Raw genomic sequence first — 118,552 nt, forward strand, 5'->3', positions numbered from 1 at the left:
GTTGTCTGTTGGTACACAGTCTAAGAGATTAGTTAAGCTAAGCTCTTGCATCCCACTACAGATACTACATGGTAAAAGATCGTTTATCTAGAAGGCAACTGCTACAGAAGCAGTTTAGAGTCACCTTGCTCTTTTAGAATACATCTAACCTCTGAAAATGGTTACACAGATACATCAAGTCCCAGACTTAAAAAAAAATGACCTGCTACAGTACTTTAATTACCCACTACCTAACTGGTCTCAGTTTAACAGAGATAACAACCAAAAAAGGAAGAACTGACTAAGGATCCAGGGCAATGGAATGTTAAACTTGGAGCTCCAGCCAGCCAGCCCAGGCTTCAGTATTTAGAAATGAGGATTTTCTGTTTCTACTGGCCTTTGAATGCTCAAGGAACTTGCTTTAGAACAATAAAAATGAAGAGGAAAGGCTTTATTTCCCCACCATATTTTCTAAAATTATTGACTGGTTCAGATAACAGAACCATGCAAGTGCTGCATCCTCCGCCCATTGTGACGGAGGAGCCATGTTTACATAGGTCCTATACTGTCAAAAAGATGCCCAGGTTTTGCACTACAGCACAGATAAAAACCGACTTGCATTATTCACATTTTCCCAGTCCCCACATGTAAAATCATTCTACCCCTACTCTAATTACATTTATAGAACACTGTGTATCAGGTGCCTACAGGCACTGATGTATTAAATTGATTTAATCCCTGTGGCAAACTATGAGGTAGATACTGTTATGATTCTCACCTTACATTTGAGGAAACTGAGGCACACAGAGTTTAGGTAACTTCTTCAAGGTTACACAGCTAGTAATGGCAGAACTGGGGTTCAAACCCAGGTAATCCAGTTTCGGAGGCTGTGCTCTGACACTTTGTTTTCCGAATGCTTGTGGGAAAAACATTGAGATAATCTGCTCTAATATTTTCAAGGTCTATTATTTTGAAAACTATCTTGTTATTAATAATGAATTACATAAAATGTACCTCACAATCAATGGACACACTAGATCTTCACAGAATTCCACCAACACATGAGTTAAGACAATGCCTTGAGTAACCTGATACCTAACAGTTTTTACCTAACTGGTGAAAATGATTCCAGAATTTACTGCTTTCCTACCCAAAATTATGTAAAGTGAAAACTTTGCTTTTCCATTATTTGATTAATTTTCAGTAAAATTTTTTGGCCAATTTTTTCCCTGTATTTGTATAGAATACAGGAAGGTCTCTATGTTATAGAAATCAAATATTCTACTTTTACAATGTTTATCAATGAATCAAAAACTTTCAAATTCTTATGTTCCTTGAAAAAGAAAAACTGAAAGTCAAATAGCTGCACGCAGCTTACAGGAATGTGGTAGAGCCAAAGACAGAGCTTTAGTCTTTGATGTAAAAGCTACTAACAACCCTAGTGAGGAAGATACACTGGTTTGAAAAACTAATTAAAATTAATTAGAAGTTTCAAGTACCTTGGATGTAAAATCATGCATTATATAAAAGGTACTTTCAAGGTGAATTTCAAAAACTTGAACTTAGCCTCTTTAATGTCTGTCTCTCTCATAGAAGATTGCAGAGAAATGGCTCATAAGTTGCAATTTATGTAGCTTTATGAATGACATTCAAAAATTTAAAAGGCGTATCAGAATGTAATGGACAAAAAAGATAAATCAATTAATTTTATAAGAAAAGAAATCCAGTTTCACTTATACTATTGTTATGGTCTGAATGTTTGTGTGTCCCCGCTCCCCACCCCCCAGATTCATACATTGAAACCTATTCCCCTAATGTGATGGTATTTGGAGGTGGGACCTGTGAAAGGTGGGTAGGTCATGAGGCTGAAGCTCTCATAAATGGGATTAGTGCCCTGTAAAAGGAATCCCAGGGAGTCCACTTGCCCCTTTTGCAATGTGAAAACAGCTGCTTATGAGGAAGTGGGCACCTTGCGCTTGAACTTCCCAACTTCCAGAATTGTGAGAAATAAACTTCTGCTGTTTGTAAAGCATCTATGGTAACTTATGGTAATTTGTTATAGCAGCCCAAACAGACGAAGACAATCATGTTATATTCTGAAAGCGACTCATAACAAGTAGGTAGGTTTATTCTTTAAAATCCAATTAAATTCACCTTTAAAATGCAAGTGTGATTCCATTTCAAAATATTCTAACAACTTTCTTTCTATAAACTATTTAAAGACAAAGGCAAGCATTGCCATCTACAGGAAACCTTTAGAACAACAAGTCATATTTCTATGACCCTCATTCTTTAAATGAATCCATCTGTAATTTGGTTTTAATATTGTATTTGGCATCATGTAACAAGGAATCTTTCAAGGAAAAGGGTAAGAAAATTGTAAAAGGTATGCTGTGTAAAAAATCCCATTACCAATCATTCTGGATTATTAATACAGTACTTCCGAAAAGAATTAAAAATAACCTAACTTCACCCCCAAGTTCACCAGACATATGATCTATGGACCTGTGATTATGAACTCTAGCAGGTTACAATTCAAAGCTATGCAGCCTCAGAAATCTTTAATTGTAATTGGCATATAGAGGAGAATCAAATAATTGGTGACTACACCCGTTAACGATTTTCTTTTTTTCAGCTGTTGAATTCCCCTTTTCACCTAAGTAGTGTTACTAAACAGGGGCCTGGCGCTAAGCGCGTCTGCCTAGGGCCACCTGGTAGTGTGTGGGTTCTTGACTTCTTGTAGGAAAGATTTTACACCACAGGTCCAGGTGACTAGAAGAGTACTTTATTAAAGCTGGTGACAGTGAAACAAGGAAGGGCCTAGGATAGAAGCAGCAACTGGAGAGCCTAGACTGGGCTGCATGAGCTCACTGGGAGTCAGAGAAAAGGGGGCTTTGGGGACAGGTCCAGGGGGATTAGCCTGGGACAAGCTGTTGCTGCCCATTTCTCCCCAATTGCAAGTCTCCTGCAGACTTAGAATTTAGGAGAGGCGTGCTTGTGGGAGAAGACTTAAGAGGGGAAAGGTAACGGCGCTGGCTGCTCCCCAGAGGGAGAGCATGCATGCACTGGGTCCTGTGTCTTGAGGTTTTTCTCTCTTTCTGGCAGGCGGGAATCTTACGGGAGGTCTTAGGGGAGGGTTTCAGCAGAATATTCAGCAGTTTTCCAAGTGTGTCCTTTTAGGGTCGTGGTCTTTATTGATAGGTCAGGCGAGGGCAGGGTGTCATTGCAGTTGGTCCTGGTGTCACCCACCTGGTTTTGCTGCTCTTCTGGTTCTGGAGCAAAATACAGCTGAGGCCTAGATGTTATCTCTAGTCAGGTGACCTTCTTTATCTGGCTGTACATTGCTCAGTCAGATTGTTCAGCTGTTTTCCTATTCCACTTGCCAAGGAATTTTCCTAGCTTATGATCCTGTCTCAGTACTATCACCTTTACCTTCTTGGCCAGATTCTCTGAATTTTCAGATATTTAGTCAGTTTCTAAAACTCAGTCCTGTTTATTTTAAAATCTATTTCACAGAAGATTCCACTTTGGATTCAAAGGTCTTTTCCTCCCTACGCAGTACAAGCCCACTCTAATCACGGAGATTATTTTCATATTTCTCCTCCCCTTGCTCTCTTCTCTTTTGGAAACAGATGCTAGGTTTCCTTATTGCAGTAGCTCTCAATTTAGGCTACACATTAAAGCCATCTGGAGCCCTTTACCAAAAATACCATACCTCTGATATAATTGGACTGGGATGGGGCCTGAACATGCTTTTGTTTCCTTTAAATTTTCCAGGTGACCCCATGTGTAGACTAGTTTAAGAAAACTGCCTTATTGTGGGGGCTCCCTAATTAGCTCTGTGTTCTGATAAGTGCCCCAGGGATTTCACTGTGTGGAAGGCCAGAGGCTCATCCTTGAGCAGCTCCAGCCTGCACTGGCTGTCCTTAGAGATTGGAGAGTTGGCTATATTCCGGCTGACCCCCAGCTAAGAGGTATCACACCTTACTCATCCGTTGCACCTGTCTTTGAAACTCAAGTTGCTGCAGTTCTCTAGCCCCCAATTCATGTGTAACTCTCAGGCTGGAAGGATCCATCTTCCATACCTCTGTGCCTGACAGTGCCCACATTACCTCTCCAACTCCATTCCTATGCTCTGGATAAAACAACAAATGTGCTGATCTGCTGGGTAAACACAAACTCAACCAGATGGGAAGAATGCTGGTCTGTCCTTCTTGGAAGCATCACGAATTTTGAATTCTTCTCAGGCCTCCTTTCTGTAGTTTCTAAGTGCAGATACCCCTTGTTCAGCCCAAAGGACTAAATCCCATTTCTCTACACTGCACTCCTTCGAAAGACCTCTCCCAGGCCTCCCTGGCCACGTGGGGGAGTGATTAGTGATAGGGCACGTTATATGAACTGGCACCTTCCAGCAAGCCCTGCAGTGCTCACTGGTCCTAACCATCAGTAGTTCTCTAATTTTAGAATGTGGGGATCTGGTAACTTTTAATTTCCACTTTGGCCTTATTGCAGAATAGGAAAAAAATCCCACTTGACTTTTTGTTACAAATTACTTAACTCTACAGTTAATAACTTAGGTCAGTTCCCCAGAAAGTGATGAATGTATGCAAGTAACTCAGTAAGGAGATGTTAAGTCAAGTTAAGGGACTGGGAATAGGACAGGAAGGAAAGCACACACAAGGGTGCGATTCTGGCAAAGTTGAATGGAGCTTGACCTCATTCTGACTCCTCCAGGAAGTTTTGGAGTGTAAGGTGCACCTGTCCATGGTAAGGGAACTGGGCTTCTATACAGGAATGTCAAGGAGCACTTTAGACTGAAGACCCACAGGTAGACTATTACAAGTATAGTTAAAAGGGAAGGGGGGCAAAAAAGGATCTGAGGAATCTGGGAGCCTGCTACAGCTGGCCAATATCAAACTTAGTTTTACAAGTTCCATAATGTTATGTTACAAGCTATAAAGTGGTCAATTGTCCTAAGACTTCACTAATAATAGCTGGTGCTCTCTGTAACAAATTAGCACATATTTAGGTTATACTAACTGCTTAGTAAGTTAATTAATGAAATACTAAGGACAGTATGAACAAAGTATTTGAAAAAGAACAGCTAACAAACTAAAGACGGAAGCCTGAAGAACGGTTGTCTTGACTTTCTTAATTTCTCTAAAGAGGGCTGTTTGGCTCTTTCTGGAAAGCAGTTATCTGTTCTGGATGTTCATTTTCTTCAAAGCTATTTCTGAAACATTCACAAAGTCACAGGATCTCAAAAAGTAAGTTTGTTTTAACACACAGAATGTACCACCTAGCACCAATGCCTATAAATACCATTATTCTATCACCTACTATTACTCTTTGGAACTGGTGAGATTTAAGTTCTTGACAGATCAGTCTGTGAGCAGATGATTATCATGGTAACATAAAGATTACAAAGAATCAAAATCATTTGCTAAATGTATATAGAACTACATTTGTAGGTTAACGTTTCCCTGTTTCATGTGAACAAGTTAACACCAGTGATTTTTAGCCACCTTTTCCTGGAAGATATATTGGGTTGGCCAAAACATCTATTATTTTTTTCTGTATAATAGCTCTAGTAGTGCTTAGTTGTCTTTAACTTCATTCGAAACAATTTTGTTAGATTGTATTATGACAGCTGTCATATCAGTATGCATTTTCAAAAAGTTATCAAAACTATTGCATTTTTGTGCAGCCATTTTAATGCTGAAGATGGAAGAAAATAAGCAACACTTCGGGCATATTATGCTTTATTACTTCAAGAAAGGTAAAAACACAACTGAAGCACACACACACACACACACACACACAAGATTTGTGCTGTGCATGGAGAAGATGCTGTGACTTATCAATAGTGTCAAAAGTGGTTTGCAAAGTTTCTTGGTACTACTGACATTTTGGCCAAATGATTCTTTGCTGTGGGGCTGTCCTATGCATTGGAAGATGTTTAGCAGCACCCCTGGCTGCTACCCACTAGAAGCCAATAGCAGGAGATAGCCAACATACTCGGAATATCTAAATCAACAAAGTTATTGGTGAAAATGAAGAACGTCTTTTATTTTATGGAAAAAAATGTTAACGGACTTTTTTGGCCAACCTAATACATGAGAAAGGAGCATGAGCCACATAAGTGCACGAGCCTGAAAATGGGCTTTTAATTCTCACTGATTCTCAAATGAAAAAGTTTTGTACAGATAGCCACACCCCCCCAATCTCCTGCTTTCTTTACTCTTACTATCTCACTACAGTGTAATTTACTATCTAACTAATGTAGACATGTATGGTGGAAGAAAAGATTAAAACTTCAGCCACTGTAAGTGTACAAAATATTTTTATTTTAATGAACAAGAACATTTAAGTATTAAAGCTATCATAAAAATAAAGACACATGTGATAAAAACCTTTTAAATTTACTTATTTTGAAGACCAACTAAAATTTATAGGTTTGAATTTAAATTTTATTATATAGCAATAGATATTTCTCTTTAAAAGCTGGATCCATTTATCTCTAATTTCCTGAAAATAAATGAAGTCAACCATGCTGCTTCACTGTTTATTTTTGGCAGACTTTAGGCTAACCTCAATACCTGTTTTTATTTGAGGAGTGACTAATACACAATGTTTCTCTTAAGCAGAACTTGAGGCTGAGCTAAAAGTAAACTAAGTTGGGTTTCAGGCCCATTGGCAGGCAAGTAGTCATATTCGTTCTGCAGGCAGCCCATGATGTTGTTGTCTAAATGTCAGATCTTTAAGGACATGCTGGAAAAATCTGTGAATACCATCTTCCCATGCTAGATTCACATGCTCCATTCACATCTTTAGCTTACCCAGGTCATTAGAGGCTTGGGTAAGATGATTAAAGATTTCACGATGGAAATTTCTATAAGAAAAAAAAAAAAGGAAACTTTACAGATTTAATCTTATTACAAATGAAGTATTTACTGGGTACTTAATACTAGGTAATATGCCTAGTAATGGCTAAATGCAAATCAAATGAACAACCATGCATAATGTTTAGAGATGATTCTTTGCTGATATCCAAAGCACAAGCAACCAAAGGAAAACAGATACATTTGACATCAAAATTAAAAAACTTTGTGCTTAGGGACATACTATCAAAACAATGAAAAGAGTTTACAGAATTGGAGAAAGTATCTGGAAGTTATGTATCAGGTAAGGGACTAGTATCCAGGACATATAAGTATATACAAATGGTTAGAAAGTCTGTGAAAAAGAAACTCAACATCATTAATCATTAGGGAAATGAAAATAAAACCATAATGAAATACCATTTCGTACCTACTAAAGATGGCTATAATCAAAAAGATGGACAATGGCAAGTACTGGTGAGGATATGGAGGACTGGAACAGTCACACATTGCTAGTAGAAATGTAAAATATTATACTAGCTTTGGAATACAGCTTGGTAATTCCTCAAAAAGTTAAACAGTGCTCCCATATGACCTAGCAATTCTATTCTAGGAATACACTCAGGAGACTTGAAAACATGTCACACAAAAATGTTTTCATGAATATTCATAGCAACATTACTCATTATAGCCAAAAAGTGAAAAATACTAAAAGGCCTATTAACTCATAAGTGGATGGATAAGGTGTGGAATATCCATACAAAGAAATATTATTCAACTATAAAAAAGGAGTTCAGTGCTGAAGTGTGCTACAACACAGCCGAACCTTAAAAACAAAGAAGCCAGACCCAGGAAACCACATAGCGTGATTTCATTCACAAGCCTCCTCCCCCCAATACCCCGTGTATTCCTAGGAAGCCTTTCACAGGCTAAAATGGCGTAAAGTGGAGAGTAACCCTGTTTTCACATTATGCCACTCTGCTTTTACAGAAGACCTACATTAGTATCCATTTTCACTAACCAAAAGAAATCCCAAGAGAATTTCCACTTTTACAGAAGCCATTACCATACTAACGTAGGTCTTTCATAAAAGCAAAATGACATAATGAGAACTTTCGGAAAGCAAGGGACACCTGTATACGAAATGTTCAGAATAAGCAATCCAAGAGGCAGAGTAAATGGGTAACCACAGATTAGGGGCTGAGAGGTAGGAGGGAGGCAGGAACAGGAAGGGACTGCTTACAGGTATGGGGTTTCTTTCAGGGGTAATGAAAATGTTTAAAATTAGGTAAAGTGGTGGTAATGGTTGTTGCAACTCCATGAATATACTAAAAACCACTGAACTGTACACTTTAAAAGGGTGACTTTTATGGTACACAAATTACATCAATTTTTTAAAAAGAAACAATTATTTGCCAAGATAAAACTTCTATATTTAGAAAACAAAGTCTTTATGCCTCAAAAAAATTCTACTTTTAAAATTACAAAACTTTAGCTAAAACTCGCTTGCTTAAGACAAAACCATTTTTTAATCTTTGTATCTCCAGCAACATGCCACATAAAAGCTGGTTAATCTTAATTACTAATCCCACCACTCCTCTTACCTTATAGTCCTAACATCTGAGCTTGATCCCCAAAATTACAAGTTATTTGTTTTTGGCTAAAATTCACAATAATTAAAATATTCATCACAAATTCAATCAAAGTGAACAGAAAAGAGAGTTATAAAACTTAACATCTTTAATTCATAAAATTATGTCCCTGTCTTAAACCAACCAGTCACATATACAAAAGAGGCTGGGATAAAAAACGGATACAATTCTTCCTTTCTACAGACTCAAACTCTAGGTAGGCATCATAGAAGCAACTTGCAGCAAAAGAGGATGACATAAATTCTATTTAGCTGAGTGCATTTCTCATAATTGGACAGATTTGCCTTGTTATATTTAACTTTTTAAATTTTTTTATTGAAGTGTAGATGACATAAATATTATATTAGTTTCAGATGTACAACATAGCGATGTGATATGCTAACTTCCCTTACCAGGAACTGAACCTGAGCTGCAGCAGTGCAAGTAGCCAATCCTAGCCACTGGAACACTAGGGAAGGGTTGTTATATTTAACTTCAACTATTAAAAATTTTTGAGTGGTTGGAAAAAGTTCACAAAGGCCAGAGCTTGCACTTAAAAAACTAAGAAATATTAGTTTGGCCAAAATATCCATATAGGTTTTTTCCATAAAATAAAAGACATTTTTCATTTCACTAATAACTTTATTGATTTGGATATTTTGAGTATGTCGGCTGTCTACCATGTGGTATAATGCTGACTGTTCTCAATTAATGTCTCGATTTGATTGCTATCAACTTCAACTGGTCTACCCAACAGTGGAGCACTGTCCAGTGAGAAATCTCCAGTACGAAAACTTCGCAAATCACTTTTAACATGTTCAATCAGCCACAGCACCTTCTTCATATACTGCGCAAAACCTTTTTGCGTTTCAGTTGTGTTTTTACCTCTTTTGAAATAATAAAGCATAATATGCTAAAAATATTGCTTAGTTTCTTCCATCTTCAATATTAAGATGGCTACACAAAAATTCACCAATTTTTATGTTTTTTTTTAAATGCATGCTGATATGACAGTTGTCACCATACAATCTAACAAAATTGTTTCGAATGAAGTTAAAGACAACTAAGCACTACTGGAGTCATCTTATGGAAAAAAACTGATGAACTTTTTGGCCAACCCAGTAACAGAAACTTAAGAATAGCTAAGTTACTTGTTTGAGGTAATGCCCAATTATAAAGCCATATAATTTACAGCTAGAAAGGATCTTTACAGAAGAAACCTGCCTTATTTTAGAGAAAGAACCCAAGGCCAGATAAAGTGATCTTAATATTGAGAGTTAATGTCTGAGTCCAGTGAATCATCATAGCTATTTCCCCACATCAAAACCAACCTTTACATCTATATCACACATAAGCTCACAGACAGCAGCATCCAGCTAAAGAAACCTCCTTTGGAGGACAAAGAGCCAGGAATGTATTTACCAATTTTTTCTTTCTGATGTATAAAATATGAATATCTTCACTTCGATATTCTTCATCATGTTTTTCCAAAGGAATTTTTTCGAAGTCAAAGTCTAGTTGAAGGAGCTATAAATTTAAAAGAGATATACTTCAAATTCAATAATATGATCTGTACTGTGGTGACAAGCCAGAATAGTGGTCACCTTTGGAGTACTGACTGGTAAGGGGGAACATGGGGAGCCTTTGTGGTCATGACAATGTTCCATATCCCTATGTTAAGTAGTGGTTATTTGGGTGTACACACATGAAAAATTGAGCTGAGCATTTGATATATGTGCATTTTATATGTTTTAACTCAATTGAAACTGTTTAACAATATAAAACTTTCAATGATATATTTTCAAAAGCTCATTAACATTCCTAACATTCAAGAAAAACATTAAAACAAAAACATTTAAGCATAGATCTGAGGCAGTCATATATTTGCTTTCTCGTTTAACTGAGGCAGTCCTTTCAGTGGATAAAACTGTAAGGTTTGTAATGTGATGGATTTTTGTCCATAAAAAGGGTTTGGGTGATCACTGGAGGAAGATAGGTGAAAGATACATGGGACTCTATGCACTACTTTGGCAAATTCCTGTGAGTTTCTATTTTAAAAAACAAAATAGTATCAAACCCTGAAAACAGGTAATATAACTTGGTTGAAATTTTCACAAAAACCCAGAGAAAAACACTGAAGTAAACATATCACATTCCATGCTTCTCCAAAATATATACATCATTAGTACATTCCCCAAAGCCAGCATGTTTAATAAAGAAACACTGCAAACTTTCTCAGAAAAGACAAAGGCATCACCACTATTATTTTACACTATTCTGTATATACTAGGTCAACTAATTAGAAAAGAAAAGATGAAAAATGGGAGAGGACTTAGTAGAATGGTGGTCTATGAAGAATCCTCCTTGGATTCTTAAAAGCAGAATATTTTCCCTGATTTAAAATTATCATAATATACTTGAACATACAGTTACACACAGCCTCCCTGAAGGATAATCACTGCAAAGATAGATCTAATAGAGTACCCACCTCAAAATATTTTTTCTCGATTTCTGGGTTTTTTCCCATTGTTCGCTGTTCATAACAACATATAATACAAGTTTCGGGTCCACTGAGATCTTTTAGAGTTTTCAACAGTGGCTCCAAAGACTGTTCAAAAAAAAAAAAAGTATATATATATATATATATATATATATATATATGTATACACACACACACACATGTATATATATATAATTTTTGTTTGTGACTTTAAAAATTACATATTTTTATTGTAAAGGGCTAGGGAAGGTAGAGGGGATAATTATACCTCCCCTACATTTACCCATCTTTGAATCAATCCAACAAAGAACATGGAGTTAAGACTCTGTAACTAATAATTAGTAAACTCCTCCTAATCATTGTATTGACTTCAGCTTCCAAAGATTCATGTAATTGCATTTTTGAGTTCCCATGGGAAAATAAGTGTAATTGGCTTCATTATTAAAAATTAAATTTTAGTTAATCTGATTTAACTTGGGATTTAAATAATAAACAATTTACCTACAAAAGCAACTCTGATCTAACCTGAACATAAGTTGACCCAATATTCATTATTTTTTAAAAATGAGTGATGTCTGCAATGCTATACACAAACTGGTAATAAAAAAAAATCATTCTGAGTCTAATAAATTTAGTCACAGAACAATGACTTCCTTACAATGCAACTTAATTCTCAATGTCATGCTTTACATGTTCACTAGCAACAGCTACGTTAAAACAAACAAAAAATCAGCTTTTTAAAAAACAGATCCTAATGGCAAAAATCCTTTTAAACCTTTACAGAAGCCTCGAGTAAAATGCACATTAACACTTCTCTCAACATGATTCACAGACTTATATGTTCATCACGAGTGTGTATATACGTAGTCCCTCGTGACCATATCCTGCATTCAGGTATCTACAAATGTGTGCTCTAGAATCAAGAAAATACAGTACGTCTTCTAAAGAGACTTCTCTCATTGAATATTTACCTCTTCGTAGTATATGCAGTCGGCCATCAGTAGGTAGTCCGGCGGAAAAGTAAAATCTTCTATTTCTTCCCCCCTTAAAAATGTCAACCAAACATTTTAACTGTTGCTTTAATAATTTAAAATATTCTTGTTTTAAAAACAAGCCCCGGAAGATCCCCTTCGTATTAACCATGCTTTTAGCAAAATACAATTTAAAGCAAACTACAAATCGTTATTAAAACAAGCCGAAAGGCCATACAAACCATTTCAGTACCTTGGCTTGAATAGAACCAGTGACAAGATGCTTGTTCATGTTAATATTCAGCTTCAGCAAGTCTTGCAATTCCTCAAGATCGGTGACTACAACATCTGCCCTATAAAATAACGTCGACTGAGGTGTAGGCAGACGGTGGGAGGCCAGTAACCAAGGTTCCCAAACAAAGCGGCGCCCCTCCCGCCAGATCTTACCCGAGGGTAGCAGCCATAAGCCCCACGGCCCCGGTGCCGGAGCCCAGCTCCAGCACCGACCGCCGGCTCAGCGCGTGGGCCCCATCGCCGGAAAACCCGGGGGTTTCCAGGTATTTAGAAAGGACAATGGCAGCATCCCAAACTACGGAACCCACACCGCCGGAGCCATACTGCTGCAGCCGCAACACTGTGCCATCTCTCTTCTCCAAAATTCGCACAAAGTTCCGCAATGGGTCCTCCACGGAGGACTCCAAAGTAACCTCCATTGCTGCCCGGCAACAGGAGGCGGCGCACGAAGTGACGTCACATCCACGCGCACCACCCTGAAGAACCGCCTTGCGAGGAGCCCGGCGCCTCCTAGTGGTGCAGTTGGCGCCTCGCCTCGAAAGCACAGGCACAAAGCCCGGAACGGAGCGTTATCGGGCGTGGCCGCGTGCTGGGCCACTGCGCGCTGGATTGCCTCACTCTCTTAAATTTCAAGTCTGGTTTAAATCACTTTTCCAGACAACGAAAGTACAATAATATGCTCTTTAAAAACCAAAGCCAAGCCAATCTCAATGTTTTTACCTGGCTGGAGACTGACTCACACAGTAGTTATTGGCCTTAAATCCAGGCAGTTTCTAAGATTTTACCAAGGATAGCTATAGTCCTGTTTATCAAAAGTTGCCAGCATGCTCCTAATTTTTCATCTGAGTTCATAAAAATGGTTACTAGAAGCTTTCTGACTGCGTTTGCAGTGAAGACAGTTACCCCTCTAAAATTTACGTCAGTACTTTGGGATTATGTAATTGAAGTTGTACAAAAATACTGAAAATAATGTATGTACAAATATTTCTACACAACTCAACAACCTCCCCCCTTGTCCTTATACTGAAACATATTTTAAAAGTCTTTTAAAAATTAAGACTGGGGTGATTTATTAATCTTGTTAAGATCTCTGATACAAAGCACAGTAAAAGGTCACAGACCAGTAAATAACGTGGCTTTTGGCTGCCTTACAACTGCTGCTACAGCACTATCAGCAGAACACACTTTTTCATCACTTTGAACAAAGGAGTCCAGAGGGCAAGTAAAAGTTTTACTCATTTCTCTGATTAAAAAGTTTAATAAAGCTTTAAGTATTTGCTGGTTTAAATATTACCAATCTAAAAAAAATATTTAAAAAAATTTTACTTAACAGAAAATTTATAGAGAAAGTTACTATGTTTTGAAGGCAAGGCAGTTGGTTCCTATGCCACAGGAAACTTTTCCCTTTCAATTTATGAATTAGTAAAGTATCGGATGTATTATAGGCCTCAAGTCACTTAAATTTATATAGGTTATTAGCATTATCTTTAAATATACAATATAAACAAAACTGTACATACATGACATATTGTTTGTTTTCCAAAACAATAGGCAATTCATTTGCTAAAGATACCACAGTTTGCAAAAACAAAAGGCACATCTGAATAAGATACATGCCCTTTTCTCCTCTATGATTGGGTTAGGCAGTCTTTTTGTTGACATTTTGACAAAATAATAAACACAGTGCATTCTATTCTTTTCATTCTATTTTTCATTTTTATCTTCAGCAGCAAATTCTGACATTTAAGACATGGATTAAAGAATTTAAGAACAGTGGGTGTTATTCACAATTCTCCTAAATGTAAAAACTGGAAGATGGTCAGAGGTTTAAAAATCAGTAACACCACACACCCCTATAGTTGTGTAAATTGATTGCCTTAAAAAGGCAGTTACTACTCAAATTTGAAAAATTCCACAAATGCACTATCCCTTTCAGTGCAATCAATGTCACTTTAAACCATATTTTTAGCAGAGTCTACAGTGCAAATATAAAGTCTTTATACTGGCCTTTTGGCAGCACTGAGGATCCAAGACAAGGCAATGCTACTGATCACCTGAGAGCATAATGGCAAAGGACTTTTGTATTTTTATTTTTCCAATTTTTAAAAGCTTATTTGATCAGTAGCATTTTTAAGAGCATTATTTGTAAAAAGTACTAAAATACTATGCCTTTTTTAAAAAATAAATTAAAAAAAAAAACCTTTACAAATATTCCAGTGTCAATGACTACATATGGCTAAGGTCATTGAGGAGTTTCTGTGTTTTCTAGCAAAGGCAGTCCATACAATGTGGGGTGTGAAAGCTCCCGTTTGTAAGTCTTTGGTGGCAGTTTTGGTAGGTGAGGGCTTGAATTCTGCCGTGGTGGAACGGGGGGAGCTTGAGGATGAGCAAGATTATTGTGACTAGAACTGAGCATATAGCATCGACGTGGTACCCTTGGAGAGGGTGTGCTCGGTGGAGTGTTTGGCGAATTTGGACACGTGCTAACGTCTCTGAACCAGTCTGGATCTCTGTGAAGATGTCCCAGTGGAGGTGGCTGAAGATTAAACGGACAGTTTATAAAGTGTTCTGCAGGCCGAAGGGGAACCGGTGGAGGGCTATCAGGAAGAGGATCTCTCGGCGGTGGTGGAGGTGGACTATGCAGCGGCCCATCAAATGCACCAGTAGGAGCAGGAACTCTGGGTTTTACCTTTGGAGGAGGAGGTTGTCTCGGTGGAATAGCAGGGGGGTCATCATCAGATTTCATATTTCCCTTTAAGAAAAAGCAATTAAATTATATTTCTGTTCTCCTAAAAAATATGTAAGAAAATGTTTTTAAACGAATGAAAAATTCCTATGTATCAAGTTAAATCCAGAGGTTCAGAATAGGTTAATTTGATTTCATAATCAGATTTATGAATAAATTACTCCCAGTTTAATATTTTTATATATGAGATGTTTTAATTGAAATCTCAGAATATAATGCCTCAGGTTATCTTGCTTTGTATATCCATTTCACAAATTTAGAATTTATAGTTTTGTAGACAAAGAAAAACATGATGTTGAGATGAGTCAATATCCAGCTACTGGTTTCTGGCCATCTACTTCTACTTTCCCCAGTGAAGCTTAGAGTCATGGTTTGGAACTGGCAGTATCAGCAACAGTGGGGAACTTGTTAGAAATGCAAATTACTGGGCCCTACTCCAAACCTACTAAATCAGAAACTCTGGCTATCTATCTGGTTTTAACAAGCCTTTCAGCTGATTTCGATGCACCTTAAAGTTTGAAGAATGCTTTGAATATTAAAGTTATTTTTATCTCCACAGGAAGAAAAATGTACTTCTATCTGTGAATCTACCCAGCCAGTTTTTAAGAAAAATTATTATGAGGATTAAACAATTACGTAAAATATTTTTCAAATAAAACAACCCAAATGTTTAAAAACCATAAAGGATAGCCAAATTCTAACTGAGACTCTTTATAAGAACAAACACAATTTTAAAGATTTACAACTTTGAGATGAGTAAGGCAAAACCTAAGTCCCATTTGACTACCTTGGAATTTGAAGCATCATGATCAAACTTTTTTCGAGGAGGAAGTGGAGGAGGAATCAGTGGCTCTTGGCTTAGTTTATGTAAACTACCACACGAACTGAAGAAAGATTCTGCGAGTTAAAAAGATCAGTTTAACCACAGTTCACATTACAACCATTACACAAATTTAACTTCAATTTCTGATCACCTCTGCTATGGATCTGTCAGACTGTATCATAGCTAACTATTGGTTTATCTTACTTCTCCATTAAACTGTAAGCTTTCTGAGGGCAGTGTGTATTTTTGTATCCCTAGCACTTAGCACAATGATACTGCCTGGCATGTAGTAGGTACTATAGCTAAATAGAAGCATACTATTTAATTTAGATTAATGATGACATTTTGCTCCGTGAAAGCCTTTTTAAAATCTAAAACAGACAAAACAAACATATTTGCATAAACTGCAGTAACTTCTAGAGAATGATCATTCATAAACAGAGACCATGCATTTTTGAAGCAGCTAGTATTGAATACATTTCTATAGCAGTAATGAAAACTCCATATAGAAGACCCTAAGTTAGGGTTCTGGTGCATAACTCTTTCTCTTTGCAAATCTCTCATTGATAATGGACATGTTATATAATCACATTAATAGAAATTTACTAAATATCAGGGGAAAATTAACGCTAAACATGCCAACCAGACAGAGAATAAGAACTATTTTCGTTTATTTGTCTTTTTCATATGATTAAAAATACCTGTAGTTATGGGCCAATTCCCTATCTGATATCTCTCTCTCCGTATACAATTACTATGAAGGCAGTGACCATGTCTTGTTTGTTATTATACTGAGATTGGGTTTATAGGAGCTAGTTGAGAAAGAAGCTGATGAGTTTAATTTTAAACACACTGCGCATGAACTTCTATGGGACATCCAAGTAAAGATGTTACACTTATTACTCCATGTCAAAAATTGCTGCCCTGATCATGTGACTGCAGTCACCTCAGGAGGTCTCGTTGGTTCAGGGTGCCAACAGTAGAAACAAAAAGGATGCTGTTAGGGCCTGTAGTGAAAGCTGACCTATCCCCTAACTCCAGAGATTGGGTTAGATCAAATCCATCAGAGTAATCCCATTCCTTCAGCTATAGTGTTTAGCTGTAGGCAGATGACCTAATTCAGACTAGTGAAATCTGAAAGATTTTCTAGGGGCTACTGAAAAGGAATTTTCCTTGCTCTTTAGGAAAACACTCTGTCAGACTGTCTCTGTACCTCTTTCCTTCTTACTCGACTGAACAAAGAAAAATAACCTTTACTGCCCCTGCTACCACTCTTATGACTGAGGGAAAACAGCCTTAGATATAGCTAGCTGATAATCTGGACAAATAATGAGTCAAAAAGAAAACTGGTCTTGGGTCTTCTCTACCTTAGAGAAACATAAACACTCAAGGAAGCAGAAAGTATCTGAACGATGGTGGGCCAACTGTGAAAGTTCCTGAACCTGGGTCGGACTCTATAGTTACAACACCTAAACTGTGTTATACTTCTCCATGGTGGGCACTCAATAAACCTTGCTGAAGTGTGAACGGAATTTTATTTTCTATGAAGAGTATTTTCCTATAAGATTACAGGTTTTGTGGACATTTTAAATAACTCAATGTTCTGAACTAGTGAAAGGTAGAATGATTTACTAATTAATTTCTATAATGTTAGTTAGCTATGTAAGTTACTTCCAATTTTTTGTCATCCATCCAGCCAGTCATCTATTCATCTGTCAATTCATTCAACAAATATTTACTGGGCACCTTCTATAGTGCCAGGCAATGTTCTAAGCAATAGAAATGACAGTGAAAAACAACAGGCAAAAATTCATGTCCTTATGAAGGTTATATTATGGGTTAGGAATATAGAATAGACATGGTAATTAAGTACAAGGGTAATGACTATAAGTTAGAAGAAGTATTAGGTAGGGAAGGGGGATAAGAATAAGTAAAAGGGGAGCAATTTTAAATAGGGTGATAAGGGAAGACCCAACTCAGGTAATACTGAGCCAAAGCCTGAAGGAGGCAAGGGAGCATACCATGAGGCCATATGGGTGAAGAGCATTGTAAGCAGAGAATGGCAAGAGCAAAAGTCCTGATGTGGGAATGTGTCTATTGTGTTCAGGAGGCAGAGTAGCTGGAGCAGAGCAAGTGATGGGTGAGAATAGTAGGTAATGAACGCTGACATATCAAAGGAAGCCAAATTGCATAGGGCCTTATGGGCCCTTTGACTTTTACTCTGAGATGGAAAGCCACTGAAGGGCTTTAAGCACAGGTTAGACAAGTGTGAACTAATTGACATTCTAAGAGGACTTGGCTGCTGTATTGAAAACAGACGGAAGAGTAAAGAGTGGGAAAGGAAGAGATAATAGTGGCTTGGATTAGAGTGGCAGCAGTAGAGATGGTGAGAAATGGTTAGATTCTGAATATGTTTTGAGGGTAAAGAAGATTTGTGGATGGGTTACATTTGGGGTATGCAAAAAGATGTAAAAGAGAACTCGAATATTTTTGGCCCAAAGTGATTAGACAAATGCAATTAGAACTGAGATGAGGAGGCATCTGGAAGAATAAGTTTGGAAGGGATGAAAACAAGCTCAATTTGGGAAATGTTAAGTTTGAAATTTCTATTAGGTATCCAAATAGAGATGTCAGATAGATCACTGAATATCTGAGTCTGAAAGGTCAAGACAGTGGTTCTGGGTAGAGAAAAAAGCTTGGAGAATTATCATCATATAGATGATATAAAACTGAATGAGACAATCAAGTGATGAAAAGAAAAGAGGTCTAGGGACTAAGCCTTATCGCCTTCCAATGTTATAGGTTAGGAAAATGAAGAGAAACCAGTGAGAGAAACCAAGGAGCTAAAAGTAAAGTAGAAAAACCGAGAATGGATGAATAATGAGACCTTCATGTATGTTACTTCTTTCCCCAAAAGATGATATTTTGTATAAACAAAGGCTGAGACTTTCTTGTTTGCCTCTGAATCCCTAGTATTTAGCAGAGTGACTAGTACAAAGTACTCAATTTTTTGTTGGATAAGACCAAAGGCTGTGAACATTTTTATGGTTTGATATGTTGTTTTCAGATTTCTGTCCAAAAGGGTCACACTAATATACCAATTTATAAGGGTTAAGTAATGAATGAAAGAATCTTTTAACAGTCTTACTCATACTTTGATGTGAATGGTTGATTCATGTCCATTGTTAATGCACTCTTGCCGTTTTTCTCATTATATATGAGCACTTCTCATACTTGCTATAAATATTTTATTTCTTTCAAGATTTATTTTAGAATATTCAGAATTTTAGGCTGTTATTCTTACTTTTTCTATTAAATTTCAAAACAATTTTCTCTATGATATGAAAAATATATTTTACTACCACCCAAAATAATATCTAATACTTCTGGTTCTAAAATGGCATAGTGTTATGGATTGAATTGCATCCTCCCCCAAAATAGGTTGAACCCTAACCCCCAGTACCTATATATGGTCTTAAAGACCATATATAATCAAGTTAGTATGAAAGCGGGCCCTAATCCAGTATGACTGGTATTTTTTATTAGAATGGGAGAAGAGACACAAAGGGAGAAGATAGTCATGTGACAACAGAGGCAGAGACTGAAGCAATGCTCTACAAACCAAGGGATGTCAAGGATTGCCAGCAAATGCCAGAAGGTAGAAGAGGCCAGGAAAAATTCTCCCTTACATCTTGATTTTTGGACTTCCAGCCTCTATAGAATTGTGCTCTTTAAAGCCCCTCGGTTTATAGCACTTTATTACAGCAGCAAGAGAAATAATATACACAATAAAAACATTTCTACCACAAAACAAGGAAGTTAATAATATACACAAACTTCAATGAAGCCAGGAAACATCTGAATCCTGAAGCATCCATGCACAAAGGTAGACTACAATGTATACGAAGGGGACAAATGGAGTAAGATGAAACCCACCTGTCTATAGTCAGTGATACTGACAACCAGCAGCAAATTTGCCCCCACAGAACCAAAGGAAGGGTCAGAAGTTAAAAGCACTTGGTACAACAGAAGACATGGGCATGAAAACAGAAGACCTGATTAAATCTATATGGAGGCAATTAGAACCTCAATCCCCCATTCTCCACTTTGTGAGGTGAAGCAACTACCTCATTTCCATCACTGCAGGAGACTAATTTTCTTCTCTGAAGAATCTAAACTCCAGAAATGGGGACAGTAGTCTGTGATAGGGAGCTGCTGTTAATTTCAAGTGTTTTAGCATCATTTGCTTTTTAAAAAATTAAAGTTTGAAATTAAACATTTAAAAGAATAAACTTACTTTTCTCATAAGACAGAAAATCTCGTGCTACTATCTAAATCATATACATTACTATTATAGAAGCAGAAGTCCTCCAGATTGGGAGAATTATCCCAACAGCTGCTATGTCCCTCCTGAGTTATACTGTTTTAAACAAATGACTGTAGAAAGAAAGGTGACAACATTTGCCATAAATTATGAAATAAGAATGGCAGAGCACTGGCCAGGTGGCTCAGTTGGTTGGAGCATTGTTCGTACACCAAAAGGTTGCAGATTCGATTCCTGGTCAGAGTACAAACCTAGGTTGTGGGTTCAATCCCCAGTCAGGACACGTATGGCAGGCAACTGATCGAATGTTTCTCTCCCCATTTTCCTCTCTCTCTAAAATCAAAAACATATCCTCAGGTGAGGACTTAAAAAAAAAAAAAAGGAATGGCAGAATACTGTTTCACTTAAAATAATGCTTTAATAAGATTATGTGAAAAAATAAGTAATTGAGGGCCAGCCTGGGAACCTAATAAACATTTAGTACATTATGTTTGCAGGAAAATGAGTTGGAGGGGATAGGGAAGAGAAGAGGTAACTGCTATACAATCACTCCTCATTCTGTGCCAAGTAATGTGGTAGATGCTCTACAGAGTTATCTCATTTGATCCCTAACAAGCTTACAGATGTTAAATATTTGTTCACATAGCCCCTAGAACATAAATAAGTTGTAAAATGATGAAAACAAACTGTATTAAAGTTAAAATAGTACACAGTTGTAAGCAAATAATTCAATTTATTATAAGAATTTCACTCACATATTAAATTTTTAAGTACTCATATACAAATTTAATCAACTTAATTATTATCTTTATATAGTTATTTCATTAGAATGAACTCAAATTATTACTTACTTGAATGTGGCAAGAGAACTGGAGCAAAGATGCTATTGCTGCCTATTGGAATGAGAAAAATTAACTTAAAAGGAAGATATGTATGGTTTTTATTTTTTAAATATGCCTGCATAAAGTAACACAGAGTACAAAACTTCATCATCATCTTTTGCCGTAACAGTTTTTAAAGAAATGAACCCAGTATTCTTAGTAGCTGGAATCTTTTTCCATTATTAGCATTAGTTTCCTCTCTATCATAGTTTCTTTTTAAACTTCCTTCACAGAACTTATCTGCTTAGTTTCTTACTGTCTATTGCTCTTGTTAAGAGTAGTAGTGGTGCCCAAAAAGTACTAAACAAATCTCTGTTGAATGAGTAAGAAAACAATATGCATAAATAATGCATGAATGATGATTTATTCCCTTGTGTTAATCACGATTTTCACATTTCACTGTCACTTTCCACACTAACAGTTGAAAAGGGTTCTATATAGGGTTCCCTAATTAAAATGATGAGAATTATCTAAAACACAAGATTCCTTTTTTTCACCAAATGATTTACATCGAATACATACCACAAGAACTGTTGAGATCCACATCTAAAAACACACTGAGGTCTGAAGAAGCAGATACTGGTGGAGTAGATGGTGTATTTGGAGAGGTTGGTGCTGACATTGTTGATTCAGGCTCAGTTTCAGTAATCCGACTAAAGCTTATTTTACATGGTTCTCTTTCTAGTGGTGTTGGATGACCTCGTAAAGTGCCTGAGGTAGAGCCATGTCGGCCTGTACTAGGCCTTATTCCAGGAGATTTTAAAGAGAAAGTTGATTTCCTGGGCTAGGCAAAGGAAACATAATTACCATTATTAGTTTGCATGTAGTTTATTTTTATGACTTAGTGCTACTTTTTAATTCTTAGCATATAGTTACAAGAGTACAATAAAATCTCGACCTGTAAAAACGGCCTGTAATATTCTAGTAGTGTACTTTGGATGTATGATCCACAGGCATGGACAACAGTATGATGATAATCAGAGGGAAAGGGAGGTGAGGGGAGGTGGAAAGTGGGCAAGAGAAGGACAAATGGGGACAGAAAGAGCCCATGATGTAGTAGGCAGTTGATGTTTTATTGAATTGTACACTTGAAACCCATATGGCTTTATTAACCAATGCCATCCCAATAAAGTCAATTTAAAAAGAATACTTTGGGATTCGATTGGCTTAATTTTAAGATGGACTTGAATAAAAATAAACCTCCTTTCATACTGCAGAAATAAAATTCTTAAAAATCTGTGTGAATAACTTTTTGCTGTCAAAACGCGTAAACCTGAACTTCTTCAAGTCACTGATATCAATTTTACAAATATTTACAGTGGATTAATATATGCAACATATTATAATATAGCGCTTCAGAAAAAAAAGAGACCTTACTTTTTTTCTTCCTAACAGTAAATGACCAAACTCTACAACAGCATTTTATTTTATTTTATTTTTTATTCTTTATTTTTAGAGAGAGGGGAAAGGGAGAGAAACATCAATGTGTGAGAAAAACATCGATTGGATAACAGCACATTAAAGTCTTTAGAGAAAATGCTGTCATTGCCCCCACCTCAACATCTGCTCTCTTTTTGAAATTCTCATAGTGGTAACCTAATGAAAAACCATGAAACTCAGACTCAAATAACTTAAGTTAAATTCTCAACTATATCAATATCTTAGCTATGTAGCCTTGAAAAAAATTATTTAACTCCTTTGAGCCTCAGTTTTTATGCTTGTAAAATTAGAGTACGATGTATATCCTTCAAGTGTTGTGGAAATGAGACATGAAACTATAAGCGCACTGCTTGGCCCAAAATTGGTGTGTTTTTATTTCCTTTCACATGTGGCTTCACTTTTAGTTAATAAGAATTGGTCTTCCACTACTTCTGTTGTCACTGCAAACCCCAGGAATAACTAGGAACTGTACCAACAAATTTTAACAATACAGGTGGGTTCCAGTGACACCCAAGGACCATTGTGCTCGAATGGCAGGAGTCATGGTCAAGCCAGAAGAACCATGATACACATCTGCCTACTCCTTCTCAGGTCTTTTCATTTCCTCTTCTGTCCAGGTACCTGTCATTTAGGTTCTCACTTTCTCACAGCTTTCCTGCTTACATTAGGAAGGATAAAAACTGAACAGAGAAGTAAATGGTACCAAGATAAAAGATAAACCAGATTTTATCAAAGGCTAACATTTTCCCCCACAGTATACGTAATTTTAGAAATAGTATAGTGCTGCAAAACAAAACACATAAACACAGCTATTTGAGTAAATTATGATTTTAATAGGAACAGACTGTTAAACATTGAAGATGATATTGTTTAAAACACTTTTTCTAAAATTGTAATGAACTTACAAATCGAGGTGGTTGTTTGCAGTTTCGGGGTTCAATTTCTAGTGACTTGTTGAACAAATAATCTGTAAACTCTTTTTCAGAAGCACTTCCCATGGGGTTAAGGTTTTCAAAGAACCGCTGGAATTAAATTTCCATAAGTATATGTTTTAATCTTATTAAAACATTTATTTCATCAGTATAATACAAAAAAATTGTCAATCAATTAAGAGATCATAATGTCTGAAAAGTCCACAAGGATTGCTGATTCCAGTCTTTCTACTTTTGAATAAAATTTTGTAATTTCTATGGATGTTATATATTCTAGTTTTAAAGTTCTGTTAAGATGAACAGATTTTTATTTACTACCATATAATGGCTCAGCATTCCTCAGTTAATATAATCCCTACTTATTATTACAACAAAATGATCATTATCAGTAAGCTATCAAAAGTGTTTGCAACAGAATTATAGTTATAATCCGGAATGAAACTGTGAAAATCAGAAAAAAAGTAGACAGAAACTGGACTAAGGTCTATTCAAAAGCAATTTCAAGAACGGTTATAAACAAAGTTATCTATCTAGTAAAATAACCTTTTTTCTTTATGAAATATTTTCTAAGCTTAAAGTTTTTAGGTAGAAAATTTAGATGATTTAAAGTGCAAAAGGACAAATAAATAGTAATCTCATTAGTTAGAGATCTCACTGTTAACATTTCACTGTTGACGATCCTTAATTGTGCGTGTGAATATATGCATGGATATACATATATATATTACATATTTTCTGCAAAATTGGGATCACACCATAGTTATTTTTAATCTTTTTAAAATTTATATTCAATGTATTCAATTATTTTTTCATGTGGTTTACTTATTTTATAAAATATAAATATTAATTATATAGTATTTCATCAGATGGATGTTCCAAATTTATTTCACCAATCTCCATACAGATAGCTATCCATATAGGTGCTTTCTAATCCTTTACTATAATAATAATAATTATTCTTATTAACTCCTGTGTGTGTATATATATATTTTTTCAGGTTTAATGAGGGAAGGTAGGGAAAGGGGTTAGAGGTAAGAGGGAAGCTCCTGGTCCACCTCAAGGGCCCGTAGAAGGGAAGGGGGAGGGGAGAAAGGAGGAGGGGTGGAACTCCCGGTAGCCCAGAAGGGCCTGTGGGAATTGCCTCCTGTTTCTGTGTGTATACATTTTTATGATCATTTTCTTAGAAACATTCCTTAGAAGCAAATTACTGGATTTAGCTTTAATTTTGAAGTGGTTTAGTTAGAATAATACATAAAAATAAGTATTGGATTTTATCTTTAGCAGTAAGCAGAATGAGCTATAAAATTTCCAGTGTAATATTCTTCCACCTCTCAGGAACTCTGTCAATTCCATAAATAAATAAATAAATAATAAATAAATAAATAAATAAATTTTAAAAATTGAAATAAGTTAGGTTAACTATGTTAAGTCATATGAACCAACAGAAATTTAAAGAGTTTTATAAAGTTATAACAGCAGTATTCTTATTTTTCTCATCATTTGCTCTACTTTTTATTACAATTTAGCTTGGTTAACTATGGTTTGAAAAGTGAATAGCTATTTTATTTGCATTTGAAATTTACTTTGACTCAATCATAAAGAAAGCATTCTCTGCACCCTACCCTTCCTCATCCCTAGGTCACAAAAACCTATTAGATGTTACTGAGATATGCCCTGGCTGGTGTGGCTTAGTGGATTGAGTGCCGGCCTGCGAACCAAAGGGTCACTGCTTCGACTCCCAGTCAGGGCACAGGCCTGGGTTGTGCGAGAGGCAACCACACATTGATGTTTCTCTCCCTCTCTCCCTCTTCCCCTCTCTCTAAAAATAAATAAACAAAAATATATTTTTTTAAAAGAAGTTACTGAGATATGAATGCTAGAAGTACAATTTTAAGTATAACCAAGTACAACGTAACATTATTTCTGTGGGGGAAATACATTGTGAACTCGAATCCTGATATCAAGAACATATTTCCTTAGCCCAGTGAAGCTCAACATCAAAGATGGTTGGCCCAATAGTGAGGGAATGGGATGAAATAGTAGCTTATCACCATTTTCTTTACAGCAGGTACTTGTTTACATTTTCATAATGATATATTTTAAACTTTAGGTCATTCTTTCTTAGGACTTTAGGGTACTCTGTTTTGAACGAGGAATAAAGAACAGTTACCACTTTATAACTTAGGACGGTAGGCGTGATGGTGGCCATTTTCACTCAATATGCTCAATCTGCAGACTACATCTGAAAGTTCAGCACAATTTTTAATGTGACAAGTGAACTTATTCTGATCAATAGTTATTTTATGTTCTGAATTTCAAATAAGTATAATACAAAACATTCATTTAACATAAACTATCATAATTTATTCTAATTTAGAAGGTATTTCACATATTATAGTACCACCGAATCAATATGGTATTCCCTCACTTATTACGGGTATTACGTTCTAGACCCCCCCGCGATAGGTGAAAATCCATGAAGTAGGAACCTTACATTTATTTTAGTATTTACATATATTTTAAGGCTTTATAAACCCTTCCCACACACTTATAAACCGTTCCCAGTCTCTTATTAACCTTTCCCACACTTTTATAAACACTACTTATGGTCTTAAACATATTCTATACTCTTAAACCTACGTAACTTTAACAACATACGTATACAGTACCGCAAAATCCCGCGATATAGTGAAAAATCCGCGATAAATAATTAAATATAATATTTTAAAAAATCCCGCGATATAGTGAGGCTGCCATAAGTGAACCGCAATATAAAGGGAATACTGTATTATGCATTATTGCTCAAAATAGAACATCAATTGATAGAATGTTTAAAAAGTTTTTTTTCCTATGCATATACACATACGATTCTATGAGCAACTTCCCATTTAAACCCATTATTCTTATTAAGGGATTATTACTTAATGTTTTATTGAAACATAAAATATCTAAAACTAGTATCAGTGATAGTACCAGTGGATTTTCTTTTTAGCGCATTAACATCAGAAAGCTTCTTATAGTCCACTTTGTCATACGTTTTTTTGCAAGTGTTACCTGAACCAGTTACACAAAGAAGCAATACTTTCAAGAGAAAATACCTGATAAAATTAATAATTTCAGATTGTTAGTGCAGAATATCTAATGTTTACTACTTTTATCTATTGATTGTTTACTGATTATGTTATTTTCATAGAAAAACAGGAAGCATAATGCATGGTTATGATATTTTTTAGAGATGGCTGAGGATTTAACATGTTCTCTTTTAAAGATAAGCAAAAAGATGGGAGCTTCCAGCGAAGATGGAGGTGTAGATAGGCACACTTCGCCGCCTCACACAACCATAAGAAGAATAAAAACTACCTCAAAACAAAAAACAAACAGAACTGCCAGAAAAGGTGAACTGTGTGGAAGTCTGACAACCAAATATTTAAAGAAATACTCATCCAGATGGGTAGGAGAGGCAGAGCCAGGGAGCTGGGGCAGAGAGGAAATGATGTGGTAGAGGTGAGATGGTGGCAAGGCAATAGCTGCGACTGTGGCTGTGACTGGTGGAACTAGCAGTCCTGCATTCATGTGTGGCAGGTAAAAGCCGGGAGGGACCACTGGGGAGTGAACCCAGCCCCAGGTGAGACCACACAGTTCACGGGCCCAGCACCACGAAAATAAAGCCTGATAGCTTCTGGCTTTGAAAACCAATGTTTGGGAAGGTGGAAGAAACAGTCCATCTCTCAGGGGAGTCCATTTAGATGGTCCCCACTGTCCAAGAACATACACAAACCCACACACTCTGGGAACCATCACCAGGGCAACAGCTAGAGGGGTGCCAGTTGCATACAGGAAGTAGGTAAAGTGACTGGAAAAGGGGCAAGTGCTGCGCAAGTGGCAGTTCCCTCTCTGACCCCTCCCCCACATACAGTGCTACAAAGTGAGGAAATGGGTCACCCTGCCCTGGCGAATACCTAAGACTCTGCCCCTTACAACAAAACAGGTGTGGCAGCTCTACCCAATACACAGAAGCAAACACAGGGAGGCTGTTAAATTGAGGAGACAAAGAAGTATGGCCCAAATGAAAGAACAGATCAAAACTCCAGAAAGAGAAATGAGCAAAATGAGATAGCCAACCTATCAGATGTAGCGTTCAAAACACGAGTGATAAGGACGCTCAGAGAAATGACTGAGTACAGCCACAAAATAAAGGAAGAAGTGAAGGTTTTACAAAGTGAAATAAATAAAAATATACAAGGAACCAACAATGATGGGAAGGAACTCAGGATTCAAATAAACAATTTGGAACATAGGAAGAAATAAACATTCAACCAGAACAAAATGAAGAAACAAGAATTCAAAAAAACAAGGAGAGTTTAAGAAGACTCTGGGACATCTCCAAAAGTGCTAACATTCGAATCATACAGGTGCGAGAAGGAGACAAGGAAGAGTAAGAAATTGAAAACTTATCTGAAAAAATGATGGAGGAAAACTTTCCTACTTTGGAGAAGGAAACAGACACACAAGAGTCCCAAACAAGTTGAACCCAAAGAGGACCACACCAAGACATATCATCATTAAAATGCCAAAGACTAAAGATAAAGAGAGAATCTTAAAAGCAGCAAGAGAAAAGCAGAGTTATTTACAAAGGAGTTCCCATAAGACTGTCAGCTGATTTCTCCAAAGAAACTTTGCAGGCAAGAAGGGACTGACAAGAAGTATTCAAAGTGATGAAGAGCAAGGACCTACAACCACGATTACTCTATCCAGCGAAGCTGTCATTCAGAGTATAAGGGCAGATAAAGTACTTCCCAGACAAGGTAAAGCCAAAGAAGTTCATCATCACCAAGCCCTTACATGAAATGTTAAGGGCACTTATTTAAGAAAAAGATCAAAACTATGAATAGTAAAATGACAACAAATTCACACCTATCAATAACTGAATATAAAAATGAAAAACAAAAACAAACTAAGCAAACAACCAGAATAGGAATAGAATCATAGGTATGGCGATCCTTTAGAGGGTTATCAGTGGGAGGGGGAAGGGGGAGAATAAGTAAAAAGGCACATGGATTAAGATGCATAATTGATAGGTACAAAATAGACAGGGGGATGTTCAGAATAGTAAAGGAAATTAAGAAGCCGAAGAACAATCCATGGACATGATCTACAAGCAGGGGGAATTGGTGGAGGGAAGGGAGGTACTGGGAGGAGGGGGTCAAAGGGGAAAAAAACTGCGACAACTGTAATAGTATAATCAATAAAATATACCTAAAAAATAAAGATAAGCAAAGAAAATATTTACCCTTATTTCTGGTTCTATCCGTAAACAATAAGGTTGATTCTGATACTGCTGAATTTCTCCAGTAATTTCAGCCACTTTCCTCCTCTTACTGAAATTGATTAAATCTTTCCCTCTCTTTTTTAAAAAATCATTATTCCCTTCTTCAGTCTTCAGAATATTTGTTAAATATATTCCTAGTTAAAAAAAAGTATTGGAAGAAAAATTATAAAATTGGTTACTTAACCATTTGGGAATACAATCTATTTAGAAAAGTTAAGACATCCTATAATCCAGCAATTCACTCCTAAAATGTTGATGTCTCTGATAGGCTTAATAATTAATTCTACATTAAGAATTTACCATGGAAATAATTTAAAAGAAAAAGAATATTGGGGTTTTGAAAAGAGCTTAATTTGTAATTTCTTGGACTAAATGCCTAAAAAGAAAGGGAGGATTCATTCACAAAATCTAAGTTTTATGTATTAAATATATTCTAACCATTTTAATATTTGGTTATACATGTCTAATGCCAATAATCTTAAATGATTACTGGTCAATAAATTATTTTAAGCCAATTTGGATTAATAAGACTACAGATTTATTAACTAATTCTGTGTCCCAAAGCCAATAATTTATATATATAGAAAATTATTCCTCATTTTGGAACAGTACGAAAGTTTTTAGTTTCTTTTTCATGCATAATTAGTGATTCATTTAAATCAGAAGTTCTCATTGGGGGCAATTTTGTCTCCCAGGGGATATTTGGGAATGTCTGGAGATATTTTTGGTTATCACAACAGGGTATGTGTGTGTGCATGCATGCATGCTATGGTTTGAATGTTCAAAATTCATATGTTGAAATCCTAATGCCCAATGTGATGGTATTAGGGAGGAAATGCTTAAGTCAGGATGATGGAGCCCTCACGAATGAGATATGTGCTTTTATAGAAGAGACTCCAAAGAGCTGCTTACAACAATTCTGAAGTAATTATCATAAGACTCATTTTATAGATAAGGAGTTTAAGTTTTATTTATTAATACAGATAGCTCATAAACATAGATGTTCTCAGATATAAAATAAGAACCATAGGCCTCTAAAGGATGGTCTCTTGTGTATAACAAACTCTCCCCCAATATAAACCCATATTTAGTAACTTACCAAAAAAAGGCACACAAGGTGGATTGATTGACTTAAGTTTTACTAGGTATTTTTTAAAGTGATCCTGACTTAATTCCACAGCTTCATCCAAAATTCTCCTTTTTCTTTCCTGCAATGCCTTTCAAATATATAAATTGAGTATAATTTATTTTTACAATTTAATCATATTTTATGAATGCAGAGCTTTGAATTTTACAGAATTTTGCAAATATTTGAAAAAACAATTTCTAAATGAAGAGATAAGTAGTACTCCTTTCTGCACTCTCCTGAAATATCTCTTCTGATATCTATAAATATAAAACTTAAATACCTGTGTTTTTCTTCCTAATGCAAATTAGAGGATTAAGCAATAAAAAATTCTTTCTCAGAACCTCATTATTTATAAATCTGATTAACCCAGAGTTTCAAGTTATAACTTCAGGATAGAAATATAATCCTTTAGCATTCAAATATTTTTCCATTGGAAGTCCTTTTGAGGAAGGCAAGGTTTTGGTAAGGAGGAGAAGGCTGTGGCAGGGAGAGAACTAAACAAAAATTTATTAAGTCAAGTAAGCAGAATCATTTCTTTCATATTTTATTATTCTATTTTCTTATTAAAATTAATTAATTTCATTATTTTTAACCTGATAGTACACACAAACACAGTGCAAACATTATTCTTGATGGAGAACCATTCAATGTATTTCTTTTAACTTATTACAAATCTAAACTAAGAGATGTGAGATCTCCATCAAGAAAACCATTAACTGGCCCTGGCCAGGTAGTTGAGTTGGTTAGAGTATTATACCAATATCCCAAAGGCTGTGGATTCGATCTCCGGTCAGGGCACATACAAGAAGCAACCAATGAATACATAAATAGGTGGAACAACAAATCGATGTTTCTCCCCCCGCCTAAACTCAATAAATAAAATTTAAAAAAGAAAGCCATAAACCTTATTAAAGGAATAAATAAATGGAAATATATATGCCATATTCATGTCATGACTGGGAAGACTCATTATAAAAATGTCAGCTCTTCACTAATTGATTTTGGAGCCAATGCAAGTCCTATCAAAACCCCACCTTTTAAAAAAATGAAACAAACTTATTCTAAAATTTATATAGAAGAGCAAAGGGTCAAGAGTAGTAACTCTTGAAAAAGAACAAGACTGGTGGGGACTTGCCCTACTATATCAGGAAATAGTATAAAGTCATGGTAATTTAGACATGTGGCACTGTGCAGGAATAGCATCAAAGAAACACAGTAGAGACATAAGAAACAAGTCCACATATTTATGGACACTCAGTTTATGATACAACTGGCACTATGTATCAATTGGGAAAGGATAAACTTGAAATATGTATGTGGGAGCAGTTGGCTAGACATAGGGAACAAAAATGAAATTAGACTCCCACCATACCCAATACTCAAAACTTATTTCCAGCTGGATTAAGAACTTAATGTGCAAGATAAAACATTAAGATGGCAGGAGAATCTGTTAAACAAGAAACAAAAAGGCACAAATCACAAAGGAAAAGATAAGTAAATTTGACTACATTATAAACTTTTTGTTCATTAAACAATATCATAAAAAAGGTGAAAAGGGAAGCTTCAATCTGGAAAAAGTTATTTACAACACACATAACCAACAAAGGATTAAAATCCAATATTATCAGAGAATACATACAAGTTCATAAGACAACAAAAAAGTAAAAATTTTCCACTAGTAGACATACAAAGAACAAATAAACATTTAAAAATAGATTCAACCTCATTAGGAATCAGGCAATTATAAAACAAAACCATGAGACTGGAAAAATTAGAAGAATTGAAAATATCAAGTATTGGTGAAAATGTGAAACAACTTGAACTCATACATTTCAGGTAGCAGTTTAAACTGGTACAATTACTTGGGAAAACAATTTGGCAATATCTAGTAAAGCTGAAGCTATTCATATCCTATCGTCAGTAATTATACTTCTATATATATAAATTTGAGAAATTTGTGCATGTACGAGGTCTGTCCGGAAGAAGTCCAGCCATTGTTAATATAATGAAAATGGTTTGCACGACATCGCTGTAACCTGGTAGCAAAGGAGAGTGGACTGGAATGTGCATGCGTGAACAATGATGACTTCACTGTACTAGTCGGTGGGGGCAGTAGAAGCAGCTGAGTGAGCATGTTGTCTGTGTGGTCATCACATTCAAAATGACTGAACAAGTAGAGCAATGCATCTGTATTAAATTTTGTGTTAAGCTTGAACATTCCTCCATGGAAACTAACTGGATGATTCAGAAGGCTTTTGGGGATGATGCAATGAGTGCAGCATAAAAAAAGTGGGGCACAAAAGCTTCAAAGATGGTCGAGAATCTGTTGAAGGCACCCATGTTCTGGGAGGCCTGCAACATGCAGAGCACCTGAGAATGTTGAACATGTACGGGCTGCAATCAACAAAGATCAGTGACTGACAATGTGAGAACTAGAGGCTGATGTAGGGGTTCCAAAAACTACTGTGTCCGAGATTTTGATGCAGGATCTTGACACAAAATGTGTTGTGGCAAAATTCCTTCTGCGGCTTCTACTACCAGAGCAGAAGGAACATCGTGCTGTAGTCGTTATTGACTTGATTCAAAGCACTGCCAATGAACCAGACTTCCTCAAGGTTATAACTGGAAATGAATCGTGGGTCTATGGCTATGATCTGGAAACAATGGCCCAGCTGTCCCAATGGAAGTTGCCTGATTCTCCATGCCTGAAGAAGGCAATGGCAAAGTCGCAGCAAGATCAAAACCATGTTCAATGTGTTTTCTAGTTGGGAAGGTGTTGCCCACCACAAGTATGCCCCTCCAGGCCCAACAATTAATAAGGAGTACTACCTCAATGTCCTCAGTCAGTTGAGATACAATACAAAGAAAATGGCCACAGCTATGGGCAACTGGTGATTGGCAGGTTCATCAGGACAATGTGCCCACTCATGCATCATATTGTGCAGTTTTTTGGGAAAATATCAAATCATCCCGGAGACTCAGCTCCCCCTACAGTCCAGATTTGGCGCCCTGTGACTTCTGACTTTTCCCTAAACTAAAATCACCTTTGAAAGGGAAGAGATTTCAGACCATCGATGAAATTCAGGAAAATATGATGGGGCAGCTGATGGCAATTCCAACAATGGATTTTGCAGTGTTTTGAACAGTGGAAGAGATGGTGGGAAAACTGTGTGAGGTCCCAAGGTGCCTACTTGGAAGGGGACTGAGGCGTCATTGTCCTATATACAAGGTTTCTTGTATCTTCTTCAAGAAATGTCTTTTTCATATTGGTTGGCTGGATACTTTCTGGACGTGTGTATACCGGATTATATGTAGAAAATGTTCATGGCAATATTACTGATAATAACCTCACATTGAAAATAACCCAAATGACTATTAACTAATGAATAAATAAGTAAATTTTGGTAAATTCATTCCAATACTATGACACAGCTATGAAAAAAGAATAAATCATAGCTAAAAGAAACAACATGGAAGAATTTTAGGAATATAATACTGAGTGAAAAAGTCTTTAAAGGATTACATTCATACAAAAGTAAGAAATATGCAAAGTGAAACAATAATATATTGTTTGGAGATATAAATGTAAAACTTAGAAAAAAGCAAGAGAATGATAAGCATAAAATTTAGAATGGTGGTTGGCTCTGAAGAGGCAAGAAAGAACCTAGATGTCAGGTATACAGGTGTTCTTTGTATTTTTATTTTTTATATCTTACACATATTTTCAGAAATATTGTTCTGTACACAATATTTTAAGAAACTAAAGCTTAACCTTTCAAAATGAATATACTATAGAGTATTTCAAAATCAAAATTGAAATTAATTTATTAATATTTGGAGTGCCAAATATTTGACTGTTAGTATCTTTTTAAAAATATATTTTATTGATTATGCTATTACAGTTGTCCCAATTTTTCCCCCTTTACCCCCCTCTTCCCAGTAAAAGTTCATACAAATCAATAAAATGAAAACATCCAAGTAGAAAAATATGTACATGAAAGCCATTTATGCTCTATATCCCCTAATCACAACCCACTGAAAGAACCAATGTTAAGAAAAGTGTATGTAACCTCACTCGTCTCACTGTTCATACAACTTCACCTAGATGTTTAGTGTTTGCTCTGTTTTCTTTTTCTATCCTCACCCAAGGATATTTTTTTTTATTGCTTTTAGAGCGAGAAACATTGATGTGAGAGAGAAAAGCATTGATTTGTTGCCTTCCATAAGCACTCCGACTGGGGATGAAATCCGCATCCTAGATATGTACCATGACCTGGAATCAAATCCACAACCATTGGTTACAGGACAACGCTCCAACCAACTGAGCCACACCAGCCAGGGCTGTTTGCTGTTTGTTACATCAAAATGAGATCATATTGTACTCATTATTCTGATTTTTTTAAATGACTTTCCCCTACAATATCACAAATATTCGTCCAAGACAATACACATAGATGCTTATTCACTTTTCTTCTATAGCTAAACAATATTGTACGTTATACCAGTAGAATAATGAATTCAATTATTCTCTTATTGAACATACAGATTATCTCTAGTTTTCTGTTACTACAATTAATGCTGCAGAAATTCCATTTTTGTACATTAACTTTATAGTTTGGCGCTTTTATTTCTGGAGCTAAGAGTATGAGTATTTTAATTTTAACATATATTGCCAGATTACTTTCCACAAAGATTCACAATGTAAAAATTTACATTGTCAAAGGCAATTATTTGCACAGTTGTGCCTCTAACATGTTATCCTTCACTTAGGCATAAAAAAAAAAAAAAAAAAGACTTTCTAGGTACAAAAGCAAAGGAAAAATTCATAAATGAAGAGTAATAAAAATGATAAAGCACTCATATATAAAAACATTATATAAAAAATAAAAACATTACTTGAAATGTTTTTAAGTTAAAAAAGCAGATAAAATAAAGACAATAGAAACTGAAGGCTATGTGGGCAATACTTGACCAAGTGTTAATATCTTTAATATATATAATGTTGATAAAAATTATTAAAGGGAAACATCCAAATAAAAAATGAGGCTATAGATAAATTATAAAGAAGAAATTAAAATGGCCAATAAATACATTTAAAGATATTCAAACTTACTACTTATTTTTAAAAATACAAATTTTTAAAAATGAGGTTTTTTTTTTTCTGGATGATGAAATCTGTAAATAAATTTTTAATAAGGTAATACCCTGGGGAATTTATCATATCTTGCTAGAAAGCATTTTGATGATAGTATCAAAAGTCTGAAAAGGTACAAATACTCTGACCCAGGTATTCTACCTCTAGAAACTTATTCTAAGGAAAATATTCAAATTCTTACAAAGATTTCTGTATATGGATGTTCCACATTAAATTATATATCACAGCAAAAAAATCAGAAATAACTTAATTGTCACACAATAGAGTATATAATAAATTATGGTTTATCCATGGGATAGAAAACCATTCAGCAAATTAAACAAGAAAATGTTTATGATAAAAATCTATGTACATGATCTCAATTTTATTATTAAGAACGTACTGAAATATCCTTCTAAACTTTCTGTATCTTCTAAATTTTCTATAATAAACACTAAACATATATGACTTTACAATTTAAAAATCAAATAAATTTAGGTTTTAGAAAAGGTTCTCTCCATGTTACTTCTTCTTTGACTATCTACCAAAGGTGATTAAAGTAATTTGTATACTTATATTTAAAATCTGTTGTCATTATTTGAAACTATCAATCAATGTGCTATTGAAAAAAAATCCATTTGGAACTTCATTACCTTTTGGGTAAACATATTAATTAAACAAAGTCACAAGTCCCATATTCTTTTATGAATCCTAGACTTACTAGTGTATATTAATGTATTTTCTAATATCTTGATATCACTACATTTAAGGGAATAAGATGGATATATAAGATGGATTTACAAAGGATTTACTCCAAAAGATCAGTGGTAGATCTTTTTATATTGATTTTATTGCCCCCCAATAAAGAAATACTTAAGCCTAAAACTTACCTCAAAGGTATGATCTAGTCTGTATACTGACACTGAATTTACTGCACTAACTATCTCCAATACACCATTGAAATTATTCAAATCTTGAAAAATTTGCAGAATTTCTGTAATTCTACCTAGTACTGCCACCCGTTCTTCAAAATTTTCTGCTTCCACAATGCACCTAAAAAATAAATAAACAATTCATGCCTTAGAAAGCAATTTCCTTCTCCTCACTTCATGTAGAAAAGAAATATATTTCAGCAAGAATTTTAGCTCTTATATGACTTAATATTATGATTAATAAGAATGAGACAGAGTAAGTAAAAACTTACTTTTCAAACCAGAGTGTAAGATTTGTAGTATGACGAATCATTTTTAATAAATTTGGAGAATTTATTTCTTTATCTTCTTTGGTCCATACACTTCCTACAAGTTCAGAAGGTTGAACTTTCCTGTGGAATCAAAAATCAAGGCAATTTAATCCACAGATTATTAACAAAATTATTTAAAGATCTCCTAACACTTAATAAGAAAAACATAATAAACCAAAAAGATAAGTGGAAAAAAATAAGAGGTAATTCACAAAGGAACAGACCCAAACATTAAAAACAAACAAACAAACAAACAAAAACCCCACAAGCTTTTATCTCTTACTCAGGGAAAGAAAACATTAAACCACAATGAAATCCCATTTTATTCCTGTTAAATTAACAAAAGTCTGAAATTTCCAGCACTGATATGCAAGTAAAGATAGATACAATCACTCTGTAAAGCAATTTATCAATATTTCATAATATTGAAGATATACATACTAAACCACCCAGCAATTCTATACCTAGGTATATACTCTAGATACAACCAGTTATAAAAACACATTTATAGGAATGTACAATGAAGCACTGTTTACAAGAGTGAAAAGTCCCAAACAACCTAGAGGCTCATCATCAAGACATTGGATAAATTATGGAGTATTCAGCCCTGGCTGGTGTGGTTCAGTGGATTGAACACCAGCCTGCGAACCAAGGGGTGGCTGGTTTGATTCCAATCCAGGCACATGCCTGCGTTGCGGGCCCAGGTCCCCAGTTGGGGGTGAGCAAGAGGCAGCCAGCCACACAATGATGTTTCTTTCACTCTCTTTCTCCCTTCCTTCCCCTCTCTTATTAAAATAAAAAATTATGGAGTATTCATACAATTGAACACCACACAACAATTAAAATAAGCAAACCAGAGCTAGTTTGAACAAGTGCCAGAAAAATTTTAACTAAAAAATAAGTTTTAAAATATGCAAAACAATATTATATATTGTGTGTGTATATATATATGTGTGTGTGTATATATAAATTATAAAGACATACACAAGAATAGTAAGCACCATATACAAGATAGTGTTACTACTTTGGAGAAAGAAGAGGAATGGGATTGGGAACAATTACACAAAGGATTTCAACTTTATTCATAATATTTTTGTTGTTCATGAGTCCTCATATATTATTTTCTACACTTTTTGGAATACCTGAAGTACTTAATAAAAAATTCAAACAAAAGAGAAGATTAAATCATTGTACAGTGAGTCAGGATTACATAATTTAAACAATTAACTAGGCCATTGTTACCAGTGTCCTGCAGATTAGGTTGTTTTTTTTTTTAATCTTTTTTATACCCACTAATTTACTACTTTATTATTTCATTTTTAGTTCTTTATATTTAAAAAGTAAAAATAACAAAACAATACAACCTGGACAACACTGAACCATATAAACAGACTTGGTACATAGTCACTTTAACATAAAGACTGACTCAGTTCTAAAAAGCAGAGAGTTTTCCACTCCTTAAAATTTTTTAATGTTTTTAATCAGTAAAGTTGAGTACAAATGGGTACTTGCTAATAATTTTCTAAATAAATTTTCTTAAAGTGGTTCTATTATTTCACCAGAAATTTAGTGTCAATGTTTTATATATGTTACTTGTCTTCCACAATACAAGTATCATTTAACAAAGGAATTTCTATGTTCTAAAAGCAAGTCCACATAGAATTAAGGGCTTTTTTCTTTCTGATGTCCATTCATGTAACAGTTGCTATATGAAGAAAAACTTGATTCAGTACTATTTGCTTTGGTATCTCAAGTAACAAGTCTTTTCATTCCTACCTATCGCAAATTCCACAATGAACACAAAAACCACCTGATCGCCAAATTAATTAAACTATAACTTGACACTGAACCAGATGCTGATAACCTCCGACATGTGTGATAAATTCTGAACAGTATAGCCAGAGCAGAGGCCCAATTCTAAAGGTAAAGTTTTATGTCTAGTACTAATGGAGAAGGTGCCTTCCTACATTCTCCATTAGCACTGAGCTTTATATATTCTTACTTTTCTCTGTGTAATCTCTGTAAAAAAAAACTGTCTGATAACCAGGATAAGTTCTTAAAGATACTGTATTTTAAAAGGGGTCTGTGAATGCAGAAAAGTTTTTGATGGGATGAGAGTGGTAGGGTTTTTTTTTAAGTGGGGGTGGAAGGTGGAGATTGGGGGTAATGTTACCTATGTGGCCTATACTCTTCACAGGAACCTGGATTTTAAATGAAAGGTGAAAGCTTAAATTAGGAGGGAGAAGAGGACCGAAAGGGTCTATACACTAGGAAAGGATAGTAGAGTCAAAGATGACAGAGGAAGAAGTTGAAAAAGTAAGCAGAAAGGAAAGAAGACTGGGTTTAGGAATCAATGAGATGCCTGAATTAGTAACTTTGGAATAGGAATTATTTGGGGTGATAAAAATATTCAGAATAGGACCATGGGAGTATAGAATGATATCGGAATTGATGAAACTAAGGACTTAGGTTGTGAAGAATGATCTGCGTGGATATTGGGCAATGGCAAGAATGCTTTATATATAAAGACAGATGATGGGATACAGATGAAAATAAACAGCCAAGCACATTTTTAGTCATCCTTACAGATGAAAGAAAATGGTTTGAAAGTTTTAAGTATGCTTCATCATCACACTATTTCAGAAATAACTTTTCTTTAAAGTTAATATTGACTTCAAAAAGCTAAAGTATTTGAGACTCCTTAAAAGAAGCTAAGAAATCTTTATTCCTCTAACAATTCTGTTATTCATTTGTGTAATCAATCTAACTTAGTCAAGGTCCCAAGTAAAATTTTGATTACGTAGCATTTGAAAAAAAAAGTAAAAAGAAGAAAGCTTGTCTTACTCAACATTCTATCTACTTAGCTGCCAAGAGCCTGGCATCCATATGACTGACTTAGCTGAAACAACTCAATAAAGCAATCTGAGAAAAGTCTAAGGAGTAGGAGGAGCTCACCAACTGCCTTGAAAGTAGTAACTATTCTATTGCATTAATTTTCTCACTGCCACTGCTCTTGTGAAGGATTGCTAATACCAAATCTAGGCCTAAATAGCAATAAGTTTTAAGACTTTTGTCTGCAGTTAAAAACTGTGCTATAAACTTTCCACCACACCCACAAGAATAGAGGAGATATTTTTAAGCACTCATGAACAATTCGCTAAATGTTCTAAAAACGGAGGTATGTTCAAGGTTCTTGAAAAGAGAACAGCATATTATTGTTAATTGTCTACCTGTAGAGATCAGATTCCAGAAGAGTCAGCTGACGTGCAATTTCTATCGGATGAAGTGTCATGAGGTCAAATGTTTCAAATTGTCCTGGTCTGCTAATATGCCATTCAATTGGTGGGGGTGGACTTTCAAAGGTAATATTATGGCTTATTCCATTTGCCTGAGCTTGTTTCTTCCTCTTGATGATCTTAGCAATTGACTCTATCCATTTCTTCATGGCTTTCCCTAAAAAAAGATACAAACAAAAATGTCTTTTATTTGATAGATAATTGTAACTCTTCATATAATCTTTAACCTTTAACCAGCTTCAACAATGATCAACTCAGTGGCATCTTTTTGTTTCATCTAACTCCACTCATGCCCTCCCTTCTATTCCTGTCATTTCAAAACAAATCTAAAACATCATATAATTTCATTTATATTTAAATATGTATCTAAAAGTTATAGATGTAAACAATAACAATACCATTATCACATATAAAAAGTGATAGTAACTTCTTAATATCATCAAATATTAGTGTTCAAATTTTTCAGATTGTCTCATAAATGTTTTCTTATAGTTGGTTTGTTTCTGATAGGATTTGAACAAGTTCTACACATTGCACTGAGTCAATATGTCTCAAGTTTCCTTTAATCTCTCATTTTGCTTTTAATTTATCTTTTACTCTGTGGTATTACCCCAAGTCTGAATCTTGCCAATTCTGTACCCGCCATGTTTCTCTGTCCCTGTATTTCTGTAAATCAGATGCATAGACTTGATCTGATTCAGGATCAATTTTTTTATATGAATACTTGCAAGAATATTTCTAACAGGAAGTATTTATATAATGTCCAGTTTCTTCTCTTTGTGATATTACTAGGAGTTGAGAAATGGTAATATTCTAGTTCTATAACTCCTTCTTCACTTATTGGTTGTAATACTTCCATACAAACAAACTTCCACAAATCAATTATTTGGTTATCCAGAATTATGTGCATAGGAAAGGCCTTTACACATTAACTATAGACTTTAACATGATTTCCTTGCTTTATTCTAATATGTGTGTGTATTTTAGAAGCTTCTTAGATCACATATAAGCTAATGTCTCCATCAACAATATTTAAACTAATTTAGTACTATAAGCAGTTTTAAAGTACACATAAAAAAATGTATATTAAACATTTCAAAATTGAAACAAAGAAATCATATTCTCTATTTTAAGTAAAATTCCCCTTAAACAACAAGTAGATGAAGTAAGCTAGGGTTATAGTATTCTTTTTTTAAAAAAATAATTTATTTGTTTGTTTATTTATTTTATTTTTAGAGACAGGGGAAAGGAGAAAGAGAGGGAGAGAAACATCACTGTGTGGTTGCCTCTCACTTGCACCCCCAACTGGGGACCTGACATGCAACCTAGTCATGTGTTCTGACTGGGAATCGAACCAGCGACACTTGGTTCGCAGGCCGACGCTCAATCCACTGAGCCACAGCAGCCAGGGCTAGTTATAGTATTCTTAATTAATTCCTTCTACTATTGGATGAAAACAGAAATGTTCTTGATTCAATAACATACATTTGATGACACATTTGTTTAAATGTTCATTTCATGGGCTGTGTTCTGTAACTTCAGATAGGAAGTTCCTATCTTTCAGAAAGACACTAAAGACTTTTCTGGGAGAAGTAAACATTATTTTAAAAGCTGTTTACTATTAAACACCAAAGAATAAGGTTAAGGAGAAAAAAGAAACATAAAATTATATAAATATTTAATTAGTTGAAGGAATGGCAACACTGGCATGAGATAAGATTGAAAGCCTTAAATTTCTTAAAGAGGACTTCTGACTAAGTTTCCTAAAAAACTTCATTTGGCTCTAAACATGTATGAGCTCCTTAGAGTCTATAAAAATCATTCCAAATATTATTTCAGCTTTTAAAAATGAAAACCGGTTTAGCTTCTTAAATTAAAAGATCACATAAACTTGAAAACAAACCCATGTGCAACATAAGATTCAATCAAACCTTTAAACAATATACCTCTTACACTTGAAATGAAGGATTCTAGTCTTTCAAGCAACTCCAAATCTCTTTCAAAGTCATAATAATGGTGTTCAACCCAGTGCCGAAATACATTTAAGATCCTGATAAAATGGAGGAAAAAACACATTTTAGTAAAACCTAAGCATTCAATTACACTTCTTTTATCTCTTTAATGCCATGGTGATAGGTTACACAAGGTCTGTCCAGAAAGTATCCAGCCACACACTATGAAGAAGACATTTATTGAAGAAGACACACGATACAAGAAACACTGTACATAGGACAACGATGCCTCAGTCCCCTTCCAAGTAGGTACCTTGGGACCTCATTCTCCCATCTCTTCCACTGTTCAAAATATTCTGCAAAATCCTTTTTTGGAATTGCCATCAGCTGCCCCATCATATTTTCCTGAATCTCATCAATGATCTGAAATCTCTTCCCTTTCAGAGGTGATTTTAGTTTTGGGAAAAGCTAGAAGTCATAGGGCACCAAATTTCGGCTGTAGGAGGACTGAGTCACCCGGGTGATTTAATATTTCACAAAAAAACTGCAGGCCTTCCAGAACGTGGATCACTTTCAACAGATTCTTGACCATCTTTGAGGCATGTGTGCCACACTTTTATTTGCACTGCACTCATTGCATGGTCCCCAAAAGCCTTCTGAATCATACAAATAATTTCTGCAGAGGAATGTTCAAGCTTAACTCAAAATTTGATGCAGATTTTTTGCTCTACTTGCTCAGTCATTTGGAATGCGACGGCCACAAAGACAACATGCTCACTCAACAGCGTCTAGCATCCCCGATTGAGTTGTCATTATTCACGCACGCGCATTCCAGTTCACTCTCCTTGGCTGCCAGGTTACAGCAATGCCGTGCAAAACATTCTCGTTATATTAGCAGTGGCTGCACCTTTCCCAGACAGACCTTATATACAACGCCATTTGTAACACTCAAGAGTCTGTAATTTGTTTTTAATTAATATCCTAAGTGCTTCAACAATATGAAGATAGTAGATCTCCAGATGTTTATTATTTAAAAACTATACTTTTAAAAAATTCATAAGCATAAAAATTATACTTAATTACCCAATTATGTTCTGGAAAAGTACCTTTTCTTTATTCATGTCTCTGTATTATACTAAAGCTATTTTTAAGTGCTTATATTAAAAAGGATTTAAGATCTAAATTTTTATATATTTTTCACATAAGATGGAAAATCAACTAAGATTTATGGTATTTAGTTCTAAATTCAAGTGCTATCATCAAATTTCTATGTAATTTACAGTATATCCGCATTCTCTTATTTTATTTCAAAAGACAAAAATATTTTTGCCAGTACTATTTTGTTCTGCAGTACCACAAATATATTACTTATAACCTTCCAAGTAGAGATTTAATCAATCTATACAAATATAACATTCCAGTATCCACCAGAGATGTATAGATACTGTAAATTAAATTAACAATTTTCCTTCATTATTTCAGTAGGTGGCTGCTTCTATTTTTTACTGACTTTATTGGGGTGACACTGGTTAATAAAAGTATATGGGTTTTAGGTATACAATTCTAGAACACATAATCTGTATACTGTACTGTGCGTTTACCACTCCAAATCAAGTCTCCTTCCATCACCATTTATCTGCCCCATACCTTCTTGGCCTCCCCTCATCCTCTTTTTCCTCTGGTCATCACTATACTGTTGTCTGTGTCTATGAGGTTGTTGTTTTTTTAACCCTCAATCCCTTTATCTTTTTCACCCAACCCCACAACTCCCCTCCTCTCTGACAGCTGTCAGTCTGTTCCCTATCTACAAATCTGTTTCTATTTTGTTTGTTAGTTTATTTTCTTGATTAGATTCCACAAAAGAGTGAAATCCTATGGTACTTGTCTTCTCTGACTGGCTTATTTCAGTTAGCATAATGCCCTCCAGGTCCATCCATGCTGTCACAAAGAGTAAGATTTCCTTTTTATTTAGGGTCGAGTAATATTCCATTGTGCAAATGTGTCACAGTTGTTTTATCCACTCTTCTCCTGATGGGCACTTGGGTTGCTTCCAAATCCTGGCTATTGTAAATAATGCTGCAGTGAACTTAGGGGTGCATATATTCTTTCAAATTAATGTTTCCTGTTTCTTCAGATATAGTCCCAGAAGTGGAACAATGGGTCATAAGGCAGTTTCACTTTAAACTTTTTGAAGTAACTCCATTCTGCTTTCCACAGTGGCTGCAGCAATCTGCATTCCCACCAACAGTGCAAAAGGGTTCCCTTTTCTTCACATCCTCACCAATACTCGTTTTTCTCAAGGTTAGCTTTCTTTCTCCCTAATAGACAATAGTTTTTCTTGAATAATATAAAAATTCTTTAAATTCCCAATCTTTGTTATGCTATCTGAACTAAAACCACCTTAGTCATTGTGTGTCCGGTTAGCTCTTTGGCTTAGAGAATATTTCAAGATACCACAAAACTGTTAACTTCTAGTTTACACACTAGGTCAATTCAAGTAACTGCTTCCATTTCCTCTCCTTCCTACTTTCTACAGCATCCAATATAATTTAGAAATTATCATGTAAGGGAAAAAACTTTTCATAAAATCTCATAATTAAATTTCATCAAAATTAAAAACTTCAGCTAATCAAATGGTATTACTAAGAAAAGTAACTGGCAAGCCACATATTGGGAGAAGACACTTGTAAAACATTTATTTGACAAAAGACTGAAATCTAATTCTACTCAATACACTACAATTCAATAATAAACAACTCAAAAAATATAAGATTTGAATAGATTCTTCACCAAATAAGTATAAATAGCCAATGAGGGACAATAAAAAGTTCTCAACATCATTAGTCAACAGAAAAATAACAAATTAAAACCACAGAGCTATACTACATCCCACCAGTGCAGCTGAGGTAGGCTGACATCAATAAATGCTGATAAGGATATCAACTGCCACTCTCATACACTGCTGATGAGAACGTAATATAGTACAATCACTTTGAGAAAAGATTTGGCAGTTTCTTTTAAAATTAAACATATACCTATCCTGAGAACCTGCCATTCCACTCAAGTTATTTACCCAAGATACTATATGAAAAAATATATTCACAAAAAGCTTGTAAAATAAAGTTCATAGAAGGTTTATTCACAATAATCAAAAATTAAAAAGAACCCAGGTGTCCTTCAGTGGGAAAATTAATAAACGAATTGTGGTATATTCATATAATAGAATACCACCTCAGCAATAAAATATAACAAACAACTGCTATAAGCAACAACATACTCAAAAACATGTTTAGAGGAAGAAGTCTGACACAAAAGAGTACATAAGAATCCATTTATATGAAATTCTAAAATAGATAAAATTAATCTATGTAGGAAGACAAATACTGCTTTGGGTAATGAGAACAAAAATTGATTAGAATGGGCATGGGGGAATTTTCTGGGGTGATGATAACATTTTATATCTTGAAAGGAGTTGGATTATAGAGATGTATGCATTTGTTAAAATTCAACCAAAGTACACAGTTTAGAACAAAAGAATAATAAATTCCATTAATAATATACAAGTTAAAGTACTTACGGAGAAGCGTACTTTGAAATACAGCCCCCAGATTAGATTAATGGACCAAGAGAAGAATGATAAATGGATAGATGTATAAAATCAGTATAGCAAAATGATAAGCCCAAGATTATTAGTTACAATGAGACATGAAGAAAAAAAGGTGGAGTTGACAGTATGCAAACTCAAATGCAATTTTATAAATTTTACTTACTAGGTATCCTGATCTATAAGCATATCACATGCCAGATATCTGATGCAAATAACATTTTAATAATTAAAATTCTTCAGGGTATTTGAGAGTAGCTTCATATAGAAAGAACTCTGGAAGTTTAACTTAACTGATATGAGGTTAATAGCAGTACCTACACCTGAATTAAGATGTAAGAACTTTTGTTCTAACTATATACTCAAAATTAAATGGCATATAAACAATATAATATTCAAGCCAAACCTAAGTTGTACTGGTTGGACGTATTCCTTGCGAAACCTTTTGAGGTCTGCACTAATTGGCTGTTCACCTTTCTCTGCTGCCAGTTTATCTGCCTCAGTAGGTTCTGGCTCTGGAATTTCAAATCTAAGAAGAAAAACAAAATGAGAGAAATTTTTCATTGTTTATACATAAATGAAAAGAATTTCAAATACCATGGGAAAAAATATTTTAATTCAGCCAACTTCCTTCCTACCATTTATGTGAAAAGTACAATTACTGATAAACTTCCCTTAAAGCATTACATACTACAAAACTTTGCCCTTCGGCTATACAGTAGTAAGGTTTTATAGACTTACTTTTATCAAAAATAAGTTTAATAACTAGCACAAATCAACACGAAAAAGATAAATAGAAAAGATCCAAGGGAAAAAAATCTTTAAGAGTTTATCTCTGTAGGAGACTTCTGGCCTAGATGGAGGCATAGACTGACACGCTCTGTCTCCCTCCACAACTAAGAAGGACTACAACTACCGCAAAACCAGAAATAACCAGAAGTTTCAGAAAATAAATGGAAGTCCAACGTATGAAGTTATAAAGAAGTGGTGCTTGTCCAGACAGGTAGGAGGGGCGAAGCTAGGGTGGAGAGGTCAAGCTATGCTGGCGACGGCAGCAGTAAGCACAGACACCCATATTTAAGGGGAGGCGGGAAGGAGCTGGGAGCACCCCCGGCTGCAGACAAGACCCGTCAGCCTGCGATTCCAATGTCGCGGAAGGTAGACCCCCATTGCTTCGGACTGTTAGGATCAGAAGGGGTGGGGACAGAGGAGGAGCCTCCTGGTCTCTCAGCGGACAGTGAATGGCAGGAATCAACCTTGGACCCTCACCCCTACACAAAGCGCCACACAGCATGGTGAGAGGGTCACCCGGTTGTGAGGAGTGCATGGGGCTCTGCCCCCTATAACGTAGAAGGTCTGACAGCCCCGCCGAGGAAGCAAAGGTAAACACAAAACGGTCAGGATGGCTCAGATCATAACAGAGATCCCAATGACACAGCTGACCAGACAGCAAATATCTAATCTAACGAAGCAGCAGATAGGAAATCTTTCTGAGGCACAGTTCTGAGCTTTGGTTATAAAAATGCTTACAGACATAATAGCAGATCTTAAACAAGACAGGGAAGGAATAAAGGCTAGTCCTGCTGAAATGAACAAAAGCACACACGAAACTAGTGGTGAGGGAAAGAAAACCAGGGACCAAATCAACAAATCGGAACATAGGGAAGGAACAGTCAACCAGTGCAGAAAGAGGAAACGAAAAGTGAGGAAAATGAGGAGGGGCTCGGAAAACTATGGGACAGCTATAAGCGGGCCAACATCCGAATCATAGGGTTGCTAGAAGGTGAAGAACTAGAAATTGAATAATTATGTGAAAAAGTAATGAAGCAGAACTTCCCTAACTTGGGGAAGGAAACAGACTTACAGGTCCAGGAAGCACAGACAGGTCCAAAAAAACTGGACCCAGGGAGAACACACCAAGACACATTATAATTGAAATGTCAAAAATTAAGGATAAAGAGAGAATCTTAAAAGCAGCAAGAGACAAGAAGAGAATTACGTACAAAGGGGTCCCAATAAGACTATCCACTGATTTCTCAAAAGAAACTCTGCAGGCAGGAAGGGATTGGCAAGAAATATTCAAAGTAATGAAAAGCAAAAACCTACAACCACGATTACTCTATTCAGCGAAGCTGTCATTCAGAATAAAAGGGCAGAGAAAGTGCTTCCAGGACAAAGTAAATCTGAAGGAGTCCATTAGATCCAAACCACTGTTACATGAGATGTTAAAGGGACTTGTTTAGAAGGAGGATCAAAACTATGCACATTAAAATGAAAACTGTATCACACCAACCAACAACAGAAACTAGGGAATCGAAACAAAGGCAAACTAAGTGGGCAACGAGAGTGGAAAAAGAATTATAGGTATGGTGAACATATTGGGGGGAGGTCAGTGGGGAGGAGGAAGGGGGAAAAGGGAGGGAGATGATGCAGGAATTAAGAAGCATAGTAGGAGGGAGCCGAGTAGACAGGAAGATGTTGAGAAGAACTATATGCACAACCAATGGACATGGACTGAGGGGGGGACAACTGGAGGGAGGCAGGTTCCTGGGTGGAGGGGAACAAAGGGAAAACAAATTGGGACAACTGTAACAGCATAATCAATAAAGCATATTAAAAAAATTAAAATAAAAAAATTTTTAAAAGTTACTGTCTTTAAAGAATATAACAGAAATGGTTTATCTAATAATCTATACTTAGTATTTAATTTTTAAATGCAAGTTGACATAAATTTTCTTAAATAAATGAATATAAATGAATATAAACACAAAGAGAAGGTCCAAACTGAATTTTAAACAATATTTAAAGAACATACCTAAATGGAAAAATTAAAAATCAAAGTTAAAAATAAAACAAAACGTTGCCCAATCACAGAAAACATAGCTAAAATAAAAGTCTAACTGTGCTTTCCTAATTTCGTACATGGAAATACAACAGAGTAAATCTTCACAGCTCATTACTCTGACTCAGTCTGGTAAACTTTGTCTCACAGAACAACATAATGATAGAGGTCAAGATAAAATTCTAGTATTAAGTTTTTAAATGTGAATCAAAAATTATTTTGGAGTCCAGATACTATATTTTAATTTATAAAGCATTTAAAATGCCACTAATATACTCAGTATAAGAGAAAAAGTCAAACTAAAACTTACTTTTTAAAATTAATCTTAATAAAAATATTTTAGTTCTAATAATTGTATTTGATGTTTTTAATAAGAGTAATTATCTTTTAGAAGTACAACTGGAAACATTTACAGATAAAATACATTGTCTAGGATTTACTGCAAAATATAGATGTTCCTTAGTATACAAAGGGGATTGGTTCTAGGACTACAGCAAATACCAAAATCCACTGATGCTGGAGTCCCTTAGTTAGCCCTTCTTATCCTCAGATATGAAGACAGATAAGGATAACAAATCCATGGATACAGAAGGCCAACTGTAATCCTGGGGTTAGGATGTTGAAGTGGTAGGAAAACATATGACATCTGAGTTCATTATTACTAAAGTTAGATGATTGATAAATGGGGTTATTATGTTTTCCTGTTTACTCTTGCATATATTTTGAAATATTCCATAATAAAAAGTTTGTTTTAAAAGTAAAAAAGTCTGTTTTAAGGGAGCACTGTTTTATAGTACCTAGGTTTTATTATCCTCTAAAACTGGGTCTTTCTGATTACCACCATAAATATTGCTGTTATAAACAAGGATTTCAGTTTAAGCACACTGTTTAAAAGTAAACAGAAATACTGCTAATTTAATGCCAGGTAAATTATGTTCAAAAACTACTTCAGTACATACTAGGTACCCACTATTTCACAATATAGAAAAGTTAACTTTTTACAAAATGTTAATAAGTGAAATAAAATTTTTCCTTACCGTTCGATCAGTAAGCTTAGCAGTTCCTGTGGTTTACAAAATGAACGATATGTAGTAAGAAAAGTACGAACAAAATTGGGATCTGAAAAGGTAGAGCATAAAATAGGTTGCACATTCAATTTATTCAGCATATTTTGGAGGCTTTACTTCCTTTTCATTTTTACTCTGGTTTCTCCCACTTGTGGCTCTTCCTGCCAATCACAGTGTTTCTTGACAAATGAGGATTGTTTTCAAATTCAAGATGTATGAATATACAATTTTTATGAATATTTAATTATTAACAAAGTTAACTATATTATATTCTAGTCATGTTTAATTAGTTACTTATTCCTTTTCATTCTGCAGTATTCTTTTCATATTTTAGAGTCAATCCATTTTTTCCAGGCCTCAAGCATTTTTGAACATTCATGAAAAGCTGTTAACTCATTGGCCCTAGATAATCATTCATAATGAGTTCCACATACCTGCATACATATGATATGTTAATCTTTCAATTAACTTCACCACCGTTCCTCCTTTAATAATGGGGATTCCACTTCTACTTTGCATGTTGTCTTCAAAAACAATGTTTTCCTCAGAGTCTTTTACCACAAAACGATACACTTCAGGACTTGGTAATCTTAGTGGTTGATCGTTTTCTTCTTTCAATAATACTGAATCTAGCATTCGATCTAGAGTACTACGATAATGAAGAGAAATAAGTGCTGCCATCCAATTATTTTTCTCTTCTGCAGATTTAGCAGCAAATATTATGCTGTTTTCATCTTTGGATACCAATTCAAAAGCATGTTTGTACTCACAAGTATCTTCTTTATCACATATTTGTGTTTTTCTCATGACAAATTTTTCTTTTAATCTGTATTCTGCACTACTATAACCTGGAAGGCGTGACTGGCTATGATTGGGTTTGCAGCTAATCATTAACCCATCAAAGAGAAAAATATGCCGTTCATGTTTAGCACCAATTCTCGTCAATGGACCTTCCATAATAAATTCATTACAACACTGTCCAATGTCTTTGCCTTCCCATCCATCTATGTTTTTCTGAATTTCATTCATTTTTTTAATAGCCAGATGCTTGCTTCTTAATTGATGGTTATAAAAAGGGCAAACAGGATCCCTAAAAAGAAAATACCATCACAAATTTAGCTTATTCAATAGCTAGGCAACCCTGATTGCTTAAAGTGCAAACTACCTCTATCAAGTGACAAAATATTAAATGACCACATACTAGATTTTGCATGCATTTACTTTCTTCTACTAACTTTGCCACTACATGCCTCATTAGTGTGAAAGAGAAGTACTAAAGGCTCTATTTCATTCTTATTGCCATAACAGTTAAAATTACAAATAATCCTATTTCTTATATAAATTTCACAAAATTATTAAATATGTCTTTAAAAAATTTTATTACATATATTTTATCAGTATTATAATGCCAATTTTAAAAGACTATAAGACCAAAATAAAAATGTAAAACAGAAGTATCACTTTCAAGAATGCAGCTATCACTATAACACTTCTTGAGAAATTAGGCATCAGATGTAAGTAAAGTATGCAGAAACATTCATAGTTTCAACAGTATGGAATTACCCAGGTCGGCGTCGAGGTGAATATTGCTTGTAAATTCTGTCCATACTACCTTGGAGATTCATGAGAGCAGTAATCGCTTGGTTCAAACATTCTCTGTCTTCTTGTTCTTCACTACATGCTTTCAGTTGCTAGGAAAACCGAAAAAGAAAATTTAAACCTACATTGTTTAGTTCTTTACCATTCTCATAATTGGAGTAAGCAGCAATATTATAACTCTAAATGAATTTTAAATATACTTAATAAAAACAACTATAATTTTATATAATTATGTATACCTTCTGATCCCTCAAACCAACCTTCTTTCTACAATACAGTATACAATATAGACATAAAATCCTATAACCATAGTAATCAGGGAAAAAAAAGTAATTGTGATAATCGTTTGGACATTTTTCAGATATATGAAAATAGTTTAAAACATGCTAAACATGAAACTTAAAAGAGACTTTTACTTGTTAAAAATTGTGAATAGAGAAAATGAGATAAACACAAAACTTATTTCATATTCTTTTTTAAAAATCTTCACCCAAGGACATGCTTATTGATTTTAGGGGGAGGGAGAGGGAAAGGGAGAGAAACATCACTGTGAGAGAGAAACATCTATCAGTTGCCTCTTGAAAGTACCCTGACTGGGACCAAACCCACAACTTCTACATGTGCCTTGACTGGGAATTGAATCTACAACCTTTTGGTTTATGAGACAATTCTCCAACCAAGTGAGCCACATCGACCAGGGTTATTTAATATTGTTCAATAATTAAATTCTTAAGTTTTAGAGGTTTCCAAAAGTTTGAATATCTTTGTTATACAACAATCAGATCGCTAACTTTAGCGCTTCGACAAGATGTAAACTTTTCTGAAAACAGCACCTCACAAAAAATTCATGTGGTATTTTTTACAATGTAAAATTTAACCATTCTAGTAAGTATCAAGAAACCATGAAAGTTAATATTCTATCTTACTAACCTTTAGAAATAAGATTTATAAACTGCAAAATTAATCTTTATAACTCTGGCTTTATTTTATTTATCCAAAAATTTCTCTTGTATTTCACTCCCAAAATGGAGGAAAATTTATGTTATAATAAATGATTCAGCTTGGATGATGCTTCAATGTTTTAAATTGTTTGACATAAGAATTCAAAGTGGAGCATTATATAGAGAGCATATGGATACAAATATACTTTTATACAAGAATCTGGGAAATTATAATTGCTTCTTTCAGAAAATTTTTAAAAATTTAAATCTATTTCATGATCTTAAATTACCTTACTAGAAATTTGGTGACATATTTTCCTTATATTCAAGAACAGCCTGAAAACCATTCAGCAATGGTTCCCCTTCCTCAGCAAGGAACTGAATTGAGTTCTAAGTCTATTAACTCTCATTTCTCTGTTTTAGAAACTATTTTCTACATGGAGCAGTCATTTGATATTTTTCAAGATACTTGCAGAAATATTACTATCAAAAGACTTGCAATATAAATAATGAGTGACTATCATTAGAAGTAAAACCTCCTTAATATCTAGATTAAGAAACAAAAAAAACTGAAAAGATGAAGGAAAAAGAGACAAAACACAAAATACCACAGGAAGTTAAAAAAAGGATCAGCTCTTGATCATTCTAACTTCTAAAGGTGAAAAATATAACCAAATCACTTAAGTTGTTTTAAAGATTTCTTACAGAAAGATTCTTCTCAGCTCCACTCTAAAATATTTCCTTGGTAAATAAGGGTATTGATAATATAGAACAATTACGGGTTTTTTATTCTTACTGCTGGTGTTGACTCAAACTTCCAAATTATCATTAATAATGGGATTCTACCAAAATGAGAACTGCTTTTCAATTCTGGTGTATAAGATACTAAATTTCTACTGTCTACTTGGTCTTCAGGCTACTCAAATTCTTCCACATAAACGAGCATGTAATTTCTAAATATCCATAGAATAATTACAGACCGCCAAGGAAATTTAAACATTCAGGCTATTTAAAGCACAGGATTTTCTGGTGATATAAATACACAACGATGGCTCTGTTTGAGATAACCTTAGTCCAATAATTTGCTAAATATTTCTGCAATTTTCTGCAGTGAGTTTCAATAAACATCAGATTAATGAATGTCCAAGCTATTTAAACATGTTCTAAACATCTTACACTGAACCAGAAATTACCAATGGCAATTCCTCCTCTTCCTGAAGCTCTTCTCTTCCTGCCCCTAACTTACATGTTTTCTTTTGAAATAATACCAAATTTACAGGAAAGTTGTAAAAATAAAGTCTGTCACCACTTTTTAACATCCTGCCACATACACTTCATCATTTGGTGTATGCGGGAATGTGCACCATTCCCCTACCCCGAACTATTTAAGGGAGGTTTGTGATACTATTCTTTCAGATCCTTGCTTAGAAAGAGTAATCATTGCTGAATGGTTCTGAGATTGTTTTTGGAATATGAGGAAAACTCAAATGTACCAGCAATTATTCTCAAATAGTATCATTCACTTCTACTCCTTTAGTATTTCAGTGGTATGACTTAGAACAAAGATATTCTGTTACAATATAATGATCAAGTTCTGGAAATTTAACATTGGTAAAGTTCTATTATCTAATTTACAGCACACATCCAATTTTGCCAATGTCTCAATCCTATACTTTAGGGTAATTTTCCCCCATTATAGGGCCCAGTTAATGCTGCACTTAGCTGTCATGTTTCTATTCTCTTTTAATCTGCAACAGTTCCTTGGCATTTGTCCTTCATAGCTCCCCAAATAAAACACACACACACACCAAAATAAAACCTTATATATCCAACACTCAATTTTTTTCTAACTTCCCTAGACCAAGTTAGTTACTCCTGCATCAGTGATACCATAGTACTACTTATATTAGGCATTTAACTTCTTCAACAAACAATGGAACTCCTTAAACATGGAGATATATATATATATATATATATATATATATATATATATATATAAAACATAAAATATATATGTTTTATTCATTTTTCATATAGTACCTACATTGGTAGGTATCCAAAAAGGTAATTAGAATGAATGGCTATTGTATAAATACTTATAATTTAAGTGTTTTGACAAATAACCATCATGAATATTTACTGAGCTCTTATTCTATGCATGCTCTTTAAAAATGCATTTAGTTTGCTTAATCTTTGTTACAACTCTGTAAGAAGGTACTGTTATTATACACATTACAGATGAAGAAACTGAGGCACGAAGAGGTCGAGTAATTCAGCCAAGATGAGTAGGAGACTCTGTATTCAAACCTGGGAACAGACACCAGGGTCCATGTTTTCTACCACTACTACATTGTCTCTCTACAATGACACCAGATACAGTTATGCAAAGTACTGGTCTGTGCCTAAGCCTGGTGACCAGGAGTTGAAGGGGATCCCCTCTGTGTTAAAAATAAACTGGATAATTACATAGTTTAAGAAATAAATTATCACTAATAATTAACTGTGCATTGGAAAAGAGGTCAAGGAGAATAAATGCCCTTGCAATATATGCTTAAATTAAGTAATAAAGTGGAAGTGAACTTTCATTAATGTGTAATATCTTAAGAACTTAATTGAAGAATATATTCCTTGTTTAACTGATAATCATTATTCTCCTTAGCTGTCCATAAGTGCATCCTGTCCAAGACTTTGCATTTCATGTAAGTTTTTTTCTTAACTTTTTAACACCCCACTTAAATACTTATCATGCTTCTCCTGAATTCCTATAAAATGCTGTATCTACTACAGATAGCTATGTGCCTAAAGCAAGGGAAATTTTAATAAATTATGAATTTGTCTCTAATTCATTATACTGGGAGTTCAGTGTAGATGTGATATAATATATGTGATCAATTCTTTTTTGGTAACATAAATTTCAATATTTTCATAAAAATACAATTTTAGTAATTTGGTGAGAAATTCAACTCATTAAAACTTATTACTTTTCTTGTCCTGGTTGATTGGCTCAGTTGGTTGGAGCATTCTCCCGTACACCAAAAAATTGTAGGTTCGATTCCCGGTCAGGGCACATACATAGGTTGTGGGTTCAATTCTGATACAGATGCATTCTGGAGACAACTAATTGATGTTTGTCTCTCAAACTGATGTTTCTTTCTCTTTTGCTCTCTCCTTTAATTTCTCTCTCTTAAAAAAAAAAATCAATGGATATATCCTTGGGTTAAAATTAAAATTAAAAAAGCATTATCTTTCTTCAGATGTCCTTGAGTGATGTGTCAATACTGAAAGAGTATATATTATGCAGTAAAATATTCTTCATAACCATTTTCAAGAGTCACAGCATTTCTTTTAATAGTCTTTATCTCAAGATATTGATGTAATGAATATACTTATATGGACACACACAGGAACACAAAGACAGTGGCAAAGCAAGTACCTGTTAATAATTAATAAATCCAGGTAAAGGGAGTTCACTATACCACTTCTGTAACTTTTTCCTATGTTTTCAGTAAAGTGTAAATAAGTATTACCTAAAAAAATCAACTGTCTCATAGTTGAAATACTGGCTTTTCACAATGAACCTTGTTAGTTATTAATACTAGGTCTTCCTGTTAAGCTTTAAACTAAAGTAAGAGATTAAATTCTTTTGAGAAGAGAATATTTATCCTTTCCATTACCAAATTTCCAAGGAATGATAAGAGATTTAGAGAGCAAAAGAATGTTACTTGTCTTTGAATATATCAGTTATGAAGTAAAAGAATAGATATGTTCTTCATAACAAAAGGATAAATTTAAGATTTTTTTCTTAAAATATAAGAAGCATATTATAAAGTTATTTATAAATCAGGAAATAAATTGTTTATTCTTTTTTCCTCTTACATAAAATTTGAAATATATGTTATGAAAAAAATCTAATAATTATTTGAGAAAAAATAGAAAATTGAAGTAGTTTGTGATTAACCCCAAGGGGTTTAAGTTGGAAAAGAACAAAAAAAAATCTTACCTATAAAATAAACTTTAAAGTATTGCTACAAATAAGAATAATCCAATAACGTACTCTTAAAATAATTTCAGGCAAACTATATATGATGTTGTATCATTTTTCATTATACAGTTGTTTTTCTATTTGCTTATCATAAATTCTGATTCTGGGAAGTAAAACTTGAATAATATTTAAATAAAATGTCCACACATAAATTTTTCATGGTATATGACTGAAGCAGATATTTGAAATTAAAACTGCTTCAGGATTGTGTCTACTATCACCAAGGGAATATGAAAGCCTTAAATAACACTGGTCCAGGCTTTTTTCTTATGGGTCTCATCCCAAAGTGAGCGTAACATGAAATGAAATTTCTTTTGGATGAGGACTTGATCCCAAACAGTATCACAAAAAGGCAATCTACAGAATAGAAAAAAATATTTGCAAATGATATATATAGTAAGGTATTAATATCCAGAATACATAAAGAACTCCTATAACACAACAATAAAGACAAACAACCCAAATAAAAAAATGGATAAAGGACTTGAATAGACATTTCTCCAAAGAAGATATACAAATAACCAACAAGCACAAGAGAAGATGCTCACTATCACTCACCATTAGGGAAATGAAAATCAAAACTACAATGAGATACCACCTCACACCCATTAGGATGGCTACTACCAGAACATAAAAATACAGAAAATAACAGATGTTGGCAGGGATGTGGAGAAACTGGCACTCTGTACATTGTTATTAGTGATGTAAAATGGTATAACTATTAGTGCATCATAGTAGTTTTTAAAAAAAAATGGAAGAGACTACATCAGAGTACACTGCATGAAACTTTGTTTTGTGTGTGTGTGTGTGTGTGTGTGTGTATACAGTCATAATGTTAAATATAATTTTCACTATGGACCATTCCCAGTGTATAACATACAGGGTGACTCCCACAGGACAATAAATGCTATATATATCAATAAATGGGACACTTTCTAAAATATGTAGGTCCTTTGGATCCTACTAATTAAGTCATATGCTTACCAAGAATCAGCAATATGTGTTCCCAAATGTTTACGCCAGTTGTGCTGATGTTGTAATTATGTATCACACATTCTCTAAGTCAAAGCAATAAGTATAAAAAACAATATTTATGTGAAAACATTCAATAATTTTAAAGGCAAGTCCCTTAAAAAAGGTATAGGAATGACAAATGCAAATGATTTGGAAGAATAATAAAAACATAGGTTCCTGCACTAAGATTGCTTTACAAGCACCTTCAAGTTCATGTATCATCTAAAAGAAAAGGAAAATAGAAATCATGGAAAATAATTTTTGTGACTTAAACCACAAAGATTCATATTCAAAGAAAAGATTTTACCCTAAGTGAAGAGATTAGCATATAAATACATATAAATGTTTATTTGCAGGGGTTTTGTGTGTGTGTTTTTGAAAGATTTTATTTACTTATTTTTAGAGAGAGGGGAAAGGAGAGAGAAAGGGAGGGAGAGAAACATCACTGTGTGGTTGTCTCTCGTGTGCCCCCAACCGGGGACCTGACTCGCAACCCAGTCTTGTGCCCTGACTGGGAATCGAACTAGTGAACTTTTGGTTCGCAAGCCAGCACTCAATCCACTGAGCCACATCAGCCAGGGCTGTGTTTATTTTTATTACAATAAAATATATATGAGTTCATTTTATAATTCTCTGCTCTATTTTAATTAACTGACCAACTACCAGTCCAAATCACAATGGCTAAGAGTACTTGGGAGTCCAGTGATTAACTGGTGATAAAAGTAGTAGCTCTGGCCTCAGGATGAGTCAGGCCATCATAGCTGATATCCTATCTTAGATGCAGACCTTGGGGATTGTTTTTTTATCCTTACCCGAGGACATTTTATTGATCTGAGAGAGAGAGAGAGAGAGAGAGAGAGAGAGAGAGAGAGAGAGAGAGAGAGATTGAACCTGCAACTTTTTGGTGTATGGGACCATGATGGGGATTTTAAAAACTAAACATCCAGATGGGAAGTAATAATCTTCAATTATAGAGTCAAACCAGGATTATTAAATGTTGGAAAATATTAGAAGGCAACTATAACACTAATGATAAGACATCCAATTAGACATGAACATTACCTAAAAATTTTTAGGAATCCAAATATACATCTGGGGCTGCCAATGTATTATTCATATGAAGCCTGCAATCCTTCTTCTGAGTTCTTTATAGATCCATTAGTCTCCATGGAAATATACACAATCAAGCAGCTCATCTATTTGTGCACAAAAGCTAGTGAGCTCCAACAACATACATTATGGGTTAGAAGATGTCATAAAAAAGAATTCTTGAGGTAGGCATTCATTAGGAATCATCAAATAAATACCATGCCTACATGCCTACAAAATATAGTTATTCTGGCTTTTATTTTAATATTATTACTAACAAGTTAGAGAAAGTCTGAACAGGTTCTCTGAGCCAACAGCCTGGTGTACTCAAGGAGAGGTACAAAATGCTCAAGCAGAAAGATGCCTTGCTTATAGAAGAGCAATAAAAAACTCAGAGGAGAAAATTTTATGGAGCAAGATATATTGAAAATGGAAATAATCTGAAAGAAGGCAAAAATCCTTACAGGTTAGCTGGAATCAGTGAAGATCAGTAGCTATGATGCAAAAAAATGGGAATGGAAAGTTCCCAGAAAATCTTCACCTCTTTATATACCCACCTGGGATCTTAAATATCAAGGGAAGATGTATATTAAACCTGAAGTGGAAAAAGAAACACTCGAATTCTGATGCCTGTCCAAAGGCAGCAGATTCTTTTTTATAACTAGGTAGTATTGTGTTACAATTTCAAATAATGAATAATAAAGGGAAATTACCCATCATTCATCAGTGACACTTAACCCTCAGAATAAACATGGAATATATTCAGGCTTAATTAATGCACAACAACAAAAACAAAGAGAAATGTGGAATGCAAAGACAAACCACATAAAATATTTAAAATAGCAAAAGACTTAAGTAACTCCACAAAAGATTACCCAAAAGGCCAATCAACATACTATACCCAGGTTCATTAATAATGAAGGAAATACAGATTAGAACCATGAGAGACAATTACAAATACACCAGATTGCAGAAATTTAAAAGGACAAAAATATGCATAAAGAGAGATATTCATGCATTCTGGCCAGAGTGTAAATTGTACAGTCCACTTTGTAAAGCTGCTTGGTAGTAGCAATTAAATCTGAAAATACGCATACCCTATGACCAAGCAATTCTATCCCTGGGTGTATACTCTAGAGAAATAAAATGCATGCACATGTGTATCAAGAGATATGTACAAGAATGTCCATAGCAAGTGTTATTGTTAAGAGCAAAACACTGTTCAACAACTAGAAAAGAATAAACAAATCATGGTTTGTTCAAACTGGAAGAAAATTAAACTAGAATAACATACAAAAACATCGATAAATCTTACAAACATAACTTTGAGAGAAGATGTAAGATAGAAAATAATACATAAAATTTGATCTAATTTATATAAAATTCAGAAAGACTATATATGTACACACACACATTTATATACATACACACACACATATACACATATGTATGTATTTTAGTGATATATGCATAACTGATTAAACTGAAAGCGAAAGAAAGAAACTGCCATTAAAGTCAGGGTAGTGGTTTACTTCTGGTGTGTTTACACATTATATTTATTATATAACACATTCACATTTATATTAAATCTTTAAATTTTGCTGTTTACGCTATTACAATTGTGCCAAATTTTCCCTCTTTGTCCCCCTCCACCCAGCACACCCTACTCCTTCAGGTAATCCCCACACCATTGTCCACATCCATATATTCCCTATGCCTGTACTTTACATCCCCATAGCTCTTCTATAACTACCTATCTGTACTTCTTAATTCCTTCACCTTTTCCACCCATCCCCCTTACCCACCTCCCATCTGGCAGCCATCAAAACGTTCCCTGTATCTATGATTCTATTTCTGTTCTGCTAGCTTATTTTGTTTTTTAGATGCAATTGTTGAAAGATATATATTTATTGCCATTTTATTGTTCGTATTTTTTATCTTCTTAAAGAAGACCCTTTAACATTTCATATAATAATGATTTGGTGATGATGAACTCCTTTAGTTTACCTTGTCTAAGAAGTTCTTTATCTGTCCTTTGATTTTAAATGATAGCTTTGCAAGGTGGAGTAATCTTGGTTGTATGTTCTTGCTTTTCATCACTTTGAATATTTCTTGTCAGTTCCTTCTAGCCTGCAAAGCTTCTTTTCAGAAACCAGCTGACAGTCTTCTGAGAACTCCCCTGTAAGTAACTAACTGCTTTTCTCTTTCTGCTTTCAAGATTGTCTCTTTGTATTTAACCTTTGGCATTTTAATTATGTTGTATCTTGATATGGGCCTCTTTGGGTCCATCTTGCTTGGGGCTCTCTGTGCTTCCTGGGCTTGTATGTCTGTTTCTTTCGCCAAGTCAGGAAATTTTTTTTCATTGTGTTTTCAAATAACTTACAATTTTTTCTTTCTCTTCTCCTTCCAGCACCCCTACATGGCTAATGCTGGTATGCTTGAAGTTCTCCCAGAGGTTCCTTACACTATCCTCACTTTTTTTGGATTCTTTTTTTCTTCTTGCTGTTCTGCTTGGGTGTGTTTTTGCTTCCTTATGTTCCAAATCACTGATTTGATTCTTGGCTTCATCCACTCTACTGTTGATTCTCTGTAAATTGTTCTTTACTTCAAGTAGTGTATCCTTCATTTCTGACTGGATCTTTTTTATGCTACTGAGGTCCTCACTAAGTTCCTTGAGCATTTTTATAACCAGTATTTTGAACTCCGCATCTCATAGATTGCTTATCTCTGTTTTGTTTAGTTCTTTTTCTAGAGTTTTGTTCTGTTCTTTCATTTGGGTTGTTTCTTTGTCTCCTCATTTTGGCAGCCTCCCTGTTTATTTTTATGTATTAGGTAGACCTACTGCATCTCCCAGGCTTGACAGAGCAGCTTAATGTAGTAGGTGTAGTAGGTATCCTATATGGTCCAGTGGCACAGCCTCCTTTATTACCCCAGCTGGGTACTCAAGGTGCTCCCAACTGTGTGGTCTATGTTCATCCTCTTCCTGTAGTTAAGCCTTGACTGCTGTTGGCATGTACAAGGCCAGCCACCACCTGTGCTCTGTCTGGGGTCACACAGCATTAGTCACCTATTCTGGGCTTGGAGGTGCCCATGAGAGGCCAATCTGTGAACCAAGGCCATCTGCAGCTAGTATCAGACGTGGGGCCACTTAACAAGAGGGATAGGGCTTGCTGAAGCCAGATACTGCTATTTTAGAGAATTTAGAAAAATAAGAAGAATGGGCCAAGACAAGCCATTCATATGGAAAAGCCAGTGGGAACAGCTTGGGTTGGCCTGAATGTTGGGTAGTGCAAGGTCTCAGGGAATCATTAGAATGGGGCAAACAGTGTGAGCCGGGCTTACAGAGTTTCAGATGTGGCACCCGACTGCTGTCTCTGTAAGGGGAAGGCTTAGAAAAGGAACAATGACCTCTTCCAGCATGTCTGTGTGGAAGAAAGCTGTCCTCCAGCACTCACGCTGATGCCAGACAATTCAGTTCCTCCTTGTATACTTCTGATGCCTTTCATGCCTTTCAATCTGTTGCTACGGAGCTAGAGCTAAGAGGGAGTGAGTCCAAGTAAGTCTGTGTGTGGGCCCTTTAAGAGGAACTGCCTGTGATTCCAGCAGTTTCTGTCTTCTACAACCTCAATTCCCACTGGGAATTTTTATAGCTAGAAGTTATAGAGACTTACATTCCTGGCACTGGAACCCTGGGCTAGGGGCCCTGGTTGGTGCTGGAACTCCTCACTCCTGAGATATCCCTCCCAAATTTTTATTCACCACGCATGTGTGTGGGACTAGCCTGTTCCATGTCTCCACCCCTCCTACCAGTCTCAACGTGGTTTCTTCTTTAATTCTGTAATTGTAGGACTTATGTTTAGTTAAACTTCAGATGCTTCTGAATGATTGCTGTTCTGTAGTTTAGTTGTAGTTTTGATGTTGTCCAGCAAGCAAGCGTGTTGACCTATGCCGCCATCTATTGTTTTATTACATACTTTTATTATTATAATTAAGTTTATACTGCTTATTAGAAACTTTAGGAATTCAATATATTTTTATGTTTACTGATCTCTGCTACTTGGGTTCTAGCTAAGAAAGGAAGAATATTACTTTGCGTGAAAAAAATGTGAACTTTTAAAGTTCCTTTCTTAATAAGTTAAAAGCAAGATAGAAATTTAAAACAATGTTATGTATAAAAAATTATTACTATTTAAAATAAAAGTTAAACCACTGTTGCTGTATGTCTCCAAAGATAATTTTGAAAATTAAATTTTTTTTAAATGTTAGTACTTTGAGGTCTATATTATAAAATGACAAAGATATTTTCCTGTTTCTATCTACCAGTTAGAAATAATATGAAGTAAGAACTATAAACTTTTCTCCATGGTCTGTGAAAAGAAGGTAGACATTGAAGATACTTTACTTTTATAAATAGAAAGTACTTTAAAATATTAATTTTAAGCCTCATAAATGCAATACTTTTGGTTCAGAAAGCTTTCATCTTACCTTCAATAATTCAAAATAGTGCCAACAGTGATACACTGGCACCAGCATAAGGCGTGGAAGGACATAACGGACTGCCTCTCTAAAACCATCAGCAAAGGACTGCAAAGCAAAATGGTTAATATTATATCTCTGATATCAAGGATATATAACAACAGTGTCATAAAGAAATAGCTTTTAAAAACAGAAGATAAAGACATCAAAACTATAATGTAATGGAAAACATGTTCTATATTAAAATCAAAGTGCTGTCAGTCAAGTATTTTTCTCCTTTTTATTCGTTAAAGTTATTAAATACATACATTTCTACATCTCTTATATGGCTAAAATAACTTTCACAATAGTCCTCTTAGCTTTTCTTCAAAAATTTTGGGTTCAACATACTCTACAGGAATTTTGAAAAGCTATGAACTTTCTCACACATTTTTATGTCACCACTTGAAATGCTTCAAGTTTAAGTACTTACAAAGAATATTTTAAAGGGATTGATATCAATGCACAGCCTGTCCAGACCGCTGGGAGTAGTATGAGGGCAGGGAGTGGGAGGAGTCACTGGAGGAGATAGAGGTAGGCCATGGGAATGGAACCTGGGAGCCGCTTGTGCACCAAGCCATACCCCTTGGGCACAGAGGTTGAATGTTGGACCCCTGAGGGCATAGTGTGCAGCCAATCACAAACTTTCTGGAGCCATGGCAAGGACATTAAGTTTTGCTTCTGAGCATGAGGACACATTGCCCGGGTAATCGAGCACATGCCTAGTAGATGCTCCACCCCTGTTGCAAAAGTCCTGCTCCTAGCTGATGCCCTGCCTCTCCCGCTGTGGCCACCCTCGACACTGCCTGAGAGACTGTGCTGGGTTTCCAGGGTCCCTTTTCCTGTCAATGGGCCCCAAGTGTGGGCAACTTGCTGTATGAGAGGACTAGAGCATGGGAGGCACAGAGTCGACAGAGTGCTAGGAGAGTTCCCCCCATTTCCGGCCAAGATGGTGGCAGGGGAAGGTTCTTACACTGAGCACGTGCAAAGCTAACAAGATAACTGGGTACAGGAAAAAGACTTCCTACCCACTTCTGGTACCTGACTGGGATGGGACTAGGGGAAGGCAGGCATACGCACAATATAACCCAATATGGTGGCAGGGGGAGGTACTGGACCAGAGGCCTGTTAGTCTAGCCTTGGAAAAGAAGGGATTGGCTGGGAGGTGGACCCACCCAAAGCACACAAAGGTTTGGGGAGTTGATTAGTCATTTTGAGAAAGCACCTGGTCCATCCCACACCCAAAGCTAATATAAACCCAGGGAAACAAAGAAACTCTCTTGCTTCCTGCTCATGGCTTGGGACCTGCACTGGCCTGTTCTCTTCATGGACCACGTGACCTTAGCAATGACAGGGCCCTTGACCTCCTGGAGGGAGTCTCTCTATCTTGCTGACATGGTGGCGCATTTGCTGGTGCTTTCGTGTGCTCTCCAGCCAAAGAGCACGGGACCTCATGGCCCTAGCAGCTGCATGGTGATGGCCATGCCAGCTCCACATGCAGACTCCAGGAGTGAACCAGAAGCCAGACAGCATCTGGGTACAAGTTAAGCTACCTGGATGACTGCTTAGCAGCCACCTCAGTTTCCAAAGGACGGTAGTTTAAAATGGAGCAGGAACTCATGGTATTGGCTTTTGTTTTGGTCTTGCTGAGGTCAGCTAGGTTTTGTCTGGGTTTTGCAGAGAAGATGATTTTCAAGACTCAAGTCCCCATTCTCCCATATTGTTCAGCATCCAAATAAAAACCTTTCCTTTCTAACCAGCTTCTGCCTCTAGAGTTTGCCTTCTGTGGTGGTAGGCAGCTGAATCCCCTTTTTTGTTCAGCAGCAGGATGTTATATGTATACTGTAGATATAATTTAAATATATTTCACCGAACAGTGATAAGTTTCAAATCTAACTCATTTAATTTATGAAAAATGTCTGTCATAAAACTTAATTGACCAAGCCAATCTTCACTACCAAAATAAACAGATCAAGCTTAATTTCTGCAAAAACTCAGACTTCATTCTTTAATTCAAATACACATGTTAATGTCACAGTCTTAAGTACAAGAAGCATCTGGAAGAAGCTAATGTCCCGGTTTGGGAACTTTAACTTTACAAGTCTCCCTCTCCTTTACCCCGTTGTCCAATGATTGGTGAAGTGCTTTTTAAAAAGTTAATATTTGTCCTGTTGCAATCAACTCACTTAATTCTTAGTTAGATAAATATGACAAGCCATTTCAACTACCAAGAGTTCTTAACAATAAAAGAATTCTCTTGGAACTCTTTGCTTTGCACTCAACGAACTTACGATATTGTGATTTATAAGATATTTGGTTTTTATCCACAGTTCTATGCTCACAGCTCCCCCAAACCCTGGGAATTTTCTAAGTTTAGAGAGTAAAAAAAAAAGTGCCTTTTGTTATGTTAAAGGTAACTTTTAGACCAGGGGGCTGGTTGCCAGGAGAACCAACCCTGTGATTAGAGGTTTGGAATTTTCAGTCCTAACTCCTGGCCTGACCTGACCTCAGGGGAGGGATGAGGGACGGGAGATTTAAGTTCAACATCCAGTGACCAGTGACTTAGTTGACCTAAACCTCTAATGAAGCCCCATAAAAATCCAGGAAGAGGACTCATCAGTCTTTCTGGAGAGCTTCCACACTGGGGAACCAGAACGCTTCCATGTGCTGCCATACTGAGGCCCCAAGCTCCACAAGGACAAGTTATTTTGTTCAGGACCTCACCCTATGTATCTGTGATGTGTTCACTAAGGGGTATGTTGACTCATACCCCTTAATATCCTCTTCCTTTAACATCCTCTAATAATAAACCAGTAATCTAGTTAAGTAAAATGTTTCTCTGAATTTTGTGAGCCATTTTAGCATATTATACCCAAGGAGGGAGTTGCTGGAATCTCCAGTATCACCAGTTGGTCAGATAAGGTAAGAGCCTGGGTTGCTGCTGGCATCTGAAGTGTGTGCACGTGTTGTGTGTGTGTATGGGTGTGAGGGGGTGGAGAGCTGGAAGGCACAGTATTGCAGGATTGAACCCTTAACCTGTGGAATCTGACCCTATCTTCAGTAGTTAGTGTCAGAACTGAGCTGAATTCTTGTTGGTGTTCGTGATTTATTTGTTGGTGGAAGTGAACCACCTCCTCATATTGGAATTGGGTCCAGGAACCCCATCAAAACTCTTGTTTCAGGAGCAATACATTTTTTTCTGACTGTTGCCCTGAAAGTTTTTACACCTAGGAGCAATGCATAATGGGAAATTTAATATGGTGATAGGTAGTGTATAAGAGAAATCAGAAAAGAGAATGCAAAAACAAAGACAAGGTGGCAGGCAGACTAGAAACTGATTCCCTTAAAGTTATCTGTGCCCTTATATCACCTGAAAGATCTTAGTTTATAGGTAGGGTTACACATATCCCAGTTTTGAAAATAGTCGGTAAAATAAATGGTTTTCTAAAATTTACGAGGGATTCAAAAGTTACTCATGTTGATTTTAAATGTCATTAAGGTTAATTTATTTAAATCAGTATTTCTCTTCAACTAAATACAAACAACAGCAATATATAATTTGAAGAAAGAATATGATATGCTACTTTTAAAATATATCCTTGCCCTGGGTGGTGTGGCTCACTAGATTGAGTGCCAGCCTGTGAACCAAAAGGTCACTGGTTCGATCCCCATCAGGGCGCATGCCTGGGTTGAGGGCCAGGGCCCCAGCTGGGGGCATGCAAGAGGCAACTGATCAATAATGCATCTCTCGCACATTGATGTTTCTCTCCTGCACTTTCTCCCTCCTTTCCCCTCTCTCTAAAAGTACATAAATAAAATCTTTAAAAATATATATATCCTCATAGGTAAATGCTCCCGTAATCCTCACATATTGTTAACTAAAATTAAATTATAATTTGTTCAATAGACTTGACAACTGTTAATTGGGCTAAAGCTCATATTCTTAAGGTGTGTTATACAACTTCTAAAGAATTTTATTATTATTTTTAAATGAAGCAGTACTTCAACTTTTTAAGTTAATATAGTACAAGTGAGTTCAGTCTGAAAAGAAGTTTTATCTAACTTTTTCAACTTCAGTACCTTAAGTAATTGGGTCCTAAACTTTCAAATCCCACAGTAAGAATTACTAATAAAAAAGGAACAAAACAAGAAATGTGAGTGCTTTTAATGAGTATGCAAAGATCTTATAGACAGATTGTTCTACTTAACAAACGTTTACTTTCTGATTTTTATCTATATATAAGATTAACTTAAAAATTATTCCTTCATTGAAGTAAATTTTGAGAATTAGATGTAATTTTTATTCCAAGTTGACAAGTTTTTGAATAAAAGTAGAAGATAATAATGGGAATTCACCCAGTAAACAAGACAGGAAAAAGATAGTAAGTTCAGTTTTGAACATTTATATATTTGAAGTGCCTGTGGGATACCTACGTGGATTAGAGCAGCTGGTTATATGAAAAGTGTACACACACATCCACTGCTCAAGAGAGTTAAGGCTTGAAAATACAAATATGAAGTCACTAGCATATAGGCAGCAGCTAAAGCAAAGTGTATGAATAAAGTCATTCAAGGAGAGCATTAGAGGGACAGAAAATCAGGGACTGATCATTGAAGTTAGATAATACCTGCAATTAAGGAGACTAAGAAGAAGAAATCAGAGAAGATGAAAATTAGGAGAAAGTATAATGGGAACCAAAATGACAAGAAGGGGACTAACAAATACTACAGACATAAAAATGAAATCAAAATATCCACTGGATTTGGTGGTTAAGTTCATTGTCAGGACAGTTTTTAGTGTTATATATCCTGATTAAGACAAATGATAGTTTAATGAAGAATGGTAAAAATTAATATGAAGACAATTGGCTACAAATAGGAAAAAATAAAAAAAACAAAATTACAAGGTTTACTGCTTGTTTTAGGACAATAAAGACTTGACCATACAGTATTCATATGTTAAGGGAGAAGAGCCTGTCCAGATTCAGAAAATTTCTACAGCGATAAGTAGTCAAGGGTCATCAATGCCAATACAACCTTCATTTAGTGTTAAAAAAGTAAAAATCAGAAATTTTATTTGTCTCTTTACATTACTTTCATTTTATTTAATTGCATTAATGAACCAATTAACTTGTATACTTCCCATTAATGTATTTAACTCCTTTAAATTATAGGCCTGAGAGAAGACAGTACAAGTATACATGAAGATATTCTCCACTCTAGACGATTTCAGTTCTATCTTGTTGAAAGTAAGAACCTGAAATAGGTCTCCATATTCATCTCTATATCCTAGATCTAGAATTTGCCAGATTTTTCTGGTCAATCAGTATTTGTGATGGCATTCTAGGAAAGATTTCTACATTAAGGACAGATTAGTTTTTATCAATCTAAAATAGGCTTAGAATTAACAGATTTTGAAAGACTACTGATAATTTTCCTCAGTTGCTTTATAAAAGAAATCCAGAATTACAAATATTTTAAGGATAAAATGGTAAAAGAGCTCTTTAGTTGTCTTATTTTTTAAAAATAACATTTGATTTAAGTTTACCTGAAAGTATTGAGCCACTGCAGGTCTGGCCATCAATTTACTGAAATGTTCATTAAATTTTGGTGAAAGAATGTCCTGTGATAATGTTTCATAAGGATCAAATGCTTGCTCCTATTTTTAAAAAAGAAAATACGTTAGGTTTAAAAGATCATCTTTTCTATTAATTTGGCACAGATTACTTAATGGCAAATATTTATTCAAGTCCTCACTAGATTTCAGAACTTTGTGCCATCTACTTTGCAGAGACAAACAAAACTATGGCTATAACTGGAAAATTATTTAAAATGTAAGTAATGACCTTAAGCTATTGACCACAAGAAGCTACTGGTCTTAAAATAGGTCACTTTCTGTTTAATTATTAAAATGCTTACACGCATTTGTCTTCAATAAGTGAAGTGTATTCATTAGTAAAAGAAGGCTGGGATTTGAAATTTCATTTAGGCTTACCTAGGTTGAAATAAGTTTACTTATTTACTTAGGATACTTTCAAAGAAGCAAAAAGTGATACCACTTTTTTCATGATATTACTCTTTTGGATAAAAATTAGACAAAGAAAGCAAAGACTAATGTATAGTAAAATAACAAAGTAGAAACTGCACATATTTGGTCCAATGTTTGTATTTAAATTCCTATTGTTTGATAATAATCAATACCTCCAATGTTTAGTTAGAACTAAGAGATTTGTTTCTTTTTTGTATTTAAAAACATTTTCCAGAAATAACAAATATTGGCAAGGATGCAGAGAAACTGGAATCCCTGTCCATTGCCAGTGGTAATGTAAAACAGTTTAGCCCCTGTGAAAAATATTTTTGGCAGTTCCTCATAAAGCTAAACAAAGAATTACCATATGACCCAGCAACTCCACTCACAGGTATTATATATACCCCAAAGAATTGAAGACAGGGACTCAGATACTTGTGTGCCAATGTTCATTGCACCAATATTCACAATAGCCAAAAGGTGGAAAAACTACAAGTGTCCATCAATAAATAACTGGATAAACAAAACATGATATATACACACAATGGAATACTGCTCAGCAATAGAAAGGGATGAAGTTCTGATACACGCTATGACATGGATGAACCTTGAAAACTTTATGTTAAGTAAAATAAGCAGACACAGAAGAAAAAATACTGTATGATTCTACTTATAACAAATATCTACACTAGATTCAGCAAATTCATAGATAGAGAAAGTAGATTAGAGATTACCCACGACTGGAGGGAGGGAAGAATGAGTTGTTACTTAATGAGTATAGTTTCTGTTGGGGATTGTGAAAAAGTTTTGGAAGTAGATAGTGGTATACTTAAAAATGGGTCAAAATGGCACATTTTCTTATATATATTTTACCACAATAAAAAACAAAATAAAAGTTAGAAAACACATTGTTTTTGAACCATGATATCTTTAAGAGTAGAGCAGGCAAACAAATTACAAATTATATGCAAGTTATCATAATATAAAAACTTTCTAATAAGAATCAAATCTAAATATTTTGGTTAAGCATCAGTAACCGAATATTTCTATGCTATCGGTTTCATTGTCTACAGAACATGTGTAACAAATGTTATCTTTATTTTCAGGAAAATATAACTAGAGATTATAAAATTAGGACATTTACATGAACTCTATAAATGCACTTTTAAAACCCTGTTTTCCAAAATAAATAAAAATGGCCAATGAGTATGACAAGATGTTCAACATCATTAGTTTTAAAAAAAGGAAAATTAAAGAACAGTAAGATACTGGGGGTTTCTTTACCACTAGACTGGCAGTTAGTGAAGATGTGAAAAATGTTTCGAAATTCTAAAAACGTACCAAGTCTTTAGCACTATGATTCTTCTAGGAATGTAGCCTAAAACAATTATTAGGCTACAAAGGCATAGTATAAATATGTTTGTTGCAGTATTATGACAATAACAAAAATAGAAACAACATACATGCTTAATGGTATCAGATAGCGAAAATGTTAATGGTGTTACCATAACAACATGGTACTCTTCAGACTTTAAAAATTGTATTGCAGTATATTTATTAACCTGGAAAACGTTTGTGATATATTCACTGGGAAAAAAAGCAGGAATAAAAGAGTAAGACCCTATTTTTGTGAATACACATTAGGTTTGTATGTGTGTGCAGAAAATGTTGCATAAGGAAAACATTCTGGGTGTTGCAAAATGAAAAGATTTTCATTTCATTTATATTTGTCTTTTTGTGACTATTTTCACAATGAGTTACATTATTTTTATAAACATTTAACACATCAAAATGATTTTCACTTTGGAAACAAAATTGAAATACAAACTTCCTTTTCATTTTTTGGAAATTAAGACTAAAATCCACAAAAGCTAAACAGCTATGGTCAATAAAATTTCTTTTACTTTAAATGCACTTGCCATTAAAAAGAAATCTTAATATTAAGCGTTCTTGTATAGCAGCAAGCAGGATCTTCTAATTTTCACAAAGAACATCTTACTAAATTTCTAAATACATCCTTTAAGACTTAAATGAAAATAAAGTGGTTTTGTAAACTTACTTCTGCCAAATCTTCAAAACAGCTACCAGCTAAGGGATGAGGACTGCTTTCATCAGTCATTTCAACTGTGTCTTCAATCAACCCTAAAAGTTTTACCGTCAACTCATGTATATCTGAAATGTTACTGAAAATCTTTTCAATGTCCTGAAAAAAAAAAGGTTAAGATGTGAGGTGAGAATTTTGTTTAAAAGTTACTAAAGTGATATAAATGTTAAGAGTGTATTTTCACCAGATCACAAACCAAGACATTTCAAGACATATGATATATTCCAAAACATAACAAAGTCAACTACAAATAAGGAAGGGAAATTAAAAGCCTTTTGGATTACACATAATAAATTTATCAGAAAACACTCTCAATGGTTTTTTAAAAATTTATTTTTCAATTATAGTTGACATAAAATATTAGTTTCAGGTTTACGACCTTGTGTCTAGACAGTTATATATCTTACAAAGTGCATACCCCAGTAAGTCTAGCACCCATCTGACACCATGCATAGTTATTATAATATTATTGACTATGTTCCTTATGCTGTACTTTACATCTCCATGAGTATTTTTATAACTGGCAATATGTGCTTCTTAATCCCTTTCATCTTTTTCACTCATCCCTGAAAAACCTCCCATCTGGGGACTATCAATTTGTTCTTTGTATCTACATTTATTTTTGTTTCGTTTTGTTTGTCTTAGATTTCCACATATTAAGTGAAACCATATGATATATATCTTTCTCTGTCTGACTTATTTCACTTAGCATAATACCTTCTAGGTCCATCCATGTTTTTGCAAATGTTAAGATTTAGTTTTTTCATGGCTGAGTAATATCCCATTGAATATATATATGTACATCTTCTTTATCCAATCATCCATCAAAGGATACTTCAGTTGTTTCAGTGTCCTGGCTACCGTGAATAATGCTGCAATGGATACCAGAGTGGGTACAAATACCCTTACAAATAAATGTTTCAAATTTGGGGGGTCTATATGTAGCAGAGGAATTGCTGGATCATATGGTAGCTCTATTCCTAATTTCTCATAGTGACTGTATCAATTTACACTCCCACCAGTAGGGTAGGAGGGTTTCTTTTCCTCCACATCCTCTCCAACACTTATTTCTTGTCTTACTGATCATAGCCATTCCAGCAGGTGTGAAGTGCTATTTCATTGTGGTTTTGATAGCATTTCCCTTACAGGTAGTGAAGTTGAGCATCTTTTCATATATCTGTTGGGAGATGTATGTCTTCTTGTCCTCTGCTTATTTTTTTTAGTTTATTTTTTAAAACAGATCAGGTATTTAATTAAGTCCTTCATAAGAAATTTAGAACATCATTTTGTGAGGATAAACCCCATTTGTGAGAGCAAACACAGAGTGGAGGTAGCCCTGGAACTGAGAAGCACCTTTGATTTGTGGCAGAATGTGTGAGTCCATGGCTTTCTGATTAACCTTTTGCTGCTCTGTAAACTCGTATTTCTCTTTCTCTGTGTCGAAGATCTCACCTTCTCAGTGTCTGGGCTTGCGCAGCTTCTTCTTGAAGTAATAAGGATCAGTGAAATGTTTGAGGATTTTCACACCCCTGATATCAATTTTGGTGGAGGTGGCGATGACAAATTTCTGGTGTGTTCTACGCAGAGGAACTTGACTAAGGATCAGAGGTGCAGTCACAAGTAGCAAGCCACTGCTCAGATGCTTCAGGAAAACCACCCTCTTACCTCTGTGGTACCCAGTGATGATGATCAGAATGATCCCCGGGAGTGACGTTGGCCCACAGTTTTCTCACATGCTGACTGAAGGGTTTCTTGCCATGGCTCAACAGCTTTCAAGGAACACCTTAAGTAGGATAAGATCTAGGCATTTTGCTAAGTTTAACCACTTGGGTACCACCATTCTTGTCACCACCAACTGGTTTTGTGACAGTAGCAAGAACTTTCTCCTTTTTCTTGTCAATCTGAATTCAGCTGTTCAATACTTCCTCTTGTAAATGGCCTTTCAGAAATACATAGCTGATCAGGTTAACTGCCAATTCCTCTGACTAGAACAGTGTTCCAGCTGCAAGACACCCTTCTTAGGTGTCTTGGCCTTGAGGTTACCCTTCTTAACCTCGCCACTGGCTTCAGTCTTGTTGGCTTCAGTTTTCTTCTCCTTAATATCTATAGGCTTCCCACCTTTTTCACCCACCATCTTGCAAGATGGGAAAGAGGCTCTGCCCATTTGTAAATTAAACTGTTTGGTTTTTGTTGTTGAGTGATATGAGTTCTTTTGGACATTAGTCCCCTTTCAGAGGTATCATTTACAAACATCTTCTTGCATTTGGTTGGTTGACTTTCTTTTTTTTTTAAATCCTCACCTGAGAATATGTTTATTGGTTTGAGAGAGAGAGGAAAAGCTGGGGTGGGGTGGGGACAGAAATATTAATATGAGAGAGAAACATTGATTGGTTGGTTGCTTCCTATAAGCACCCTGACTGGGGATCGAACCCACAATCTTTTTTTGGTATATGGGATGACACTCCAACCAAATGAGCCATCTGGCCAAGGCTATCTTTTTGTTTTATTTATAGTTGCTTTTATTGTACAGAAGCTTTTTATTTTGATGTACTCCTACTCAATGATTTTTGCTTTTACTTCCCTTGCCTTTGGGATCAAGTTCACAAAAGCCTCTCTGAGATCAAGGCCCCTGACTTAAGCATGTATGTTTTCTTCTATGTATTTTATTGTTTCAGGTCTTACATAATAGTAAGTCTTTGATCCATTTTTAAAGATTTTTGTGTACGGTGTCAAACAGCAGTCTAGCTTCATTCTTTTCCATGTGGCTTTCCAATTTTCTCAATACCATTTATTGAAGAGGCTTTCCTTCCTCCACTGTATGGTTTTGGCTCAGTACCATATCATTTTGATTATTGTAGCTTTGCAGAATAATTTGAAATCAGGGAGTGTGATACCTCTGATTTTGTTTCTTTTTTCTCAAGATGGCTTTGGCTATTTGGTGTCTTTCATGGTTCCATATAATTCTGATTTTTAAAATTTTAATAATATTTTACTTAACACAGTACTATAAATTTTTCAAATTTGATTTTCTTTGTTCTATTTCTTTGAAAAATGCCATTGGGATTTTGATGGGAATTACATTAAATCTGTATATTGCTTTAGGTAATATGGCCATTTTAACTATGTTGATTCTTCCAATCAATGAAGACGAAATATCTTTCCATTTCTGTATGTCTTCTTCAATTTCTCACAACAGTACAATAGTGTCTTATAGTTTTCAGTGTACAGGACCTTCACTTCCTTTGTTAAGTTTATTCCTCAGTATTGTATCCTTTTTGTTGTAATTGCAAATGGAATTGTTTTTAATTTCTTTTTCTGATATTTCATGGTCAGTATACAGGAAAGAAATCTTTTTTTAAAAAGAGTATTTGTTGCCCTGGCCAGGTGGCTCGAGTTGGTTGGAACGTTGTTCCATACACCAAAAGGCTGCAGGATGGATTCCCAGTCAGGGAACATGACTAGGCTGTGGGTTTGATCCCAGATCAGGGCCGCATATGGGAAGCAACCAATCAATGTTTCTCTCCCACATCAATATCTCTCTCTCCCTCAAAAATAAATAAATAAATAAATAAATAAATGGAATTTTAAAAAGTCAATAAATAGATCCTCAGGTGAGGATTTAAAAAAAAAGAAAAAAGAGTATTTGCCTAGCTGGATTCTTTAGAGTCGATTTTCAAAGTTACAGATATAAAAAGATGGACAAAGCTCCCTGGATCCCCATACTACTCTCCCCACTCCCACCCTGTCTTCCAACAGACTAGCTCTGCCTTTTTTATGTGATACTCTGCATAAACTTTTATTCTTCTAACGTTCCACTATTAAAACTTTAAACTACTGTCTTAAAGTACCTACCTAAAAAGAGTAAAAAGCATGTCTTTTCTAAACCATACATCTTTTTTACCATCTTCAAATGAATGACTATAAATCTTAGATACCGCATAGCAGAAAAAGATTTCATTCCAGTGTAACCCCCTTTCTCATTTTGCATGTAATTTTCCTTGTCACCAAACTTACTACATTAATATAATATTCACATATTTAAAACCCACAAATACTATATAAAAAACTATATCTGTTTTGTATACTCATAAAGTATATAAAGTTACTATTTATGAATTTAGGCTGTTATTTGACTTGGGGTAGACAGAGTTTCAAACCCAAAAAGGTACTTACAGAAGGTCTGAACAGCTCTTTGTTAGAAAGAAAGGCTTCTCGAAACACTTTTATGATCATATTTAGTTCCCGTAGATACTGTCTTTCTTCCGCAATTTCAGTTCTGACAAGGTCATAGTAATTTAATTCACCTGAAGAACTAGGTTCATCTTCACAGAGAGAAACTAAACCTATGTCATCTTGATCAAACATGTCCATCAAAACCTAAGAAATAAATCAATAATGTATAACTTATTTTCCTTACTTTTATAAAACCATTTCAAAGTACTTGCAATTAAACATACCAAACAATACGAATTGTGTGTATTAAAGGATAATATATATGAAAAAAATTCAAAATAATAGAAATAAGAAAATATGAAGGGGAAAAATACATATTTCTGGAATAAGATAAACCTAATAGTAAAAAATAGTATATCACACACCCAATAGCAAAAAGAGCATAGCTTTGGAGAACAATTCGAGTCAAAATTCTAGTTCAACTATTTATTCACCTGTGGTTATAGATGATTCTTCTTTTAAAAGTCAGATTCCTTATATATAAATTGAAACTGATACAAGAACTCAATGAGGTAACATACATAATATGTACACTACTATGTCTGGCAAACAGCAGACATTCAAAATGGTAGTTCCTTGCCCTACCTAAAAAGATGGCTTTATGCACTTTGATGAGTTCAAAGGAGAAAAAAATGAAATGACACAATACAAGCACAAGAAAGATTGAAAGTGTGATAATTTTCTGAAACATATTTACTACATTAACTGCTATTAAATTTATTTCGGGGCACATGCCAGGGTTGTGGGTTCAGTCCTCGGTCAGGGCACGTACAAAAGGCAACTGATTGATGTTTCTCTCTCACATCAATGTTTCTCTCCCTCTCTTTCTCCCTCCCTTCCCTGTCTAAAAATAAACAAAATCTTAAAAAAAAAAAAAAAAGGAAAATGGGAGCCAGGTTTCTTCCTTTCAGAGAAGGGAACTACCAATATGAAAAAGGGGAGGCTAAAATAAACCTGTGATATTGAATTTGGTTTGGAGAGATCTGTGAGCTCATAGGAAACAAATATGTGTGTGTGCATATATAATATACACACACAAATATATATATTTTCCCTATATCCGGCCTCTAAGAGCAGAACGATGACACTCAAATAGCAATAGGCTCATCTAGCACCCAGATCCTGGTTGCTAAATACCATTCAACACTAAAAGAAACCAGGAAAACAACCAATTTCAGGCTTGAGCAGCAAGTAACGAACAAGTTGAACCTAGAACACTTTGTATCAAAAGACAGTGCTCAAAGAATGATAGGGACAAAGAAGCCAACTTGAAAAAGCTCCCACTGGTCAAATCTGGAACACTTTGAGTACTTAAATAGTAAAGTAATGGATTAGGCCCCATTGAATAAAATAAGAATCCATGAGTCCACATTAAAATAAACAAATGAATAAACTTAAAGTGAGATGAGAAACAGGGTATTTACACAGTCTCAAAACACTCCACAAAATATTTATTTGTAATTACAAGGTATTTACACAGTCTCAAAATATTCCACAAAATATTTATTTGTAATTACAAAAGCAAAAGGGGAAAGAGAAAGAGAAGCCTAACAAGTAACCTCTTAATCAAGTGATGAAAGTGAACATCACCAGTAATGGAAAATAATGAAATTGTGTTCTATGTGAGAAAACGCAATGAGAAGAACACAGCATCACTTCTATGATACCCTGCCATAGATCCATAACCTGAAACTAATCCAGAGAAAACAGAAAAAAATAAAGGGTATTGAAAAAAAAAAAACTGGGGTTAATACTAAAAAGTGTCAAGGTAGTGAAAGTTAAGGGAAGGATAAGGAACTATTTCAGACTGAAGAAAGAAACAGAAAAACATTCATGACAACTAAATGCAACACATGATTCTGGACTGGATCATTTTGTTATAAAGGACAATGTTGGGACAATTGGCAAAACTTGAATGGGATCTGAGGATTAGATGGTATAATGTACCACTAAATTTTCTGGATTTCAATTGTTATACTGTTGTTATGTAGGAGAATGTTTTTATTTGTAGGACACTAAACTATGTTGGCAAGTTATTGTCAAATGGTTCAAGGCACAGGCAGTTTTACTAAAAGTCTAAGATAAAAACAAAGTAAAAAAAATGTAATCATAATTTTGAAAGTCAAAATAGAAATAAGAATTTTTACTATGAAATTTAAGTTAAAAAATTTGAGACTATGGCACAGTACAGTGGCTCTCAATCATAACTGCTCATCAGAATCACTTGAGATACTTCCAAAAATTTGAAAATACTGAGGCTTGGAGTCCCAGCCCAGGCTAAGTAAATTAGAATCTTTGTGGGCGAGATGAATCAGTATTCTTTAAAAGCTTTCTGGTAATTCTGATGTATGGTCAAAGCAGAGAACCACTGGGCTATGGCATATCTTGGGGGTCATTCAACCTTACAGGTCTAGTTTAGGTGGCATCTTTGTGAAGTGTTCCTGGTCATCCCTAAACATCTGATTTATTCACTTAATAGTTTTAATTACATTGTGCTACAATTAGTTGTTTACATTATTTGTATTTCCCACTAAAATAAATTACTTTTAACACATGGTTTGCTGACTTGTTCACTGTTGTATCTTCAATGGTCAGACAGCGACCAGCCTGTAACAGGTACTCAAAAATATTTATTTAAAAGGTAAGAAAAAAGGAAGGAAAGTCAAAGGGGAAGAAAGGGAAGGGGAGGGAAAAAACTCAATTTCTTTCCTTAGGAAGAAAGAAGTATAACAAATTACCAAAAGGAAGTAATTTTGGCATTACAAAGTCTTTTTCTCTCTACCCGTGCGTGCCCCACTAAACTATTCTATAAAGTCAAAGTACGTTTTTCAAAATTACTTCTTATGCTTAAAAGTATCTGAATACTCTATATTGCCTTTCTAAAACTATAAAAAATAAATAAGACAAACCCAGACTACTTTTCTTAAACTAATTTGAGGTTTTGTGTGTTCTTTCCTGTAGGATAACAGCAGTCCCCAACCTTTTTGACACCACATGCCAGTTTCAGGGAAGACGACGGGAGGTGGGAGCATGTCAGGAGGCATGTCAGGAGGCAGAGCTCAGGTGAGCTTAGCTCACTTCACTGTGGAATGCGGGCTGGGGGGCTGAGGTGGAGCTCAGGTGAGTTTCAGACCCCCACACTGTGGATGGGCAGTGAGGAGACAGGAGGCAGAGCTCAGGCGAGCTTTGCTTGCGGCCTGATTCCTAACAGGTTGACAGCTGGTACTGGTCCACCACCCAGAGGCTGAGGACCCCTGCTGTAGGCAAAAGATTCTTGTTGGGAAAAAAAAAAAGATTCTCATCCTGTCACATGATAAAACAAAATCTGGAAATATCATGGTTAGTCTGTAAAGTCAGCATTTTTCTATCTTCCAAAAGCAGGAATTATAAAAATTACTAACATAATCATAAAAAGAGGGAGGTAGAGGTAACGTATAGTCACTATTATTCAAGTTAAGTTTAAATACCTTTTAACACTTACCTTATCTGCACACATTGACACTTTAATGTCCTGCTGAGATATTTCATAATGTCGAATATTAAAAACATAATTACCAGCTAATTTCAAAATATCAGCTGAGATATACTCTAGTACAGCCACAATATATAAGGACACGTGGTAGTCCACTTTGTACCCTAAAACTTCCTGTGGGGAAAAAAATGAACAATTTAATTCTAAAAAATGGCACTATCAAGTACCAGTTAAACACTTAAAATTTCATTTACCATTCTCACTTATAAAGAACTTTCTTAAACCAAATGTCAAAACTAACAGGTACCATAAGATATAAAATGGGCTATTGGTCCCAGTACCAGGGGCTCTTAAAAAAGAAACATCTTAATCTAACAAATCTGCGTTTAGTATCAAACAGAAACAATCCATTCTAATAAAGAAATCTTGGGCAGGACTGCAGTGAAAACCTCTTAATTAATACATTATCCAAAATCCATTTGACAAGTATCTGCTATATTCAAGGACCTTGCTTTAACCAATATCCCCAAATTACAATGGTTTTTATTGAGGATAAAATATATGTATGGGGACGGGAGAGTCTTAAAATTGCTACAAAGGGGTATTCAAATCCACGTACAACAAGTATTTTCTATAGACTAAATAATATTCCTTAGTCTGCTTTCCAATGTATATACAAATATCTGTGGTAAATACAGCTTAATTTTAAAAAAGTTCTGAAATCACCGTTTTTGACATTATGCTTTCTTTTTCAAATAAGTTTTATTCAATTATTTTTAATTTTATTTTTTCCACTACTTTTTATTCCCCCTATACCTTCTGCCACTTCCACCCACCCCTCTCCTCCTTGCTATGTATTTTTTAATCAACAAAAGGTTGGACCTCCGGCCAAGATGGAGGCCTAGACTGACACACTCTGTCTCCCTCCCCAACTAAGAAGGAATACAACTACCGCAAAACCAGAAATAACCAGGAGTTCCAGAAAATAAAGCTACATGGAAGTCCAATGTGTGAAGTTATAAATAAGTGGTGCTTGTCTGGACGGGTAGGAGGGGCGAAGCCGGGGCGGAGAGGTCAAGCCATGCTGGCAGCAGTGGCTGCGGTGACAGTGGTGGGACAGTGGTAAGCACTGACACCCGTATTTTAAAAGAGGCAAGAAACACTTGGGGAGCACCCCTGGCTGCAGACCAGACCCATCAGCTCACGATTCCAACTCCAGGGAAGGCAGACCCCCATTGCCTTGGACTGTGAAGGCCGGAGGGGGTGGGGACAGAGGAAGAAGCTCCCAGTCTCTCAGCGGAGAGTAAGCGGCAAGAATCCATCTTGGACCACCGCCCCGACACAAAACGCCACAGTGTGGTAAGAAGGGTTGCCCAGTAGTGACGAGTGCATGGGGCTTCATCCTTCTAGTGTAGGAGGTGTGACAGCCCCACCCAGGAAGCAAAGGTAAACACAAAACTGTCAGGATGGCAGCAATCAAGATAGAGATACCAGTCACAGAGCTGACCAGACAGCAACTATCTGATCTAACGGATCAGCAGATAGGAAATATTTCTGAGGCACTATTCAGAGCTTTGGTTATAAGAATGCTTACAAACATGACAGCAGATCTTAAACAAGACGGAGAAGGAATGAAGGCTAGTCCTGCTGAAATGAGCAAAAGCACATACGAAACAAGTGGTGAGGGAAAGAAAACCAGGGACCAAGTCAACAAATCAAAACATAGGAAGGAACAAACAGTCAACCAGTGCAGAAAGAGGAAACAAAAAGTGAGGAAAATGAGGAGAGGCTCAGAAACCTATGGGACAGCTATAAGCGGGCCAACATCTGAATCATAGGGTTGCCAGAAGGTGAAGAAGAACAAAAAATGGAAAAATTAAGTAAAATAATAATGAAGCAGAACTTCCCTAACTTGGGGAAGGAAATAGACTTACAGGTACAGGAAGCACAAAGAGTTCCAAAAAACTGGACCCAGGGAGAACCACACCAAGACACATTATAATCAAAATGTCAAAAACTAAGGATAAAGAGAATCTTAAAAGCAGCAAGAGAGAAGAAGAGAATTAGATACAAAGGGGTCCCAATAAGATTATCAGCTGATTTCTCAAAAGAAACTCTGAAAGCAAGAAGGGACTGGCAAGGAATATTCAAAGTAGTGAAAAGCAAAAACCTACAACCACTATTACTCTATTCAGTGGAGCTGTCATTCAGAATAGAAGGGCAGAGAAAGTTCTTCCAGGACAAAGTAAAACTGAGGGAGTTCATCAGATCCAAACCACTGTTATATGAAATGTTAAAGGGACTTGTTTAGGAGAAAGAGGATCAAAACTATGAACATTAAAATGAAAACTATCACAACAACCAACATCAGAAGCTAGGGAATAAAAACAAAGGCAAACTAAGTAGGCAACGAGAGTGGACAAAGAATTATAGGTATGGGGAACATTATGGGGGGAGGTCAGCAGGGAAGGGGAAGTGGGGAAAGGAAGGGAGATGGTGCAGGAATTAAGAAGCATAGTAGGAGGGAGTGGAGTAGATAGGAAGAAGTTGAGAATTATATGCACAACCAATGGGCATGGACTAAGGCAGGGGGGACAGCTGGAGGGAGGAGGGTCACTGGGTGAGGGTAACAAAGGGGAAAGAAATTGGGACAAGTGTAACAGCATAATCAATAAAGCATAATTTAAAAAATGCTGAAAATCAGTCAGGGGTAGTAGTCATCAGAAGATGCCACAAAGATGCATTATTGCTTATCATTAACTTGTAATATTATTTGAAAGGCAATCTGATTTTATCAAAGTATACTTATTTTCATTTTGTACACATATTAAGAAATATATATAAGTACAAATATACGTCCGCTCAAGTGCAATAACACAGACCATTACTATATAAGTATTACTTGTTATAAAGAACTTCCCCAATGTTTAATTTCTTAAAATTACCTTCAGTGAAGGATGAATTTTGTCCACAGGCAGTAAGAGAGGATTTCTTCGTTTTCGTTTCTCTATGGCAGACTGTGCATCGGCTATAGCCCATTTATCAATTGGATGAGGAAAGGTCTTTTGAACTCGTTCCTGTTCAGATCATAGCAGTACTATTATTAATATAAGTGCTCTAAGTAGAAAATTCATATAACTTTACCACTATTCTTAATGGTAGCAGATAACGGTAACATAAAATCTTGATTCCTGTAATAAGTAAATTTTTTTAAAAAACCAACAGGACTATCAAGATTATTCCACATAATTCCCATGGGTAAATAAAAAGTTAAAATTTAAACAGGAACCTTTAAGTGTAAGCATAATTAAAATGAAACTGATTTAAAAAATAGTATTAGCTGAGATTAAAGCTAGCATAAAATACTCTATCAATGATTTTACAGTAAGATTTCTAGGGTTAAAAGTGTTTACCTAGCAAAAGTTAATTTATTATTAATAATTACTATGCAGTCACTTTCCTTTTGCTAATCTTGGAGCTTCAAGTATAAAAAAGAATTTTAAAAAGAAGAGAGATCGTGTAACTCTTAGAGGCTCAACTGGGTGGCAGAACTTAGAATGACTTAAGGAAATGCATCTCTTGGCAAAGAAAAGCCAAGCCTTTTCAAATTACTATTATGATTCATCTAATTTTAAATTGAACCAGAAAGTGGCATGAATAATGAGAAGTAATGATAATTGAATCAAACTCCAATTTAGCAGAATTTCTTATTTTTTAAATTATATTAAGCTTTTAGATCATTTAGCTACTGAAGAGTAAGTATGCTGTTGTTATATTTATTTAAGGACCAATCCTTCAGCAGAGAATAGGGAAACAAATGCTTTAATCCTGAGTCCCTGAAATGCTTAATAGCTCAGTTACTTCAAAATAAGATTTTCCTTCATACTGGAAGCTGTTGACTTATTATAAAAACAATCTTCAAAGGAAAGGTAATATAGGCAGTCTAGTGTAAAAGTAATTTCTGAAAGTTAAAATACTCCCATGTAACTGAACCAAAACAATATTTTAGCACTGCATCACACATATCTTTTAGTGGTGTGTGTAAGATTTATACTAGTTCTTTATTGAGGCAATATTTATATGCAATAAAATGCACAGATCTGAAGTGTACAACTCAATGAGTTTTGAAAATGCTTTACTAATCAAGATGCAGAATATTTCTATCATCTCAATCTCCACCCCTCAAAGGCAGCCACCTACCATCTTGATTTCTATCACCATTAATTTTAGCTGTTTCTGAACTTCATCTAAATGGTATCATACACTATGTATTCACTTCGGTCTGGCTCTTTTTGTTCTATGTAATGTCTGTGAATTGTAGCAATGTTACTGTATATATCAATAGTTTGTTCTTTTATTTTATTACTGAGTAGTATTCCATTTTATAAACCTACCACAGTTTGTTTACTCATTTTCTTATTGATGGAAATTTGAGTTGTTTCTAATTTTTGGCTATCATGAATAAAACTGCTTGGATATTCATATATGTTTTTTTGTGAACAGAATTTTCATTTATCTAGGACTAAATATCTAGGAGTAAAATTGCTGGGTCATAAGCTAGATATATATTTAACTTTATAAGCAACTGTCCAGAATTTTCCAAAGTAGTTATACAATTTCCACTCCCACTACCAATGTAAACAGTTCTAATTGCTCTAAATCTCATCAACACTTGGTGTTATCAATCTTTAATTTCATCCTTTTCAGTGGGTGTGAAATAGTATCTCATTGTGGTTTTAATTTCTATTTCGCTGATGACTTGTGAGCATAAGTACCTTTTCATGAGTTTATTGGCCATTAGTAGATCTTCTTTTATCAAATGTCTGTTCAAGACTTATGCCCATTTGGGATAAAAGTAAGGTATCTTTTTGTTATTTATTTGTAGGAGTCCTTAACATATTCTGGATACAAATTCTTTGTAAGAAATACATATTGCAAACATTTTCTCCTAGTCTGTGATTTATACTTTTTTTTTTCTCATCAATTTTATTCTCTAATACTTACTGTCTTTGAGTCCTCTATAAAAAATACTTGCTTAACTTCAGGTTATGAACATACTCTGCATTTTCTTCTAGAAAATTTATAGTTAAAGCTTTTATACTTAAGACCATGATCCATTGTGAATTAATTTTTGTGTGAGACAGGTTTCAAGGATTTTTTGCCCCATACATTTATCCAGTTGTTCTAGCACATTTTTTTTTATGACAAACTTTCCTTTCCCCATTGAACTGTGTTAATGTTTGTTGAAAACGAATAGACCATATAATCCACATATGATTTCACTGGCATTAGTTTCCACAATAATTAACAATGATATATATTTGGATTCTAAATTAATTTGTACAGTTGTTTGGTGAGTTTTTGAAATAACAGAATAGTTTTTTTACCTCCACATCTTGAACGGTCCTTGGTTGGGCCATGCATAATTTATTAAGCAGCTGAAAAATCAGCTCTTCAATATAATAGAGAGATTCTTCATTAGCTGAGAGATTGGGATGTACTTGTTCCTGAACCTTTAAAAACAAAGTTCTTAGTTACCATCCAGGCAAAACAATACTGATTAAATAAAAGTCAGAGAATCTTATATATAATAATTTACTAGCATGAGTTACTCAAATACAAACACAAAACACAAAAATAAAAAGAATACCTATATTTGTTGGACTTTCTAACTTTACTTGACCCACAAGCAGTGGTTCTTAACCTTTTTGGTCACCTGAAAATCTATTGTTCTCCTACCACCAAAAAACTCATATACACATAGAATATTCTATACAATTTCAGAGGAATTACAGATACTCTGAAGTTAACTAATATATCTACTAAAAAGTTCCTGAACACTAGGTCAGAAATCCCAGCAACAGAGGTATCTCTAAATAACCATACTACTTTACAAATTATAGACCTACTCTATGAAGTAGATGCTAGTCCACTTTCTTTTACAATGGTATACACTCCTTCCTTATTGTCACCACATAGCTGTGCTGAGCTGTTTTGTTGTTAGATTTCTCTTTTTTATTTGGCCTTTAATAACTTTTTATTTGTCAATTACAGTTGATGTACAACATATTAGTTTCAGATGTACAATCCTGTGATTAGACATTTATATAATTTATGAAGTGATCACCCTGATAAATCTAATACCCATCTGACACCATATGTAATTATTACAATATTACTGACTGTATTCCCTATCAGAGAAGGAAAACTCTGACTCCAAAAAACCTCCGCTGCCTTGCGGCATACCTCCTCAGGGGAAAGGCTAAGGGAGTAAACCCTGACAGAAAATCCAGAGCCGGAGTCCCTAAGGCGGTTTGACGTTGTAGTCAACACCGGCAACTCCTGCGGCGCACCTGAAACCAAGCTGTATTGACTCGGTCTTTCCCTTGGACCCTTCAGCTGCGAAGAGAGGGGGGGTCTGCTGCATGGGCAACAGCAGACCCTCCATATCACCCTGCCCAGGCTCTGTAGCTTCAGCTTCACTGGAGAGGACACTCCAGATGTCGATTCAACACGGGAGGAGACAGATACCGTGTCACTCCCGAGTCGGACTGCACAGCCATTCTCGGCGGTGCAGATAGACTCTTAAGAAGCTACACCATCGTCTCTCGAGACAGACGGCTGCCGAACGAACTGACTGTATTCCCTATGCTGCACTTTATATCCCCATGACTATTCTGTAACTACCAATTTGTACTTCTTAATCCCGTTACCTTTTTCTCCCATCCCCTCAACTGCCCTCCAATCTGGCACCTGTCAAAATTTTCTCAGTATCTAGAGTGTTTCTGGTCTGCTTGTTCATTTATTTTGTTCTTTTTTTTTTAAGTATATTTTATTGATTATGTTGTTACATTAGTTCCATTTTTTCCCCTTTGCTCTTCTCTACCCAGTACCCCCTTCCCTCCATCAATCCCACCCTCCTTAGTTCATGTCCACGGGTCGTGCATATCAGTTCTTTGACGTCACCCTTTCCTATATTATTCTTAACATCCCCCTATTTTTTACCAACCAATTATGCTTCTTAATCCCTGCACCATTTCCCCATTTCTCCCCCTCCCCCCTCCCAGCTGATAACCCTCCAAGTGATCCCCATGCCTACGATTCTGTTCCTATTCTGGTTTGCTTAGTTGGATTTTGTTTTTAAGATTCAGTTGTTGATAGTTGTGAGTTTGTTGTCATTTTAGTGCTCATAGTTTTGATCTTTTCCTTAAATAAATCTCTTTGACATTTCATATAATAATGGCTTAGTGATGATGATCTCCTTTAGCTTTACCTTGTCTGTGAAGCACTTTATCTGCCTTCCATTCTAAATGATAGCTTTGCTGGATAGAGTAGTCTTGGTTGTAGGTTCTTGCTTTTCATCACATTGAATATTTCTTCCCAGTCCCTTCTTACCTGCAAATTTTTTTTTAGAAATCAGCTGACAGTCTTATAGGCACCCCTTTGTAGGTAACTCTCTGCTTTTCTCTTGCCGCTTTTAAGATTCTCTCTTTATCTTGAACCTTTGGCATTTTAATTATGATGTGTCTTGGTGTGGTCCTCCTTGTGTCTACCTTGTTTGGGACTCTCTGTACTTCCTGGACTTCTAGGTCTATTTCCTTTGCCAAATTTGTGAAGTTTTTCTTCATTATTTTTTCACATAAGCTTTCAATTTCTTGCTCTTCCTCTTCTCCTTCTGGCACCCCTGTGATTCAAATGTTGGTATGTTTAAAGTTGTCCCAGAAGTTCCTAAGCCTCTCCTCATTTTTTTCAATTCTTGTTTCCTCATTTTGTATTGGTTGACTGTCTTTCTTGTCTTTACGTTACAAATCATTGATCTGAACCCTGGTTTCCTTCCCTTCACCATTTTGTATAGCCTTCATTTCATTTAGTATAGCCTTCACTTCTTCCCTTGTACATTTGCTGTACTTAAGTATACAGTGTCTGTCAAGCCTGTGAGCATCTTTATCACCAGTGTTTTGAACTCTATGTCTGTTAGGTTGGCTATCTCCTCATCACTTAGTTCTCACACTGGAACCATGATCCGTTCCCTCTTTTGGGACATACCTCTCCATCTCCTCTTCTTGATAAGCTCCTGTGTTTGTTTGCTGCTGTGTCTTAGGTAGAGCTGTAGCACCTGTTATGTTGTGAGGGGCAGAGCCTTAGGTATTCGTCAGTACAGGGGAACCAGTTTCACCATGTCTGGCGTTGTATGTAAGGGAGGGGTCTGAGAGGGAACAATGCCACTTGCTCAGCACTCGCCCCTTTTCCAGGCACTTCTTCCACTTCTGTATGGGACTGGCGCCTCTCTAGCTGTTTCCCTGGCTTTCGTTCCCAGAGTGGATGGGTCTGCGGACGTTTTAGGACCATGGGCGCTCTTTAAACAAGCAGACTGTACTGAAAGACTTGCAGTTTCTTCCTCTGTCCCAATCCCCACTGGCTTTCACAGCCAGAAGCGATGAGGCTTTATTGTCCCCGGCACTGGGACTGTGATTTGTGCGGTCTGGTCAGGTGCTGGGAGCGCTCCCCAGATGTCTCTCCCTACTTTTTAAAACATGTGACTGCGATTTCTGTCAGCCTGCTGCTGCTGCCACTGCTGCCGCTGCCTCTGCCACCACACCGCGTCCTCTCCACCCCAGCTCCACTCCTCCTACCTGTCTGGATGAGTATTTCTTCTTTATATCTTTGTTTGTTGGACTTCCATGCAGCTCTATTTTCTGGAACTTCTGGTTCTCTAGTTTTGAGGTAGTTGTATTCCTTCTTAGTTGTGGAGGGAGACGCAGCATGTGTGTCTAGGTCTCCATCTTGGCTGGAAGTCCTATTTTGTTCTTTAGATTCCACATATTTTTTTTTTCAGATTTAATGTGTTTTATTGATTAAAATATTACATTTGTGCCAATTTCCCTTCCCTCTGCTCCCCTCCACCCGGTGGCCCCCCTCCCTCCAGTTGTCCCCCCCTTTTAGATTATGTCCATTAGTTGTGCATACAGTTCCTCCCAACCTCTCTCCGTCTATTTCATTCCCTCCTACCATGATCCCCAATTCCTATATCATCTCCCTCCCTCTCCCCACTCCCCCTCCCTGTTGACCTCCCCCCAATATGCTTCCCGTACCCACAGTTCCTTTTCCACTCTCGTTGCCTGTTTAGTTTGCCTTTGTTTCATCTCCCTAGCTTCTGTTTTTTAAACCAGTCCCTTTAACATCTCATATAACAGTGGTTTGGATCTAATGAACTCTTTCAGTTTTATTTTGTCCTGGAAACACTTTCTCTGTCCTTCTATTCTGAATGACAGTTTCGCTGGATAGAGTATTCGTGGTTGTAGGTTTTGGATTTTCATTACTTTGAATATTTCTTGCCAGTCCCTTCTTGCCTGTAGGGTCTCCCTTGAGAAGTCAGCTGATAGTCTAATTGGGACCCCTTTGTACATAATTCTTTTCTTCTCTCTTGCTGCTTTTAAGACTCTCTCTTTATCTTTAATTTTTGACATTTTGATTATGTGTCTTGGAGTGGTTCTCCCTGGGTCCAGTCTCTTGGGAACTCTCCTTGCTTCCTGGACCTGCAAGTCTATTCCCTTCCCCAAGTCTGGGAAGTTCTCCTTTATTATATTTTCACTCAATTTTTCAAGTTCTAGTTCATCTTCCTCACTCTCTGGCAAACCAATGATTCTTATGTTGGGCCTTTTATAGCTGTCCCAGAGGTTTCTGATCCTCTCATTGTTGCTTCCCATTTCCTCTCGCTGCATTGGTTGACTGCTTGTTCCTTCTCCATATTCCAGTTTGTTGAAATGAACTCTGGATTTTTTTTCCTCACCATCTGTCTCGTCTGTGGTTTTGTTCCTTTCGTTATGAATGTTTTTCACTTCTTTCTTATCTTTTTCCTGCTCTTTTGTGAATTCTGTAAGCCACCTGATAACAATGGCCCAGAACTGAGCCTCTGACAGGTTTCTTATCTGTTCATCTGTCAGGTTCTCTATCTGTTGCCTGGTGAGCTGTGTCACCGGGATTTCTATAGTTGTCTGCCTCATTTTGACAGATGCTTTTTGTTTTCTTGGGCCGGCTGTAGGGGGCAGTGCCTGTGTACGCGTCACAAGTCAGCGACCGGCGCCTGTCCTATTTCGCAGCCCTGTGGTGCTTTCTTTGGGGGCGGGGGTCCAAGATGGATTCACACAGTTATTCAGCTAGGAGACCGGGATCCGTCCTCCCGCCCCCCTGGGCCTCACTGTTCAAGGCGATGCGGTGGCTGCTTTCCCCAGCGCTGGGGTCGCGCACTGCCAGGGGCTTGACTGCCGCCGGGCTTTTTCGCCGCCCCGCCGCTGACCGCAAACAGCGCTGCCCTCTTTAACTCTTACCTGCCCAAATGGCACCGCTGGTTTATAACTTCATATGTTGGGCTTCCGTGTAGTTTTATTTTCTGGAATTTCTAGTTATCCTTTGTTTTGAAGTAGTTGTATTCCTCTCTAGTTGTAGAGGGAGACCTAGCGTGTCCGTCTAAGCCTCCATCTTGGCCGGAAGTCCCCTAGATTCCACATATTAAGTGAGATCATATGGCATTTGTCTTTCATACTTCACTGCACAATTAACCTGTAGGTCTGTACATCCACGTTGTTGTCGATGGCAAGATTTATTTACTTATTTTTAATGGCTGAATATATTTCATTGTATATATGCCCCACTTCTTTATCCATTCATCTAGTGAGGAACACTTAGGTTGCTTCCATATCTTGGCTATTGTACAGAATGTTGGGTTTCTTCAGATAAATACCAGGAAGTGGAATTGCTGGGCCGTTGTCTCTTATTATAGTCTTTGTTTTAAAGTCTCTTTTGTCTGGTATTAATATTTTTCCCCTAGCTTTTTTTTGTACTGTTTTGTTTCCATTTTCATGAGGTAGTTTTTTCCATTCCTTTACTTTCTGTGTGTCTTTTGATCTGAAGTGAGTCTCTTGTAGGCAGCATATTTAAGGGTCTTGTTTTGTTATCCATTTGGCTACTCTGGCTACTCTATGTCTGATTGGAGCATTTAACCTATTAATATTTAAAGTAATTGTTGATAGATATATAGTTATTGCCAGTTATTATTCACATTTTTATCTTCTTTTCCATTTAACATTTCTTGTAATACTGGTTTGATAGATGAACCAAACAGGTACTCTTTCTTCTCAATGAGGTGTCAGAGTAGACTCCCCTGCAGATACAGAGATGCAGATCTTTGTGAAGACCCTGACTGGCAAGTCCATCACCCTTGAGGTTGAGTCCAGTGACACCACTGAGATCATCAAAGCTAAAACCCAAGACAAGTAGGGGCATCTTGCCTGACCAGGAACATCTGATTTTTGCAGGCAAACAGCTAGAGTATGGCCACATTCTCTCAGACTACAACATTCAGAAGGAGTCCACCCTGCACTCAGTGCTTCGTCTGCAGGATGGCATCATCGAGCCCTCCCTCCGCCAACTCGCCTGGAAGTACATCTGCAACAGGATGTTCTATCTCAGGTGTTCTGCCCACTTGCACCCCTCCCCGTTGTCAACAGCTGCACTCCGTCACACCAACAACCTGCACCCCAGGAAGGTTAAATAAGGCCCCTCCACCACCTCCTTGGGTCCATAGGGCAGCCTTCTGCCTGAACCCCACGACCTTGGGGCCTCAATAAAGTTTTCCTTTCATTTACTGGGGAAAAATAAACAAAACAAGACAAAAGAGGTTATTTTGCTGAAATTGACAAGATAATGCCAAAACGTATATGGAAATGCAAAAGGTTAAGAAAATCAGTCACATGTTCTTAAACTACATACAAATACTTCCTCCAATTGTTACTGGGGTTTATTACAAAGCTATAGTAATAAAGAATGTGATACTGGCATAATAACAGACAAACAGCCCTGGCTGGTGTGGCTCAGTTGGTTGGAGCATCCTCCGGTGAACCAAAGGGTCCGGGGTTGAATTCCCCAGCAGGGTTGATGCAAGGGGCAAACCCATCCATGTTTCTCTCATGTCAATGTCTCTCTCCCCCTTCTCTTCCAACTCTAAGCATGTCCTCAGGTGAGGATAATAATAATAATAATAATAATAATAATAATAGTAGTAACAGACAAATAAATGGAACAGAAGAAAGAATACACTAACAAGTCTATAAGTAATAGAACAAAGGTGGCACTACAGAGCGTTGTTGGTGGTGGGTGTTGTTGGAAGGTGGGGGAAGTGAATGAACAGCAAACAACTGGATACTCATATGGAGAAGAATGAACCTCAACTCCTATTCACACTTTAAATAAAAATCAATTCTAGCTGCATTTTGGGCCTGTTAAATAAATAGACCTAATAAAGTTCTTACAATATAAAACAAGACAATACCTCCATCCATGACCTCAAGATAGGAAAGGATTTCCTAAACAAGACACAGAAATTACTATCCATAAAGGAAATGACTGATAAACTTAATTACATTAAAATTTAAAACCTATGTTCATCAAAAGACACCTTTAAGAAAGTGAAAAAGCAAGTTATAGAGTTGGAGAAAACCTATGTGACACAAGAGAGTTCATATCCAGAACATACATATATAACCCCTAAATATGTCAATAGGAATAAAATAAAAATCCCAATTTTAAAAAAGGACAAAAATATACTTAAACTAGCATGTCACAAAAAGAAGAAATGCAAATGGCCTACAAACATGAAAAGTGTTCTAGCTCTTTAGTAATCAGAAAAAAGCAAGTTAAACCACAATAGAACTATTACCTGCTCACAAGACAACAAAATTAATAAATCTGATAGAATAGTAAGTGCTGGTGATTATGTGGAACAATGGGAATGCTCATATATTGCCCCAGTGTGCAAAATAGTTCAATCACTTTATAAAACTTTGCCACTATCTACTGGATATGTAAAGAGCTATCTATGCAGTCCAGTATAATAAACACCAATCACATGGTGGCTATTGAGCACCTGAAATGTAGCTCCATTGAAGTGAGATGATCTATAAAAAATACATATTAGTTGTCAAAGATTTAGCATTAAAAATGATAATTTTTAAATTGATTTCAAGTTGAAATAACTAGATCTCCTGGGTTAAATTATTAAAATTAATTTCATCTGTTTCTTCTAACTTTTAAAATGTGGTTATGAGAAAAATTTTGATTATATATGTGGCTTACATTAGATATCCATTGAACAGCACTCTTCTAAAGAAATAAGCACATGTTCACCAGAAGACATATATAAGAGAGCTCATAAGTAACATTATTAGTAATGCTCCCAAACTATAAATAAACTCAAAGATCTATCTAGAGTAGAAGAAATTGTGACATACCCATACAATGAAATATATATAGAGGAAAAAAAGGTAAAAAAAAGGTAACTACAGCTACATAAAATGTGGATATATCTTCAAAATAATGTTGGCAGAAAGAAGCCAGATAAAAAGGGATTCCGTTCACAAAGTTCAAGATAAGAAAAAATTAAATTAGTGTTTAGGGATACATACTTAGATGGCAAAACTATAAAGAAAAGCAAGACAGTGGTCACCATAAAAGTGGTTACCTTCTGGAGAGTTCTATTAAGGAAGGTGCTGACAATGTGCTGTTTTCTAACCTGGGTGATGGTTAAATAGGTGTTACTTCAAATTATATATTTACGTTTTACATATTTTCTGTTTGTGTGTTACCTTTCACCATAGATAAGGTTTTTAAAGGTTAAAGAATAACCCAGCAAACAGAAAATTAAGGGGCAATGTTATCAATGTCAAAAGAGCTCTCCTAGTCCCCAGCTCAATGAATTAAATTAAAATGTTAGAACACTGTAGACAAAGAGAAAATCCTCCAAGTTTAGGATAAGGGAGGAAGTGGGTCATATACAAAGAAGTAACATTAGACTAGCTCCAGACTTCAACAGTAACACTAGAAGCTAGAAGGCAATGATTTCCAACCTAGATGCTAACAAGCTATCAATCATTAATCAACTGTTAGTTAAATGAAGACATGCTTAGACAAAACAAGATAAAAAATTTTATTCCCCATGTACCCTTTCTGATCAAGCTTCTATAGTTTGTTCCACACTAAAACAAGAATATAAATCAAGAAAGGAAAATATGGGGTAAGGGAAACAAAGGAACCAATACAGAAGAAAGGCCAAAGGAACACCCAGGATGAAGAGAAATTAGGAGAGCTGTACAACAGGCAAAATGATCACCAGTCCAAATTGGACCAGATCACAAGGCTCTCGGAGAACATGTCTCAAGGAGATGAAATTGAGAAGAGTACCTGATTGATCTAAAAATCTTGAGAGGATATTGAAATAACTGGTAGAGTTTGAGCTTGAATTAATAAGTGCATAGAAAACTACACAAACAAGAAAACATGACATTAATTCCAGTAAACACCAAAGGTGAAGGAGAAAATAAAACTTGCTTAATTAAAAAATAGTATTTGCAGTCATAATAATGTAAACTTTGAATACTGATCCAACCAAAATTAAGATATAACCATGGAGTTAGGGAGGGGGCAGGATATATTTATGTAAGGTTGGAAAAAGAAATGCATATGTGTATTAAATCCTTATCTTCCATGCTGGAAAATCAACAGATAATGTACACAACACAAAAATCAAGAAGTAGCAATGTAAGCACTTTTTGTCCTTAGAGATATGGAATACTGAAACAAATCACTGCGAAAAATAAAAGTGATTGTAGAAAGCAGAAAATTTTGTGAATAGATGGTACTTTTTTCATAACAAGCCTTACAGAGCTAGTTATCTTTACTTGCATAAATAATTTTGACAAAATACAAACTGATTTATAAAGAAACAGAATTTGAAGAGAGGAACTGGGAAAGGACAGATGAAACTTGAGAGAATAAGTAAAAGCTGTTTTTAAAAGAATTTTGGATAAGAAGAATTTAAGTAAGGCAGTTAGAAATTCATATAGGACCAACATCCAAAAAGTCAGGCTTTATAGTATGTTTTCTTATAAATTCAAAGTAGATTTGGGGGAAATAAATATTTCCTCTTACATCTTGAACATTAACATGACAAAAGAAAAAAGAAAACAACTACATTTACTATATATTCTTATTAGGTCAGCATCATAAAAGATTTTCTTTTTTTATATAAAAAAGGGTTATTCCTTCTAACACCCTTCCATAAAAGTCAAGGGCCCTACTCAGTGAAAATGTGCATGAGAATTAAGATAATATCTAATTGGGCTGGATTTTTTTAAATCTGTGATTATGATTGTAGTAAATAACCTGCAAAGGAACTTCAACACTGAGCATTAAAGTTTCTTATGCCACATGTTTTAAAATAATTGCAAATATGAAAATTCATAAAAATAAATATACAATGTTAAATTCTCACCCATAAATACCAATAGGACAGACTTCCAGCCAAGATGGAGGCCTAGACTGAAACATTCCATCTCCCTCCACAACTAAGAAGGACTATAACTACCGCAAAACCAGAAACGACCAGTAGTTCCAGAAAATAAAGCTACATGGAAGTCCAACGTATGAAGTTATAAACAAGCGGTGCTCGTCTGGACGGGTAGGAGGGGCGAAGCCGGAGCGGAAAGGTTAAGCTGTGCTGGTGGCGGGACGGCGGTTAGCACAGACACCCATATTTAAAAAGAGGTGAGAAACATCTGGGGAGCACCCCCGGCTGCAGACCAGACCCATCAGCTTGTGATTCCAACACTGGGGAAGGCAGACCCCCATTGCCTCGAACTGTGAAGGCCAAAGTGGGTGGGGACGGAGGAAAAAGCTCCCGGTCTCTCAGTGGAGAGTAAACAGCAAGAATCCATCTTGGACCCCCGCCCCCACACAAAACACCACAGCATGGTGAGAAGGGTTGTCCGGTAGTGACGAGTGCATGAGGCAGCACGGTGCTCTGCCCCCTTATAGCGTAGGAGGTGTGACAGCCCCACCCAGGAAGCAAAGGATGGCAGAGATCAAGATAGAGACCCCAGTAACGCAGCTGACCATACAGCAAATATCTGATCTAACGAAGCATCAGATAGGAAATCTTTCTGAGGAACAGTTCAGAGCTTTGGCTATAAGAATGCTTACAGACCAAACAGCAGATCTTAAACAAGATGGGGAAGAAATGAAGGCTAGTTCTGCTGAAATGAACAAAAACACATACAAAACAAGTGGTTAGGGAAAGAAAACCAGGGATCAAATCAACAAATCAGAACACAGGGAAGGAATAAACAGTCAACCAGTGCAGAAAGAGGAAGTGAAAAGTGAGGAAAATGAGGAGAGGCTCAGAAACCTATGGGACAGCTACAAGCGGGCCAACATCCGAATCATAGGGTTGCCAGAAGGCGAAGCAAAACTAGAAATTGAAAAATTATCTGAAAAAGTAATGAGGCAGAACTTCCCTAACTTGGGGAAGGAAATAGACTTACAGGTCCAGGAAGCACAGAAAGTTCCAAAAAAACTGGACCCAGGGAGAACCACACCAAGACACATTATAATCAAAATGTCAAAAATTAAGGATAAAGAGAGAATCTTAAAAGCAGCAAGAGACAAGAAGAGAATTACGTACAAATGGGTCCCAATTAGACTATCAGCTGATTTCCCAAAAGAAACTCTGCAGGCAGGAAGGGACTGGAAAGAAGTATTCAAAGTAGTGAAAAGCAAAACCTACAACCACTATTACTCTATTCAGCGGAGCTGTCATTCAGAATAGTGCTCCCAGGACAAAGTAAAACTGAAGGAGTTCATCAGATCCAAACCACTGTTATATGAAATGTTAAAGGGACTTGTTTAGGAGAAAGAGGATCAAAACTATGAACATTAAAATGAAAACTGTATCTCAACAACCAACAACAGAAGCTAGGGAATCGAAACAAAGGCAAATTAAGTAGGCAACGAGAGTGGGAAAAAAATTATAGGTATGGGGAACATATTGGGGGAAGGTCAGCAGGGAGGGGGAAGTAGGGAAAGGGAGGGAGATGGTGCAGGAATTAAGAAGCATAGTAGGAGGGAGTGGAGTAGACAGGAAGATGTTGAGAAGAACTATATGCACAACCAATGGGCATGGACTAACAGGGGGGGACAACTGAAGGGAGGCGGGGTTCCTGGGTGGAGGGGTACAAAGGGAAAAGAAACTGGGACAACTGTAACAGCATAATCAATAAAGCATATTAAAAAATACCAATAGGACATCAATATGACAATAAAAGATAATTATACTTTGCACTTCGACAGTATTTACTATCTTAGCACCTTAAGATACAGTTAACATAAAACTACCACATTAGAACAAACTCACTTATTGTATTTTTCTGAAGGACTAGTCATAAAAAGAGCAATTAAAATAATTTTCAGTCTTTAATAGGAGATTAATGTACCAGACCTGTATTTCAGTTACATCATGTTTTCAAATTGCCAGAGGTATTTCCTTATACATACACTGTAAACAAAAGAGTCATAATACTATAGTCCCAGGCATAGACACATAAAAAAGTATTAAACTTTAGATTTTTACCCCAAGAAACATTAGATTTGACAAATTTCAGAATATTATTTCCTAATTTATATTTTTAAGTTCTTGATATTTATAATCAAATAAAAATTCCTGCCAGTGTATTTGTTTCATCAACTAACATTTGAATTTCTGGCACAATGTAGAAATAAATCTCTTTGGCTACACAGTGTGACATTTATTTATGCCAAATTCTTCATTCCATTGCCATGATTTCTGCAAGGCTGCAAATGTTAAGAATACTGGAAGTTTTGTTTGTTATGAAAGAGTTAAAATTCAATTTAAAAAGAAACAAGATTTTAAAAATAGAATTGACAGGCTAATCCTAAAATGTATAGAGAAATACAAAGAACCTTGACTAGTCAAAGCATTCTTGAGAAAAGACAAAAAAAGAAGAAAAATTCTATACTAAAGATACAAACTATTAGCTATAAAATATTGCTGATAGAAAATTTAAAAGATCTAAATAAATGAAACTATATACTTTATAGAAGACTCAATATTGTTAACATGTCAATTCCTCAGAAATGATCTATAAACTGAACAGTCCTAATCAAAATTCCAGCAGCTTTTTTTTGTAGAAATTGATATGCAGATTTATGGGAATACAAAGGTCCTAGAATAACCAAAACAACTCTGAAAAAGAACTAAGTTGGAGAGCTAAAACTACCTGTTTTCAAGAATTTTTATAAAGCTACCATAATCAAAACATTTGTGGGACTGATGTAAATGGAACAGAGAACCCCAAAATAAAATAATATATAAACAAATGATTTTGATAAAGGCTCAAGGGCCTTTAGCAAAGGAGAAAGGCTAGCCTTTTTAAATAAATGGTGGTAGAATAACCAGATACCCATATGCAAATACAGACATAACATATTCAAAATTCTCATCATATATAAAAATTAATTCAAATGTATCATAAATCAAAACATAAAACCTAGAACTACGAAACTCCTGGAAGAAAAAGTAGGACAAAAAGTTTGTAACCCTTGATTAACTAAAGATTTCTTAGATATGACACTAAAGGCAGAGTCTCTACAAAAGCAAATAGATAAACTTCATAAAAATTTAAAACTTGCTCTTCAAAAATAATATTAAAATAAAAAGAAAAGTTATAGACTAGAAGAAAATCCTTATAGAACATATATCTGATAAAGGACTTGCATTCAGACAAAGAACTCTCAAAACTCAACAATAAGAAAAAAATTACTCAACAAAAGTGGGCAAAAGATCTGAACACAACTACAATAAGAACATAAAAGATGCTCAACATTATTAATCATCAGGGAAATGCAAAATAAAACCACCACAAGATACCAGTACACATCTACTAGAGTAGCTAAAATTAAATTAAGTACCAAGTGTTGGCAGAAGAACTGGAATTCTCTTATTGCTGATGGGAACATAAAGCTGTACAACAGTTTGAATTGAAAACAGTTTGATAGTTAAAATATACACCTACTATTTGGGTCAGCCACTCTTTGGTCATTATCCAAAAGGAAAGGAAATATATGGTCACCCAAATACTTGTATACAAATGTTTACAACAGCTTTATTTGTAACAGTCAAGATCTGAAAACCAAATGCACATCAACAGGTGAATGGATAAACAAACTGGGCTATAAATACACAATGGAATACTGCTAACAATAAAAAGGAATGACCTGTTGATATATGCAACAGCATGAATGAATCTGAAAATAATTATGTTGAGTGAAAGATGCCAGACAAAATAAGAGTATATACTGGATGATTCCACTATTACACAACTCTAGAAAGTGCAATCTATAGTGCTAGTAAGCAAATCAGTGATTGCTTGGAGATGAGGAGTGGGGAGGAAAGGGAGTAAAAATCAGTTATGAGGAAACTTTTGGTGCTGAAGGATATACTCACTATCTTTATTGTGACAGTTTCACTGATGTATATATACATAAAACTTAAAATGTATGCTTTAAATATGTGCAGTTTATTGTATGTCAGTTATATTCCCAATAAAGTTGTTAAAATAATATAAAAATATAATCTAAGGTAGCAGTCTTCTAATCAAGAGATATAATCGAGAATTAAGACCACAGTTATATGCTACAAACTCACTAAGGTTGGGAATCATTTCTTATGTTTTATGTCTCTTCCTATTTGCTCACCCCTTTTTTCTAACACACAAGTAACCTTGTATCTGCTATGTGGTGCACAAAGGAAGCACTCAGTAAACACTTGCTAAATAAATAAATTCATAGTAGCAAACAGATTTCTTGGCCTGGCTGAAAACTGGAGACTGGGAAAAATTAAGCACTTCGTAATATTTGTTTTTATTTCACTAGATATGTACCTGGAGACTCGGTTATCTCATAAAATATTATAAATGAGTAGATTCCCATTCTGTGTTCCCCCACTCCCACTTATTAATATTCACTTCTCACTTAGATTCAGTGCTCTTAATTAGATGCTTTATTGAAAGGTTTTCAATATACTGTAGGTTTATTAAAATGAGATTAAGTTACAGGCCAGGAATCTCATTCTATTTAGCTTAATATTATTAGGTAAGGGCTTACCATAAAATAATCAAAACATGTAGAAAAGTCTATCAGCTAAAGCTAAAATATTTCTCATTAAAATTTTCCTTGATTGGTATGAAATGACATGTAATCTGTAAGTGCCTTCCCATACAGGTAGGCCACTATCCTGCAAAGCCACAAAAGTACAGGTCAGGTCAATGGTTCCCAACTTGTTCCAGTGGCAGAGCATTTAGAAGTCACAGTGCTCTAGCAGAACGTGAAATATTAAGATACTTACATTTCATCATAGTAAGCACGGTTATGTTAGTATAAATGACTATAAAATTTTAAACTATAGACCCATGTCTGTAAGAAAACAAAAAGTAACCATAAGTTGTTTTCCCTGTAAAACCTCTCTATCTCTTGTTCATGTATTTTACAATGTTCCACTACTCACTAGCAAGTAAGCTGCAGCAGGGACCACAAACTTAAGAAAAACTTATGAAGAAAAAATAAAATTGAAAATAAAATTAATATTAGCTTTTTTCCCTGAACTGGGAAAATATTACTATTACTAATAGGTTTTATTCAGTCAAAGTGTAAGACTCCTGTGTTGCCCTGGGGTGCAATAAAATAAAGAAATAAATAAATTCCAAGAAGGAATATAGGGACAGCTCTACAACCACTCCTCGCTCTGGAAGTCAGACCATATCCCCCTCTCACCAGTAAAAGCAATAAAAACAGCCAGAGATCATCATTTTGCCTGTCCCGTGACCAGCCACCTGCGTCAGTCCTTGCAAGACAGGCTATAGCCAGTGGTCACTGTGTTCTCGGAAACTGTTGCCTGCGGTCATGCCAGGTGTCCTGTGTGTTCTTGAAACTACCACTCTCTGTTATGTGGCCTGCATTTATGCCTGGAGTCCTGTGTTCTCGGAAACCTCCTTTTCCAGTTTTGCAAGAATCAATTGTTTTAGCCTGCGGTCAGGTCATTATCCTTGCCCGGACTCTGACAATTCTGTTTCCCAGGATTAACTGCTGCAGTCACTCCAACTCAGACTGCCTACTTAGACCTCCCCAATAGAAGCTTTGAACTGGTTTACATGTCTCCTCCCTTCTTCCTCACATGAATCTTACAGTTTAAGACTTCTTTGGCCAAATACCCATGTTCTTTAGCATATTATCAAACTACCATGTGTACCCTTTCTTAAAGATCTGCCTGACAAGGTGCCTGCACATGGAGTAATGAAGGTTGTCCTTCACAATGCCCTCCTCCCACTTTACTGAAGAAAGGCAAATGCCTTACTTATCCTAAATCTCACTATTGTGTGTTGCCCTGGGGTGCAGAGAGAATCATAAACATTTTTCCATTTAAAAGTACCTTACTTCTTCCATCCCCTAGCCCAGCAATTTTCCACTGTGTGATGCAAGAAGCATACTAGTGTGCCTAAATAATTTTTAAAACATGCAATACCTGACTATTTAGTCAGGGGCACTGACCTCTTTTCCCATAGACTGACAAATTAAAAAATGACAACAGCCAACACAATAATAACCATCTGGCATGGCTGAATCAAAATTATACCTATTTTTTGTCAGATCGGCAAAAAAACATAATGTATTTTTTGGTGAGCCACAGAATTTTAGTAATTAATATGGGCCATGAGATGGAAAAGGCTGAAAATTACTGCCTTTGCCTATTGTCAAAAAATGTGTCCTACAAAGGGGAAAAGCTCATGAGAGCAAAGAAAAGAAAGCATCTTTAAGAAATACTAAAGGCAACATTATCTTATTTCATTCAGGAGGAAAAATTCAAAGCAAGTTTTCATATCTTATCTTTCTATCTTACAATTAGATTTCAGAAGTGCGATAGCTGGCATGTGGCATGTATTAATACATCCATTTGAACTGAAAAATTAGGCCAGATTTTGTCTGAAAGAAGATAAATATGATTAGGCTGGTTGACTTGACAATTAAAACTGATCTTGACAATTAGGTCATGAGGTGGATGTCTTCCATAAAATGAATGTGGTAGACAGAATTCTAAGGTGGCCCTCAAGATTTCCACCCCTTGAGTGAGGGCAGCACCTATGAATATAATGGAATATCACTCCTGTGATCAGGTTACCTTTATTACAAAAGTGACAAAGGTTCCCTAATCAGCTGAATTTGAGTTAATCAAAAGGGAGATTATGCTAAGAGGGCCTGACCTAAATCAGGTGAGTCCTTTAAAAAGGATCTAGAAGTGTGAGACAAGAAACAACAGCAGATGCATTCCTGTTGGCCTGGAAGAAGCAAAATGACAGTTAAAGCGAGAGTCACGTGGCAGGAAATGGTGATAGCCTGTAGGAACTGAGGACTGAGACATGCAATTTCAAGTAAATCAATCCTGCCAATAACCACATAAGCATGAAAGAGGACAGCAAGCCTCAGATGAGACTGCAGCCCCAGACAAAATTTTGATTCCATCCTTGTGAGACCCTAAGCAGAGAACCCAGCTAGGCTGCCTGGGCTTCCAACTTATAGAAACTGTGAGAAAATAAATGTGTTGCACTAAGCCACTAAGGTTTTGATAATTTGTTATGCAGCAACAGAAAACTAATACAATAAGCTTGATCTGCAGCTCCAAGGCTTCAATGAAAATATATTTAAAGGATATGATAAGGTAAAATATATTTTATCAATAAATACTGCCATGGCTAAGGTGTGGTGAAGTTAATATTGTTTTATTTCCCCATCTTTCTTGGATATATTGGACTAAACAAAGTACCTCTAAATAAAAAAAAGTAAAAAAGTAACATTTATAATTATCAGCCATTTAACAAGCCCTAGAAAAACTAGAAAATGAAAAAGCGAGTAACTCTGGCCCTGGCCAAGTGGCTCAGTTGAAACGTTGTCCTTCACACAAGAGGATTCACGGTCAGGACATATACTTAAGTTGCAGGTTTAATGCCCAGTCAGGACTGTACAGGAGGCAAATGATCAATTTTTTTGTCTCTCTCTCTCTCTCTCTCTCAAATCAATAAACATATCCTCGGGTCCTGGCTGGTGTGGCTCAGTGGATTGAGTGGCAGCCTGAGAACCAAAGGGTTGCAGCTTCAATTCCCAATCAGGGCACATGTCTGGGTTGCGGGCCAGGTCCCTGTTTGGGGGCATGCAACAGGCAACCACACATTGATGTTTCTCACCCTCTTTTTCTCCCTCCCTACCCCTCTCTCTAAAAATAAATGAATAAAATCTTTTTTTTTTTTAAAGACTTTAAAAATAAACATATCCTCAGGTGACGATTTAAAAAAAAAGGAAGAAAAAGTGAATAACTCTAAAGACTTGGGTAAAAATCATTTTGCAAGTCAGGTGGTTTCCAACTTTCTGCTTTAACCCTTTGAGTGCCGTAATTCGAAATTTGGATCAACATGAGAAAAAATTATATCAACATATAACCTGAGGTACAAAAAAAAAGAACAAAACATAAAATAGGAATTATTCCACTGTTATTTACATTTATAGCCATCGAAAAAAGAGTCACTGGGAGTGATGCTGGCACTTTTGGGAAAATTTGTCAGCATTGCTCACAGCAATGTTGGCACTCAAAGGCTTAAACAAAACTGAAGGAGAACCTAACTCAGTTGCTGACTGATAGATCATTAAAAATAATTTTTTGATATTTCACAATATAAATTTTGGCATATAATTTGAAGAAAGTTTTAAAAATGAGTTTGATTGCTTTAATTTTTTTATGGTAACAAAAGTTCTCAGGGATTACATCTGCAGAAATGGAAAACAGGAGTAGAATTGATGCTGAATATTGCCTGATTCTATCTCATTCTAGCAATAGGTAATCTTCACCCATAAAACATGAACTAATTTAAACAAAATGCAAACAGCTACATAGATGACACTGAATAAAGCATTTTCAATAAAGTTTTATGATTATTTTTCAAAATTCATGACATTTATGTTTTTTTGATCAACTACATCCTACTAATAATTCAACCCAAAAGAAAGATGTCAAAGCTTTATAGTCATTAGGGAAATTTTTTTAAATTTAATTGAATTTTTTGTTGTTGCAAAACTATAAATATAAAAGAAGGATCAATCAAAGACTTTTAAACACAAAAATATTATATTAGAATACAATTATGTCAGAGAAATTAAATGAAAAGTTCACAGGAAAAAAACACAATGTAAAATTTCCAACTGTTAAAAAAGCACTTTGTTATGTATATTTTAAAAGGATGAATGGTGAGTATCAAATTGTTAGTGTATTTATCTGTATTGTAGGTATAAGGAAGCCAGTGTGGAGTAGGAGTAAAGCAAAGAAAGAAAGAGAAAAAAAAGGATAGTAATAAATGAGGTCATGAGGTAAAAGGGAGAAGAAGGCAGTACCAGGCTGTAGAGGGCCAAGAAGGCCACTGAAAGGACTTTTTACTTGTTCTGAGAAGCACTGACAAGGAATTACATGATCTCATTTACCTCTACTGTGCTGAGAAAACACTGAATGGGGCAAAGGTAGAAGAGAGGAGACTGGCTAACAGGCTACCTTAATACTTCAGGAGACTGGTGATGACTTGGTCCTAGGCAGTAGAAGTGGAATAGTAAGAAATGGTGACTGAATATAGCTATAGTGTAAAGTAGCGCTAAAAGAATTTGCTGACAGGTTCGATTTGGGTTTTGAAAGATAAGATTCAAGAATAACTCAAGATTTTATTTTGAGCAACTAGAATGATGGAGTAGCCTTTTACTGAAATGGGAAATACTATAAAAGGAGCAAGGTTTGGTGGGAAGAGGAGTTCAGTATAGGTTGAGATGCCTATCATACATCTATGCAGCTGTATCAAGAAAGAAGTTGATATCCAAGCTCCAGAAGGGTTGAGCCAAAAGTATGAAATGGAAATCATCAGATACTGATTATAGGTGAAGCAATGAGGCCTGATGAGATATCCAAGAAACAGCTGTAAGTAGATACAGAAGTCCATAATCTAAGCTCTGGAGAGGTTATGATGATGCAGTTAGAGAGATGAGGAAGGTCGACAAAGAAGAAGACCTAGAAGGAATAGCCAGAGAGGGAGAAAACCAGCAGAGTTTGGTGTCCTGGAAACCAAATAAGGAAAGTACTTCAAGGAAGAAGAGATCAACTGTTAAATGCTTCTAAGTGCTATGTAAGTAAGATGTAGTATTTGAATTTACAAAGTGATATGACAAGAAAACGGAGGTAGTGAAAACTTGGAAGAGATAATAGTAAAGCTCACATCAAAATCTTTAAGTATATTTTATTGATTATGTTGTTAGTTGTCCCAATTTTTTCCCTTTGCCACCCTCTGTTCAGTACTACCCCCCTTCCCTCCAACAATCCCCCCACTTAGTTCATGTCCATGGGTTGTGCATGTTAGTTCTTTGGCTTCACCCTTTCCTATACTACTAGTCTTAATATCCCCCTATCTATTTTGTTCCTACCAATTATGCTTGTTGATCCCTGCACTATTTCCCCTTATATCCCTCTTCCCCCTCCCAGCTGATAAGCCTCCAAATGATCCCCATGCCTATGATTCTGTTCCTGTTCTGGTTGTTCTGCTTAGTTTGTTTTTATTTTTATTTTTTAGATTCAGTTGTTGATAGTTGTGAGTTTGTTGTCATTTTAATGTTCATAGTTTTAATCTTCTTTTTCTTAAGTAAGTCCCTTTAACATTTCATATAATAATGGCTTCATGATGATGAACTCCTTTAGCTTTATCACGTCTGGGAAGCACTTTATTTGCCCTTCCATTCTAAATGATAGCTTTGCTGGATAGAGTAACCCTGGTTATAGGTCCCTGCCTTTCATCACATTGAATGCTTCTTGCCAGTCCCTTCTTGCCTGCAAAGTTTCTTTTAAGAAATCATCTGACAGTCTTATGGAAACTCCTTTGTAGGTAACTCTCTGCTTTTCTCTTGTTGCTTTTAAGATTCTCTATCTTTACCCTTTAGCATTTTAATTATGATATATCTTGATGTGGTCCTCTTTGGATCAAGCCTGTTTGGGACTCTCTGTACTTCCTGAACTTGTACGTTCATTTTCTTCACCAAAATAGGAAAGTTTTCCTTTATTATTTTTTCAAACAAGTTTTCAATTTCTTGCTGTTCCTCTTCTCCTTCAGGCAACCCTATGATTCAGATGTTGGTACATTCAAAGTTGTCCCAGAGGTTCCTAAGCCTCTCCTAGTTTTTTTCAACACTTGTTTCTTCTTTCTGCTCTGGGTGAATGTTAATTTCTTCTTTTTGTTCCAAATCGTTGATTTAAATCCCACCTTCCTCCCTATCACTGTTGGTTCCCTGTATGTTTTTCTTTATTTCACTTTGTATAAACTTCACTTTTTTTATTTTGTGGCCACACTCAATCATTTCTGTGAGCGTCCTGATCACCAGTGTCTTGAACTCTACATCTGACAGGTTGGCTATGTCCATTTCATGTAGTTCTTTTTCTGGCATTTTGATTTGTTCTTTCCTTTGGGCCATATTTCTTGGCCTCCTAAATTTGACAGCCTCCCTGTGTTTGTTTCTATGTATTGGGTAGAGCTGCTTTGACTCTGTGTCTTGATAGTATGGCCTAATGTACTAGGTGTCCAGCAGAGTCTAGTGGAACAGCTTCCCCTATAACCCAAGCTGGGTACTCGAAGTGTACCCTTCATGAGGGCTGAATACAACCTCCTTTTGTAATTAAGCCTTGGTTGCTATTGGCAGATCAATGGGAGGGATTTACCCCGGCCAGTCAGCTGCAAGGACTGGATATGACCACTGACCGCCAACCTCTGCCCTCTGTGAAGGATCAGGGTGGTGGTGCTCCAACAAGGTCTGTTGCTGTCCACTGGGTGCACTGGCCCTAGAGTTTCCTGGGTGGTGCAGGCCAAGGTCAGTCCTGACCTGTGTTTTCCCCAGGGCACCCTCCCTGAGCTATAAAGCAATCTGAGATGGCTGCTACCTGTGCTGGGCTTGGAGATTGCCAGGTGAAGCCAAGCTGAGAATCTAGGCTGGCTGCTGCTAGTGCCTGGCCTGGGGCTCACTGAGGCCAGCTGTTGCCTGTTTGATAGGATTTAGGAAGTTGTAAAGCAGGAGCCAAGCCCAGCCATTCATATGGAAAAGCAGTTTGGGAGGGCCCCTAAGCTGGGTGGGACAGAGTCTCTGGGATCTCTAACTCAGGTCACACAGTTAGCTAGGTTGATGGAGTCTTAGACACAGCAACAGTTTGTAGGCTCTGTCAGGAGAGAGCCCAGAAAAGAGAATATGGCCTCTGCTGCCCAATTCCAGACACTTCAGTTTCTCCCTGTATGCCACTGGTGCCTTTCAAGCTGCCACCCCAGTGCCAGAGTGAGAGGAAGCAAGTCTGAGCAGGTGAGTCCGTGTGTAGGCTCTTTAAGATGAACTGCTTGGGGCTCTAGCAGTTTCTTCCACTGACTCAATCCTCGCTGGTTTTTGTGGCCAGAAATTGTGGAGACATACCTTCCTGGCACTGGGACCCTGGGCTGGGGGGCTTGGTGTGAGGCTGGGCCTCCTCGCTCCTCAGATATCCCTCCTGAATTTGTATCCACTACACATTGGGGTGGGACCAGCCTGTGCCATGTCTGCACCCCTCCTACTGGTCTCAATGGATGTGGTTTCTCTAAATCTGTAGTTGTCAGACTTCCATTCAACTTGATTTCTTATGGTTCTGAGTGATCGTTGTTCTATATTTTAGTGGTAATTTTGATATGGTTGTGTGAAGAGGTCAGCCATGTCTGTCTTGCTGCCATCTTGGCCGGATCCACCCAAATCTAAATCTTCATGTAATTTTCATTGTGTTGCTTCATCTCTACACATTAGAATGTGAAGTGTGGAACACTTTATGTATCTCAAATGCTTTCTACTTAAATATCATCTGTTTTATGTAAAAGAAGAAAAAAAATTTAGGTTGTTAATTTTTAATATGACTACAGCATCATGCTAAACCCATTAGTTCCATTAAAATTCCTTCACTGATTCAAATATGCAAGCTAACAGAGGATATAATCAAACTGCTGTTCCCTTGAAAGAGAAGCCATGGTTAATATAAAAGACATACATGATTTATGTCAAGTGGTAACACAGGTAATACTTTGCATACTCAGCATAAAACACTTTAATGGAATACTATTGCTCCAAATATACCACACCAAAATTAAAATGAAATTAGAAAAAGACTACTAAATCATGGCTGACAGTGAGCTAAATGCAGCAAGTTAAAATGAATCCCTAACTCTCATTCTCCCTTGGGTCAGTTTGGGTCATCCTTAATTTGGAATAATTCCAAATGACTCCCTGGATTTCTACTGTTATAGTCAGTGGCTTTACGAAATCCAGAACAGGACACAAAAACCATAGGTTCCCCTATTAGTTTCTAGCTTTCAACTGGAGTGATCTTTTCAAAAAGCAATTTTGATGAAGTTAACCCAATTGCTTTGTTATATAAATAACTGTACAGGACTTCCTTAACCTGATCTACCCATAATCTCCCAACTAGCTTCATCCTCTTCTTTTGACTAGATCTTCACTCTTTAAAAAAAGTCAGGTTCCTACCTCTGTCTAGGCCACAATCCTTTCTTCCCCTTCCTTTGTTTTGTTAATTCCTGTTCATCTTTCAGATAATTATTTACTTCTTTATTTTCTATCTCTCTCAGGCCTCTCTGTCACAGCCATTTATAATGAAGTTTTTAAGAGAGCTGGGGCCTTGCTACATACAACCTCAGTATCAAGAATAGTGCCTGGCATATAGGAGGCACTCAGTACATATCTGAATATATCCTCCAGAACTCAGCACAATGTTACTTTCTTGACCTTCCCATGTCAGAGACAATTTTATTTTCTCAAAGCCCCATTCTTTTCTTCTAGGTCCCAGGAAAAATCCAGCGCAATCTTCTAAAACAGTTCCAAGAGACATTAGTACAAAGGCAGAAATACTAGAATCTTTCAGATTTAAGAAATAAAAACTCCCCACCCTCTTTTTCCTTGCCTGCTATTAACTCAGACATTCTCTGACATTTCTTAAATTTTAGACAGATATCTAAGAGCAAACTAATAGTTGGAGTGGGGAGTCAACATTTAACCTGAATTAAACTAGACCCAGGAACAAAGTAATTCAACCAATTCTTTCCAGCTCTTTATGATATCTGTAACTACGGATAACAGGGCAACAGATAATTTCTTTTCCTCAGCCAGTCTGCTGAAGAACACTTTACAGAAAAAAACATCTACAAGGGAAATGTCAGGGACTAAAAAACCTGGTAAAATGACATTAAGGCATATTTTCCACATGTAGATTTCTTACACTGACTTTTCTCAGCATACAATCAAATAGCACATACAAAAAGTATCAAAGGCATTTTAAAGACACAGGTAATGAGCTGCATTTACAAATATATATCCCTTGCTCTTTTTTTCACCCAAGTAAAACCATAGCATCAATGTTCTTGGAGAGTAGTGGTGAAGGCATTTATGTTTCAGGCTCTTTTAGGTAAGATACATAATTTAGCAGTAATGTTAACAATGCATGTATTATCCATTAGTAGTATCATTTTGCTTTACTTTACCCTTTGGTAGTTCTGTATGTATTTAAATGTCCAAGGTAAACTTCTGTATTATAAGTTAAAAAACAAAATAAAAAGTTAAAGAACAACACATTTCTATTTCCAAAATTATTTTGTCGTTAATGTTCATGGTTCTCCATAGTGAAATGAATACTTAATGTCCATTTTTAAAAAATCCCTTGCATCTGCAAAGTCAACAATGGTGACTTTGCCAAATACACACACAGGCACACACACACACACATACTTTTTTGGCTTTCACAAATATTAGCTGAAATTTGAAAATAAGCAGAAGAGATTACTAGATGTTCTTCAGTGCAGTGCTGTGCTTGAACCTTTGATCTCTATTCACTGGGTTCTTTTAGAAATCTATAAGATTAATTTAGAGATTTTTTTTGTCTGGTACAGATGCAAATTCTCATCAGAAGAAAGATAACACAGAATTTACTGTTTATGTTCCTGTAGGATATTAACTAATTTTGTATTTAAACCAACAATCTTACCTTAATATTTCTTTATTAAATTGCCTATAAATACCCGCCTCTTCAAACTTTCAAATGAAGTGGCTTTAACATCTTATGAGTTTCCTCATTAACTAATGAGTTGAATCAAAATCATTGACACGTTTATTTATACAGGATGGGGCAAAAGTAGATTTATGGTTTTAAGTACACAAAAGTTTATCCTCAAACTTTAACAATTATTGTATTATTTTCCATATGAACAACTTTTTGCCCCCCTCCTGTATTTGGTGATTATCAAGATTTTATCCTTCTGAAAAGTATATTTTAACTTGGTTTAGAAGTTGCACCAAGATGCCCAAGTGGACTACCCTTATAGAGCCAATTAAACTACATTGCTTCTTTCATACGTGTATATATAGATATTCCTTACAGAACTCTGAGCTCATAATTGGTCTCATTTACACAAACCAAAACCTCAAAGTTTAGAATTTCAGACTAGATGGTAAACACCTTCAGAGCAGGGCCTGCTTTTACTCATCATTGTATTCTTAGGATCCAGTATGATGCCAAGTCCTAAAATGTGTTTGACAAATGTTAAATGAAGGTAGAGCACACCACATGTTCAAAAGTAACACCAACTGGAGGAGAAAAGTCCTATTAGTCTATTGCTTCTTCTACTACTAATGGTAGTAGTCTTTGTAACTATCTGGTCAGCTGGAGGAAGGAAGACAAGCTCCAGAGACTTTGAATGTAAAGACAGAGCCTCCCAGAAGTGGCAGGAATTCTCATTGTGCAAAGGCATGGTTGGCAGGTACATATCAGAATTTAACACATCCTGCAAAGAAAGAGTGAACCTTGAGTTCCTTAAGAGTTACAACTCTTAGCAGGCACTATAAACCTGCATGTTGCAATACCACAAAACTAGACATAATTCAAATTACTAACACCAAAACTTTCCAAAAATATCTTAAAAATTGGTCTTCTGTGGGACTATACCTCAATTGTATAACAGTAAATTAATAAATTAAATAGGAATTGTTTTTGAACTCATCTTAAAAGACCAAATTTTCTAAGATGCATTTATTCCATTAGCAAAGGATATACAAAAACTGTGGAATATGACAATACAGATCTACAAAGCACCTGAGTTCCAAGAAAACAAGCATAATATATAAATGCAAAATAATAGTCTCCAAGCAATGAACTAGGATTGGATGCTAGTCCTGTCTTTGTTTCCAGCCCAACCTGAAGAAATAAATTTGTATCTGTGCATTAAGGATTATTAGGGCCAAAGCTACCTATTGAATAAGCTATACAACACATACTCAAATACTATTGGCTACCAGAATGTACTAATAGGCAGACAGCTGCATCACACTGCCAACAGTACAGACCCACTAGGTAACTGCATTCAAACTTCTCCGTGATTGAAAGGTCAATTACTATCTAAACATTTCCCTTCTTTGCTCTTGACACATGCCAGACTTCAAAATCACCACTCAGCCCACTTTCCTTTTCTTCCCGTCTCCTTATACAATAGGCATGCCCATGGAAGGAAGATCAATTTAATACTTGAACACCTAGTATACCAGTGAAATAACCATCTAGCTAGCTGCCTGCCCTCAGTCACTTCCACCAAGTTCTTTAAAAAGATATGACTTGGCTCAAGGAGGCATTACCTCCCTGTAAGAATTATGAAAAGAATGGAAAATCTGGAATTCTGAATGCATGAGGAAAATGTTTTCACCTTTAAAATATATCACCTTTCATTTATAGAAATTTAATGCATAAAGATTTAGTTTTCAAGTACAATCTTTTAAATGTTTATTTTTCTTTATTATTTTAAAACTTATTCTTGGTTATTTTGCACAAAAGGCAGAAGAGACGAAGTTTGCAATGATGGCATAGAAAGCCCACGTCCAGCAGGCACGGTATCTTATCCTGCACTCAGTCTTTAAATTTGTCTTGACCTTACAAAAGCATTAATTATAAACATGATAGTATGATTACTACCAAAATTCGCTGAGGAAGACTGACAGCATCTGCAGGAGAGATGAACCCAGCGATGTACCCAACTTAAAAGATTGATTTTTTTTATGAGTCATACCTTTTTGTCCTCTTAAAACGATTCCAAAGTTCTAAATTGCACCCAATATAGAATCTGACCAAATTTTATAGGGGAAATCTCTTGTAAACAAAAACACCTTTTTCAGGAAGTGAAGAGGCACTTTGAAGTTACCGCAAAAATTGTAAATGGGAGACTGGCTCACTGACATTTCGTAAATGTCAAACACATTTATGTTACAAAAAAGTACTACCCTTTGAGTAGACGCCCTTCACAAGCAAATTGCCTAGGGGAACACCCCCAAAGAACTTGATTCAAAGTAATTACCGGGCCTGAAAATGTGCTTTTGTTTTAGAAACTGTCTAAATACTAGCGGGACTTGCTCTTGCCCGAATCCAGCCCGAGGACAACAAATTGGTCAACTGCGGAAGTTGCCTGACGAAATGACTGCAATATCAAATTCAGTTTTATGATCATAACAAAACCCTCCTTCCGGGCCCAGCCAAAAAAACAAACAAACAAAAAAAAATACACCCTTGAGAAAACGTCCTTTTGGATGCAGCAGGCAATCATGAGACCGTCTGTGGCAAGAAACAGATCGCGTCTCGGGTCCCGAGGGAGGACGTGCTGCTCCCCGTCAGAACCTCGGAGGGGCCAAGGGCCGGGCCCCCGGCCAGCCTGCCGCCTGACTCGGCCCACACAGCCCGCGCCCACCCCTGCACTTCCCTCAGCCCCCGTGGCTGCCTGAGCACCAGCACTGACCTTCCGCAGGGCCGAGACCAACAGTCCCCGCCATTTCGGACTGTTCTCTTCGCTGAAGAACTCGTACGGCTGCGGCGCCTGCTGCATGGCCCCGGCGGCAGCGCCTCCGCATAGGTGGCTGCCCGCGGGCCGCGGCGGGCCGCGCCAGTGGCCTGACAGGCAGGGCGCTGGCCGCCTCCCCTCGCCAGCTACTGCCGCCTCCCGCCTGGGCCGCAGCTACGGCCGAGGCTGCTCGGAGGCGGTGCCGGCGGGCGAGCGGGTGTGGACTCCGGGGGTGGTTTCCTCGGCCCGGGTGGCCTGGCCTTGCGCTGCGTTCGCAGAGGAAGCGCGGCGGCCCGTGAGCCCGGGAGACCCCGGCTGCTACCAAGTCGGTGGCCTCCTTTCCCAGCAGCGCTGCCTGCGCCTTGGGCAGCTCCTCCTCCTTTGTCTGGGTTCGCGGTCCGGCGGGGTACGGCTGGGCTCGTCCCCACCCCGACTCCCGCTACGGCTGCCGCAGGCGGAGAGAGGCGGCGGTGGCTCTACTCATCGCCTCATCCCCGCCCTCTCAAGCGGCAACACCACTCAGCCCGGCCCACCCGAATCACCTCCAGAGGGCCCTGGGAACCGATCGAACGCGGGCGTCGGGGGAGTGAGCCACACTCTGGCGCATACAGGGATGGCCACCACAAACACCCCTTTAGCAGTTGCGAACGGCGCCCCACTGCCGCCGCTGAGCTCTGGGTCTCAGCAGTGGCGGCTCGACCCGCCCCCTCTGCCCCGCGCCCATTATCCCGGGTCGCCCAAGGAGGCCAGCACGGAGCATGCGCACTGAGGAGCGGGCAGAGACGCCGGCCGGGCGCTGAGGCGTGGAGACTCAGATGCGGAGTGTCGGACGCCTGGCCGCCGGCGTCCGTGTCCCGGATTTGCTGGAAGCATGTTCCAGACAGACTCCAACTTACTGACGATTTTACACAGACTTGCTCTCCTCTCAACCTTCCCAAGACAGTCCTGACACAGTGCCACTCCTCGAGCGTGTCCAGCCCCAGGTCGTGGGAAGCAATATGGGGATGTGGAGAGAAAGAGGCATACGGGCTGGACACGATATTTAACGTGGTTTACATGGCTATTCTGTATATAGGAGATAGTAACTACATCATGGAGGGGTGTTGTAGGGACTGAAGGAGATGAGGCGTGGAAAGCCCTTCGTCCACAGTCGGGTCAGAAGAGTCAGATAACAATGGCATTAATGAAGCTTGAACTTAAAGGCCCTTCCCTTGCACCATTCCCTAAGTGTTCACAAAATCATATCGTTTTTGTAAAACTTTCCAAAGATATTTTTGAATTGTTTTCTTAATGGTGTCCTCCAAATTGTGTAAGCGTCAGGTCCCACAAAACCTGGATCCACCTCTGTGGCCCGGCCGTACTCAATAGCGCCCCCAAAAGATCTCTTGACCGTATACTTTCCTGAGTTGAAGAGGCATCGCTTCTAGAAACTACCATTAGCATAAAATTCGTCCCAGTATAGATGCTGAGCATACGAATTGTAATAGATTGTTCCCAGCCACCAGTGGTGTGGAAGGGAAAGAGGAACCTGCCAAAAAAAGTCTGCCACACTAGTTCCAAGATCGGTAGGTGAGCGATGATCTCCCCCTAAAACACGCACCAACCACTTTGTCATTTTGGCAAGATCAGAATGCAGGGTTGGAAAATTTAAGAGATAATTTTTCTGATCCAAGTATCTACTGAATCCAGAATGTCTTTAATAAATAGTGACACCCACATTCCCATGTCCTGGGGATAAAAGTGAACTGTGTGTATTTCCCCAAGTAATGACACAGAGTATCTTTGCTTTTCTCTCCTCTTCCTGAACTCCAAGCCATAAACTACTAAGCAAACTACTAGGCTGTGATTGTATTTTCTTACAGGAGAGTCAAGTTGTTATTGGACATTGCATTTTTGGCAAAGAATATTGGAAACCTTCTCTAGGCAAAATCTGGCTTGAAAACACATTTTGTTTAGCCAAGACTATCTTTAAAATTCTTAAAAGTGTTAACATTTTAAATTCAAGAGATTTTGTTCACCTGGATTTTGAACTTCTCTTCACAAAGATCTGGCAACATTGGACCCTGCTGCATTCTTGCAAGGGAATAATCAGCAGGCAGTGAGTAGTGGCTGCCCTCTTTAGAAAAACGCGCCGTCCCATTTCCAGTTGGCTATATTCCCCATCTAGCACTCTTCCCCCTTTTATATAACCTACCTCATCTCTTCAGGCATCTCTGTTGTGATCTCTGGGCTAGGCAAACAGAATATGATTCATGTGTGTGAGGAGGATAATCCAAGAAACAACACCAATAAAAAGTTTCCCAACCAGACAAATGGACCGTCTTGAAAAAAAATGTTGGATCCATACCCCCACACTCTATGCTAGGATAGATTTCAGATGTGTCAAGGATTTAAATGTAAAAAATAAAACCATAGAATAATTTGTTTATAACTTCTGAGTATAAAAGACCTTTCTACTATGATATAAAATCTAGATTGATACATTCTATTTTTTTAGATGTGTGGGGAAAAAACACAAGCTAAGCCAAAAGGCAAATAACATGACAAACTGGAAAAACTGTTTGCAACTTATTTTCTAAAGAGTTAATTTCCCTAATATATAAAAGAACTCCTACAACTTAAAGAGACTGAAACTCGGTAAGAATTAAAAAGGATAAAGGATAGGAAAAGACAACTCACAGAAAAGGAAATATAAATGTCTCAAACAGATTAAAGATGCTCAACTTCACTCATACTATGAAAAATACAAATTTAAATTATACTATTAATTTTACCTATATGAAGAGCACTGATCATAAAATCTGATTATACAGTGTTGGTCAGAGTATGGGGAAACAGGTACTCCAATATATTGGTGAGACTATACTGGTTCAACCTCCATCAAAGGCAACTTAACAGTATCTATGAAAGCTGCAAAGGCACATACCCTTTGACCCAACAAATTCTAGGAATATGTCCTATAGATAACTTGCTCAACTGTGAAATGACAGCACAAGGTTACTCATTGCAGTATTGTTACAGTAAAAACAAAACAAAAAATACTCTAGAAATAAACAATTTAATCATCTGTAAGAAAAAGGGCCTGGTTCAATAAAAAATGGTAAATCCATAAAATGGAACCTATAAAGTCATTTTAAAAGAACCAGGTTACTGTGTTCAGGCCACTTGAAATGAAGGTTCTCAAAGGCACACTACAAAGTGAAAAGAGCAAGATGTATAATATAGTATTCAGAGTATGCTACTGCTTATGAGAAAATGTAGGCAGTATATTTTATTATATATAAATATAATATTTCTGCAAAGCTACACAAGATAGTGACTATTCTTATTGCCTCAGGGATGAGGACCAGGTGGCTAGAGGAGAGAAGACTTTTCACTGTGAACCTTTTTGTGACTTTTCAACCATATTAATGTTGTACTTAATCAAAATATTAATTACAAGCCATTTTTAAATGGAAATTTTCTAACCTCATTATAAGTACCTGCTTCAAATGTTTAAAAATGCAACTATTAAAAGCACTGATACTGTAAGGAGGGCCTATGTATATATAACAAAAAGTTCAATCATAAATTTGTTAAAATATGCTATCATAGTAATAATTTGATAGTAATTTTGTCTTTTAAAATTTAGAATGGCTTTTGGGAGATAACTTAAATGACCCAAGCACATCTCAGATTTTAAAAGGCAGTTAAAATGTTATCACTAATATTATCCCACTGAAAACATTCTGAGAGGGACTTACTCAACATTTCTCCCATGTACTGTCTCTTCCTCAATTTATTTAAAGCTACAAGTGCTGCCAGTCAGTAACAAACCAAAGCAACGCCAGAGGAAACAATAAATGTCATTGTCACTTTCAAGGTTCCTTGCTGTAGCTAACTTTGGTTCTCTTACAGTCCACCTGCCAGAAAGAAGTTAGAGTAGGTACTCAGATCATTTGCCCTGTAATGGGAGGCTCATGTCCAGAGCTCAACCTTCTGTAAGAGACAGCATACCAAAAATGTCTTCCCAAGAACTATACTTTTTTTAAAATATGCTTTATTGATTACGCTGTTAGTTGTCCCAATTTTCTTCCTTTGTTCCCCTCCACCCAGGGACACCTCTCGCTCCAGTTGTCCCTCTCCTTAGTCCATGCCCATTGGTTGTGCATATAGTTCTTCTCAACAGCTTCCTATCTACTCCACTCCCTCCTATGCTTCTTAATTCCTGTACCATCTCCCTCCCTTTTCCCCCTTCTTCCTCCCCCCAAACCTTCCCCATACCTATAATTCTTTTCCCACTCTCGTTGCCTACTTAGTTTGCCTTTGTTTCAATTCCCTAGCTTCCGTTGTTGGTTGTTGTGATAGTTTTCATTTTAATGTTCATAGTTTTGATCCTCTTTCTCCTAAACAAGTCCCTTTAACATTTCATATAACAGTGGTTTGGATCTGATGAACTCCTTCAGATTTACTTTGTCCTGGAAGCACTTTCTCTGCCCTTCTATTCTGAATGACAGCTTTGCTGAATAGAGTAGTCGTGGTTGCAGATTTTTGCTTTTCATTCCTTTGAATATTTCTTGCCAGTCCCTTCTTGCCTGCAGAGTTTTTTTTGAGAAATCAGCTGATAATCTTATTGGGACCCCTTTGTATGTAATTCTCTTCTTGTCTCTTGCTGCTTTTAAGATTCTCTCTTTATCCTTAATTTTTGACATTTTGATTATAATGTGTCTTGATGTGGTTCTCCCTGGGTCTAGTTTTTTTGGAACTCTGTGCTTCCTGGACCTGTAAATCTATTTTCTTCCCCAAGTTAGGGAAATTCTGCTTCATTATTTTTTCAGATAATTTTTCAATTTCTAGTTCTTCTTCTTCACCTTCTGGCAACTCTGATTTGCATGTTGGCCTGCTTATAGCTGTCCCATAGGTTTCTGAGCCTCTCCTCATTTTCCTCACTCTTGTTTCCTCTTTCTGCACTGGTTGACGGTTTGTTCCTTCCCTATGTCCCAATTTGTTGATTTGGTCCCTGGTTTTCTTTCCCTCACCACTAATTTCATATGTTTTTTCATTCATTTCAGCAGGACCAGCCTTCATTCCTTCCCTATCTGCTGTTAAACAATCTGTAAGCATTTGTATAACCAAAGCTCTGATCTGTGCCTCAGAAAGATTTCCTATCTGCTGATCCATTAGATCAGATATTTGCTATCTGGTCAGCTGAGTGACTGGGATCTCTATCATGATCTGTGCCATCCTAACAGTTTTGTGTTTACCTTTGCTTCCTGGGCAGGGCTGTCACACTTCCTACACTATAGAGGGCAGAGCCCCATGCACTCGTCACCACCCTGCGACCCTTCTCGCCATACTGGTATTTTGTGTGGGGGCGAGGGTCCAAGAGGGATTCCTGCCATTCACTCTCCACTAAGACCGGGAGCCTCCTCCTCTGTCCCCACAGTCTGAGTCAATGGGGATCTGCCCTCCCCGGGATTGGAATTGCGAGCTGATGGCTCTGGTCTGCAGCCAAGGGTGCTCCCCAGGTGCTTCTTGCCTCCCCTTAAATACGGGTGTCTGTGCTTACCGATGTTCCACCGCTGTTGCCGCAGCTGCCACCACCAGCACAGCTTGACCTCTCTGCCCCGGCTTCGCCCCTCCTACCCATCCAGACGAGCACCACTTGTTTATAACTTCATACGTTGAACTTCCATGTAGCTTTATTTTCTGGAACTTCTGGTTATTTCTGGTTTTGTGGTAGTTGTATTCCTTCTTAGTTGTGGAGAGAGACACAGTGTGTCAGTCTAGGCCTCCATCTTGGCTGGAGAACTATACTTTTTAAATAAATTTCCAAATGATTGATTTACCTATTGAACTCTCTCCCCACAAAACCCCTGGAAAGCATTGTGTTTAGATGCTATATACTCGTACATTCTGCTATGGAACCGAAATAATGTCCCCTGGTGCTCTGGGGTGTGAAGATGACACTGAGGTCAGCCAGATATTGCCACCATTATGAGACAAAGCACTTCTCTACTTATAAAAATGGCTTTCTACTTTTTACACAAAATATAAACTACTTTACCTTATTTCTATATTATACACAAATACATATTTTTTTTAAGATTGGCTGCTATCTAAAGCTATGACAGTTAAAAATTTACACACAAAACATCTGAATCAGTTTTTATGAAACTAAAAATTATGTTGACAACACCAAGGCTCATTAAAATATTTTTAATATTAATATACTTTCTTCTCAGAAATACACAAAACTTTTAAATATATTGGCATTACACAACAAAACCCTATTGACATAAATACAAAATGTTTTATGAATAGAATAACCCACACATTCAAAACACACAGTAATTTTTTTACTTGTATTTTTGGAAGGTATAGCATAGACCCACATGGAATGAGGGTTGCTTGAATTAGGACAGTTATTTTTCTAATTTCAGTCTTTCACAGCTTAGTGCATATGTAATCTTACTGTTCATGAAATAGAGAATTGTAATATTTTCCATTTCTTAATAGTCCTATAATGCAACAGAAAAATATCCAATGTGTCTCATTTCTTGGAGGAATCAGTTGTTACGAAGAAGCATTAGGGCCTGTTTCTTCTGTGAATGGTTTCTGAATGCTTTAAATACGCTCATTCCGAGTTTGAATAATTGCCTAGTCTGTTTACTTGGGATGCGCTACTTCTTGAACATGAGTGGATGATGTGTAGCCTTTCAAATTAATGGATGAGGTAGTTCAATCAATGTAATCACAAACACTTGAAGTGAAAAGGAAAAAATAGAAAGCTTTTTCTATCAGCCAAAATGCACATACCTATAATTCATCCATCACACATCTTTGGAGTGATAAAAGAAAAGAAAAAAACGAAAGAGAATATGATTATTCCTGAGACAGTATATATGAGGGAATGGATGAAAAAATCTCACCTAAGTGGTAGTTCTGTAATAAAAGTTCTCCCAATCAGTAGGCTGCCTTATTTTCATTTATATTTCTATTTTCCAGCTTTCTGAATTGCAAGAATCATTTCAACAGACACCACACACATATATACAGCATATAATATACAGTATGGCACGGCCAACAATTTAAAATACTCATCAAGCACACATGAATGTAAGGCACTTTTGCGGTTTACAAAAGTGAATGCCTCAGAGTTAGGTATTTTCCAAAAATGAAGAAATATGCTCATAAAAGTTTATGAGATCCCTAGAAAATCAAGTCAGCATGAATCATTAGTGATCTTGGCTAACATTTGAGAACCTTGGTGTAACTGAAGAGCAGAGATATAAGAGGTAAATAATTTTTTAAATTACAGAGTTCTGTGTATCAGTGCCAGGATTCTAAAACTGTTCTCGTAAAAACCTATCAGTTATATGTTCTTTTAGTTGCTCAACCACGTAAAATTGACAGGTTGGCAACAACCACTCATGGTGTACTGCTGTTTTCTTTAGGTGATGACACCACACCAAGTCAGTTATAAAGAGAATGGGAATACAAAAGGCTTTGAGTTTCTCTGCAAATATTACAGCTCAATGAAGTCTTACTCAAACTAATATTTAAAAAATGTGAAAATTCATGTATTTTCAAAATCAATAATTCCCAAATACAAATTGTTGCTCTAAATGTGGGCTTTTATAAGGCTTCAAAATTAAAAGATCTGCAACCTACGATATATTT

At 36.3% G+C, this 118,552-nt stretch overlaps 2 protein-coding genes and 2 pseudogenes across 4 annotated transcripts; 1 reads left to right on the forward strand and 3 right to left on the reverse strand.

The window, feature by feature from the left end:
• Positions 1 to 6,723: 6,723 nt before the first annotated feature.
• VCPKMT (valosin containing protein lysine methyltransferase) lies at positions 6,724 to 12,719 on the reverse strand. Of its 2 annotated transcripts, XM_090272044.1 has the most exons (6): positions 12,410 to 12,719; positions 12,205 to 12,315; positions 11,963 to 12,035; positions 10,980 to 11,099; positions 9,914 to 10,018; positions 6,724 to 6,871 (listed from the first exon to the last, which is right to left on the reverse strand). In XM_090272044.1, exons 1-6 carry the CDS (start codon positions 12,673 to 12,675, stop codon positions 6,857 to 6,859), a joined length of 690 nt encoding a protein of 229 aa, XP_090128170.1. In that variant the 5' UTR covers positions 12,676 to 12,719; the 3' UTR covers positions 6,724 to 6,856. The 2 variants fall into 2 exon arrangements, with proteins under 2 accessions (XP_090128170.1, XP_090128171.1); XM_090272045.1 differs by lacking the exons at positions 9,914 to 10,018; positions 10,980 to 11,099.
• A 587-nt stretch (positions 12,720 to 13,306) lies between these two features.
• Positions 13,307 to 111,612, reverse strand: SOS2 (SOS Ras/Rho guanine nucleotide exchange factor 2). 2 transcript variants are annotated; one of them, XM_090270843.1, is made up of 23 exons: positions 110,849 to 111,612; positions 83,423 to 83,548; positions 80,981 to 81,112; positions 78,045 to 78,209; positions 74,504 to 74,707; positions 70,286 to 70,429; positions 67,747 to 67,857; positions 62,169 to 62,267; positions 50,562 to 50,689; positions 49,433 to 50,088; positions 48,969 to 49,050; positions 45,496 to 45,618; positions 41,480 to 41,583; positions 39,468 to 39,690; positions 36,199 to 36,318; positions 35,885 to 36,047; positions 29,831 to 29,948; positions 28,693 to 28,865; positions 23,376 to 23,492; positions 21,553 to 21,814; positions 21,001 to 21,042; positions 15,790 to 15,899; positions 13,307 to 15,008 (listed from the first exon to the last, which is right to left on the reverse strand). In XM_090270843.1, the coding sequence occupies exons 1-23, from the start codon at positions 110,933 to 110,935 to the stop codon at positions 14,499 to 14,501; spliced, it is 3,999 nt and encodes a 1,332-aa protein (XP_090126969.1). In that variant the 5' UTR covers positions 110,936 to 111,612; the 3' UTR covers positions 13,307 to 14,498. The 2 variants fall into 2 exon arrangements, with proteins under 2 accessions (XP_090126969.1, XP_090126970.1); XM_090270844.1 differs by lacking the exons at positions 28,693 to 28,865; positions 29,831 to 29,948.
• Positions 71,604 to 72,464, reverse strand: LOC150016731 (large ribosomal subunit protein eL6 pseudogene; annotated as a pseudogene).
• LOC150016732 (ubiquitin-ribosomal protein eL40 fusion protein pseudogene) lies at positions 89,211 to 89,589 on the forward strand (annotated as a pseudogene).
• Positions 111,613 to 118,552: the final 6,940 nt, after the last annotated feature.

This window comes from Furipterus horrens, unplaced genomic scaffold (genome assembly GCF_987537825.1).
Source record: "Furipterus horrens unplaced genomic scaffold, mFurHor1.1.pri manual_scaffold_3, whole genome shotgun sequence".
NCBI classification, from domain to species: Eukaryota; Metazoa; Chordata; class Mammalia; order Chiroptera; family Furipteridae; genus Furipterus; species Furipterus horrens.

Coding starts and splice junctions, on each gene's coding strand:
- VCPKMT (XM_090272044.1), bottom strand. CDS start 12,675: ATGGAGGTTACTTTGGAGTCCTCCGTGGAGGACCCATTGCGGAACTTT. Junction 12,036..12,204: donor CAAGCCAAGGTACTGAAATG/GTTTGTATGGCC, acceptor GACATTTTTAAG/GGGGGAAGAAATAGAAGATT. Junction 11,100..11,962: donor ACTGCATATACTACGAAGAG/GTAAATATTCAA, acceptor TTTTTTGAACAG/TCTTTGGAGCCACTGTTGAA.
- SOS2 (XM_090270843.1), bottom strand. CDS start 110,935: ATGCAGCAGGCGCCGCAGCCGTACGAGTTCTTCAGCGAAGAGAACAGT. Junction 74,708..78,044: donor TGTCAATGTGTGCAGATAAG/GTAAGTGTTAAA, acceptor TTTATTTCTTAG/GTTTTGATGGACATGTTTGA. Junction 67,858..70,285: donor GTTTTGAAGATTTGGCAGAA/GTAAGTTTACAA, acceptor TTTTAAAAATAG/GAGCAAGCATTTGATCCTTA.